Source organism: Macaca mulatta, chromosome 2, assembly GCF_049350105.2.
Source record: "Macaca mulatta isolate MMU2019108-1 chromosome 2, T2T-MMU8v2.0, whole genome shotgun sequence".
Lineage (NCBI taxonomy): Eukaryota > Metazoa > Chordata > Mammalia > Primates > Cercopithecidae > Macaca > Macaca mulatta.
The window spans coordinates 182,992,799-183,125,158 of record NC_133407.1 but is presented as its reverse complement, the minus strand read 5'-3'; the positions used below and the strand labels follow the sequence as shown (position 1 = coordinate 183,125,158).

General features: G+C 40.6%; 1 protein-coding gene across 4 annotated transcripts; it reads left to right on the top strand.

The window, feature by feature from the left end:
* The first annotated feature begins 31,282 nt into the window (after nucleotides 1-31,282).
* TMEM45A (transmembrane protein 45A) lies at nucleotides 31,283-107,665 on the top strand. 4 transcript variants are annotated; one of them, XM_015128700.3, is made up of 7 exons: nucleotides 31,283-31,658; nucleotides 51,519-51,665; nucleotides 89,363-89,555; nucleotides 91,408-91,620; nucleotides 93,064-93,248; nucleotides 102,619-102,764; nucleotides 107,127-107,665. In XM_015128700.3, the coding sequence occupies exons 2-7, from the start codon at nucleotides 51,621-51,623 to the stop codon at nucleotides 107,218-107,220; spliced, it is 876 nt and encodes a 291-aa protein (XP_014984186.1). In that variant the 5' UTR covers nucleotides 31,283-31,658; nucleotides 51,519-51,620; the 3' UTR covers nucleotides 107,221-107,665. The 4 variants fall into 4 exon arrangements, with proteins under 4 accessions (XP_014984186.1, NP_001252957.1, XP_077846433.1 ...); XM_077990307.1 differs by lacking the exon at nucleotides 31,283-31,658 and adding an exon at nucleotides 51,243-51,382; NM_001266028.1 differs by lacking the exon at nucleotides 51,519-51,665 and having other exon boundaries at nucleotides 31,419-31,658; nucleotides 107,127-107,326.
* Nucleotides 107,666-132,360: the final 24,695 nt, after the last annotated feature.

Here is a 132,360-nt window from a genome sequence, read left to right as displayed (position 1 = left end):
GAAAACAAAGCTGGAAAATGCAAAGGGTGGATAATCTGTTACCTAGCTGGTTGTTATTCTAAGTGTCGTGGGAAGCTACTGGAAGGTTTTCAGTGAATCACATGGTGTGACAATTTCAGGGAGGGATACATCTCAGAGGCAACATTGCTATGCCACTTCAGATACATTACCATGCTGCTTCCCCAAAGTTCCATCATTAGTCATTGTTAGCTCTGTGGCTAGAAGACAAGGAAGAGTTTCTTGAAGTGGGAAAAAAATTATGGTACTCTCCTTCTAAGTTGAGAATATCCTCTTGGCAAACAGCACGGTGCATGAATAGGTTTGTTGAATGAGTGAAAGAAATAATGAATGAAACAACAGTGAAGGCATTTTTTTTTTTGAGACAGTCTTACTCTGTCATCTAGGCTGAAGTGCAGTGGTACAAACTCCTCACTACAACTTCTGCTTCCGGGTTCAAGTGATTCTCCTGCCTCAGCCACCCTCGTAGCTGGGATTACAGGCACGCCCCACCATGCCTGGCTAATTTTTCTATTTTTGGTAGAGATGGGGTTTTGCCATGTTGTCCAGGCTGGTCTCGAACTCCTGGCCTCAAGTGATCAGCCCAACTTGTCCTCCCAAAATTCTGGGATTACATGTATGAGCCACTGTGCCCAGCCAGCAAAGCCATTTCTTAAGTATTATAAACATCTTGAAACAGTTTCCTCTCTGCTTTGCTAATTCATCGATATTTACTAAGGGCTGCATGTACTGCAGTGTAATAGGTGGGGCACACCAAGGTGAGTGAGACACAGTTCTTGCCTTCAAGGAACTTCAATTTTAGTTGGAAAAATAGACATGTATACAAAACAGAATGCTTATGTTGAGATTTTGACTGAGGCATCAAGATACATAGTTGTCCTTCAATATCCACAGGGGATTGATTGCAGGACCCCCTGTGGATACCAAAATCTGTGGATGATTAAGTTTCTTACATAAAATGGTGCAGCATTGACATGTAACCTATGCATATCCTTCTGTATACAGTTGACTTTTGAACAATGAGAGCTTGAACGTGCAGGTCCACTTATAAGCAGATTGTTTCAACCAAACACAGATGGAAAATACATTATTGAGGAATGTCAAACCAGTGTATATGGAGCACCAACTCTTCTTATATGTGGGTTCCAAAGGGCTGACTTCAAGACCCGGAGTATGTATGGCATTTGGTGTACTTGGGCATCCTGGAACACATTCCCCACATATAACAAGGAATAACTGTACTTTTAATCATTTCTAGGTTGCTTATAATACCTTATACAATGTAAATGCTATATAACTAGTTGTTATACTGTATCATTTAGGAGAAAATAAAAAGGAAAAAAAGTTTGTGAATGTTCAGGACAGACATAACCATTTTATCTTTTCTCAAATATTTTTTTCATGGTTGGTTGAATCCATGGATGTGGAACCCACAGATACAGAGGACTGAGTGTAATAGATGCTATGTACCAAAACTAGGAGTTTTGCAAAATGGATAAAAGACCTAAATGTAAACCTGAAACTATAAATTCCCTAAAAGAGAACAAAGGGAAAAAGTTTCTCAACACTGGCAGTGGCAATAATTTTTTGGATATCATACCAAAAGCTCAGGCTATAAAAGCAAAAATAAATAGATGGGACTATATCAAACTAAAAAGCTTCTGCATAGCAAAGGAATGGCGGCCTACAGATTGGGAAGAAATATTTGCAAACTATGTATGTATAAGGGGGTTTAAGCTGCCATATGAAGAGGCCCATGGGGAAGGAATTGAGGGTGACCTCTTGCCAGTAGTTGTCAAGGAAATGAGGCCCTCATTCCAAAAACCTGCAAAGAACTGAATCCTGCTAACAGCCATATGAACTTGGAAATGGATCCTTCTTTAATCGAGCTTCACATGACTGACAACTTGATTGCAGCCTTGTTGATAAATACCTAGGCAGATACGGCCAGGTCCCTGGTTAAATTCAACCTTCAAGCCAGAAATAGTCTTGAGTAAATCCTTGAACTGGATTGAGAACCCACCCTCCCGTTTGGTGTGCTTTCCTCTGATTGATCCTCAGCCTTCACCTATTTTACATATACCTACCCTTTCCTAATTGGTTTCCTACACTATCGTGTCCATTTTTAAGTGGTGTCTTTGCTTTAAGCTTTTTTGCATACTCACAAGCAATCAGCATACACTCCCTATTCTGAGTCCATAAAAAGCCCTAGGTTCAGCCATATTGGAAACTCTCCTACCTTCAGGCAGGGCAACCACCCCTGTGTAACCTCCTCACTAAAAGCTGTTTCATCACTCAATAAAACTTCCTGCCTTGCTCACTCTTCCAGTGTCCACGTATCTACTTCTTCCTGGCTGTGAGACAAGAACCCAGACCAAGCTGAACTAAGGAGCAAAAAATTCTGCATCATTTTGGAGGCTTGTCTGGCATTTGTCAGAAGATTGAGTAAAATGTGGACCCAACAATCTCTTTCACTTTTGTTTCTGAGCTTTCTCATCCTCAGACTTTTTCTGAAGACAGGGGATACTGCAACCCACACCCCTCGCCCCCACGTTGCTCTCAGGGGTCAGGAATGTTGGACTTGGTCCAACCCAGTCTTTTCTATGGCATTTTCCTTCTTTTTTCAGGACTGTAATGGCATCTATCTTTTCTTTTACAATAGTGGGGGTGTTCCACCCCTACCCCAATGGCCACAGGCATACAGATGGTCAAGCTCCCTGCCCTGCTCCCCTCCTGGCTGGGGCACAGAGCACAGGGGTCCCACATGGCTGGCTGGCCAGCGGTTCTCACTTGCCCTCCCCTCCTGCTAGGTGCCCAAGAAGTCTTTCCTCCCCTTGCTGAGCCAAGAAGGAGGAGATAGCAATTAAAAGTTTCTTTCCCTGTTGAAGAAACCCACTTGCATAAGAATAAATAGGAGGTTTCTACCCCTGGCATCTTCCCAGCCCTGAACTTAAGCTTTTTTTTTTTTTCTTCCTTTTCTCCACCCCGTCAACAGTTAGCACAGCCCTGTAGATATAGGGAGCTTTTCTTTTCTTTCCTTTTCTTTTCTTTTTTTTTTTCTTTTTTTTTTTTTGAGACGGAGTCTCGCTCTGTTGCCCAGGCTGGAGTGCAGTGGCACGATTTCGGCTCACTGCAAGCTCTGCCTCCCGAGTTCACACCATTCTCCTGCCTCAGCCTCCCGAGTGGCTGGGACTACAGGTGCCTGTCACCACACCCAGTTAATTTTGTGTGTGTGTGTGTATTTTCAGTAGAGACAGGGTTTCACCATGTTAGCCAGGATGGTCTCGATCTCCTGACCTCGTGATCCGCCTGCCTCGGCCTCCCGAAGTGCTGGGATTACAGGCATGAGCCACCATGCCTGGCCGATATAGGGAGCTTTTCTATGCAAGAGTTTTTTTCTCCTTTTGGAAGGCATCTTGTTAGGCCACAGGACACCCTTTTTTGCACCCTTGTTTGAGGAGGACCCAGCTCCTCAGCTTTACCTTAGCATTTGGCTTATGGAAAGGAGGCCGCAGAAGAGCAGTCCCCCTGGCTGCTGGCTGCAATCTGGCGAGAGACACCTGGGACTTGATGATTCCATGTACCTGCTGAGGCAGTTCTTTTGTCTCAAACTCAATTCCAAGCTTAGGGTTGAAGACTTAGGATAGAAAATTGAATATGAGGGGTCCAGAGGCAGACAACAGTGGAAGTTAAAATGCACAGCATTGGTGACCATGGCTAATTCTTGCCAATTAAACCAAGCCTCCTGTTTCATGGATAGAGGTCATGCCTGTATCTATGGCATAAATGAGGTCTAGGGAACACAAAGGTTATGACAACAAGCAGGGGCAGGGCATCTGTGGGTGTGTGCAAATATTCCTACCCCCTTGGCTGCTCTGTTAATATGAATGAAAGCCACATTGGCACCCATGGGTGGCACCCTGTCAAGGTTGCTGGGACTCAGGGATATAAGGACATAAGAAAGAAAAGGGATGCCTACTCTTTCTCTCCCTCATGTACCCTGGGTATTCACTGGGAAGTAAAAGGAATTGGGGATGGCTTATCCCCTCTTCCCAGTTGGGTAACCATTCATCTTCCCCAAATGGGGTCAGTGGCACTCTCTCTGTTTTAGTCCATGCACTTGCTGAGGCAGTTCTTTTGTCTAAAGAACCATTCATGAATGGGGAACCATTCATCTTTAGTTCGTACCTCCCTTGAATGCATCCTGAGTCCTAGGGGGGTACCTTGGTAAAAAAGCTTTCTTTTTCCTCTTTCCTCCTCTGTCCTCTCTTTATGGATGGGTAATTGCATTCCCATACCATAGGACACTCCTCTCAGATGCATCCTCTAAACTAGGAAAAGCTAATTTACCAAACCTTAAACTGCTTGGCTTAGAATTGAGCTCAGCGGAAGGGAACCCAGAAGCCTGACCTGCCAGCAAAAGGGTAAAAGATTTTTTTTAACCGGTCAGACTTTTGGCCATGTTAGGCCAAGTCTTTTGGCCTCTCTCCCTGTGCAAACTGATAACAAAAAATGGTAAGGATTACTGCTTTTATTATCTGTAAAGTTTTGATTAATTAAAAATGATTTATGAAGTTTGTCTTAAGCTGTAGTCCATCTGGTGTACTTTGTGTGTTTTTCTGTACAGTTCTGTCAGAAAGAACCTTAGGATAGAAATTTGGCCTAGGACCCCATAAGTGCACTGTTCAAGTTAGCCCAACAAATGGTCAGTAACAAACTTTACTGCAGGCCACCATATTGTTTTATGTCCTTGGGAGCTTGAAATGTAATCACGTGGCAGTACTTAATTTTAGTCTCTGACATTTTACAATGGTGACCTGGATTCAATCCTGGCTTGGGGAATGAGTACTTTCAAGTAAACAGCTCTGTGACTTCTACCATTTGCTGATTCTCTTCCCGCCCATGAACAACTTCTAGCTTCCATTCTCTGAGTTACCTTTAGAGGTTCTAGATTTTGTAAAAACTGCTTCCCACCTTTTTGAAAATATACCTTGCACATTCAGTTAAGTCATAACCTTGATTGAAGCTTGTTGGTTTCACCTTTGAGGTTACTTTTGGTAAAGTTCAAAAGCCAGAAATGTTGGTGGCTTCACATGGCTAAGGTTGGGTAACAAGGGATTTAAAAGGATTTTCTTAAAGAATGCTCAGCTTAATTAAAAGTGGATATCGAAGCTATAGGTATATTTAAGAGACCTTTATGTTTTTCTCTTCTTGGATCTTGTTTTTCTGGAAAAGGTTTTTTCTCAGTTGACTGAATTACTTTTCTCCATTTTGTCTTGCCACTCTTAATGCACACATGAGAGGCCCTAAGATAACTTCTGGGCACATGAGACTCCTTGGGAAAAACAGAGAGTGTGCTACTGACCTCATTTTGGGAAGAAACCTCTGTTTTCCTCATAGAACCCCAGGAATTGAAAGTGGATAGATCCCTCTTAAAATCTGTTTTTGTCTTCCAGCTATGCCTGTTTATTGGGCCCTAGAAACTGCATGCTTTCCTAGCCCTGTGTATTAGTCAGTTTTTACACTGCTGTTAAAGACATACCCAAGACTGGGAAAATTATAAAGAAAAAGACGTTTAAGGACTTACAGTTTCACATGATTGGGGAAGCCTCATAATCATGGTGGAAGGTGAAAGGCATTTCTTACATGGTGGTGGCAAGAGAGAGAGCTTGCACAGAGAAATTTCCATTTAAAAAACCATCAGATCTCATGAGACTAATTCACTGCCATGAGAACAGAACAGGAAAGACCCACCCCCACGATTCAATTATCTCCCACCAGGTCCCTCACACAACACTTGAGAATTATGGGAGCTACAATATGAGATTTGGGCAGGGACAAAGGGCCAAACTATGTTATTCTGGTCCCTTCCAAATCTCATGTTTTCACATTTCAAAACCAATCATACCTTCCCAACAGTCCCCCAAAGTCTCAACTCATTTCAGCATTAACTCGAAAGTCCACAGTCCAACATCTCCTCTGAAACAAGGCAAGTCCCTTCCAACAATGAGCCTATAAAATCAGAAGCAAGTTAGTTGCATTTTAGATGCAACATGGGTACAGGCATCGGGTAAATTCAGCCATTCTAAATGGGAGAAGTTGGCCAATACAAAGGGCTACAGGGCCCATGCAAGTCCAAAATCCAGCAGGGCAGTCAAATCTTAAAGCTCCAAAATGATCTCCTTTGACTCCATGTCTCATGTCCAGGTCACGCTGATGCAACAGGTGGGTTTCCATGGTTTTGGGCAGCTCTGCCCCTGTGGCTTTTCAGGGTACAGCTTCCCTCCCAACTGCTTTCACAGGCTGGTGTTGAGTGTCTGCAGCTTTTCCAGGCACACAGTGCAAGCTGTCAGTGAATCTACCATTCAGGGATCTGGACTGGCGGCCATCTTCTCACAGCTCCACTAGGTGGTGCCCCAATAGGGACTCTGTGTAGGGGCTCCGACCCCACATTTCCCATCCTCACTGCCCTAGTAGAGGTTCTCCATGAGAGCACCGCTCCAGCAGCAAGCTTCTGCCTGGGCATCCAGGCATTTCCATACATCTTTTGAAATCTAGGCAGAGGTTCCCAAATCTTAATTCTTGACTTCCATGCACTCGCAGGCTCAACACCATGTGGAAGCTGCCAAGGCTTGAGGCTTCCATCCTCTGAAGCCATGGCCTGAGCTCTATGTCAGCCCCTTTCAGCTGTGATTGGAGCAGTTGAGACGCAGAGCACTACGTCCAATCCTGCACAGAGCATGGGGACCCTGGGCCTGGCCTATGAAACCATATTTTCCTCCAATGCCTCCAACTCTGGGCCTATGATGGGAGGAATTGCCACAAACATCTCTCACATGCCCTGGAGACATTTTCCCCATTATTTTGGTGATTAACATTTGGCTCCTTGTTACTTACACAAATTTCTGTAACTGGTTTGAATTTCTCCTGAGAAAATGGGTTTTTATTTTGTATCACATCATTGGGCTGCAAATTTTCTGAACTTCTATGCTCTATTTTCCTTTTAAAACTGAATGCCATTAACAACACCCAAGTCACATCTTGAATGCTTTGCTGCTTAGAAATTTCTTCCACCAGATACCCTAAATCATCTCCCTTAAGTTCAAAGTTCCACACATCTCTAGTGCAGAGGCAAAATGCCCCTAGTATCTTTGCTAAAATATAGCAAGAGTCACCTTTGCTCCAGTTCCCAACAAATTACCCATCTCTATCTGAGACCACCTCAGCCTGGATTTCATTGTCCACATCACTATTAGCATTTTGACCAAAGCCGTTCAACAAGTCTCTAGGGAGTTCCAAACTTTCCCACATTTTCCTGTCTTCTTCTGAGCCCTCCAAACTGTTCCAACCTCTGCCTATTACCCAGTTCCAAAGTTGCTTCCACACTTTTCGGAATCTTTTCAGCAGTACCCCACTCTACTGGTACCAATTTACTGTATTAGTCATGTTCCACGCTGCTGATAAAGACATACCTGAGACTGAGTAAATTATAAAGAAAAAGAGGTTTAAGAACTTACAGTTCCACATGGCTGGGGAGGCCTTACAATCATGGCAGAAGGCGAGTGGCATTTCTTACATGGTGGTGGCAAGAGGAGAGCTTGTACAGGGAAACTCCTGTTTTAAAAACCATCAGATCTTGTGAGACTAATTTACTGTCTGAAAACAGTGTAGGAAAGACCCACACCCATGATTCAATCATCTCCCACTAGGTCCCTTCCACAACACATGAGACTTATGGGAGCTACAAGATGAGATTTGAGTGGGGACATAGAGCCAAACCATATTATTCTGATTATTCTGTTTCTTGAAGGGCTCCACCCTGAAGCCAATAATCAGATTAGGAGATTGGCAGATGAAAAATGTTACAACTACTGGATCTTCTTCTGTCTGTCTGTGTAATCATATATGTGTTGTATGTGTGATGTTTATATAAAAAAGAGCTCTAATTAATTTGTTTAAAGAAAAATAAGTTTTTAGGTCAAATATTTTTTGAAGGAAAACTAAAAGCTGTAATGCCTTTTAGTTCATGTGACTTTAATCTTTGAGAAATAGAGGCAATTTGAAGGTAATTAGTAAAAAGCAAATGTCATAAAAATGTAAATATGTGGGCTGAATCATGTAGGTCAGGTCAGGTTTTAGCTAGGTTTGCTAAATGTTTTAAGGTTGTAAACTGCTTCTTTGGCCTTTGAGAATTGTTTGACTAGCCTGCTTTACAACTTGGTAAGGCCTAGGGACATATGAAATTAACTGTGCTCTTAATTATGCTGGAAGGAGTCAGAGTTAATTGGTGTCTAGTGCATAATTAAAGTAACTTATCAGTTTTTACATTAAAGTTAAAAATTGCTAAGAGTTACCATTATAACATGTATTTGAGACAACTGAAAATGGATTTACAAACAAGGTGTGTAAGAACAGTAAAAAATGTGTTTTTAGTAAAATATTATAAGAAGGCTTGGAAAGTAAGTTTTTGCCTAGGGTTAAAGAATTGTTTTGAATTAGATGAGATAGAGCTGAAGGTTTAAACAAGTTGTGGAAGGATTTTAAAAAATTAATCTTGCAAAAGAAATTTTGTGCATGAACATAAATTTTGTGCGTGAAATAAATTTAAAAGGGTATTGTATGGTTTTTCCATAAATTGTGCATTGAAATAAAAGCACAACAAAGTTCTCTTAAGGCACAAATCTGCTCTCTAGTAAAGTTTGTAAAGAATTATTAGAGGTTTATAAGAATCTCACCTCATGGTCAAACTGGTAAAATTGGATAGAATTGTCTATAAGGTTTCATTAGAAAATGGGGTTGACATTAACAGTAGACTAATGTAAGGGTAAAATTTGGCTTTCTCTCTTGAATAAGATTTTCATGTAATAGTAAAGGATAATGAAAGCTTGTTTGCCTTTAAAAAATATTTTTTGAGTCCTCATTTTGGGTAAATAGCTTATGGTAATCTGGAATTCTATTTCATCATTATCAAGTGCTTTGAACCTCTAACATATTAAACAGGCTTCCCAAAATCAAACTTCAGCTTCAAAAATAATCTTTCCTGACCTCTAGCTTTTGGACGCTACAGAGGGCCCCTGGATTATTTGGAAACAGGATTATTTAACATGTTTAGTTACTTGGGATTGCCAAAGTGATGTTCAATCTTTAGGTCATGTTCCAAAATTGTAGAGGATTTCTAAAACTCTAATGTCTGAGTGTATGCTATCAATCATAATTAAGATTCTTATGTTAAGTTATTGTAAACCACAGAGATAACAAAATTTCTTTGTTAATTGTGTCTGACTGTAACTACCCTGGATATTTTGTCATTTACCGACAATTGTCTTGCTTTGATCCTTTTCAAAAGATGGTTTATAATCAGCTATAGGACTTTGACAGGTGCATAAAGTGCAGGTTTCTGATAACATTGGAGACTGTGACATGGGAATAAAGGAAAAATGTAAACAAAGAGCTAAAACGTTCATGAATATCAAGCAGAACAAGAGTTAACAGAATGGACTGAACTAAGATAAAACTGAACTAATCTTTTTAACCTTTTTGCTTAAAACTTTGCTGATCTTTGTTTTGTTTTTCAGAGTCAAGGAAACTTTTATTTTGAGCTATTTGTATTCTTTAGTAATTCAGGAAGGTATACTCCTGTGAACAAAATTTGGAGCATATTTGTTTTTCTCTGTCTGGCTTCTCCAGAATTTGGAAACTATTTGTGAGTATTCCTCACTCATGGCAACATAGTTATTTTCATCAGCACAGTAAGAATCCATTTTCTTTTGCAACAGGACGCAATTGGAGAAACTGGGTGTTTTACCAAGGCTTTGACTGGAAGGGTATGCTTCTCTTTAAGGAATCAAGCTTGACTTGCAGAGCCAATAAAAGCCCCTTGGAAAAACTGGCCTCATACCTTATCTACACAGTCCCTGTCAGTCCCTGTGTAGATAAGGGTTCCCAACCTGTGGTAAGTAAAGAATGCCACTTTCTAACAGGCCCAGAAACCCCATATTCTTGGGACCACAAGAAGAGAGGAATTCACCCAACTCATAGGTATTTAAGGGTACAAACCCATGGTTGCGCTCAGCTTTAAAAAGTCTTATCTGAGATTCCTTGTGGAAGAGTGTTTCATCAAAGCCAATTTAAAAGCCTATGTGAAAAATAATTATTCTTGCTGCACTTTATGCAAATAATCAAGCCAAGTATAAGACTGAGTTTATTTTGCAAACAACTCAGTCCTATCATAATTTGTTTTTAACAAAAATGAGGACTGGAGAGAGATAAATTATGTTTCAAAACTTACACATTTGTCATTAAATTCTAGTCTTATTAGTTGTTTTTAAGTTTTTTTTGGCCTATATTTTAGACTAACCCTGTTTATTTCTGTGAATCAACTACTGATTTCTGGCTGCAGCTCAGAAGAAACAAGAAGGGATGGGTAATATAAAAATCTGGAACAATATTATAGTTCTAGGCAATTATCCTGTAAATTCTGCCAAAGGCATAGGGTGCCCATAACCCAGAAGTTTCTTTGAGAAAATAAGACCAAGGAAGCTAACCAAAGCCAAGCCCCATGCACCCAAATCTTAGTAGGCATAACTATAGCCACCAGTTATCTGGGTGTGTCAGCAGCCTCAAGATTTTTTTAGCTGTCCTTACTGCTTGTTTTACTTTGATATATATCTTCTAACAACCCAGTTTGTCTCTTCTCTCCTTTAGGCCTTCAAACTCCAAATGGTTGTGGAAACAGAGTCTTGAATGATGGCTCCCTTTTACTGTGGACCCTTAGATAGGCCTCTGAGGGAGATCTGACTGCTATCTTCCCAAAACAGCATACCCTGTCAACAGGAAGCAGTTAAGATTGCTCTTCCTGCCCATTCTAACTGCATTTAGAGGCACCTCTTCAGAGAGGGAAATGATAGAGGCAGGAGGCAGACAAATGTTTAAGCAGATAGAGGTGGGTACCTGGTGAAATCCAACATTCGAGTCAGAAACATTCCTGGGTAAATCCTTGAACTGGACTGAGAACCCGCCTTTCCATTTGGTATGCTTTCCTCTGATTGAATCCCAGCCATCACCTATTTTACATATACCTATCCTTTCCTAATTTTTTTTCCACACTATCATGCCCAGCTTTGAGTGGTGTCTTTGTTTTAATCTTTTTTGCATATTCACAAACCAATCAGCAGACAGTCCCTATTCTGAGCCCATAAAAAGTAACAGGCTTAGCCATATTGAGAACTCTCCTGCCTTTGGGTAGGGGGACCACCCCCATGTCCCCTCCCCACTAAAAGCTGTTTCATCACTCAATAAAACTTCCCCCCTTGTTCACTTTTCAAGTGTCTCCACTTCTTCCTGGTTGTGAGACAAGAACTCAGACCTAGTTGAGCTAAGGAGCAAAAAATCTGGCATCATTGTGAGAGACATTGAAGCAGAGGACCCAGTTAAGGCAAGCCAGGATTTGTGAACCACAGAACTTGTGAGCTAATACACGTGTGTGGTTTAAAACTGAAAGAAAAGACTGGATTCAGTGACTCATACTTGTAATTCCAGAACTTTGGGAGGCTGAGGTGAGAGGATCGCTTGAGGAATTTGAGACCAGTCTAGCAACATAGTGAGACCCCCCCACTGTACAAAATTTTTTTAAAAAACAGCCAGGCATGGTTGTGTGCACCTGTAGTTCCAGCTACTGGGGAGACTGAGGTGGGAGGATTACTTGAACCCAGGAGGTTGAGGCTGCAGTTAACCATCCTTGTGCCATTGCACTCCAGCCTGTGTGACAGAGGGAAACCCTGTCTCAAAACAAAAGAAAATAAAATAATTTTAAAAACTGAAAAAAGAGGTTAATATTCAAAGTTTATAAAGCTCTCATACAACTCAACAGCAGAAAAACAAATGAAGAAGCCAACTAAAAAATGGGCAAAGGACCTGAATAGACATTTCTCCAAAGAAGACATAAAAATGACCAACAATTATATGAAAAGGCACTCAACATCATTAATCTCTAGGAAAATGCAAACCAAAACTATTATGAGATATTACCTCACACCTGTTAGGACAGCTATTATTCAAAAGTCAAAAGACATTAGTGGCTGGAGAAAAGGGAACTCTTTACACTGTTGGTGGGAATGCAGATGGATGCAGCCATGGTGGAAAACAGTATGGAGGTTCCTAAAGAAATTTAAAATAGAATTATCATATGACCCAGCAATCTCTCTTCAGGGTATCTACTCAAAGAAAATGAAATCACTACCTTGGAAAGACATTTGAATTCCTATGTTAATTGCAGGATTCTTCAAATGGTAGCACAAAATTGTCTGTTGACAAATGGATAAAGACAGTGTTAACAAATGGCTAAAGTTGCAGATCACCATTATTATGGACAAAAACCTTGAGGTCAGATGTCACGTCATCCTCTACCAACATCCTCTGTGTCTGTATCTTGCTTTCTTCAGGGCTAACCTAGGAGCAAAATTGGCATCTCTTCTATTTCAATCATGCACCAAAGCACTAGTGAATGCAAAGCTATTACTGAATAATTTATGGAGACAAGAGAAAAGATAGTTTTAATCACTTCCCTTTAAGTGAACTATACTTTAAAGAAAATCCCATTTGACATGACTTCCCTACCAATCCTTTTTCCCATATAGGTTACTAAGTTCCCACTTCACCTCCAAACCATTTTTAGTTTGTTTTTATTTTCCATATATATTCTGCTCATGTACATACATTTTTTAGTCTTTCTCTGTACAGCAATCTACCACCTTGATTTCCTTTTCTTGTGTTATTTAAGGCAATTTCTCTGTCTCCTCATACGTGCTTACTCTATTAATCTTAGCGCTCAGCAAAATAAAAGATCCTGAAACAAACAGGGTTGTAATGCATAATCCATGTCAACAGGAACTTTGTATTTCTTTCTTTCCCTCTTTTTTTTATACTTTCAGTTCTAGCATACATGTGCACAACGTGCAGGTTTGTTACATAGGTATACATGTGCCATGTTGGTTTGCTGTACCCATCAATTCGACATTTACATTAGGTATTTCTCTTAATGCTATCCCTACCCCCAGCCTCCACCCCCTGACAGGCCCCGGTGTGTGATGTTCCCTGCCCTGTGTCCATGTGTTCTCATTGTTCAACTCCCACCTATGAGTGAGAATATGTGCTGTATGGTTTTCTGTCCTTGTGATAGTTTGCTGAGAATGATGGTTTCCAGCTTCATCCATGTCCCTGCAAAGGCCATGAACTCATCCTTTTTTATGGCTGCATAGTATTCCATGGTGTATATGTGCCACATTTTCTTAATCCAGTCTACCATTGATGGGCATTTGGGTTGGTTCCAAGTCTTTGCTATTGTAAATAGTGCTGCAATAAACATACATGTGCATGTGTCTTTATAGTAGCATGATTTATAATCCTTTGGGTATATACCCAGTAATGGGAATGCTGGGTCAAATGGTATTTCTCGTTCTAGATCCTTGAGGAATCGCCACACTGTCTTCCACAAGGTTTGAACTAACTTACATTTCCACCAACAGTGTAAAAGCGTTCCTATTTCTCCACATCCTCTCCAGCATGTGTTGTTTCCTGACTTTTTAATGATTGCCATTTTAACTGGAGTGAGATGGTATCTCATTGTGGTTTTGATTCGCATTTCTCTGATGACCAGTGATGACGAGCATTTTCTCATGTGTCTGTTGGCTGCATAAATGTCTTCTTTTGAGAAATGTCTGTTCATATCCTTTGCCCACTTTTTGATGGGGTTGTTTGATTTTTTCTTGTAAATCTGTTTAAGTTATTTGTAGATTCTGGATATTAGCCCTTTGTCAAATGGGTAGGTTGCAAAAATTTTCTCCCAATCTCTACATTGCCTGTTCACTCTGATGATAGTTTCTTTTGCTGTGCAGAAGCTCTTTGGTTTAATTAGATCCCGTTTGTCTAATTTGGCTTTTGTTGCCATTGCTTTCAGTGTTTTAGTCATGAAGTCCTTGCCCATGCCTGTGTCCTGAATGGTATTGCCTAGGTTTTCTTCTAGGGTTTTTATGGTTTTAGGTCTTACATTTATGTCTTTAATCCACCTTCAATTAATTTTTGTATAAGGTGTCAGGAAGGGATCCAGTTTCAGCTTTCTACATATGGTTAGCCAGTTTTCCAAGGACCATTTATTAAATAGGGAATCCTTTCCCTATTTCTTGTTTTTGTCAGGTTTGTCAAAGATCAGATGGTTGTAGATGTGTGGTATTATTTCTGAGGGCTCTGTTCTGTTCCATTGGTCTTTGTATCTGTTTTTGTACCAGTACCATGGTGATTTGGTTACTGTAGCCTTGTAGTATAGTTTGAAGTCAGGTAGCGTGATGCCTCCAGCTTTGTTCTTTTGGCTTAGGTTTGTCTTGGCTATGTGGGCTCTTTTTTGGTTCCATATGAACATTAAAGTAGTTTTTTCCAATTCTGTGGAGAAACTCATTGGTAGCTTGATGGGAATGGCATTGAATCTACAAGTTACTTTGAGCAGTATGGCCATTTTCACGATATTGATTCTTCCTATCCATGAGCATGGAATGTTCTTCCATTTGTTTGTGTCCTCTTTTATTTTCTTGAGCAGTGCTTTGTAGTTTTCCTTGAAGAGGTCCTTCACATCCCTTTTAAGTTGTATTCCTAGGTATTTTATTCTTTTTGTAGCAATTGTGAATGGGAGTTCACTCATGATTTGGCTCTCTGTTTGTCTGTTATTGGAATAAGGAATGCTTGTGATTTTTGCACATTGATTTTGTATCCTGAGACTTTGCTGAAGTTACTTATTAGCTAAAGGAGATTTTGGGCTGAGACGATGGAATTTTCTAAATATACAATCCTGTTGTCTGCAAACAGGGACAATTTGACTTCCTCTCTTCATATTGGAATACCCTTCATTTTTTTCTCTTGCCTGATTGCCCTGGCCAACTAATACGGTGTTGAATAGGAGTGGTGAGAGAGGGCATCCTTGTCTTGTGCCAGTTTGCAAAGAGAATGCTTCCAGTTTTTGCCCATTCAGTATGATATTGGCTGTGGGTTTGTCATAAATTGCTCTTATTGTTTTGAGATACGTTCCATCAATACCTAGTTTATTGACAGTTTTTAGCATGAAGGACTGTTGAATTTTGTTGAAGGCCGTTTCTGCATCTATTGAGATAATCATGTGGTTTTTGTCATTGCTTCTGTTTATGTGATGGATTACGTTTATTGATTTGCATATGTTGAACCAGCCTTGCATCCCAGGGATGAAGCCGACTTGATCGTGGTGGATAAGCTTTTTGATGTGCTGCTGGATTCGGTTTGCCAGTATTTTATTGAGGATTTTTGCATTGATGTTCATCAGGGATATTGGTCTAGAATTCCCTTTTTCTGTTGTGTCTCTGCCAGGCTTTGGTATCAGGATGATGCTGGCCTCATAAAATGAGTTATGGAGGATTCTGTCTTTTTCTATTGATTGTAATAGTTTCAGAAGGAATGGTACCAGCTCTTCTTTGTACCTCCAGTAGAATTCGGCTGTGAATCCATCTGATCCTGGACTTTTTTGGGGGGGTAGGCTATTAATTATTGCCTCAATTTCAGAACCTGTTTTTGGTCTATTCAGAGATTCATCTTCTTCCTGGTTTAGTCTTGGGAGGGTGTATGTGTCCAGGAATTTATCCATTTCTTCTGTATTTTCTAGTTTATTTGCATAGAGGTGTTTATAGTATTATTTGATGGTAGTTTGTATTTCTGTGGGATTGGTGGTGATATCTCCTTTATGATTTTTTTATCGTGTCTGTTTGATTCTTCTCTCTTTTCTTCTTTATTTGTCTTGCTAGCGGTCTATCTATTTTGTTGATGTTTTCAAAGAAACCACCTCCTGGATTCATTGATTTTTTGAAGGTTTTTTTGTGTCTCTGTTTCCTTCAGCTCTGCTCTGATCTTAGTGATTTCTTGCCTTTTGCTAGCTTTTGAATGTGTTTGCTCTTGCTTCTCTGTTCTTTTAATTGTGATGTTAGAGTGTCAATTTTAGGTCTTTCCTGCTTTCTGTTGTGGGCATTTGGTGCTATATATTTCCCTCTATACACTACTTTAAATGTGTCCCAGAGATTCTGGCACATTGTGTCTTTGTTCTCATTGGTTTCAAAGAACATCTTTATCTCTGCCTTCATTTCCTTATTTACCCAGTAGTCATTCAAGAGCAGGTTGCTCAGTTTGCATGTAGGTGTGTGATTTTTGAGTGAGTTTCTTAATCCTGAGTTCTAATTTGATTGCACTGTGGTCTGAGAGACAGTTTGTTGTGATTTCTGTTCTTTTACATTAGCTGAGGAGTGCTTTACCTCCAATTATGTGTGAATTTTAGAATAAATGTGATACAGTGCCGAGAAGAATGTATATTCTGTTGATTTGGGGTGGAGAGTTCTGTAGATGTCTATTAAGTCTGCTTGGTGCCAAGCTGAGTTCTAGTCCTGGATATCCTTGTTAATCTTCTCTCTCATTGATCTAATATTGACAGTAGGGTGTTAAAGTCTCCCATTATTATTGTGTGGGAGTCTAAGTCTCTTTGTAGGTCTTGAAGGGCTTGCTTTATGAATCTGGGTGTTCCTGTATTGGGTGCATATATATTTAGGACAGTTAGCTCTTCTTGTTGAATTGATCCCTTTACCATTATGTAATCACCTTCTTTGTTTCTTTTGATCTTCGTTGGTTTAAAGTCTGTTTTATCAGAGACTAGGATTGCAACCCCTGCTTTTTTTTTTTTTTCTTTCCATTTTCTTGGTAGATCTACATCCATCCCTTTATTTTGAGCCTATGTGTGTCTCTGCACATGACATGGGTCTCTTGAATAGAGCACACTCATGGGTCTTCACTCTTTATCCAATTTGCCAGTCTGTGTCTTTTAATTGGGGCATTTAGTCTATTTACATTTAAGGTTAACATTGTTATATGTGAATTGGATCCTGCCATTATGATGTTAGCTGGTTATTTTCCCCATTAATTGATGTAGTTTCTTCATAGCATCAATGGTCTTTACAATTTGGCATGTATTTTCAGTGGCTGGTATTGGTTGTTCCTTTCCATGTTTAGTGCTTCCATCAGGAGCTCTTGTAAGGCAGGCCTGGCGGTGACAATATCTCTTAGCGTTTGCTTGTTTGTAAAGGATTTTATTTCTCCTTCACTTATGAAGCTTAGTTTGGCTGGATATGAAATTCTGGTTGAAAATTCTTTTCTTTAAGAATGTTGAATATTGGCCCTTGCTCTCTTCTGGCTTGTAGGGTTTCTGCCAAGAGATTCGCTGTTAGTACGATGGGCTTCCCTTTGTGGGTAGCCCGACCTTTCTCTCTGGCTGTTCTTAATATTTTTTTCCTTCATTTCAACCTTGGTGAATCTGACAATTATGTGTCGTGGGGTTACTCTTCTTGAGGAGTATCTTTGTGGTGTTCTCTGTATTTCCTGAATTTGAATGTTGGCCTGCCTTGCTAGGTTGGGGAAGTTCTCCTGGATAATATGCTGAAGAGTCTTTTCCAACTTGGTTCCATTCTCCCCATCACTTTCAGGTACACCAATGAAACATAGATTTGGTCTTTTCATATAGTCCCATATTTCTTGGAGGCTTTGTTCATTTCCTTTTACTCTTTTTTCTCTAATCTTGTCTTCTCACTTTATTGCATTAATTTCATCTTCAATCACTGATATGTTTTCTTCTACTTGATCGAATTGGCTATTGAAGCTTGTGCATGCATTAGGAAGTTCTCATGCCATAGTTTTCAGCTCCATCAGGTCATTTAAGATCTTCTCTACACTGTTTATTCTAGTTAGTCATTCATCTAACCTTTTTTCAAGGTTTTTAACTTCCTTGCGATGGGTTAGAACATGCTCCTTTAGCTTGGAGAAGTTTGTTATTACCGATCTTCTGAAGCCTACTTCTGTCAACTCGTCAAAGTCATTCTCCATCCAGCTTTGTTCCATTGCTGGTGAAGAGCTGCAATCCTTTGGAGAAGAAGAGGTGCTCTGGTTTTTAGAATTTTCAGCTTTTCTGCTTCAGTTTCTCCCCATCTTTGTGGTTTTAATCTACCTTTGGTCTTTGCTGTTGGTGACCTACAGATGGGGTTTTGGTGTAGATGACCTTTTTGTTGATGTTGATGCTATTCCTTTCTGTTCGCTAGTTTTCCCTTCTAATAGTCAGGTCCCTCAGCTGCAGATCTGTTGGAGTTTGCTGGAGGTCCACCCCAGACCCTGTTTGCCTGAGTATCACCAGCAGAGACTGCAGAACAGCAAATATTGTAGAATAGCAAATATAACTGCGTGATCCTTCCTCTGGAAGCTTCCTCCCAGAGAGGCACCTGCCTGTATGAGGTGTCTCTTGGCCCCTACTGGGAGGTGTCTCCCAGTCAGGCTACACAGGGTTCAGGGACCCACTTGAGGAGGCAGTCTGTCAGTTCTCAGAGGTCAAACGCCATGGTGGGAGAACCACTGCTCTCTTCAGAGCTGTCAGACAGGGATGTTTAAGTCTGCAGGAGTTATCTGCTGCATTTTGTTCAGCTATGCCCTGCCCACAGAGTTGGAGTCTAGAGAAGAGGCAGTAGGTCTTGCCAAGCTGTGGTGGGCTCTGCCCAGTTCGCACTTACCGGCCACTTTGTTTACCTACTCAAGCCTCAGCAATGGCGGACGCCCCTCCCCCACCAGGCTGGAGCATCACAAATTGATCTCAGACTGCTTCGCTTGCAGTGAGCAAGGCTCTGTGGATATGGGACCTGCTGAGCCAGACACTGGGGGGAATCTCCTGGTCTGCTGGTTGCTAAGACCATGGGAAAAGCACAGTGTACCATTCCTCCAGGTACAGTCTGTCACAACTTCCCTTGGCTAGGAAAGGGAAATACCCCAACCTCTTGCACTTTCTGGGTGAGGCAATGCCCTGCCCTGCTTTGGCTCACCCTCCGTGGGCTGCACCCACTGTCCAACCAGTCCCAGTGGGATGAACCAGGTACCTCAGTTGGAAAGGCAAAAATCACCCATCTTCTGCATTGATCATGCTGGAAGCTGCAGACTGGAGCTGTTCCTATTTGACCATCTTGGAAGCAACTCTCAATCTGTATTTCTTCTTTTAAAGCATTATTTTTAATTGATAAATTAAAATTATGTATAATTATGTATATTATCTTATGAAATATATATACATGTGGAATGGTTAAATTGAGTGAATTAATGTATGCATTACTTCACATATTTATCATTATTTTCTGTGGTGAGAACACTTAAAATCTACTCTCTTAGCAATTTTGAATACAATACATTCTAATTAACCATAATCACCATACAATATATCCCTTTAATTTATTCCTTCTATCTAACTGAAATCTCATATCCTTGGACCAACATCTCCCCAACCTTCTGACCCTGTGCCCTACCCACCACCTCACCAAGCTCCTGATAGTCACCATGTAACTTCTACTTCTAAGAATTCAAATCTTTCATGTTCCACAAATAAGTGAGATCATGTGGTATTTGTCTTTCTGTTCCTGGCTTATTTCACATAGCACAACGTCCTCCAGGTTCATCTATGTCTATGTCTTCCCAAATGACAGGATTTCCTTCTTTTTTATGGATAAATAATATTCCATTTTGTGTGTATATATCACATTTTCCTTATTCATTCGTTGATGGACACTTAGATTGATTCCAAATCTCGGCTGTTGTGAATAAAGCTGCAGTGAACATGGGTGTGCTTTTTGACATACTGATTTCATTTCCTTTGGCTACATAGCCAGCAATGAGATTGCTGGATCATATGTATTTTTAATTTTTGGAGGCACTTCTGTACTGTTTTCCATAATAGATATTCTAATTTAAGTTAATGTAAATTAGGAGCTTTGTGTTTCTTATCCATCTTTGTATTTCCAGTATCTGGCCCCCAGCAGTCAGTCAATCTTTAGTTGTGGAAATAATGAGGGAATGGAAGGAATTGGTGAGTTTCTATTGTTACAATCTTTGGGATTTCACTCCCTCTATCAAGTGAGTTATTAAAGCATTTCTTTTAAATTCATATGACATCTTATCCCCCAAGAGAAGTTCTGGTAAATGCAATTTCCTCATCTTTCTACATAACCTTAAATAAGAAAAGAGGAGTGTGGGCCAGGATAATGTGGGAGGGAAAGGTTTTAAGGGAAGATTAGGGACCTTGGGGACCTGCGCTAACAAATGTGAAATGATTTAAATTTGCAGTTTCAAAGCATTTTGGCAATTGTTACAACCACCGGATTAGTTAACATTGTTTCTTATCTCAATTATTTCAACAGTCTCCTAGCTTGTCTTCCCACCATTAGTTTTTTTTTCCTACCTCCTTTCACCCTACACATCATTTCCACCAAGATAACTCATTAAAAAAAAAAAAGATTGTGTCACTTGCTAGTTTGAAGACCTTGACTGGCTACTTATTGTTCACAAAAGTAAACAAAAAAGCCTTGGGCAAGGCATCAAATACCCATTCTAGCAGGTTTTCAACCATTAAGGAAGACATTGTTTCAAACTCTTACTTTCTTCCAGCTCTCCTCCCTTCTCATTGTTCTGTGTACTGTATACAGTATTTTTCTTCATAGCACATGTTTTCATTGCTATTGTGTAAACTGCCTTCAAGTGTTTTGGTGGAGTGATAGGTGCAAACAAATTAAATCTTCATAATGACTATTGTGTCTGTTTAGACTCATCAGCTGGGATGGGCACTGGCTAGTCATTCATTAACAGGGTAATAATATTGTTGTACTTGTCATAAACCACTTTAACAGGATTAAGGAGCCAACCAGGTACTCTGCCAGGAATCTCTCTTGTCATATCTGAAATAATTCCATCATCCGTGATTAGTGAATTTGTGTTTAAAGTCTGCTCAGTATGTTCTTATAAACAAGTGGCTATATTTCTCACCCTTCAATTTGCAAACATAGTGAGATGGATAAGTCACTATTCCCAGAGAAGTACAGGAGCAAATAGAAAAAAAAGTGAAAGAGGGGTAATGAGAACAACAAATCAGAGGTCTTTTAAAGATCATGATTCAAGACTATCTAGCTCAAACTCCCACTTGAGGCAGGCACTCCCTCTGCAATGTGTCTGCCAAGTTGCCCCAGCTTTTCTTGATTAGTTTAAGGGCTAGGAAAGCATATTAACCTTCATAGTATAATAATAATATAGCTATTATTAATTATTTAACTGCATTAAAGCTCCAGTAGTGGGTATTTTTATAATCCTCTCCACTCTTTGATCCCCAAACATCCTTTTTCACCCTGTGCTGAAATTTTCTTTGAAGCATTCCATCCACATGGAACTTGGTCTTTTTATTTCCCTCTGGTATCCCAAAGCAAAGTCTTAATCCTCTCCTGAATAATGTCACTACAATTCCTTTAAGAGCTCTCATGCCTTTCTCTACTTCTCTGGTCCCATGGAGTCTCCTCAGGTGAACATCCCTGCATCATCCATCATTCTTTAGAAAACCTAAGTTCCACAGCCACATTGCCCTAAATGGCTTCCTTTTAACCCCTCTAGCTCATAAATGTTCTCTTTAAAATATGGTGTCCATACTAATAAAAATGTAAATGAAAAAAAGAGGTCATTAAAAATGATAAATTGGTAAATGTTTTTAACCTATAATTCTCAGTACTTGGGAGAGTGAGATGAGATTTGTTCAATCTTTCTTGAATGTAAGTTGTATCTCAAGAATATTACAAATATTATTACTATTTCACCTAGTACATTTCCTTATAGGAATCCATTCTTAAGAAATAATAATTGTGGGATCAAAGATTTTTGTGTAATGGTGTCATTTACATTATTTTACTTAAATACACCATTCTGAACTGCTTTATTAAGGTATAACTGGTATACAATAAACTGCACATATTTAAAGTGACAATTTGATAATTTTCTTTTTTATTGTGGCTAAATACACAGAACATAAAATTTACCAACTTGATAAATTTTGACATATGTACCCTTTGGAAACGTTCCCTTTTGCTCCTTCCTCCCATCCTGCTCTAGACAACCACTGATCTACTTTCCGTCACTGTATTAATTTATTTTCTTTCTTTCTCTTTCTTTCTTTCTTTCTTTCTTTCTTTCTTTCTTTCTTTCTTTCTTTCTTTCTTTCTTTCTTTCTTTCTTTTCTCCTTCCTTCCTTCCTTCCTTCCTTCCTTCCTTCCTTCCTTCCTTCCTTCCTTCCTTCTTTCTTCTTTCTTTTTTCTCTCTTTTTCTTTCTCTCTTTCTTCTTTCTTCTTTCTTTTTCTTTCTTCTCTTTCTTTTTTGAGGCAGAGTCTCACTCTGTTCCTGAGGCTGAAGTGCAGAGGCACGGTCTTGGTTCATGGCAACCTGTACCTCCCCGGTTCAAGCGATCATCTCACCTCAGCCTCCGGAGTAGCTGGGACCATAGACGCGGGCCACTACGCCTGGCTAATTGTGTATTTTTTTTGTAGAGACAAGGTTTCCCCCATGTTGCCCAGGCTGGTCTCAAATTCATGGCTTCAAGGGATCTGCCCACCTCAGCTGCCCAAAGTGCTGGGATTACAGGCCTGAGCCACCACCCCTGGCTATTCTTGTATTTCTGCCTACTTTTGCTTCATATAGTTTGAGGCGTATATAACTTATTAGGTGTATATAACTTAGAGCTGTCATATCTTCCTAGTGCATTGAACTTTTTAATCATTATGAAATATTTCTATTTCTATTAATGTTTTTGGCATTAAAGTCTATCTTGTTTAGTATTAAAATATAACCATATTAGCCTTCTGCTGATTACTGTTCATATGGTGTTTATTTTTCCATCCACTTACACACAATCTTTCTTTATCTTCATATTTTAGGTGCCTTTATGGTAAACAGCATAGAGCTGTGTATGCATTTGTGTGCATGTGTGTGTGTTTTATCTACTCTGACAATCTGTCTTTTATTTGAAGTGTTTGGTTTATTTACATCTAATGTAATTACTGCTACATTGTTGTTTAAGTTTACCATATTACTATGTACTTTCTATTTGCTTCACTTGTTATATGTTCCCTTTTCTCTGCTTTATTAATTTCTTTTAAATTTAGTATTTTTGCCTACTCCATTTCCCCCTTATATTAGCTTGGTGGCTGTAGCTGATACCTTGCGTCATATCCTCTTATTCTACTTCAGATTTCTGCTGTGACTATAGTAGACAGCTCCTTCTGAGGGCAGCTTTACCTTAGGTGAACAGCATCTCATTTCCAACACTCTATATGTATTTTTCACTTTCAGCCCCAGGGACTTCTCTGATGGCAAAAGAGAGCAAGTTCCCTAACCCTTCAAGGTTGGCAGAAGCAGTTGCTTTCCCTCTTCTGGAGGAGACTAGTCTCATTTTCCTGGTAACCATGAAAAACTCCCTCAGGTGGCTGCTTCACAGAGCGATGTTCCCCCTTCTTGAGATTAGCTCATGCTATATCTCACTGCCTACAGACCAACAGCTTAAGAGGAGAAATACAGTCTTCACCAAGATCAAAAATCTTGCTTTCCAAAAGAATTTGAGGACCCAGCGATATGAATCAGCAGGAACCAGGAGAACATATATGAATATTGGAGTATTTGTGGTGAAATATAAGACCAGACAAGGAAGAATTTATCAACATGGTAGCACTCTCTTCTGACTCCGAATTTAGTAACCTGGAAAGGACATTTGGGGTCTGTACTAGAAGCCTGCTGGAATGACTTCTTGAAGCTTGGGCATGATAAGGATTTACAATAAAAGAGGTGGTGTGGTGGCTTATGCCTGCAATCCAAGTACTTTGGGAGGATTACTTGAGGTCAAGAGTTTGAGACCAGCCTGAAAAGTATAATGAGACTCCATATCTACAAGAAAATTTAAAAAATTTAGTTGGGCAAGGTGGTATGCACTTGTAGTCCCAGCTACTCGAGAGGCTGAGGTGGGAGGATCACTTGAGCCCAGGAGTTCGATGCTGCTGTGAGCCACTGTTATTGTGTCACTGTGCTCTAGCCTGGGTGGCAGAGCAATACCCTGTCTCTAAAAAAATACAAAGGAAAAAAAGGTGGAAATGCCAGATCTGCCTTGGCAGATTATTGAGGGAGGGAGGATCAGAGGGCTTGGGGGATGTAGATTTATTATATGAGACTAGAGACCTCATCCCTTGATTATGTTGCCCAAGAGAACCCAGAGTAAACTGAATCCATTGTAATAATAAGAAATTCATTAGTAAAGGAGTAACGCACTTGGTGTTTTTGAGCACTGGGGACCATCCACTATAGGCCAAGGTATGGTAGGAGATACTGCTATAGTGCTGGGCTCCCTAAAAGCAATGATAAGATTTCAGAATATGAGAGTGCAGGTGGGGATAAGCTGGACTTAATTATTTAATGGGATGCAGGGTCAGAGTACCAGCCTTAGTGCCTTGGCTGTCCGGGATCTGTGGTGATGGCTAATAGACCATGGTGTTTCTGTTAAGAACTGTGAAGGTTCTGAGATTTTCCCCCACATGGAAGCTAACAGACTAGTCTACCACAGTGTTGTGGATGATGACAAAGGACATGAGACTCTTGCATCAGGGACAAAAGGAGGTTTATTATTCATAGTCATAGCAGTAGCCAGATTATCAGCATTTGCGCTGGTTCCCAGAACACCAAATCCTACAGGATGACATGGTGAGGGCCTGTTGATGCCTAAACATGCAGCAGATTTCTGAGCTTAGAAACTTTCAATATTTTATAATGCTTGCAAGCAAACCTTTCCAGCTTCTGCCCTGAAATAAGACATTGTCTTTATTTTTTAAAAAAATGCCCTCTCCTCTGGAAGGAGGCATTATCTTTATTTTCCAAGGCTGTTTGCTCTACCTTCTTGAGCTGATGGTCTAAAAGAAAGGTTCTCTGTGTCTCTGTTCATAAGATATGTAGAAACCTGAAGTATCATTGAATTGTCTCCTAACCATATTGACCCTTGTTTTTATAATACTATCTTCACTTAGGGCAAATTTTCCTATGAATATGCCACTCCATCAGCCAATCTGATTTACCTGACCAATAGGGGCTGGGACCAAATCTCTTTAATTTGTCCCATACAGCATTTAATTAAGGCTACCATCAACAGGACTTTAAATATCAGGAGTCCCAGAGCATTGGCTTCAAATCTACCTCCCTTACTGCCCAGGCTCCTGGATTAAACCAGCTGACCAAATGCCACAAACCATCAGAATCTATCTTTGAAAGCCAAATGGCTTTTTCTTTAGGTTTCTGTGTTGACGTTTCCACCTGGCCCACAAAAGCATTAATCTAGATTCAGCAGGATGTATGAGTGATGTTACAGACTCTGACTTGGTGTGTAAAGAGAAAGTCTATCATCTATAACAATCCTGACTAGTGAGTTGAGACTGAGCTGAATGCCGTTAAGGACCAAAGTGGTGTCATTGATGACATCATTTAAAGTAAGGAGTAAGTCTTACATCTTTTTTTTTGAAACAGTGTCTTATTCTGTTGCCCAGGCTGGAGTGCAGAGTCGGGTGATCTCAGCTCACTGCAACTTCTGCTTCCTGGGCTCTCACTTCAGCCTCCCAAGTAGCTGAGACTACAGGTGTGTGCCACCATGCTTGGATAACTTTTTGTATTTTTTTTGTAGAGATGGGGCTTTGCCATGTTGCCCAGGCTGGTCTCAAACTCCTGAGCTCAAGCCATCTGCCTGCCGCAGCCTCCCAAAGTGCTGGAATTGCAGACCAGAGCCACTGTACCTGGCCCATCATTTCTAATTATACAACTTCCATTGTATACAATACCCAGGAGGGTGTGCATAAGTAATGCATTATTTGCCCTCTGGGAAGCTTCTCCAAGTGACCAAGATAGTCTCACTTTATTATTATTATTATTATTATTATTATTATTGAGATGGTGTCTTACTCTGTTGCCCAGGCTGGAGTGCAGTGGCGCGATCTCGGCTCACTGCAACCTTCGCCTCCCAGGTTCAAGCGATTCTCCTGCCTTGGGGTAGTCTCATTTTTTAAAGAGATCTCCTTGGTGATCTGAAAGTTGTATAATCTGATGTTAGTGTTTGTTTAAATGCTAGTAGGTCTCTTCTGACAACTCCTAAGATGCAACTCACTATGGTTTTTGTTGTTGTTGTTTTAACAGACAGGGTCTCACTCTGTTGCCCAAGCTGGAGTGCAGTGGTGCTGTCATAGCTCACTGTAGCCTTAACCTCCTGGGCTCAAGCAACCCTTCTGCCTCAGCCTCTGGAAGAGTTGGGACTATAGGTGAATGCCACCATGCCAGGCTAATTTTTAATTTTTTGTAGGGATGGGATCTTGTTATGTTGCCCAGGCTGGTTTTGAACTCCTAGCTTCAAGCAATTCTCCCTCCTCAGCCCCCCAGAGTGCAGGGATTATAGGCATGAGCCACCAGGCCTGGCCCACTATGTTTCCGGGAGGGAGGCAAGTTAATGCCAGGCTTCTCAAGAAGGATGGTATTGGGGATGCACATGGTTCCCATAGAAAGACCAGGACTGTCAACAAATGCTGGGACCCTCAGGGGAACCCACATCAGTGGGGTTGGGGGAAGGAGCACAAATGGCAGTTCTTTCAATGTGGCTTCCTGGCTAGTTGGTAAGTCTTGGGGTTCTTAGTTAAGTTAGAAACATTGAAGCTAGTTGTTTTTGGAAAGACTGTGTGAGGGGAACCCATCCTATCTGTCCTGTCTGTCCATGCCACTGGCTGAGTGGCGTTTGTTTACCCCCCAGAGTGACTGAGAATGGGAGTGATGGAGACATTCAGAGGTGTTGACAGGTGCTTGGTGTGGGAAGTGTAGGAGTTGGGGTCATCCTTTGATGTTGCCAACAGTCTTTTTGGTAAGGTTAAGGGAATGGTTATCAAATTGTGGTGAGAATTATCTGACAGAGGGTGGCATAAATTTAAGGTGCTTGCAACAGTTTGGGAGAGTGTCATTAAGGCATTTTCTCTGGGGAGGAAGGCTGTAAGGCAGTTCTGAAAGACAAAGTATCATTAATTTCCCTCTCTCCTCTGTATATTACAGGGTCTAAGGTGTATCTTCCTCACGTGCCAGGCTTGTTGCTTTCCTTTCACCCCGGTCATCCTCTACTCATACCAAGCCCTTCTGTCCAGAGGGTCAGGCACAGGAATGATAGTACATTTTGATAAAGTTTATGGAGATCCCTTATGTTCACTGCTTGGGCCCACACAGGATACTATAGGAGGACTCAGTGAACAGTGTACTCAACTCAACTCTTAAGTGTTCATTACCTTTATGATCTAAGACAAGGTCAGTCCAACAAGAGATTGCAGGTGGCTGAACCAGAATTAAGTTTGAATCCCCTAGCCTTTTATCCAGCCTAACTCTGAAGGGTACACCAACCCAGCTGGCCTAGTGTTACCATTAAGAGAAAGAATGAAACATCATGCCCAAGAATGGTCAGGTCAGGATCCCAAATTTTCCTAACCCTCTGCTCTTTTGATCTAGAACATGACCCAGGAATCAGCTGAGCAAGATGATTCCTTTCTGGAGAGAGCTGCATCCAGTGACCAAACTGCATTACTAAATTGTGGGGATCAGGAGGAGGTGAGGCAGATAGAGTCAGAAATGTTTTTTTATTTTTATTTTTATTTTATTTTTATTTTTTTATTTTTATTTTTATTTTTATTTTTATTTTTTTTGAGGCGGAGTCTCGCTCTGTCGCCCAGGCTGGAGTGCAGTGGCGCGATCTCGGCTCACTGCAAGCTCCGCCTCCCGGGTTCCCGCCATTCTCTTGCCTCAGCCTCCCGAGTAGCTGGGACTACAGGCGCCGCCACCACGCCCGGCTAATTTTTTTGTATTTTTAGTGGAGACGGAGTTTCATTGTGTTAGCCAGGATGGTCTCGATCTCCTGACCTCGTGATCCGCCCGTCTCGGCCTCCCAAAGTGCTGGGATTACAGGCTTGAGCCACCGCGCCCGGCCAGAAATGTTTTTTTAATTAAACTTTTGGTTTTGAGTTAATTGTAGATGCACATGCCAGTTGTAAGAAATAATACAGAGAAAGCCTGTGTACTCATTATCCAGTTTCCTCCAGTGGTAACATTCTGCAGAATTACAATATCTCAATATCTCAACAATATCTCAATATCTCAACAATATCTCATGGATACAGCCAAGCTATTAATAAACATTTCCATCACCACAAAGATCCCTCATGTTGTTCTTTCATAGCCAAGCCTACGTCCCTCCTACTCTACCATCGCCTTAATACCTGGCAACCACTTATCTGTTCTTCATTTGTATAATTTTGTAACTTGAAGGATGTTGCATAAATAGAATTACAAAGTATGTATGGAAAGCATCCAGTCTTTCACACTCAGTATAAGGCCAGCTGTAGGTACTTTGGTAGGTGTTCTTTACCAAGTGTGGAAATTCCCTTCTATTCTTCTTTTTCTGAGTCTTTTTATGGTGCTCAATTTTGTCAAGGGCTTATTCTACATTGATTGATATATTCATGTGATTTTCCTTTTCTTTTGGTTGTTCATATCGGGAATTGCATTGATTGACTTTTTTTTTTTTTTTTTTTTGGTGAGACAGGGTTTCACTCTGTTGCCCCAGCTGGAGTGCAGTGGCAACTGCAGCCCCAACTTCCCAGGCTCAGGTCATCTTCCCACCTCAGTCCCACCTATACCTGGGACTACAGGGTCATGACACCATGCTGGGATAATTTTCATATTTTGCGTAGAGATGGGGTTGTGTCATGTTGCCCAGGCTGGTCTCAAACTTCTGGGCTCAAAGGATTCACTGGACTCGGCCTCCCAACGTGCTGGGATTATAGGCATGAGGCACCACGCCTGGGTTGATTGATTTTATAATTTTGATTTTGCATCGCTGGAAAAACCTCCACTGTGTTGTGGTGTATAATTATTTTTCTATACTGCTGAATTCTGTTTGGCAATACATTGTTAAAGATTCCTGCTTCTTCACCTTGTTACAGCCTGGAAAAGGCGGGAGTCTAGGATTTCTACTCAGCCTCTGTCCATGTAGGAGTGAGTGGGGCCAGGGTTTCTCCTGTGGTGTTTGGCTGAAGTAGAGCCATTACTGCCTAAAAGGTTTTTTTGTCTTTCTAGGCTTCTCATTTCCTGGTCCTTGACTAGAGAGAGCAGGGTTCGTTGAGACTTTTCTGTCTGTGCCTATTGTCATTTTTGGGTTACTGGCTTCTTCAGCTCCAAGTTTGGGACAAATAAACAACAGAAAGAAAGCCCAGGGAACTCAGCATCATGTCGTTCCTTGGGTTCTCATCTGTCTTCTTCTCTCAACCTCTTGGAGTTTCTTATGTTGGAAAATATATAAAGTCCAGGATTTTTTGTTGTGCTTAGCAGGAGAAATGGAATACTGATGTCTACTCTATCTTCCTAAAAGCAGGAGGATTCTTTTTTTTTTTTTTTAGTAGATTTTTGGTCAATATCAGATGCCTGTTGATGGTAATGAGTGTGGAGGATTGATCAATACCTTGACTATCAGCCCATTGTTGAGTGGCTTCTGTGATAAAAAGTGCAGCATTGTGAGATTACAAATGCTTCAGAAAGGCGAACACACGACACGTTACTTTCAAGGGCTACATTCAAAGGTTGCTCCTTTGTGGGTTTCCTTGACTGCCAGAAGGATTGGAGTGTTGTGGTTCCACTCATGTAGTGCCACTTTATTTGGTGAGCAGGCTCCTGCATTTTGGGGGTCTTACAGAGTTACGATAACATTGCAGTCAGATCCATTGAAATTGAGGTGTCTGACTATCCAATTGTGGCAGACACACTTGTAGGTGGCCCCTGTGATCTCTACCTCCTGACTTTTCAGAACTGTGGATGGCCATTGGGAGCCTAAGAGCCATCTTTTGGAGCCAAGGGCAGCCTCTAGCTCACATCTAGAAAGAAACTGGGGAGTCAGTCCTAGAGCTGCAAAGAAATGAATTCTGTCAATGACCTGAGAAAGTTTGGAAACGATTCTTCCCCAGTAGAGACTGCAGATGACAATGCAGCCCGGCTGACACTTTGATTGCATGCTTATGAGAGCATAAGCAGAGGATCTAGTTAGGCCATGCCTGGACTTCTAACCTTCAGAAACTGTGCAGTGATATACATGTGTTGTGCAAAGCACTAAGTGTGTGGTAATTTGTTGCACAGCAATAGATTAAAAATACACCAACAAACAAGACATTATCATTGTAGTGAAAGCTTTAGACACTCATAATAAATTCTGACCCCTGCAGGGATGGCAAATTGCAGATAAGTTTATGTACCATGATAGAGTACTGCAAACATATATTTGGAGAAATCTGTGGCATGCTGGGATAGGTGCTGGGTCTTGGAGATTATTTTAATATCTACTTTATAAGGTAGTTGTAAGAATTAAATGTGATAATGCAGGTAAAAGCTGTTTAATGCAGGGTCTGGCGCCTTCCCTGGCATGCAGCCCAGTGAGTGTGGCTCTTGGCAACTTAATATTTCAACGAGGTCACGTTTCTGTCAATATGCACAAATTATAATGGCAATTGATTTGCAGATCTCTTCTTTCCTCCTCTCCTCCTGACCTACTAATCAAAAAACTGGTTAACTCTCCAACTAACTTTCCCAAGTTGAAAGCAACGTTTGGCGCAGTCCTTTCTCAATTCTCACATAACAAAGCAGCATTTCTCGGTTCCCTACAACGACCATCACTCAACACAAAAAACCAAGCAGGTCTGCCGAACCACTCTCATACTCAGCCCTGGTCATGTCCGCAGGAACAACTTCAATTCTGGTTAGTAAGGACTTCAATGAAGCGTTCATTAAGGTTTTCCCTCCACCGAAAGAAAGAATACCGTCCCCAGGGTATTGGGCCCTATTATTTGCTCCCTGGAGAAAGTGACGGGAGAGGAATCCCAAGGCGTGGCCTGAACGCCCTTTGGGGGCGTGGGCAGCCCGGAGCCCCAGCCGCTTCCACTCCAAGCACCAGGCGCGTCTTATTTACAGCCCCCAAATGGCTACAAATCATCCGCCTTGTTTTCAGCCCCCAAACGGCTACAAATCATCCTGTTTAAACAAAGCGGTCTGTCTAAAAGGAGGGGCGTAACAGGTTCGGGGCAGGGGAAAGACCTGGGAGTAGGCAACCTCCCTCTCGGCCCCGAGCCGTCCCGGGCGTGCAGCCGCCGAGTGCCACATCAGCGACGGCGCTGCACTTCCACGTTCCCTTAGGATGCAACCAGCGGGCCTGCGGGAGGGGCGCGCCCGAGGCCCTCAGGAGTGGCGGGTCGCCCGGCCAATCCGCGGCAAGTGAGGAGCCGCGGCCACCAATGAGCTGGGGCTTATGCCAGCCGCGGCCGCCGAGGCTCGTGCCCCGCGGGCGGAACAGATGAAGCACATCTGGACAGCTGTGCTGAGAAGCTGTGCGGCCCCCTTGCGGGCCGACGTCAGCCGAGCACGTCCCCCACGTCCTCTCCTTCTCGCCACTTATTATTTATTCGTTTTCCCAAAGAAGCAACCCAAGTTTAAAACTTTTTCCATCCCTAATGCGAGACGTGGCCAGATCCCATCCAACACACGGTTCAATTTTCATGGGGCTCTGGGATCAAAAGAACAGAAACAGCAACAACAAAAGCCTAGCCGCTGTCTGACTTTAAACTGGCAAAGTGGGAAAAATAAAGCGTTGAGTAAACAGACCAAGTTGGGTAAGTTTTGGATACGTGCTGGATATCATATTTCTCTTACTGTGATCTCTATCCTGTGTCTTTTGCTGTTCTCACCAGCTTTCTCTTTATCAAGGGGAGAAAAGTAACACTTGCTCTGACAAACTGGACCCTTCTCTCCCTTCTCTTCCGTTTCACTAACATTCTAATTTAATTTTTTTGGTTTGCTATTCATTTTTTTTTGTGTGTGTGTGCGTTAGTTTTAAATATACTGGGAACAGAAATTTGATTGATATCCTGTTGTAAACCTCTAACTCCAAAATTTAATCTATTGATAAATTTATTTCTCTATTTTCTTTCTGTGAAAATACTGTGGACATTTGTAAAGCCAAAATCGTTTTCTATCCCTGACTCTGGGACTGTTTTGATGGGAGATTGAGAAAATCATCTGATCTATTCAGAATTAACACGTTTGCTTCTGTTAATAGGGTGTTTAATATAAATTATGTAAAACCTGGATTATGCAAGTAGTTGCTGGATTTTTCACTTAAATCTGGAGGTAGTTGCAAGTCAAATATGTGTATTTTCCGTATTCTCCCATCCATAGTGGGATACCTGAATTCCTTTATAAAAGTTAAAAAACAAACAAACATGTGACAGACCACCTGTGTGTTCATAAACTTATAATCGTATATATGTTATATAGTATATATACACACTATATAGTATAGTATATATACTACATTTATACTATGTATGCGATATAGTATATATACTGTATATATGCTACTTTTTTTGTTGTTGTTATTGTTTGTTTTTGAGACAGAGTCTTGCTCTTGTCGCCAAGGCTGGAGTGCAATGGCGCGATCTCGGCTCACTGGAACCTCTGCCTCCCGGGTTCAAGCGATTCTCCTGACTCAGCCTCCCAAATAGCTGGGGTTACAGATGCCCGCCACTGTGCCCAGCTAATTTTTGTATTTTTAGTAAAGACGGGGTTTCGCCATGTTGGCCAGGCTGGTCTTGAACTCCTGATCTCAGGTTATGTGCCTGCCTTGGCCTCCCAAAGTGCTGGGATTACAGATGTGAACCACTGTACTCGACCTTATAATTGTATATTAAAACAATAACTCTATCAAAATAATATGCAATTGTTATATGTACATGCTTGCAGATAGCTCTGGTATACATTTCAGGATTTAGAAAGAGAATGATGAAAAATATTGAGTTAGGTGAGTAGCCTGAGACCTACTCCATCTGAAACATCTATAATCCCCTCTGTTTAAGCAATGTTTTGGATTTGAGACTTTTGTCTTATGTTATTTACTGTCACGGGAGAGCTGGATAGAATGGATCTTTAATTTTTGGCTCAGAAAGCAGTAGATGGGAATTTAGTACGATAATTAAAAGTTGCAGGCTGGGTGAGGTGGCTCATGCCTGTAATCCCAGCACTTTGGAAGGCCAAGGCAGGTTGATCATGAGGTCAGGAGATCCAGACCATCCTGGCCAACATGGTGAAACACTGTCTCTGCTAAAAATACAAAAATTAGCTGGGTGTGGTGGTGCATGCCTGTAGTCCCAGCAACTCAGGAGGCTGAGGCAAGAGAATCACTTGAACCCAAGAGGCAGAGATTGCAGTGAGCCAAGATCACGCCACTGCACTCCAGCCATCTCCAGCTCTGGTGACAGAGTGAGACTCCGTCTCAAAAAAAATAAAAAACAAAAAACAAAAAAAACAAATCTGAGTGTGTTTTTGATTCAGAAAGGCAATGCATACAAAGTGGATGGAACAGCTCAAATGATTTGCAGGGAAGCAGGCTTAGAAGGAACAGGGTTGCAGAGAAGCAATGTAAAGAGCCAGCCGGCCTGGTTCAATTCACAGTCCCACAGTAAGTTACCTAGGGTGAGTTACTCAGCCCCCCTGTGCCTCAGCTTCCTCCTCTGTAACATGGAGAGTTTCCTCTTCTCTGGTGAGTTTCCTTCTCAGTTCCGTCCTCTGTAATGTGCTAATAATAATGGCACCTACATCATGGGGTTGTCTGAGGACTGAGTTAGCATATATTAAATACTTGGAATAGTTCTGGCCCATAGTCCCACAGTATGTCTTTGCTGTTGTACTCACTCTTTGTTACCTTCCTTCCCAGCCTGTGATGTTGCACATCAGTTTCCCCAGCTGCCGTTCTGACTTCTGCTATAGCAACGGGTATTAACTGAGTGCTGACCACTTGCTAGTCAGCATTGTATGAGGCTATAAGGAGAGTCTTGAATGAGGAGTGAGGTAGAATTGATCTTAGGAAGATCTAGAAGGTTCTGGAAGTGCAGGGGATAGGAAAAGGCCATCTGTTGTAAGATGGCTTCACGGAAGGACTTGTGTTTCTGGGAATGGGTTTTGACAAACAGTTTTGGTTTGGGAATGGGAGGAAGGGAAGGGATTATAGAGGAGCAGGAACATTTTAGGAGGAAGGAGACCCTTTGCAGGGGCAAAGGCACTATGACTGGAAAGTGAGGAGCTATCCTGTGGATGTTGGGACATTGGGATAATCTGTGGGAGGTTAGTTGGAGGAAAGTTTGGAAAGGTGGGAGAGGTGGGAAGGGATGGCGTGAATTACCTGATAAGGACAGAGAGGCTTGGGAGGTAGATTGGTGGGGAGATGGCAAGCCGAACTGTCAGCAGTTACATAGAAGAGATGTTTCTGGAATAATCCATCTCTGGGGTCCCGTCTCCTCTCTTGCCCAGCATTCCGTTCCCATCTGCTCCACTGCATCCATCCAGGTCCTGCAGGTTGGGCGGGCAGGGTTGGCCAGTGAGTCTGGGCCCTACGTTTTGGACTCATTCCATGGTGGCTGTCTTGGAGCTCCGCTTAAGTGGTCTGGTGCTCAGGGCAGTTACCCAGGCTGCTTTTTGTTAACAGGCCATGCCCTAAAGTCTTTGACATGGATGTGGTTGTTGGAACCCTCCCCATCCACATACACACCCATAGTGTGTGCCCAGTAGCTCTTTCTCATCCTGCTGATAGAATCATCTACTCATATTTTAACACATATAACTTCATAATTTACCACTATTGAAGTAGATAAAAACTGTAATATGCACCTAAGTGAAGGATCAGCTTGGAGTTCCCTTGCTTTCTCTTCCCTGAGAGCATTGTTCTGTGGTAGAGAGGTATGCCTGGCGCTGCTGTTGACCACCAGTGTGACCTCAGGCAAGACATTGAACCCTTGTGGTCCTCCTTGCCATCATCTGTGAAATGATCTCTAAAGGCCCTTTTTCTCTCGGTTGATCATTTATTCTTCTCCCCTGATCCCTGGAACAGTCCATTATTCACATATGGCTATTTCACACATCTATGACTAATATTTTCTGATCACTTAATACATGGTGGACGTTCCAATAATGGTCATGTCCTCCTCACAGTCTCCTGTGAGGGTTGGTACCTATTTGTATCCTGTTTTTCTAGTTGGGGAGACAGGAGCAAAGGAAGTTTAAGAAATTTGCCCAAGATTACATAGTGAACAAGTGGCAGGTGTAGACCCAGTCTAACTTTGGAGCCCAAATCTTAACCAATGGGCTATACTACCTTAGGTATAATACAGCTATGACTGCTCTTCTTGTTTGTGGTGGTGATAGTTCAGAAGTACATGGTAGGAAGATCATTGGAGAAAGGGCATATTTGGAGATACTTAGTTGATAAAATTTGCCTGGTGGGGCCAGAATATCAGCATGAATCTTGTCTATGAAATGTGCTCCACATGGAAACAGGAGACATTTGGATCTCATTGCAGACATGCACTCTGTCTTTTCACCTTGTTTGAACAAAACCCACATAGCACCTGGTTGTATAGTAGACGCTCAGTACATGTCAGTTGAATAACTGTCCCCTTTGAAAAAGGAAGTTGTGACTGCACTATTTTTATTTAAAAAAATAAATAGAGAAACTATGCAGTCTCTCAAGACTCATGGGAACATGAGGCAGACGCCAGGTAAACATTCTACTCCTGCTTTTGGGGCCTCCCCCTTTCTCTTTTTATTTCTGGAGATGCTGTGGTTTTGAGCTAAGAACTTCTCATGGTGAATATCAATGAAGGGCTATTTTAGGTGTATAGTTATTAATCATACCCATTCTGGATTTGGCATCTATCTTTTTGGGAATTCATTCCTCAAATATTTTGTGTATTGAATCAACTTTAAAATATTCTAAAAATGTTTTAGTTTGCTCTTTATCTAAGGTAGCTGCTCTTTTCAGTATGGCATAGTGACTAAGCACACAGGCTTTGAAGTCAGACTATGAGGGTTTGAATTCCAGATCTGATTCTTACCAATGTGGCCTCGGGCAAGTCACTTTCCTCTAGACGGTTTTATTACCTGTAAAATGGGGATACGCGTACGCATTACATGAGAAAATCCATGGAGAGCATTCAGTATATTGTCTGGCTCACAGTAAAGCCTGTACATGTAAGCGATTCTTTTTTTATGGTGGTAAAATATTTAATAACATAAAATTTACCATCTTAACCATTTTTAAGTGTACAGTTCAATGGCATTAAGTACATTCACATTGTTGTTTAACTCTCACCACCATCCATCTCCAGACATTTTTCATCTTCCCAAACTGAAACTTCATACTTATTAAACAATAAATCTCTGTACCCCTTACTTTATCAGCCTCTGGAACCAATATTCTACTTTCTATTTTTATGAATTTGACTATTCTAGGTACCTCATGTAAGTGGAATTATATCATATTTATTCTTTTATGTTTAGCTTATTTCATTTAGCAAAATGTCTTCAAGTATCATCCATGTTGTCGTATGTGCCAGAATATCCTTCCTTTTTAAGGTGGAATAATACTTCATTGTATGTATATACCATCTTGTGTTTATCCATTTATTCGTTGGTAGAGGGACTTAGGTTGTTTTCACCTGTGACGGTTAATTATGCATCAACTTGTCTAGGCCACAGTACTGAGCTATTTGGCCAAACATTATTCTAAATGTTTCTTTGAAGGTATTTTTTAGATGATGATATGGTTTGGCTTTGTGTCCCCACCCAAATCTCATCTTGAATTGTAATCCCCATAATCCCCACTTGGAGAGGGAGAGACCTGGTGGGAGGTGATTGGGTCATGGGGAGGGTTTCCCCCATGCTGTTCTCGTGATACTGAATGAGTTCTCATGAGATCTGATGGTTTTATAAGGGGATCTCCCCCTCTTGCTTTCTCGGTTTCCTGCCACCATGCGAAGAAGGTCCTTGCTTCCCCTTTGCCTTCTGCCATGATTGTAAGTTTCCTGAGGCCTCCCCAGCCATGTGGAATTGTAAGTCAATTAAACCTCTTTCTTTTATGAATTACCCAGTCTCCGGTATTTCTTTATAGCAGTGTGAAAATGGACTAATACAGATGAGGTTAACATTTAAATTAGTAGACTTTGAACATGGCCGCCATAATGTTGGTAGGCTTCATCTGATCAATTGAAGGCCTCAAATGAAAAAGACTGAATTCCACTCAAGAAGAGAGAATTCTGCCTACAGACTGCCTTTGAACTTGAGACTACAGCAAGTCTTCCCTGCACCTTCAGTCTGCTAGCCTACCCTGCAGGTTTTAGACTTGCTAGCCTCCACAACTGTGTGACCCAATTCTCAAAATAAATCTTTCTGTGTATGTGTGTTTTTGTGTGTGTGTACGTCCTGTTGGTTTTGTTTCTCTGGAGAACCCAGGCCCCTAATTAATACACCATCTTTTGGCAGAACCCAGGCCCGTAATTAATACGCCATCTTTTGGCTACTGGGAATAATGCTGCTATAAACATTGGTGTACAAATATCTATTTAAGTTCATGCTTTCAATTATTTTGGGTATACAACCAGAAGTGGAATTGTTGGATCATATGGTAATTATATTTTTAATATTCTGAAGAACCATCCTACTGTTTTTTCACAGCAGCTGCACCATTTTATTTTACATTCCCACAGCAATACACAAGGGTCCCAATTTCTCCACATTCTTACCAACACTTGTTATTTTCTGTATTTAATTTAAAAAATGATAGACATCGCCGGGCACGGTGGCTCAAGCCTGTAATCCCAGCACTTTGGGAGGCCGAGACGGGCGGATCACGAGGTCAGGAGATCGAGACCATTCTGACTAACACGGTGAAACCTCGTCTCTACTAAAAAATACAAAAAACTAGCCGGGCGAGGTGGCGGGCGCCTGTAGTTCCAGCTACTCGGGAGGCTGAGGCAGGAGAATGGCGTAAACCCGGGAGGAGGAGCTTGCAGTGAGCTGAGATCTGGCTACTGCACCCCAGCCTTGGCGACAGAGCCAGACTCCGTCTCAAAAAAAAAAAAAAAAAAAAAAAAAAAAAAAGATAGACATCCTAATGTGTGTGAAGCATCTTGTGGTTTTGATTTGCATTTCTCTAATGATTAGTGATGTTGAAGATAATTTCATGTGCTTATTGGCCATTTGTAAACCTTTTGCCCATTTTAAAATTAGGGACTTGTGTGTGTGTGTGTTGTAGGAGTTCTTTATATATTCTGGATATTAATTCTCTATCAGATATATAATTTGTGGATATTTTCTTGCATTCTTTGGGTTACCTTTCCACTGAGTTGGTAGTGTCTTTTGAGCATAACAGTTTAAAATGTTGATGGTCTAATTTCTTTATTTTTTTCTCTTTTGCCTGCACTTTTGGTGTCATATCTAAGATACGATTGCTAAATTCAATGTCCTGAAGCTTTTTCCATATGTCTTCTTCTGAGAATTTTATAGTTTTAGCTCATATGTATAAGTCTTTGTTCCATTTTGAGTTAATATTGTAACTGGCCTAAGGTAGTAAGTGTTCACCTTCATTCTTTTGCATGTGGATAGTTAAGCAATTCATTAATAATTTTTGTCAACCATTATAATGTTTGTCTCTATGTAGATACCATTAGCATAGACATAGTATAAAAATATTAATTCATTCTTGACATCATTTTTCTAATTATGTCTAAAGTACTGATTTTTTCTTATAGAATTACTCAAAAATTCTGTACTTGGATCAGGTGCAGTGGCTCACGCTTGTAATCCCAGCACTTTGGGAGGCTGAGGTGGGTGGATCACTTGAGGCCAGGAGTTCGAGACCAGCCTAAGCAACATAGTGAAACCCCATCTCTAGTAAAAACACAAAAATTAACTGGATGTGGTGGCATGTGCCCATAATCCCAGCTACTTAGGATCTGAGGCAGGAGAATCGTTTGAGCCTGGGAGGCAGAGGCTGCAGTGAGCCGAGATTACGCCACTGCCACTCCAGCCTGGGTAGTGGAATGAGACAAACAAACAAACAAACAAACCCCTACACTTTGTAGCTTTTAGTATTTCCAATGAAGAAAAAGTATTCTTGTGGTCAAATGGCATTGGTGGCTGATAGCTATTTTTTTTTTAACTATTTTTACCTTTTTGTGGTGTTTAGAATTTAAAAAGCAACATCCCCATGCTGAAAAAAATTGAAATAGATTGTACAGAGTCAAAAGTAATTGTTCCCCTTCTATTTACATATTTTCTTCCCTTCCACTACTCTCCCCACATTTAACCTTTATTAATAGTCTGGTCTACATTTTTCTAGACCTTCCCCAAGAGTCCATTCACAGATATAGATCTAAACATAAATATTATTTTAAAATATACATGGGACCATATTTTATACATTGTTCTGACCTTGTTTTTAAAAAAGTCTCAGCAGTAAAAAATACACACATCTCAATCTGTCCTCTGAGACCCAGAGATCTCATGAACATACTGTATCCTGGAGAACAGACAATGGCACTCAAGTGAAAGAATGTTCCTTTTCTATAAGACGTAACAGTGGTATTGGGTTTCATTTGTTGAACAGGTCTGTTTGCACTGTTCCCTCTCTCTTGGCTCCTCTCTGTGAGCCATCAGATAGACTGTTGGCTGGATGACTTTCAATGCCCTTGCCAAGGACTCTCACATTTGGCTGTCTCAGTGAAAGCTTGGAAGACAACAAATCCTTTCCCACATCCACCCATCACCACTTCTGAGCAGCTTGGGCCCCTCTGGTGCCATCAACAATCCTGAAGTGGCAACAGATCCAGAGGCAAATGCCTCCTTCCTTCCTGCTGTTTTGTGCAAAGATTGCTATACTCTGTGGCTTAGTTTATTTCTCCTTCAAGAGAAATTAAAAAAAAGGGACCAGCAAGATGGTGCTTTCCATGGCAAGGAAGCGGGTGGTACGCCTGCACCTTTCTCCAGAATTCCTGAAATACCACAGACTTAAAAACACATACACAATATTTTATTAAATTCTTTTTAGTGGATGAGAAAATAGATTTTTAAAAAATATGATATGCTTAAGGAAATTGATGTTTAGAAAGGTAAACTGTGCTACTTGTAAAATTCCACAGGCTTAAAAACACCTACACAATATTTTATTACATTCTTTTTAGTAGATGAGAAAATTGATTTTTAAAAAACATGATATGCTTAAGGAAATTGATGTTTAGAAAGGTAAACTGTACTACTTGTATAGCAAGCAAAGAATATGAAAATTTCCCTGATTTTAGTTCTCTTTTCACTGAACATTCCCATTGCCTCCAAAAGACAGCACGTTGCCCTTGAGAATTCTACAGACTAGTCCTGTGGTACTTAACCAATGTGCAGCTGAATTGCCTGTGGAATATTTAAAACATACACCCATGCTTGTCCTGTCCCTGGAGATCCTCTCTCAGAAGGTGTGGAGTGAGGCCAAGGCATCTATGAAAAGCTCCCCAGAGATCTGATGGTTGGCCTGGGTTGAGAACCATGGATCTAGTGGGAGGAGTTTCCCAGCTAAAGTTCCAAACCCTCACAGGTGGGCTGGTGTCCTTCATTCCTGATGACGCTTAGAACTGGCCTCAAGCAGTCACAGTTGGAGGAAAGCTCTACCTAAGGTCCTAATTAAAAACAAATAAATTGGATGGAAACTCCTTCTTCTTGGGATGTTTACATAGGTTACTTTTTTATCCTGTTGCCTCATTCCCATGAAAACTCACTTGTCTAACTAAACTGAAAGGTGGAATCTTTCTCACCAATTTTTGTAGAGCTGCTATTAACTTCACTTTTTTGGGAGCCAAACTTCCCTCAGTGCCGCAGTTATTTCGTGGTAGTAACATAGGTGTTTAGGAGACATCTGAATTCCCTCTCAATGACCTGAACGTATAATTAGTCCATTTCCTTACTTGAATCAACAACTAGGGTTGCCAAATAGATCCAATTCTTAGTAGAGACTGTGTCTATCTCGGACCCAGAGTTGACCACTAATTACATTTCAGTAAAAAATATTACTTTTAATTTATCTTAAATTTCACAGAAGAAAAAGAAGCCAAAGTGAAATTTAAGGAATTTCTGAACTTCAGACAAATATCTCTTAAAACAAGACATATTAGTTCCTTAAAGATTCCTCCAAAAAAATACCAAACTGTTGGGATTATTAACTACTTTCACAAAATTCAGAATACATTCTTCATATCCAAATAGGCCTACATTTTATATAACTACCCTCACATTTTATTTTATTTTATTTTATTTATTTATTTATTTATTTATTTATTTATTTATTTATTTATTTTTTGAGACGGAGTCTCACGCTGTTGCCCAGGCTGGAGTGCAGTGGCGCGATCTGGGCTCACTGCAAGCTCCGCCTCCTGGGTTCACGCCATTCTCCTGCCTCAGCCTCCTGAGTAGCTAGGACTACAGGCGCCCGCCACCGCGCCCGGCTAATTTTTTGTATTTTTAGTAGAGACGGGGTTTCACTGTGGTCTCGATCTCCTGACCTTGTGATCCGCCCGCCTCGGCCTCCCAAAGTGCTGGGATTACAGGCTTGAGCCACCGCGCCCGGCCTTGTGTCTGAACTGTTAACACGTATGCCATGTGTAATATTATTTCCAGGAATGAAACAAGGTTATTGGTTGCCCCTTTTCAGAGAATTGGCAAGTGCTGAGGTTTAATGCAGGTGGGCAGAGGCGGAGGTGTCACTGGGTGCTCTAGCCTCCATATCCTGAACTTCCAGCTTCCATTTGTGATTCTGGGAGACTGAAACACTGTCTCTCTGTGCCTGATCCCCTCTTGTTCAAGCATCCAGCACCCTTTCGCTGAATTACTGCAAAGGGCTCTCAAATTACCTGTGGTGAAGGACCAGTTCCCACCCCAGCCCCCGAGTCCACTGTAGCCTTATATTTTTGTAAAAAAAAAAAAAAAAATCTTGCTTGGATATTGCCACAATGTTAAACTACTTCAAGATATTTAAAAGCCTCTAAACACTTCATCTCAGTTCCTGTCCTTGTAGATGGTAACAGCTTGCAGACTATCTCTGGTCCACAGGCTGTGGTTGGAATAGCACTGCTGCAAGGGTCTCCTGACTTTGACTCCTGCCCTCTGTAACCCATGCACCACAAAGCAGCCAGAGTGGTTCTTGGAAAATACAACTAGAAGTCACATCATTTCCCTGGTTACACCCTCCAGTAGCTTCCTATTGCATTTAAAATAAAATCCAGATATTTACCAACGGCCCAAAAGTCCCTGGATAATCTGACCCTGCCTGTATCCACCTGCTTTCATCTCCTTCCTTGCCCACTGGATATCTCCAACGCTAGTGAAGCATAGGTAGGTTTGGGTAAAAGTTGGTTCAAATAGGGAACACAGAATAATCTGGGATGTGAGATACACTCTGTTTTGTCCTTTCCTCTACTGGATCAAGCATGGACGAGTGCTTCTATCACTTTCTCTCCAGCAGCGAGAGCCATGCCACTAGTTTCTGAATGAACAAGATGATCAAAACCAAGTCTCAGAAAAGATTTGTGCACAATTGTGCTTATGTAGTGTAGCCTGTTGCCTCTCTGGTGGACTCAGCCTGAAGATGCCTGTATTCTGTTGAAATCTCATACCTGCTTTTTAGACTCTTTGTTTCCTCCCCCAGAAAATGGGTCTGTGGTGAGTCAAGATGACGGAGGGGTCATTCCAAATGCTCCTGGGATTGGAGAACAAAAGGTTGACCGTGTGATTGTTGTTACTATTGTGAACTCATTGCTGGGGAGCATGGCTACTATTGCTGTATTGGTTATTTAATGACTGAGGGGGAAACACACATCTTGGTTTAACAATTTCCTGGTTGGTTTAGTGCTTGCTGCCCAGAGAGCCTCTTGTGTGGAGGCAGCCAGGAGAGGCACCCATCTCACCATGTGCTGTCCCATGGCAATGAATGAGAAGGAAGCAGCTACATGGAAAATAGTTCATTTAGCAACAGAGAGCCGTGGTTTCTAGGAAACTGACTTCCCAGCGTTCTCCCTAACATCCCCCCAACTCCCAGTGACTTTTTAGTCCATTGCCTATTCCAGTGATTTTTGGACTTTCAGAAGAAGATTTCATTGTCTTTTGCTAATTAATTGCCATGGCAACGGCAACGATTCTCACATTTTAGTGGCAGGAAATTTATATTTAATAGATCTGAGAGTGTGATGTAGCAAAGTGCGTCTTTGCCACGCGTCCCAGGTGATTCCGACAGCTGGTCCAAGGACCTTACTTTGAAAAACACTGGTTTTAGGAGTGTCTGTTCTGTGTAATGATACTGGTATTGAGTGCAAAGTGTTTTAAAGAAGTTCTGTTTCTGCCCAAGGTGGAGTAACAGGGCCAGATTTACCCTTTTGCCTGACGCAACCAAAAATGTCAGATAAAATACATGAAATAATGATTTTCGAAACACCAGTCATCAGGTGATGAAGAGCAGTGATCTCTAAGAAATAGGAGACACAAAGGTGTATGCTCAGGCTGCTCCAGCTTACTGAGTGGAGAGAATTTCCAGGCTGAGACGCAGGGAAAGGAAGGCATGTGCAATTCAGACTCCTGATTTGAGGAGAAGGTGTGAAGATGCTGGGGAAGCCAAGGCTGTTAGAGTTCGTAGAACAGAGTACCAGGAACGAGAGAGATGCATGGAGAGAGAGGACCCCAATAACTGCAGAGGGGCCCTCAAGGATTCAGCATTGTACTGATCAGCACCTGCATGTGGGGAAACTACCGGGGACTGGGGGCCAAGCTTGTTGGGGCAAGAGAACAGAGCCTGGCTCTCACCAAAGGCTGGGAATATTGCCTGTTCCTTCCAGTCAGACTGGAAAATCCATAATTCACAGAGTACTGGTAGAACAGTCAGGAGAGCCCTGCCTCAGTAGTGGAGAATAATTAGCAGTCTAGAGCACTGTTCCATATTTGCCTAATAAATCATGAAAAAGCAATTCGCAAAAGTATTAAACTGCATCTAAGTTACTTAGGCTCATTCTAGAACAGAGTTCAAGAATATTTATGGGAATATTTACTGGGTATACACCCAAAGGATTATAAATCATGCTGCTATAAAGACACATGCACATGTATGTTTATTGTGGCACTATTCACAATAGCAAAGACTTGGAACCAACCCAAATGCCCATGAATGATAGACTGGATTAAGAAAATGTGGCACATATACACCATGGAATACTATGCGGCCATAAAAAAAGGATGAGTTCATGTCCTTTGTAGGGACGTAGTTGCAGCTGGAAACCATCATTCTCAGCAAACTATCGCAAGAACAGAAAACCAAACACCACATCTTCTCACTCATAGGTGGGAATTGAACAAAGAGAGCACTTGGACACAGGGTGGGGAACATCACACACTGGGGCCTGTTGTGGGGTCGGGGGAGGAGGGAGGGATAGTATTAGGAGATATACCTAATGTAAATGACAAGTTAATGGGTGCAGCACACCAACATGGCACATGTATACATATGTAACAAACCTGCAAGTTGTGCACATGTACCCTGGAACATAAAGTATAATAAACAAAAAAACAAACAAAAAGATAATTTATGGGAATAAAAAAATATCCAGTGCCAAATAAGGTAAAATTCACAATGTCTGACAACCCAAAATAGTAACATAGTTTAAAATGGAAACATACCACTCTCCCTGATTGTCCTGGAGGTGAACTTCCATGCACATTTTTGTACCCTTAAAGAGCCCAGCAGTTTAAGCTTTCAGTGTAACATTTTATACATAACAAGCTAGAGACTGCCAAACCATGTCTGTGTTGATATTTATCTTGGCTTCTGAGATAGCACTTCCTCTTTCATGTCTATGACTGTTTTAAAAAATATTTTTTCTGTGTTTGATGCCTTCAACCTTGCCATTGGATTATGGTAAGGTGGACTCAGCTGAGATATCGGCCAATTACATTGTGCATCCTAAGGGGTTGGAGTAAGGAGTCGTAGGTAATGGTGGTGGGTGGGTGAGATGGGACAAGTTTTCTGAGGTCAATGTATGACTTAGATTCAAAGCCTTAGAGAGCAGTAAGGACCAAACCAGGCAGGCCAAGATCTTGGACAGGTCTGAGGGGGCTCGCTCAGCCAAGTTCCAGAACCCCCACAGGAACATACGGAGAGTGAAGTGAGTAAAGTCTCATTAGGATTTGGTCAAGGCTAAAGAATCAGAGCTTGTTCATTGGCAGAGGTTGGGGACTGGGTCAGAGAGGAGTGTTCTGGGATCATGCATGGAGTTACTGCTCTAGAGGTTCATAATTGAGAGCCACTATTTGAGCCTGGGATGTATATTCTTCCTCTGAGATTTGAAAGGTTTTAAATTTGGTTTCCAGGCCTATTCTCTGATTCCCTCCCATCCCCCAAATTCAGCCTGACACTCTGTCATTAGGATGTCCCTAGTTAGACACTTGGCTGCCAGAACAGACACGTTTTCTTCAGATTGGCTGGTACCTGGACATTCTTTCCCACTCTGCCTATACAGAAATGTGGCTTTTCTGCATACAACTTACAAACCTTTTGGCTGCTGGAAAATGCTAAGTTTCTTAAAATATCATAGCCCAGATGAATTTGTGGGAAAGCTCCTACTTGAAGATGGTGACAAAACTGTTATTTGATAGAAATTTTACCTGCTCTGGGAGATGAGAATGGGACTCAAGGATCAGTCTTTGGGAAGAGTGGAATTGAGTTGGTCTTTTAAAGGAGGGGGGGTCTTAAAATCACGTTTTCACCTAGAAAGCATTTTTAATAAATGTTATTGGAGCTCTTTATTTTCACTCCCAATGGCTATTGTACCATGGATTCCATTACTAGAGTTGGGGTGTAGAGATGAAGAATGGATGCTAGTCATTATTGTCATGACCACCATGATGGTCTGGATGGCCAGAACAATTCACTTACAGTTTTTAATAATGACAAAGACAACAACAACAACACTAGAAAGTAGAAGGAGTAAGTTTATACTTTAGTTTCTTTCAGATCAGTATGGATTAGAGGAGCTTCTGCCCTCTCTGTGTGTTCCAATGAGAGAGAAATAGATACAGAAGAGATTAAGAGAGCATAGGAGGGGGCTTCAAGATGTTTGACTAGAGACACCTGTTATTCACCTCCTCCACAAAGGTGGACCAAAACAGCAACTAGATAAGCATGACATCAAAGAGAGTATTTCAGAGAGAACACAGGAACTCAGTAGGAAAGTGACAGGAAACCTCTCAGGCATGGAAGGAGAGGAAAGCAAAGCAGCTGGCCCAGCTGAGATCGGAGCCAGGAGAGATTCCTCAGTGAAGGAAAAGGGAAGGGAGAGAGCCATGCGTTCCACATTTCCGCAATGGACTACTGCAATCCTGGCTACAGAGTGCCCTTTGGCTCTCACAGACCCTGAGACTAATATAAGAAACTTCCTGGAGCCCACATGATGGCATTGTCTCAGAGAGGGATTTCGCCATGGGTCACACATATAGCCCAAGACTGAAGCAACTGCAGCATGGTGCCCTTTTGAGAGCTCAGGCCCGACAAGACTGCATCTTGCCCTGGAGACCAATAGCCCATGAATCTCCATATCCCTGGAGCCCCACTGACATCCCCTTACATCTACTCAGATAGATGGTTGCAAAATACCAATGACATTCTTCACAGAAATAGAAAAAACAATGCTAAAAATTGTATGGAACCAAAAAAGGACCCAAATAGCCAAATCAATAGTAAGTAAAAAGAACAAAGCTGGAGGCATCTACTACATGGCTTCAAAATATACCACAGACCTATAGTAACCAAAACAACATGGCATTGGTATAAAAACAGACACGTACAGAAGTGGAACAGAACAGAGAATTCAGAAATAAATCCACATATTTATAGTCAACTGATTTTCAACAAAGGCATCAAAAACGTATATTGGGGAAAGGACACCCTGTTCAATAAGTGATGCTGGGAAAACTGGATATTCATGTGCAGAAGAATGAAACTATCTGAATGAATAGACTGCTGTCTCTCACTATATTAAAAAAAAATCAGTTCATAATGGATTAAAAGTTTTAAGACCTGAAACTGTAAAACTATTGGAAGACAACATAGGGGAAACACTTCAGGACATTGGTCTAGGCAATGATATTATGATTAAGACCTCAAAAGCACACACAACAAAAACAAAAATAGAACAAGTGGGGTTATATTAAACTAGAAAGCTTCTGTATAGCAAGGGAATCAACAGAATGAAGAGACAAACTTCGAATGGAAGAAAGTATTTTTCAACTATTCATTCGACAAGGGACTAATATCCAGAATATACAAGGAACTCCATCAACTTAACAGAAAAAAAAAATCCCATCAGATATTTCTCAAAAGATGACATACAAATGGCCAACAGGCATATGAAAAACTGCTGAATATCACTAACCATTAAAGAAATGCAAATCAAAACCACAATGAGATATTATCTCACCCCAGTTAGAATGGCTGTTATGAAAAGGACCAAAAGTAATAAATGCTGGCAAGGATGTGGAGAAAAGAGAACTCTTATACCTCGTTGGTGGGAATGTAAATTAGTAAAGCCATTATGGAAAACAATATGGGGGTTTCTCAAAAAAATAAATGTAGAACTACCATATAGTCCAGAAATTTCACTACTGGATATTTATCCAAAGGGAAATAAATCAGTATATCAAGGGGATACCTGCACCCCCATGTTTATTGCAGCACTGTTCACAATAGCCAAGGTATGGAATGAACGTAAGTGTCTATCAATGAATGAATGGGTAAAGAAAATGTGGTATACAGATATACAATGAAATACTGAGCCACAAAAAGAATGAAATCCTGTCATTTGCAGCAACAGGGATGGAACTTCAGGTCATTATGTTAAGCGAAACATGCCAGGCACAGAAAGACAAATATCACATGTTCTTACTAATATGTGAGAGCTAAAAAAGTTGATGTCAGGAAAGTAGAGAGTAGAATGGTGGTTACCAGAGGCTGGGAACGGTGTGGGAGGAGGATGAAGAGAGGTTGGTTAATGGGTACAAATATACATTCATATAGAAGAGTAAGTTCTAGTGTTTGATAGCACAGTAGGATGACTATCATTAATAACAATACATTATATATTTCAAAATAGCTGGAAGAGAAGGTTTGAAATGCTCCCAGTACAAAGAAATGATAAATGTTTCAAGGGTGATATATATCCCAGACACTCTAACTTGATCGTTACACATTATATGCATGTATTCAAATAGCATATGAGCTCTGTAAATATGTAAAATGATTATGCATCAATAAAGAAAGTTAAAAAGAGAGAGCATAGGTGAGAACTCTCTGCTTTTATCTAATGAGCTCCGGATTGCCTTCCATACTCCTGGACATGATACTAGGAAGTCTCAATCAAGGGCCAGATTATGCCTCCTGGAGAGAAATGCACTGGAAACTGGATATAATCTAATTGATGTTAATTGTGATAAGTGTTGTTGGTTTTACTTTTGGCTTCATGCATAATGACTTATGTTTTGTGGTGGTAATGAGTAAAAGAGGTGGGGTGAGTTGATGAAACTGCTTCTGTGCCCTGATAAGTGACTGTGTTCTGATTGGTTCTCAGATGGGAGTTGATTTTTCTACAGGAAGAGAATTAGCTTACCAATGTGAAACCACTGAAGGCAAAGTCAAGAGAAGTTTACTTTGCCTCCATTGCAGTCTTATTCCCACGTCCTCACTTTTTTCTCTTCCCTTTATTCTCCTTCCTTTTCTCCCCAAACTCATGATTTCCTTTCTGTCAGCAACTCTCTCCAGGTTCTCATTAACACAGAAATTGTAAAGATTCAGAAAAGACTATGATGGGATATTTTTCCTCCTTGTTTCTGTGAATCTTACATTTGGACTGGAAATATAATTTATATACTACCATAGGGGATCCTTCTTCAATTTTTCTGAAATTAATAGAACCCATTTTTTTTTTTTCATAATGTGTTGAAGGAAATAGTTTTTGAAAAGTTGAGAATGGCAAGAGATCAACTGAGAGGAGATTTTTACTTTGAGGGATCCTCTCTCTGGCATGAGATGAGTCCTTGTGAAGTGAAAAGATGGGGGCTATCTTTGGAAACGCACCCATCCCTGCTCCCAGAGAGCTCCGGGCCCACATTTTATGGAGAACAGCATCTGCTCTCACATTGAGCTGGGTTAAGCCTTTGAATTTTCCTTTGCATATATTCTCAATCATTGATAGTGTTGAATCATGAGGCATTTTGCTAGATGTGGGAATAAATTTTTTTTCTTTTTTTTTAAGGCAGAGTTTGCCCTGTCACCCAGGCTGGAGTGCAGTGGCACGATCTGGGATCATTGCAACCTCTGCCTCCTTGGCTGAAGCGATTCTTCTGCCTCAGTCTCGTAAGTAGCTGGGATTACAGGCATGTGCCAACACACCAGACTAATTTTTTGTATTTTTGGTAGAGATGGGGTTTCACCATGTTGGCCAGGCTGGTCTTGAACTCCTGACCTCAGGTGATCTACCCGCCTTGGCCTCCCAAAGTGCTGGGATTATAGGCATGAGCCACACCTGGCCAGGAATGAAATATTCTTAACGAGGAACTTGACAAGGTCTGAAAAAGTAGATTTTCAGGAAAAGCCACAGGCTTGAAGTGTATCATCTTTCCTTCACGGTTTGGCACATCGTTACTTTCCTTTTCCGTGAGTTAGGTAACAAGTGACGTTTAGAAATACCCTCTTTCCCACTGTCTGCATGCCAAAGATCAGCCTTTCATATTTTTCCTTAATTGTCAAAGAAATATTTGAGCATCTAAGCTGATATTCTTTATTACTGTGGGTGTGATTTGGGAAACAATTCTTGGAGGGCAACTCTGAGTCTGTGGTGAATAAAAAAGTGAGGATAAATGTGAGTGAATATTGTGTCTGGTGTTCTCTGTGCAGCTGGAAAAATGATGAGCAAGTTAGCTTGATTAGCTGAGCATCTTCCTCCTATTGAAAGGGCGGTGATGGTCGTGATTGGAAAAAGCTGTTCTTGAGTGGCATCCTTTTAGGAAAGACTGTGGTTTAAACGGGCTTGTCTACGGGCCTCACTTTTGGGCTTACCTCCACCCCCAAGCCATCCACCATCGTTAGCCACGTTCCTGAAATTAATTTATTAGAGGAACTGTTTGATTCAGGAGATAAGTGGGTTTTGCTTAGGTGTGGTTATGGGGTTTAGGAGGGTCTGCTGGTTAGTTCCACTGAGACCCTGAACAGTATGAAGTGGAAGGCTAGTTAAGAAGCAGAAAGAGAAGAAAGGAAGCCAGTCTTCTCAAACATTTTGTTGGAAGTCTGCTGAAAGATTCATTTTGCTCTGTGCCCCACAGATTGCATAGCTGGTTCTGCCTCTATGCTTTCAGGTCGCTCAAGTGTAACAGGAGTGAGAAATGAGAATCAAGGGCCCATTTCATCACTTTCTTCCAAGTCTCTGTATCCACATGTGCACCGTATGAAATTGCTGTCCATACCCTTGTCTTAATTGATTTAATGTTTAATCTCCTTTAACAGAAAGTTTACAGAGGTCTCTTTTCTTCTTCTAGTACAACTTGCAGTCTGTAGTTAAAAGGGTGATTCAGGTCTTGGCGGTATGTGATACTTCTGTCCTTTGAAAAGAAGTCATTTAAAAAATCTTGGTTTACTTCGTTTTATGGTAACAAGACAATACACCTTCTTATTTAATTCATACGTGCACTCTACATTCACTCCAGCAGGGCTTATTTCTTAAGCAGGAGACGAGAAATAGCCTTATTGGTTGGCAGGTGCAAGTGCTGAAACTAGCACTAACGACTGTGAATATTCATTCCTGAGCTGTATTCGTGTTCAGACTCAGGTGAGGGGTGCAGACTGGAGTGTTCGTCTAGTCCCCTTTTGTGGGTTTAGATGAGCGTGAGATGGTTGGCTTGGCAGGTTGGCCCAGGTGAGAGAAGCAAAGTCATCGGTGGCCCTGTTCCCTGTGGGAGGCTTTACTTTTCCATGCTTACACACTGAACATCTAAGCTGGCTGCTCAAATAATCAAGAGGCAGACTTGGTAAAAATGTGAATAAATGAGTGTAGTTACTATATAGCCATTAAAGAAAAATCTGCTAATGGTGACTCAGTAGTGCCTCCCTGATTGTAAAGGACAGTATCTTCTGGTGAGCTGTGAGCATGTTCCATGGGTTGACAATCAGATTTGCATGTCTGATGACATTAATTGCAGGGTGCTATGGGCCAGGTTTCTGTAAGTTGGGTGGAGGTGGCCACTGGCAGTGAGTACAACGCCCAGGGGGAAGCATGTGAGTGGGAGGAAGAAAAGAGAGAGCTTTCTGGAGCTGTTGCAATGTGTATGCTGGTGAAATCGACTTGAGCATTAAGCAGCATCTCCCAGGATTGTTAGTTACTGAGTGGCACGTCTTCAGTACTCATGATTTGTGGGGAACTTGGGCAGAGGTAAAAGTGTGGTAAGTTTTAATACTGTGTTTTCTTACTAGTTGCTTTTGACATGCATACAGGTTTGTGTGTGTATGTGTGTGTGTACGTGTGTGTAAAACTGACTGTAAGATGTCACGTTTCAGCCTATTGATTTTTTTATTCCAGAAACTTTTCAGCATTACCTAAGAAACAAAGGCTCAATTTTGGCTGCTTCATTCTTATCCCTTCTGCCACAGTTCTAACGTGCTTGATCTACTGAGACCGAGGATGATCAATGACTCAGAAGGCAAAATGGGATTTAAACACCCAAAGGTTAGTTTGGCATTTCTGCAGTAACCTTTGGTGTGATAAAGTGAAAAGAGCAAGAGCTTTTGATTTATAAAGACCTTGTTTGAATCTGACTGTACTGTGTATTTATGACATTGTGCAAGTAACTTTTTGTGGGTTGTAGCTGATCAAGGCAAAGTTAATACTAGCCTAGTGCTGATGATTCTGTGGAAATTTTATTTCATTTTACGTCGGGATCTAGCATTGTGGTTGGATAGGAAGAGTTGATGTTGAAGATATGTGCCTTAAATGCTTCTCTTGATTTCTGTAGCATTTTCTTCCTCTGGGAACTTCAGGAATCTGGCAGCTGAAGCGTTAGGTCTACCAGGCACTCTTTTTATCCGTCCTTTCCATCCATCCATTTATCAACACTTAGGTACCAAACTGTTTACTATATGCCAGGCATAGTTCTAACAGCTAAGGATTAAGCAGTGAAGAAACATAGAAAAAAAATCCTATATACATGCAGCTTTCATTCTAGTGAGGGAGGAATGCAATAAACAAAATAATTCAGTAAATTATGGGTATATTAAAAGGGAATGTGTTACAGGGAAAATAAAGCAGGAAAAGAGGGTAGGGTATTGAGGCAATTTTAAATAAGGTGATGAGAGCAGGTCTCATTGAGAAAGAGCTCCCCTGCAGAGCTCTGAACACACAGTGCCTTCTTGTTATTACCAGCCACCAGTGCTCATTGCCTTGTCTTCCTCTTGTTTATTCACTGAGGCCTCACCATTTTTGGTCCATGAAAAAAAATAATTGTTTGAGAGCACAGAATATGACTTTTGGGTTTTCCTTTAGGGCTATGGTGTTAGTAGATGCTAGTTAAAGGATACATTGGTGGGGCCCTCTTTTCTGCCCTTCCTGGGTTCCTTATACATTGCGTACCTACCTGCAGAGCTTTTTTTTGCATAACCTCTCTAGTCCCTCTTGTACGCCCCACACAAACCTCTGATTATGCAGCTAAGTATGGCTCCTTGTAGGGCTGGGCCTCTGCTTCTAGTTTCTTGGAGCAAGCAGGCATGGATTGCCAACCTAACTTCATGCTTTTGTACAATAGCAACCTCTGCCTTCACCATTTCCTGTCCCAACATCGTGAAAGGAGAGTGTCTCATCATCAAGAAAAGGCTCTCACTTTCTCTGTCTTGGTCCAGGAGGTAGGGGAACAAAGAGGAACAAATAAGCCAATCATATCATGGTGTCACTGGGACCCGGAACAACCTTTGCAGTATGAGGATGGGATCCACATCAAGAAGATACCCATTCTTCTTTGGCCCATGATGGATCACGAGTCAGTGAATGTTCATTAGCTTTCATAAAAGGTGATATCTGCTTTCTGGTAGTTTTCAAAATGTTAAAGAACCCCTTTAGAAGCTAGGAGCAAAGTTTAGTGTGTGAAGCTCTGTGAAGGCCATGGATGCCTTTTAATTTGGGATTTAGTAGAACTTAAATTCCCTCTGATACATCCTAAGTTTCCCAAAGGCAATGTGAATGGATGTGGGCTGGGCAACATCTGCACTTCCAGCTGAGATGAGATATGGTAGGGTTTAGCTTTCATTTCTCTTTCTTTCTCTTTCTTTCTTTCCTTCCTTCCTTCCTTCTTTCTTTCTCTTTCTTTCTTTCTTTCTTTCTTTCTTTCTTTCTTTCTTTCTTTCTTTCTTTCTTTCTTTCTTTCTTTCTTTCTTTCTTTCCTTCTTTCCTTCCTTCCTTCCTTCTTTCCCTCCCTCCCTCCCTCCCCTCCTTCCTTCCTTCCTTCCTTCCTTCCTTCCTTCCTTCCTTCCTTCCTTCCTTCCTTCTTTCCTTCCTTCCTTCCTTCTTTCCTTCTTTTTCTTTCTACCAAGTTTTGCTCTTATTGCCCAGGCTGGAGTGCAATGGCATAATCTTGGCACACCACAACCTCTGCCTCCTGAGTTCAAGCAATTCTCCTGCCTCAGCTCCCAAGTAGCTGGGATTACAGGCATGTACCATCATTCCTGGCTAATTTTGTATTTTTAGTAGAGATGGGGTTTCTCCATGTTTGTCAGGCTGGTCTTGAACTCCCAACCTCAGGTGATCTGCCTGCCTCGGCCTTCCAAAGTGCTGGGATTACAGGAGTGAGCCACCACGCCTGGCCTCATTTCCCCTTTCTGATATGGCTCTCTGAGGTGGCTTCTCCTTGGCTAGGAATATAGCATTGCCATGCCAGCTGCAGCACGTACGCACACACCCTGGAGCTATCCACCCCACATCATTCTGTGCCAGTTGTGTTGGCCTTTTTCTGTTCACTGAGGATCTAGAGAGACAGTGATGTCAGCCAGAGCTGCTGTGGCAGGTGGGGCTGTTCTGATGTCTGTTCAGGTGGCCAGAGCCTCCTTGCCACATTCAGCTCCTGCGCACGTCCTCTAGGCTGGCCCCAGTACAGCTCTGGGCCACTCTCCATGACTGTGAAGTGTATTTCTGCCCCGCTTAGTAGTAATGAGGAGAAGTATTTATTTTTATACGTTTGCTTGTTGTTTCAGGTGATAAGAGTTCTGTAGAAGCCAGGATTTCCTAACACTCCAAGTCCTTCTTAGGCAGCATTATGGTTCTCCAGTTATATACCTGCCCAGCTCTGTCCAATATTGAGTTCCAATCTATACCTGAAAAGACAGACACGAACAGTAACAGGAGAGTAAATGTTGGGGGTGGGGATAGTGGGCCCAGCTGCACTGACAATAACAATCCCCTCGCAGCCCCTCCTTTGTTGTCTGTGAAGCTACTCTAAGTAGTAATTCTTCCCTGGACCATACCCTGTTGGGAAGCGAGGTGTGGAGGTGCCAGGCAGTGGTTTGGGGCCTGACGCTGGCCCTTGACCTGTGTGTCACAGCTGTGTGGGAGATGCAGTATCACTTCCTTGATTTGTTTGTTTTTCCGGATTGCACCTTTGTTGACAGTCTGGAACTTACTCTTGTGCATTTTGTTATTTATTTTCAATGGTGCAAGGCCCCAGTGTTCCATCCTCCTTCTGAATTCACAGAAACATCCACACAAATAGACTGGCCTTGGCTTGGACTCACATTTGAGAGACTTCAATCTACTTGGCCTGTCAAAATGAAGTTCTTCTTAAAAGTCCTAACTCTCTGGTGCTGGGCTATAGTCTAATCAGTGCTTCCCAACCTTTTTTCACATCACAGTATACATGGACATGATATGATTTATGTAGATGGGAGAGCTCATTCCTAGGCAGTAGGCCATCGGGGTCTGGCTACTGTAGTCCTTGACCCCTCACCCTCACCTGGCTGTTCCTGGGGCTTAGGTGATTTGTGTTTCCCTCTGGCACACCTGTTCCCATTGGGGGCACACAAGTATGCTACAGCTAAGGTTAGAAGTTCTGGCCCAAGACCTAGCATAGACCACAGTCTCAAGTTGCAACAAAGTGTTTCGTCCATAAACATCTTTGAAGATGATCCTAGAGGGTGCACATACTTTCCCAGGATATTGTAAGTTTGGGAGAACTGAGTTCCTGTGGTTGCAGCCATTGCTTGGTGCAGTCTGCCACCACTTGTCCTTCTAGAAGGAAGGGTAGAAGGATGCCAACACTGCATGTTCCCTGTCCCCTCCAGGCCAGCATGACTAGGATCCTTGGCTCTGTGGCCAAACTCTAATGCTTAGCACTGCTTCTTTCCATCCTACTGCGTTCTGGGGGTATTTCACATGACTTCCACAGGTTCCTGACCTCCCGGCTTTGCTACATATTCTGCATAGCTTAGAACATCACTTCTTATGCAATGGTTGGAGGTGTCATAGATGTTCTGCTGATGTTGTCTGTTTGTGTTGCCGTGAACCACACCTGGATAACTGGTCTGGGTGGAATTCAGCTACTGCAAGAGTACATACTAGTCCTCTTTTAGCCCTTATGACTGTGTGGTACCAGGTGGTGGTTCTTACATTTAAACAGAGCTATGGGCTCATCCATCCATTCATTCATTTATTTACTCATTTAGCAACTCTATTCAATAAATGCTGGCTACTGGGAATATAACGATTAAAGTCATAGTCTCTGCCTTTCAGGAGCTCACAGTGCAGTGAGGGAGATCCAAGAAGTAAACAATGATGATATGCATGAGAAATTCCACTGGGTTCCATGGGAACACAGAAGAGGGGGAAGATTCTTGCACTTGGAGAGTGGTCAGAGGAGGTTCCCTGACTGAGATGAGATAACTTTTAGCTTGAATTTTTTCTTCTCTTCCTCCTTCTCCTCCTCCTCCTCCATTCTCCTCCTTCTCCTTCTCCCCCTCCTCCTCCTCCTCCTTTCTCCTCCTTCTCCTCCTCCTCCTTTCTCCTCCTTCTCCTCCTCCTCCTCCTTCTCCTTCTTTTTCTTTCTTCTCTTTCTCCTTCTTATTCCTCTTTAAACAGAGTTATCTGGGATGTGTGCTAATTGAATGAAGGAAGGAAGGGAATGGCATAGAGCTAGAGAGTGGTACTTCAAGTGCCACAATTTTGTTTGGTCATAGTAGAATTCTAATGGGCAACAGCAGCTAATGAAATAAGGATCACTTAAGGAGGGAGAGGAGACCTTTACAACAGCCTGCAATGGTCAGATCATACTTTTGGAAGGAGAATGTCTGTGGGATTCACTCATAGAAACCCTGGAAAGTTTCCATTGAAGGAGAAAGAAATCTAGATGGCAAGCTGGCTTGAAGAGACTTGTTATGTATGACTTCTGTGAGTGCGGGAGGATGGCAGGGGAGACTGCATTCTCTGTCCTACTTCTTTCATTCAAAAGACAGCATGATCTTGGGCAAGTGACATGACATCTCCAAACCAGTGTCCTCATTTATAAAGGTGGTTCTAATAATACCTCTCTCACCAGGGTTGATATGAGAATTAAATGACATCATTTATTGTTGTATGAAAGAATCTAACATAGTAACTACTCAACAGATGTTAGTTTCTCTTTCCTTCCCATCTTTTTTCTCTTCCTCTTTTCCTTCTCTTTTCCCTTTCCCCTGCCTTCATACATCAGGTCTTTATTAGGTAAGTAATATTTTTCAGGCATCCTGCAAGATTTGCATTGTCCAATACGGTAGCCACGAGCCACATGTGGCTATTGAACAATCGAAATGTAACTAGTCCCAACTGAGATGTGTCGTAAGTGTGAAATACACACAGAAGTTGGGGTAGTTAACACTCTGCCTTGTCCCCACACCATTTCCAGAGCATGCTTTCCTATGGGCAGGAGACTAGAGGCTTTTTGAGCCTGTGGAGGCTTTTCCTATAAGAAGCCAGTCTTTGATGGGTTTCTGAAGTAGTCTTCAATTGCTGACCAGTAAGCTTGCCTTCCTTCCTGCAATGACATTTTTATAAATGACAGTCTTGCTTTTAAATTCCTAGTATGTGGTCTTGATTTCCACACAAGTCTGGAAATGTTGACTTAGCACAAAAGAAAAAAAGGCTAGGCATTGTGGCTCACACCTGTAATCCCAGCACTTTGGGAGGCAGAGGCAGGAGGATTGCTGTGGCCAGGAGTTGGAGACCAGTCTGGGCAACATAGTGAGACCTTGTCTTTTAAAAAATAAAAAAATTAGCTGGGTGTGGTGATGTGTGCCTGCAGTCCTAGCTGTTTAGGAGACTGAGGCAGGAGGATCACTTGAGTTCAGTAGTTTGAGAGCCACTGCTCTCCAACCTGGGCAACAAAGCGAGATCTTGTCTCTACAAAAAAGAAAAAGGAAAAAAAAAAAAAAAGGAAAGCCAACGATCTTATTAATAAGTTTTTTCTATTGAGCACATATTTAAATGACAACATTTTGGATATATTTGGTTAATAAAATATATTATTAAGTTTCCTTTCACTGGTTTCTTTTTACTTTAAAAAATGTGGCTACTGAAAAATTAAAATTACATATGTGTCTTGCACTGTGTTTCTGGCGAGCAGCACTTTGTGGAGCTTATGACTGGTGGGGGGAAGGTGGAAAAGTGACAACAGCAACAGAAAGATATGTTAAAAATAAATTTAAGAAACAACAAATACAGAATTACACCTTGTGAGGCGTACTGTGAAGACAAGTTTCTATGGAAAGGAAAATGAGAAGACCTGACTTCATTCAGCTGGCCCATGGGAGGCCTCTCTGAGGAAGGCACATTCATGCTGTGCCTTGAGGGAGGCTCTTCCTACACAGTTTTCAGCCAAAAGTGGAGACAGAGCATTCCAGGTAGAGGAAAAAAGCCTGCCGCTGAGTATTTATTGAGACTCCCAGACACTTGCAGTCAGCACTGGGGAGAAACAGACCCATGAAGGGTCCCCTGGCTTTTCAGCACTTGTGGTACGGGGAGACAGGCAGGACAGGCATGTACTCTAGGCTGCAGGGATGCGACAAGTAGTACTGGCTCTGGAAGCACTTTTCCTTCCTTTCTTCTCTCTGCCTCAGAAGCATCACTGACCACAGACCTGACCTTGGAGGTCCCGGGGTTGGTCTGTTCTTCCTTCGTGGTGGGTAGTGAATAACACTCACGTTTGTCCCTTTATTCCCTGTTCCCAGCTCTGACTCAGACTCATCATCTGGGAAATGAGCGTCTGTAGCAGCCACTCAGCTAGTTTCCTTGCCTCCAGCCTCTTTCTCCCTTTCATATACTCTGTGTGAGGCTGCCAAATTAATCTTCCTGAAATACCATTTAGCCCATGTAACTTCCCTGATAGCACCCTGCTGCTGCTGGCAGAGGAGCAGTGTGCTGGGTGCTTCTGTACGTCTCTCACTTTTCACCTTTACTTTTTCCTTCTATGGGCAATGACGCTGTTTGCAGAGAAGCATGTTCTACTGCCAGTGCCTTTAACTTGAGGAGCTCTTAAAGTCTCGTCTTCAGCCATCTTCCCATATTTCTACTCCTGCCTTGCATTTTCTTCTTGGCCAGGCATACTTGAGTCTTCATTCTTTAAATGCTAAGGGCCACTGCATTAACAAGAGCTCAGGTTCTGGCGTCCATCAAACTAGCTTCAAATCCCAGTTCTGCCATTAAGCTAGCTGTGGGAACCTTTTCAAGAAGTCATTTATCTTTTCTAAGCCTTAGTTTTCTCATCAGTTGACACCATGAGGCTAAAAGTAATTTGTACCCCTTGCGGTTGTGTTCTTTCGATAGTACTGCAGATAGACTTAAGGCAAGTTAGCCATAAAGAACTTTGTTATTTTAAATGAAAAAAAAATTATCTGCCAAAAAAATTCTAGATTTTCTTTTCTCTTTTGAAATCCATTAGTTTTGGATTGCAACAGACTGGTCACGACTCCAACAAATCAAGCTACAAAGGACAGACTGTTTTAGAATCCCCTAAGTAATTAAGCAAGGTCCTTTGCAAATTAGGAAGCTTTAAGTGGAAGGAAGAATCTAGTTCAAGGTTGGCTTTTATATTTGCAGTCACAGGCAAAAAGTGAGTCCATGTGGCTATCATCATGTTTCTGAATTTTTTGACCAAGACATAAAAATCTTATATCCTCTATTTATGTCAGTATTTTAAAATAGGTATTTAAAATGCATAAATGTAATTTTAAATTATAATATATATGCTTTTTGGGACACCACCTACATCAGGAATCACTGAGCAAGAGACCGCCTTTCTTTCTATTGATTTCTTTGGAAGATCTAGTGTGTAGCAGTTAGTCAACAATAGAGGACTATGACACCTGGTCCAGAGTTAGTGCACAATAGATATTTGTAAAGTGAGAATAAATGAGGGTCAATAAAAAAAGTATTTCAAAAACTCCTTTATGGTGACTGAAATGTCTGTAGATTACTGCAGTATTTGATGACAAGAAAAGAAAACTCCAACAATAATTCAAATGTCTTGTATACTATATTTTAAAAATCTGTTCAGAGGAACAAGGTTAGTATAGTGCCATCATTCTCAGCTACCCTCATGATAGTGCTTCTTACTTTGGGCCTAAGACTTTGGCCTTTTTTTCTATTTGCTCAGAACCAGTAAAAAACTAATGATTCAGTGACTGTAGTTACAGAATTCTGGGAATTGTGAAGAGGTTGGGAGAAACGTTGGAAATCTTCCTTGACCAGGGGTTCCAACCTTATGAAACATGAAATAGACCTATTTTTAACATCTGAAGATTTCCAGATATCTCTCCATCCTGTCCTGCCATTTTATTGTGGGTGTAGTTTTAGTATCTGTTGATAGAGAAGAAAGATATACCAATTCATAATGACCTCTTGCAGTGCAACTTTGGCCGAGGAATCTTCAGTTCACTAGATGGAACCACCAACATTTTAGACCAAATTTCTAATTGTATTAATGAGGCACAGGACCACTTTTGGTTTAGGAATAGCCCGGGTATAATTCAGAAAAGCATAGGATGTTCAAATAGAGATTTGAAAATATCCGGAAGTCACAACCAAGACAACTCAGGACACCATATAAGACTGGTGTTACTTGAGAAAGCTTCACCCTGAACTGTTGCAATGTTCATTACCCAATGGAAATCCCTTCACAGATCACCACATAAAATGCAGAAAGCTTAGTGAAATTTGAATTTTGAATAAACAACACATGCACTATATGGAACATACTTGTGCTCAAAAACTACTTGTTGTTCATGTGAAATTTAAATTTCACTGGGTGTTCTGTGCTTTTGTTGTTGCTAAGCTTGGTCACTTTACCTTCAGATATCCACTGTGGTGCCAAGGGTTGAAGGACAGGAACTAAAAACATGGGTTATATTCCAGCATGACTGTCAACATAGATTACTGATGCATTTTCTGGGAACCTTTCGCATCTCTAAGGCTGTAAGGCTCTGTATTTGGTTTTCTCAGGGATCCTTGCTCTCCCTCAGGGTTGTGCAACCCAACTTGGGCAGTGGCAGTCCAGGAGGACGTGTGATTTATTCTCTTGGTTCCTTTTCATTTACTTTGAGGTTTTGTCATGAATTTGTATACCTGACCTTTTGTGAAGTGAGGGCAGAATCGAAGGTGGGGATTTCTTGGGGCTGAAGTAATGACTTTAAGGGTGAAATCAAGGGACAGAGGAGGAGGCAGGATGGAAGGAGACTTCAACTCACTTGGACCCCTTGTTTTTTTCTGTACAGGAGTTAGAACATTTTCCACAAAGCATGGCAGACTAGAAACTCTCCACCTTTTCTTGTCTAAATTTGAATTTAAAGGAGACTGAAATTTAGATGCTCGGCTCTGTCTCTCTTTCTCTCTCTCTCTCTCTCTTTTTTAACGCAGTTTCCTTCTCCCTCTATAAGCTAAGTTTAAAAGAAAAGCTGGCAATGCACAGTTTTTTAAATCATTTATTTAATTTATAAACGAGGTATCCTAGGATTTTATATTCTGATTGTAGAATCAATGAATTTATTCCAAAAGCATGCAGAATACTATCACAAAGCCAAATAAACAGCTTATTTTAATGAACATTCACATTAAAATTCTGTTCCCATAAGGGCAGAGCAATGTAAAAGTGACTTTCATAAGAGGCCTTAAGGGTCAGATAGTTTTTGTTTTAGAGTAGATTGGAAAGAAAGCACTGCAAATGAAGCTCCTATTTGTTGGATGGGCTTTTTCTCTTCTACCAAGGACAATAATTTTAAAAGTTCATTTTATAAAGTTGTATGGTGGTGAATGCCATTGTTTCCACACGAACACTCATTTCCCCCATAAGACCTCAAGTGTTTGGTTGTGCAGGGGGATTTAAAATCAGAGAACATGAAGAAATTAAAAATGCAGCAATTAGTTGTAGGCTTTAACAATTAACAGAAAAAAACCAGGGGCTAGAAGGCAGTAGCATATGAGTTTGAGAAATACTGCTTTACCTCATTCTTTCTTTCACTGGGCATTAGCTAGTCCCACACTCAGCATAGCTTTGATTCAGTCATTTAACATTTTAAAGTGCAAGCTTGGTGCTTGAATAAATAAGGAGCTCCTGGGTAGTGGGAAGAGATGGAGACTCAAAGAGGTCATCTCAGCATGGTGTGGAAGGCCATGCTGCAGCGAGGGGACGTGCAAGTGCTGTGGGGGCATAGTGGGAACAGCCTAAATCAGACTGGAAGTTCAAGATCAAGAGAAGAATCACTTCCAAGACTAGATCTTTTGGTTGTAACCACTCCCGTGTGAGTCTTGGAGTCAGAACCTCAGATTTCTCAGGCCAGTCTTTATTTTTACTTTTATTTTTGTGATAGTGTCTCACTCTGTCGCCCAGGATGGAGTGCAGTGGAGTGATCTCAGCTCACTGCAACCTTTGCCTCCCAGGCTCAAGCGATTCTCCCACCTCAGCCTCCTGAGTAGCTGGGACTACAGGCACGTGCCATTATGCCTAGCTAACTTTTGTATTTTTTTTTTTGTAAATATGGGATTTCATTATGTCGCCCAGGCTGGTCTCGAACTCCTGGGCTCAAGTGATCCACCTGCCTCGGCCTCCCAAAGTGCTGGGGGTTATGGGCGTGAGCCACCGCACTAGGCTAACCTTGATTTCTGATATTTTGTTCTATCAGAACAACATGTCTACCTGTACAGACCCTGTACAGAAAGATCGTGTCTCTGCTCCTTGGCTCTTCCATCTCTTTTTATCCTTCCCAACTTTTTAAATGGAAAATTTCAAGTATATATAAAAATAGAATAGTATAACATGCCGATTACCCAGTTTCAACAACAATTACTAACTCATGCCAACTTTGCTTTATCTATTCTTCCATCCATTTCTCCCATCCCCCAGATAATATTTGTATAAGTTAGGGTTCCCTAGAGAGACATAACCAAAAGGTTGTGTGTGGGATGTGGAGAGGGAGATTTAGGAATTGGCTCATACAATTTTCAGGGGCTGGCAAGTCTGAAATCTGCTGGGCTGGAGGTGGGAACCCAGCGGGGAGTTGATGTTGCAATTTCAAAACCAAAGGCAGTTTCTTGGGAGAATTCATTCATCCTAGAGAAGACCTCAGTCTTTTAAGACTTTCAACTGATTGAATGACTCCTGCCCCTCCAACCTCCATTCACCAGTATAGAGGGTAATCTGCTTTACTTAAAGTCTACTGATTTAAATGTTAATAATATCTAAAAATATATTCACAGTAACATCTAGATTGGTTTTTCACCCAAAACTGAGTTTTAACCAAATTGACACATAAAATTAACCATCACAATTTTGAAGCGAATCCGACTCATCACATTATTGGATCCATAATATTTTAGTATATATCTTTACAAAATAAAGATTCTTTAAAAATGTATATGCAATACTATTAGGACCCATATGAAATTAAACATCCTGAATTATTTTTGTTTGAATTAGGATCCAAATAAAGCCTATACATTGCAATTACAGATATGACTCAGAAGTCTCTTTTGATCTGTGGGTTTGTTCTTTATCTCTTTTTTGTTTTTCTTTAAGTTCATCTGTTGCAGAAACTATTTTGTCCTGTAGAATTTTGCATCATCTAGATTTTACTGATTGCATTCCCATGATATAATTTAAATGTTCCTTTGGCCCTGTATGTCCCATAAATTAGTAATTATATAAATAGTGTACATCACACCCAGGCTTTTTTTTTCTGTAAGAGTCCATTGGGTGTATCTTGTTGAGCTGTCTCTCTTTTGGATGTCAGCAGTCTTTGATTAACATTGTTTGACTCTATTAATTTATTAGGGTATGTAAAATTCTAAATTCTGCCATTTCTTCTTGCATTTATTAGTTGAAATATTTCTGTAAAGAGTAATTTGCCCTAATTAATTATTTCAGTACAGTTTTTCCTAATTATTTATCTCAGCGTTTCCCTAATTGGGATTGATAAACTCCTGGAAATGTGCTGACATATTCTTGTGTGTGTGTGTCTGCGTGAGTGTGTGTGTGCGCGCGTGTGTGTGTGTGCATGGTCTGCAAGCTTTCTATTATAATAATATGACTCAGCATTTTTATCTCAATAATGATTGAGAAACATTATAAGTATATCTGTATCACCTAGATGATCATCTATTGAAGTTAAATCAATGAACTCAGGGCTGGAGTTTGCATTTGTATTTAGGATCATGATGGTAGTAAGCAGCACTGCTTTAATTATCAAGGGTTAAGGAAGAAAGAAGATGGGCTTAATATGCCAAGTCACTTTTCAGTAGCTATTGGCTTGAATACAGAATCAACTAGAGCAATTGAATTGCTATCATGATGGTAGTAAGCAGCACTGCTTTAATTATCAAGGATTAAGGAAGAAAGAAGATGGGCTTAATATACCAAATAACTTTTCAGTAGCTATTAGCTTGAATAGAGAATTGAATAGAGATTTATGCCCCAATTTGGGGCGTACAGTAATTACATATTCTGTACCAGAAAGATGATACGTTGTAGCTGTCAGTACCATAATGATGCTGGTGATTTATTTTAGCAAGAATCATTTTTTTCATATTTGAGATGCATTAGTTTATTTGATTTTTGCTGGGTTTGTAGTTTTGTTGAATTTGTAAATTTGTTTCATTTTTACAATTGTCCATGTAAATATTTCTACTATTTAAGAAAGTTTATAATATAAGTGATTTGGGCCAACATACTGGCTTTGAAAGAATGATTTTTTTCCTTTTTAGAAGATCTTCACATTACTCAAGTTTGAGAAGTGTTGCTTTATCCCATTCTTGCTTTCATAGGACTATTAGCAAGCCTCACATTCAGCATAATTTGTCCTGTTAAGGAGTGATCTCTGCTTAGAGTACTTGGAGTCAAATGGTGTGTGCCTAGAGATCAACACCCTGGAACACTCAGAGAAAAAGAGCTGTATTTATGAAAGGGTATTTTGGTGCCTCCTGCCCTCCCCAACATCATCTCAAACCAGAGAACAGAAGCACTTGGCTCCTTCTGTATCTTTTGCTGGTTCCTTGTAAGGCCTGATAACTGGAGAGTCTTAGGTCATACCTACACATTACAAAAACAACTTTTTGGAAAGATAAAAACCAGAACAAAAGTCATCTACAGCAAGCTTTTCCAACTTCAATGTACTTAAGGGGTCTTTTGAAATGCAGATTCTGAGCTTTGACTCTCTCAGGTGATGCTGCTGGCCCATATGCCATTCATTGAGTAACCTGAGTCTAAACAACCAACTGCTTTGTCTTTATGCCACGATCATTTTATTTTCCTAGGATAATACATAGAAAGCTGTCAGTACAGTGTTTGATACAGAGCCAGCATTTGATAATTTTTCATTGTTCTTGTTATGGTTGTTACGGTGAGTTTTTGAGGCATGGAGATGGGTGGAAATGATGAAAAAGAAGATGGGAGTATAGAGATGGACAGGCCTGAATTAAGATCCCAGCTTTGCCATTTATAAGCTGTTTGACCTGGGCAAGTTTTTCAGCCTTTCTAAGTCTCTTTCTTGTCAAATGTTAAATGGGGAGAAAAATACTACCTCATGAAAGCAAGAGGATGCTATGCAGCTCCTAGAGAGATGGGTATTTGATAAATGCCATTTTTCTTCCTTTGTTCCTTTTGGACATAGATTTGGGGCTCAATCTTGGTTCTGTGACATTATTGTGAATTGCATTATAATCCCTATGAAATGCAGCTCTTTCTCATTATCTTTAAAGTGGGGATAATAATTATGATGATTAAATTAATGGGTGCATGTAAAATGTCTTGGTACATAATGGGAGCCCAGTCATTACTGGCCTCTCTCTCCCTCCCTTCCTTCATTTAGTGATGCAGTTGGTGAGGTCAACCAAGCTTAGGCACAGCTTTGAGATAGGAGACCCGTGGTTTCAATTTCAGTTGACTAGAATAATCTGGAAATCTTACAAAAGAAAAAGAATGATTCCCAGGCCTCACCCCAAGAGACTCTGATTTAATAGGGTCTGGGTTGGGGATCAGATACCGTGCATATTTTTTATGGTTCTCCCAGATATTTTGCATAGGCATCCGGGCTGAGAATCACAGCTCTAGTAGAAAGCTAAGCCTTGATCACTATCAGATGGCTCTTAGCATTCCTCACGTCTGCACAGCACACCACACCACAACTTTTCCACTCCCAGCTCCCGCCTTTCTGATTGTTTCTTCCTACACATTCCTGTTTTTGTGCACTCTCATGAGGAGGCTGCAACTCTGCCCTTCCCTTGGTACATTGGGGTGAGCACTTGTGGAACCTATCACAGCCAGGCAGGGCAGGGGAGCCAGAGCTCAGCACGCCTCCCGGCTCCACCCTTCACACGGAGACACACAGAAATCCCTCTGGGCTCCTGCCCAAGGAAGAAGGAGACACCCCACTGGAGAGCTCTGAGGCATTTGAAGGAGAAACTAACCTATGACATGAGGCAGTGCCTACTGTGTGGCAAGAACTTTACTTGTATTATGTCTGCTTATCCTCAGCTTTATAAAGTAGTTTTATTGATATTGTCATTCTCATTTTATAGAAGAAATTGAGGCAAAGTTAAATAACATGGCCCAAGTCAAGGGCACAGTGGTCTTTGTATTAGAGTAGTCTGATTCTGGAATCTGGGGTCTTAAAAAAGTGATGATATCTGGGTCCACTCAGACTAATCGAAGGAGAATGTCTAGAGATTGGGCCCTATATACTGGTATTTTTTATGAGCTGTTCAAGCCAGATGTGAGACCTGGAGGACATTTTGCTCTGCTGTCTCCCAGGCTGACTTGGAGCCTGAGTCTATAGAGATTCCTTTTATTCCTGTTCTCTTCTTCCCCTTTTCTGTTGGTGATTTAAAAATTTTTTTGTTTTCATGCTTGTTAGAGATCCTCGGTCTGACTGGCATTCCTAATAGGGTTGTGAAAAGCTGAATGATGGCCTTCAGAGATGTCCATATTTTATTTTCTGGAAACGGAGAATATGTTACCTGACATAGTCAGAAGGATTTCACAGACATGATTAAAGTTCAGGATTGGGGGCTGGGGAGATTACCCTGGATTATTCAGGTAGGCCCCATGGTTCTCATAAGGAGGGAGGCAGGAGGATCAGACTCAGAAGAAGGCACTGTGGCAACAGAAGGGGGTCAGAGTCAGTGAGAGAGATTTGAAGATGCCATGCTGCTGGCCTTGAAGATGGAGGAAGAGGCCTGGAACCCAGGAATTCAGGAGGCATCTAGAAGCTGGAAAAGGCAAGGAAAGGGATTCTCCCCTGTAGCCCCGAGAAGGAACGTGGCCCTGCCAGCACCTTGATTCTCCGTCTGTGAGACCCACTGCAGACTTCTGACCTCCAGAACTGTAAGATAATAAACTGGAGTTGTAATTAGTGGTCATTTGTTAGACCAGCAGTGGGAAATTAAACCAGGGGTATTTGGTGCTGTAGAAAGTGCACTGTCCTCTAGTACCCCAGAGAACTGGATGCCATTTCTGCACTCTACCATTCACTGGCTGTGAATAACCCTGGCAAGCCACCAGATGTCTTTCAGATAAGCTGTTTCTTCTGGGAATTAGAGCCAAGAAACCAGATGTCCTTGAGGGCAGGACTGGGCTGATGAACTCACACGCCTCACAGATGCACTCCCTGCCATAGCCTTGATTCTTCCGCTCAGCTCAGCTCTGCGCTTCCCAATAGGAACCACTGTTCCTGCTCCCTCAAACTGAGCCTGAGCTCTCTATCACATTGCCCTGGGTTATTTTATCACTGGCTGAAATTATCTTGTGTGTTAACTTGTCACAGGCGCTTTTTCCTTGGCTGGGTCTTTTTTTTTTTTTTTTTTTTTTGAGATGGAGTCTCACTCTGTCACCCAGGCTGAAGCACAGAGGTACAATCTCAGTTCACTGCAATGTCTGCTTCCCGGGTTCAAAGGATTCTCCTGTCTCAGCCTCCTGAGTAGCTGGGATTACAGCTACCACAACTGGCTAATTTTTGTATTTTCAGTGGAGACGGTGTTTTACCATGTTGGCCAGGCTGGTCTTGAATGGCTGGGCCTATTTTTTAAAGAAATTATTTAAAAATAAACAATGAACTATAAATTTCCCAACACCAAGAGACTGAAAGACCAGAGTTATTCTGTTGGCTTCCCCCCTCTCCTCCAGTCAAAATTGCACAATGTTTTGATATCACCTCATTGGCTTCAGACTCTGCTTATGTGATTTATTTGCTTTTCACAAACTTCTCCCTGCCCTACTTCCAGTATTTGAGGGTGGACATGGGGCATTATGTCTAATTGGCCAGCTCTTTCAAAAAGGGAAGATATTCTAGACCTTTGTATGACTGTACCTAGTGCAAATATAATTAATTGGTAGTGATGACATCCAATCATAGGTCCTTGGCCTCATATATGCACATTTAATACTAAGTCTCTTCATCCGTAGTAGTAATATTAAACCGCAAACTTGAATGACTTTTGCGTGAAAGTTTTCTCATGGGAGCTGTGCAAACTTCATTTTTTCCAAATGATGTTCTGTTTGTTCTATTAGTTGCCGTACCTTATCGTTTGAAAAAAGTGCACATGATCTTGGTTGTACTTACTTTGATAAAACAGTTAACAGCTAAGTTTGTTGCATTCTTTTTCCTAAGAGAAAAGGGGAAAAAAAGTCTTGACGTTAAGGGGATTTGATCAAGGATTTTCTAGACCAATGTTTCTTAATTAGTGAAAGGAGTGTGAATTTGCCCCCCAGGGGACATTTATCAATATCCATAGATATTTTTGGTTGTCACACCTAGGGGGAAGGTACTGCCAGCATATCGTAGGTAGAAGCCAAGGACGCTACTAAATATCCTACAATGTATAGAACCCCTCACCCTGCCCCTGCACCAAAGAAAGAAAGAATTATCCTATCTTAGATGTCAATAGTGCCATTGTTGAGAAATTCTGTCCTGGATCAGTGTTTCTCAAACTTTAATATGCATATGAGTCACTTGGGGATCTGGTTAAAAAAGACTGTGATTTGGTGGGTCTAGGTGGCACGTGAGCGTCTGTATTTCCAGCCAGCTCCCACTTGGTGCAGCCACTGCTGGTGTGAGCACCACACTTTGAGTTTAAATGTCCTAGAATTCTTGTTTCTTATCTGTCTTCTTACACCAAAAGATACATTCCATAAGAGCAAAGACCTCGTCTATGTCCTGTCCCAGTGGCTAGAACTGTACCTGGCATATCACAGTTGTTTAATAAACACTTGTCAAAAGCATGAATGGATCCATGGAGGAATTAAAAAATGAATAAATAAGCAGACAGGCAAAAGCACTGCTTATTCCCACACATATCTCTGAAGAACCTTAGAGGCACTAATTCTTTTAAGAAACCTGAATTTCCTGTCAACAAAGCCAGAAATTTGCCATAAGCTTTGCCCAGAGCATGGCAGTCTTCCTCAGGTTAAAAATGGTCTCCTTTCTCTGATGTCTCACACTGTCCCTTCTGATGCAGGTCCACTGGATAGATGGTTGGGCAGATACTAGTGGGAAAAACGCGAGACCCAAACCCTGGCCCCACACCTCAGCCTGTCCCAGGGTGAAAGGCCTAGATGAAATCATATTTGTTTGTATTTTGGCAGTAGGGGGAAAGAGGAAGTGGGGATTTTCTTTGAGATGGAGTTTTGCTGTTGTGGTTCAGGCTGGAGTGCAATGGTGCGATCTCGGCTCACTGCAACCTCCGCCTCCCAGGATCAAGCGATTCTCCTGCCTCAGCCTCCTCAGTAGCTGGAATTATGGGCACCCCACATCCATGCCTGGCTAATTTTTGTATTTTTAGTACAGGGTTTCACCATGTTGGCTTGGTTGGACTCAAACTCCTGACCTCCTGTGGTGCGTCCACTTTGGCCTCCCAAAGTGCTGGGATTACAGGCGTGAGCCATCACGCCCGGCCAGAATAGCTTTTTGAAGGAAAAACAGGTTAGAATGAATTTCATGGTGTAGCCTCTGCGGAAAAGACGTCTTCTAGTGGGCATCAGGGAGAACCAGATGCTGGTGTCGTTTGTATACCTGTGAGCTTTGGGAACTCAGAGATCTATTAACCTCAGTTGGCAAATCCTTTCCTTGTTTTGGCTCTCTGGGCCTCCATTGACTGCCCTTGTCTTCCACCTTCCGCACACAAGGAAATCCAAACAAAGCCAGACTTTGGAATCCTATCTAGGAGTGGCTTTCCTTCCCAAGGTGGTCCCTGTGCTCTTGCAGAGAATTTGCTCAGAACCCAAAATGTGCTCTAGTGTCCTCCTGAGAATTGGTTGTGTTGGGCAGAAGACAGAAAGGGGAGAGAAGAGCAGGATGGCAGTAAGAGGAGTAAAGAAGAGACAAGGAAGGTGAGGCCATGAGAACAGGGCCACAGGGCATTCTCTGTAGATTGGCCCAGGAGATAGCCAAACGTTCACCCAGGTGTTATTGTCACACAGCTCTTGACAATAGCAACTCTCTCCTTTAGAAGCTGTGATGCAAATGAATGTGTCAGCACTGCTGATCCAGGTGTGGTCACTGCATTTTGACTGTACATTGTTTTGTAAACTCATCGGGCCCACTGGGTGCCTGTGACTCTGCCCTGAACCAAAGAGAAACAGCTTTCTCTTCTGGGTTGGGAGCCGGTAGAGTAATACTGGGTTTGGGAGTCCTGTCTTTGAAGCAGTTTATCAACACTGAAGAATGTTCTGCATCTTTCCTGGGACCTATAAGGGATTCAGGTTGGCTATAAGGCAAGGTCAACAGAGAGTGAGATTTGTTTGTCATCAGAATGGGTTACTAAGGCACTTGGAGGAATTTGCCTTTCTGGATGTCTTTAAATAGAAACTAGATTCCTGCATTATGGGATGGTTTAAGGGCTCTCGGAGGCAGAGAGATGTATATCCCTGTCATATCCCATCTTTGCTCAAAAATATTCTGTTGCTTCTTATTGTTCATAGGTTAAAGTTTAAATTTCTGAACTTGGCATTCAGGGTCTTCTGTTATTTGGCTCTAAACCTTTCCTAGGTCTTTCTTTTTTAAAAGATAAGTTAAACACAAAACAAAACAAACAGTAGCAAACTAGGAATAGAGAACTTTCTTAACTTGATACAGAATATCTACACAAAACCTACAGCCAACTTCATACTTTAGTGCTGAGAGACTAGGTGTTTTCCCCTTAAGATTGGGAACAACACAAAATGTCCCATGTCATCACTCCTATGCCACTTCCTATTGGATGTCTTAGCTAATGCAGTAATATGATAAAAGGGAATAAAAAGTATACAGACTGGGAAGGAAGAAAGAAAACTCTCTTTGTTCACAGATGGCATAATTGTTCATGTAGAAAATTCCAAAGAATCAACAACAGCAGCAAAACCCTTCCTGGAACTAAGTCATTTTAACAAGGTTGTAGGAGACAAGATTAATATATAAAAGTTAACACAAATAAATAAAATTTTAAAAATATAAAAGTTAAATGTTTTCCTTTATGCCAACAATGAACAACTGGAATTCAAAATTAAAAATACAACATCATTTGCATTAGCACCAAAAAAGAAAAGATTTAGATATAAATTTAACAAAATGTATATAAGATCTATATGAGGAAAACCATAAACCTCTTATGCAAAAAATCAAAGATCTAAATAAATGGAGAAATATTCTATTCTGTTTATGAAGAGGAAGGCCCAATATTGTTAAGATGTCATTTCTTTCCAACTTGATCTATAGATTCAATGCAATCCCAATCAAAATCCCAGCAAGTTATTTTGTGGATATTAAACCAATTCTAAAGTTTATATGGACAGGCAAAGGACCCAGAATAGGCCAACACGATATTGAAAGAGAAGAACAGAATCGTAGTACTGATACTACCTGACTTCAAAACTTATTTTAAAGCTGCAGTGATCAAGAAAGCATGGTGTTGGTGGAAGAATAGACAAATAGGTGACAAGAACAGAATAGATAGCCCAGAAATTTACCCACATAATATAATCGGCTGATTTTTGACAAAGGGGCAAAGACCAATTCAGTAGTGAAAAAATAGTCTTTTTAACAGATGGAGCTGGAACAACTGTATACCCACTGTGTTAGGGTTTTCCAGAGAAACAGAACCCAATAGGATATGTATATGTATATGTATATGTATATGTATATGTATATGTATATGTATATGTATATGTATATGTGGGAATCCATTATGGGAATGAACTCACACAATTATGGAGGCCTAAGTCTGAAGGCCTGAGAACTGGGAGGTCCGCTGGTGTAAGCCGCGGAGTCCAAAGCCCTGAGGACCAGGGGCTCACTCCTATGTTCAAGGGAAGGAGAAGATGGATGCCTCAGCTCAAGAACAGACAGTGAATTCACCCTTATTCTACCTTTTCGTTCTATTCAGGCCCTCCATGGGTTGAATGATGCCCACCTAGGCAATCGTCTTTACTTAGTCTACCAATTCAAATGCCAATCTCTTCTGGAAATGCCCTCTCAGACACACTCAGAAATAATGTTTTACCTGCTGTCTCTGCATTTCTTAGCCCAGTCAAATTGACACATAAAATTAACCACCAAATGTACATGCAAAAAAATGAATCAGACATAGACCTTACCTTTTTCATAAACATTAACTCAAAATGTATTAAATACCTAAATGTAAAATGCAAAACTGTAAAACATCTAGAAGATAACAGAGGAAAATCTAGTTGCTCTTGGGTGTGGAAAAGGGTTTTAAAATAATATATCAAGAGGACAATCCATGAAACAAAAAATATAAAAGTTAGATTTCATTAAAATTTAAAACTTCTGTTTTTTCATTGTCTTAATGGTGTCTTTCACCATTTTGAGCTAATTTTTATGAAAAAAGAAAGGTCTATGTCTAGATTCATTTTTTGAATATTAATGGTGAAAGACATTATTAAGAGAATGAAAAGACAAACCACAGACTGGGGAATATATTTGCAAAACATAAATCTGATAAAAGACATGTATCTAAACAGTATAAATAGCTCTTGAAATCCAACGACATGAAAACAACTCAATTAAAAAGTGATCTGAACAGACATCTTATCAAAGAAGGCATACAGATGGTAAATCAGCATATTAAAAGATGCCCATCATCGTATGTCATCAGGGAATTGCAGATTAAAACAACAATGAGATACTACTACACACCTATCAGGGATGCTAAAATCCAAAATACTGACACCACAAAATGTTGATAAGACTGTGGAGAAACAAGAACGCTCATTCATTGCTAGTGGAAATGCAACATGGTACAACTTGTTTGGAAGACAGTTTGGCAGTGTCTTGCAAAGATAAACATATCACCATACAATTCAGAATTGTGCTATTGTGCTCCTAGTATTTACTCATGACTTGATAACTAATGTCCATATAAAAACCTGCACATAAATATGAATAGCAGCTTTACTCACAATTGTCAACGATGCACAAAGATGTCCTTCCATATGTCTTTTTGGAGAACAATTTATTTTCTTTTAGATATATACCCAGTAATGGGATTGCTGGGTCAAATGGTAGTTCTAAGTTCTTCAGGAAATCTCCAAATGCTTTCCATAAGAACTGAACTAATTTGCATTCCCACCAACAGTGTACAAATATTCCCTTTTCTACAAAGCCTTTCCAGCATCTGTTGTTTATTTGACTTTTTAATAATAGCCCCTCTGACTGGTATGAAATGGTATCTCATTATGGTTTTGATATGGATATCTCTGATGATTAGTGATGTGGAGCATTTTTTCATATGTATGTTGGCCTCTTGTATGTCTTCTTTTGAGAAGTGTCTGTTCTTGTCTTTTGCCCACTTTTTAATGGGATTATTTGCTTTTTGCTCATTCAGTTGTTTAAGTTCTTTGTAGATTCTGGGTGTTAGACCTTTGTTGACTGAATAGTTTGTGAAAATTTGCTCCCATTCTGTAGGTTGCCTGTTTACTCTGTTGATAGTTTATTTTGCTCTGTAGGAGCTCTTTAGTTTAATTAGGTCCCACTCGTTGATTTTTGTTTTTGTTGCCATTGTTTTTGGGGACTTAGTCATAAATCCTTTATGAAGGCCAATGTCCAGAATGGTGTTTCCTAGGTTTTCTTCTAGGATTCTTATAGTTTAAGGTCTTACATTTAAATCTTTAATCCATCTTGAGTTGTTTTCATCTTCTTTTTCTTTTCTTTTCTTTTTTTTTTTTTTTTTTGAGACAGGGTCTCACTCCTGTCACCCAGGCTGGAGTGTGATGGCACGATCATGGCTCACTGCAGCCTCAGCTTCCCAGGATCAGGTGATCCTCCCACTTCAGCTTCCTGGGTAGCTGGGACTATAGGCATGTGCCACCATGCCCAGCTAACTTTTTATATTTTTAGTAGAGACGGAGTTTTGCCATGTTGCCCCGGCTGGTCTTGAACTCCTGGGCTCGAGCAATCTGCCCACTAGGACTCCCAAAGTGGAGTTAATTTTTGTATATGGTGAAAGGTAGGGGTCATGGTTCATTCTTCTGCATATGGCTAGCCAGCTATCCTGGCACCTTTGTCGAACTGGGAGTCCTTTCCCCTTAGCTTATCTTCGTTGACTTTGTCAAGATTAGATGCCTGTACATGCATGATTTTATTTCTGTGTTCTCTATTCTGTTCCATTAGTCTATATGTCTTTTTTTTTTAATACCAACACATGCTGTTTTGGTTACTGTAGCCTTATAGTAAAGTTCGAAGTTAGTCAGATAATGTGATGCCTCTGGCTTTGTTCTTTTTGCTTAGGATTGCTTTGGCTATTGGGGCTCTTTTTTGATTCCATATGAATTTCAGAATAGTATTTTCTAATTCTGTAAAAAATGACCTTGATAGCTTGATAGGAATAGCACTGAATCTATAGATTGCTTTGGGCAGTATAGCCATTTTAATGATATTGATTCTTCCAATCTACGAACATGGAATGTCTTTCCATTTGTTTGTGTCATCCGTGATTTCATAGACATATGAATACTAGAAGAATCGTAGAAGAAAACACGATTCTGGACACTGGCCTTGGGAAAGGATTTATGACTAAGTCCCTAAAAGAAATTCAATAAAAACAAAAATCAGTAAGTGGGACCTAATTAAACTAAAGATCTCCTGCAAAGCAAAATAAACTATCAACAGAGTAAACAGGCAACCTACAGAATGGGAGCAAATTTTCACAAACTATTCAGTCAACAAAGGTCTAACACTCAGAATCTACAAGGAACTTAATTGAATGAGAAAAAAAAAAACAACCCATTAAGAAGTGAACAGACACTTCTCAAAAGAAGACATACAAGTAGCCAACAGACGTGAAAAAATGCTCCACATCACTAATCATCAGACATCCAAATCAAAGCCACAATGAGACACCATCTCACACCAGTCAGAGGGGCTATTACTGAAAAATCTAAAAAGAAACTGATGCTGGTAAGGCTTTATAGAAAAGGGAACATTTGTACACTGTTGGTGGGAATGTAAATTAGTTCAGTTCTTGTGGAAAGCATTTGGAGATTTCCCAAAGAACTCTGAACTACCATTTGACCCAGCAATCCCATTACTGGGTATTATATCCAAAAGAAAATAAATTGTTCTCTGAAAAGACACATGCACTCACATGTTCATTGCAGCACCATTCACAATAGCAGAGACATGGAACCCACTGAGGTGCTCACTGGATTGGATAAAGAATTTGTGGTACATTTACATCATGGAATACTGTGCGACCATAAAAGGGAATGAAAATCATGTTCTTTGCAGCAACATAGTTGCAGCTGGAGCCATTATCCTAGGTGAATTAACACAGGTACAATAAATCAAATACCACATGTTGTCACTTATAAGTGGGATCTAAACATTAGGCATACATGGGCATACAGATGACAATAATAGGCACTGGGGACTACTAGAGGAGGAAGGGAGGGAGGGGACAAGGGTTGAAAAACTTACTGTTGGGTACTATGCTTAGTACATGGGTGATAGAATAATTCATACCCCACACCTCAGCATGATGCAATATACTCAGGTAATAAACCTCCATATGTATCCACTGAATCATATATCCACTAAAATAAAAATGGAAAAATAAAAACAATACATACATTGCATTAACGTTTACCACTGTTTTGCGATTTGCGTTTCTCACTCAATGCTTTCAAAATTAATTTCTGTTTATAAATATAGATATACTTCTTTTATTCAAAAATCTTTTACTGGTAGTATTATATTGTGTTGTATACATATTACGTCATATTATTTATTCTTTTCTCTATTGATGGATGTTCACATTTTGGTGTTATTCCAATTTTATGTTACTACAACAAATTGTGGTAATAAACTTTTTTTGACATATACAAGAGAGCGTGTATAGGAATTTTGGGGGATTACACACTACACATTGAATGGCTGGATTGTGTCATATGTGCATTTTCAGCTCTCCTAGCTACTGCCAAATTCTTGGCAAAGTGTAATAGTAATGCCAGTTTGCACTTTTAGTAGTGTATGAGTGTTCTTGTTTCCTCATGCCCTCACCAACACTTGATATAATAGATTTTTAAAAATTTTGCAGGCCGGGCGCGGTGGCTCAAGCCTGTAATCCCAGCACTTTGGGAGGCCGAGACGGGCGGATCACGAGGTCAGGAGTTCGAGACCATCCTGGCTAACACGGTGAAACCCCGTCTCTACTAAAAAATACAAAAAACTAGCCGGGCGAGGTGGCGGGCGCCTGTAGTCCCGGCTACTCGGGAGGCTGAGGCAGGAGAATGGCGTAAAAACCCGGGAGGCAGAGCTTGCAGTGAGCTGAGATCCGGCCACTGCACTCCAGCCTGGGCGACACAGCGAGACTCCGTCTCAAAAAAAAAAAAAAAAAAAAATTTTTGCAGTAAAATAGATGAAAAATACCTGTTTTTAATTTGGTTTTCTTTGCTTTCTAGTGAATCAAGGATCCTTTCTTAAGATTATTGGACAATTAGGGTTTTGCCTTGGGTTGAATTGTCTATTCTTATTTTTTACCCATGGGGGAGCAGTTTTTCTTTTTCAAATTGATTTCTAATTAAAAAATTACATTCCCTAGTACTCGTCCTTTGTCATTGACATTTATTTCAAATATTTTTTCTGTCTGTCATGTATTTTAAAACTTTATTTATGGTGCCATTGTGGGAGAGGCATAGGCCCAAGGATGTGTATGAATCCCGGTTCCATTACTTATCACCAGCACAACCTTGGATATGTTAGTTAATCTCTAACTGCATCTCAGTTTCTTCATCTGGAAAATGGGGATGATAGTATGGGGTTTGTTTTGAAGATTAAAGGAGTTAAGATGAAGAGCAGTTACATAAATGAAAAGTGGTACACAGAAAGCAGTCAATAACTGTTAGCTAATGTTGGGACATATAGAAGTTTTTTTGCTATTATACAAGGTAGATTTAATTTTTTTGCTTTTGTACATGATAAAAGTTTGATTCCATCTCACATAAAATAAGATATGCAGGGATGGAACGGTGGATCCACAGTCTTCAGGAATAAGCCTCTTTTAGGTGCACTGCTCCTCTCCCCTAGATGTGAGCCTTATCTGCATAATCTGAGATAACTGCCAAAGCATTAACCAGCATAATCCTGTTCCAGCCTTCAAGAGAAAGAAGGGCAGAAGTGATATTTCTTCCACTCTTTTCAATCAGCTTTATTGAAGTGTAATTTACATGCGATAAAGTTCACATCTTTTAAGAGTATAATTTGATGAGTTTGGGCAAATGTATACAGTTGTGTAATTATTGTCACGATCAATATATAGAATATTCCCATCACCTTGAAAAGTTCCCTAATGCTCTTTGCAGTCAATTCTGTTCCCTTTACCCTGAGGCAACCACTGATCTGCTTTCTATCACTACAGTTTTGTCTATATTAGAATTTCATATAAATGGAACTATGCAGTAAGTACCCTTTGGTGTCTGTTTTGTTTCATGTAGCATAATGCTTTTGAGACTAATTCAGATTTTTGCATGTATCAGTAATTTGTCCCTTTTTATTGTGGAGATGTATCATAGTTTCTTCATTCATTCACATGTCAATGGGTCATTTCCAGGTTTGGGTTATTACAAATAAAGCTACTGTGAGGATCCATGTACAAGTCTTTGTGTGGACATCGTTTTCATTTCTCTTGGGTAAATACCTAGTGTGAAATTGCTGGGTCGAATGGTAAGTGTATGTTTAATGTTATAAAAAGTGACAAGCTGCTTTCCCATGGGGCTATTCTTTTTGTGTTTCCACCTGCAGTGTATAAGAGTTCTAGCTGGTCCACATCCATACCAACACTTGGAATTGTCAGTCTTTTAAAATTTAGCCATTCTAGTGAGTGTGTATTGGTATTTATTATTTTAGTTAGCATATCCCAAATGACTAACAATCTTGAACATCTTTTCATGTTTGCCATTTGTATATAGAAGTTTTAAGTTTTGATATGGTCAGCTCTCTCAGTCATTTTCTTCACTGTTTTGCTTTATGTATCTTGTTTAAATTTTTTTTTCTTATCCCAAAGTCATAAGGATGTCTTCAAATATTTTCTTCTAAAAAGTTTTAAAGTTGGGATTTCATAACTAGGTCTTTAATACACCTAGAATTTATTTTTTAATCTGATGTAAGTAGGGAATCTAGTTTAATTTTTATCCATGAATAGAAACTCAGTTCTAGTAACATTAATAATTTTTCCATGGATTGGTAATTTATATTGTCATTTCTATCACTCACCAGCTTCTCATATGTGTATAGTTTCTAGCTGTATTTTTCATTGTCTCCTATCCCAGTGACTACAATGTCTCCTCTATGTTCCTTCCAATGTGAGTTTATTCATGCTCTTCCTTATGTCGAGGGTGACTCCTTTTAGTTCCACCTTTTGAAATCCATTCATTGTTCAAGGTCTAGCTCAGATGACCTTTAAAGTTCTTCCCAAATCCAGTCATATGCCTCTCTCCCTCCCTTGAATTAAATGAAGGGGCTCGGCACACGTATAGCATTTTATTCCTTTACTATAAATCTTAGCCCATCTTTTTGGAATCATAGTCACTTCTGTGTCTGTCTTCTTTGTCCTGCCAGGCTGTAAGCCCTTTCGTGTTTTTGTGGTAGGCAGAACAGTGTTCCTACCTGCCTATGTCCTAATTCCTGGAACTTGTGAATATATTACCTTACTTGGCAAAAGGGACTTTGCATATGTGATTAAATTAATGACATACAGTGAAGAGATTATCCTGGATTATGCTGGTAGACTCAGTCTAATCACATGAGTTCTTAAAATTAGAACCTTTACCAGATAAACTCAGAGTCAGAGGAATCCATGGTTAGGAAGTGGTCTGAGATGGAACATTAGTGGTTTTGAAAATGGAGGGAGGGGGGCTATGAGCCAAGGAATAGAGGTGGCTTCTAGGAGCTGGAAAAGGGAAAGATATGTATTCTCCCTTACAGCCTCTTCAATGGGACATAGCAGCCCCTTTGGTGGCACCTTGGTTTTAGTGATAGGCGTGTAGGGGCAGCTTTGCTGACACCTTGATAGCCCAGTGAGATCAGTGTTGAATTTCTGACCCATAGAAAGGTAATATAATAAATGTGTGTACTTTCAATGTACTAACTGTGTAGTAATTTGTTACAGCAGCAATAGAAAACTGATGTATTTGCTCACCATAGAGTCCCCTGTAACTTGAAGCAGATCCTTAGATACAAAGTGATAAATCATTGTTCACTGAGTTGAATTGTGAAGCAACATGTAGCTTGGAACTACAGAATGGCAACTTTACGTTACTACATCACTGATGATCAGTCTGATGCTTATCACTAGCATCTAGACCTTTGTCAATCCATGACGAATGAATGACAAAGCCCATCTTTCCTTATTGTTAGCAGTCCAACGCCCTCTGACTTTGACTACAGTGGTGGTAAATAAACACTCTTGGCTCTGTGCAAAGCTTTACCTCCTTAACATGTGCTGGCAGCTCAGTGGTAGAAAGGAACAGAAGGAGATGCCTTTTCCCTGTGGTATTTAACCTACTCAAAGGTACTTGACTGAGACCCTTTGATGGGGCCATTGAAAAGTCTTTTCTAGTCTTTGTTCTTAGGTAAGGGATTTGGAGTCAGACATACAAGGACTTTGAAATCCTGGCTCTGGTCTTTGCTAACTCTGCGATGTAGAGTAGGTTACTAAATACCTTGGAGCCTTGGTTTTCTTATACCTATGGTAGAGATAATAATACAGTTGACCCTTGAACAATGCAGGGGTTGGGGTGCTGGCCACCCCTTGCAGTAAAAAATCCAAGTATAGATTTTTACTTCCCCCAAACTTGACTGGAAGCCTTTTATAAACAGTCAGTTAACACATGTTTTATATGTTATGAAATGCAGCTTCATTACATACTGTATTCTTCTTTTTTTTTTTTTTTTGAGACAGAGTCTTGCTCTGTTTCTCAGGCTGGAGTGAAGTGGCATGATCTTGGCTCACTGCAACCTTTGCCTCCCAGGTTCAAGTGATTTTCCTGTCTCAGCCTCCTGAGTAGCTGGGATTACGGGTGCGTGTCACCACGCTGGGCTAATTTTTGTATTTTTAGTAGAGATGGGGTTTCAGCATGTTGGTCAGACTGGTCTCAAACTCCTGACCTTGTGATCCACTTGCCTTGGCCTCCCAAAGTGCTGGGATTACAGGTGTGAGACACCGCACCTGGCCTATGTACTGTATTCTTACAATAAAGTAAGCTAAAGAAAAGAAAATGTTATGAAGAAAATCATAGGGAAGATACAATATATTTACTATTCATTAAGTGAAGTGGATCATCATAAAGGTCTTCATCCTTGTCATCTTTATGTTGAATAGGCTGAGGAGGAGGAGGAAAAGGAGGGGTTGGTCTTTCTTGCTGTCTCGGGGGTGGCAGAGGCAGAAGAAAACCCATGTGTAAGTGAACCAACCCAGTTCAAGCCCATATGTTCATGGGTCAACTGTATTTCCTTGAGTTGTCTTAATGATAAAATAAACAGATGTATGTATGTAAAGTTATTAGTATACAATAGGCGTTCAATGAATGCCTTCCTTCCCATCACAGGTGCATCACCACTGACAGACAATTCCAGACTTCTATTTACTTTGAAGAGTTGGTTACAAGCAGGTGATGCCATATGACATTTGTTCTTAATTTTTGTTTTTAGGTTTTGTTTTTAAAGACATATGTTTTTGGATTGCCTAATCCTTTCTTATATTTTCAAGTTTAGGGTTCTTGTCATTTTAGATGTTTGGTTAAGAATAGCTGATGTGTAGTGGATGGTTTTAGTTATTTAAACATTGAGAGGGGTTGGTAGTGGGAACTATAGGCAGAGGTACGGAGGAGATCAAAATAAGATAAAATAAATAAGGTCATAGCACTCTAGAGTGGTTATTTTCTTCTGACAGAGCTTTATTATCATTCTGGCTTTGGGAGCAGCTGCTGAGCCACTCATCTCTGGTCACATGCTAAGCCTAATATGAGTGAGCACGTCCGGGCTTATGACACTGACAAGAGACAAATGGCCTCTGGGGCACAGAGATGGGGAAGTCAGATTTAAATCTCAGTATCTTGATGCTACTCTACTTGTCTCCACATGCTCATTCAAATAGCATTCCTGTGTCTTGGCACTATCATTTGCAAAAAGAAGAGACACTCATCGTCTTATTTGGAAGGCTGGGCTTGCTGGGCTGAGAGTGAATGAGAAGCACTCTTGCAGACCAGAGCTCTCACTTCTTTCTTGATTTCACCTAACTGTTCTCCCCTGTTGAGAAGCTTCCTTACCACTGTCCCCTGGTCACTGCGGGCTCCTCCTGTACAACACTGCTTTAGAATGACCTCCTCCACCAGGCATCTTCTTAGACAGAGTCCTCTCCCCATCTTAGGCATGCCAGTCATCTTAACAATTCCATAGAACTTGTAATTAGTTTGTTCCTTAGGGACATATTTTAGCATTTCTGTCTTTTGTGGTTTCTTCAGTGTATTATAAGCTTTCTATTGTGAGGAGGGCCTGTGTCTGTTCTGCAGTGGGTGCCTCAAGCGCCTGAAGTGTCCCTGTATGATGCAGGTGATGATTAGAAGAGCATCCCAAATGCTTTGCACTGCATTGTTGACCTACAGCAGTTTTCTTTCATCATTTTTCTTATTCCTATAACTTTGGTTTTGGCCATGACTTCAACCATGTGGCGATCTCTTGCTTGAGGCACTGCATGTTAGAAAATGGGTTATCTTCAGCCGGACATGGTGGTTCATGCCTATAATCCCAGCACTTTGGGAGGCCGAGGTGGGCAGATCACCTGAGGTCAGGAGTTCGAGACCAGCCTGGTCAACATGGTAAAACCCCATCTCTACTAAAAATACAAAAATTAGCCAGGTATGGTGGCATGCGCCTGTAATCCCAGCCACTCAGGAGGCTGAGGCAGGAGAATCGCTTCAACCTGGGAGGTGGAGGTTGCAGTGAGCTGAGATGGCCCCACTGTACTCCAGTCTGGGCAACAGAGTGAGATCCTGTCACAAACAAACAAACAAACAAAAAATCCAAAAAACAAACGAAAAGAACCAAAACGAAAATGGGTTCTTAGGCCTTACAGAACACGATCTATTATGTTATTGCTGCTCTAACCATTCCCTTTGTGTTCTGTCTCCATGGCCTGCAAGATGGCAATATCTTTCACTGGCCTTGGTTCTCAGAGCAGGTGGCACACGACTGAGGCTAGTGGCCTGGTAGGTAGGATGGCAAGGTGAGTTGCAACTAGAACTGCCCTCTGGCACAATGTTTGGACAGGGAGGCAGGAGGTTCCAAAGGGTGTGTTCTTTGGGTTTAAGTGCATTGTAACCTAGTCTGAAGGTTTATCTGCTCATGCTAGAAAGATAGGAGCACATTGGTTTAATCTCAAAGGAGGAAGAGTCGGGAGTTTTAGATTCAGGGCCACTGAGCATCTGCTTTTCCGTCTTGAGTCTGGAGCCATTATAAATCCTTGAGAGAAAAGAACTGATTTGGACTTGACATTGAGGAAACTGTGAAGGTAAGGATACTTTAAGAAGACTCATTCAAAATAAATGAAATTTGGAGGAGAAAGTGCTGGTACAGAATGATGGAGAATGAAATTTTAAAGCTACATTTTTTTTTTTTTTTTTTTGAGACGGAGTCTCGCTCTGTCACCCAGGCTGGAGTGCAGTGGCGCAATCTCGGCTCACTGCAAGCTCCGCCTCCCGGGTTCACGCCATTCTCCGGCCTCAGCCTCCCGAGTAGCTGGGACTACAGGCGCCCGCCACTGCGCCCGGCTAATTTTTTTCTATTTTTAGTAGAGACGGGGTTTCACCATGGTCTCGATCTCCTGACCTTGTGATCCGCCCGCCTCGGCCTTCCAAAGTGCTGGGATTACAGGCGTGAGCCACCGCGCCCGGCCAAAGCTACATATTTTTGTATCCACATAGGATGTGGATATAATTTGAGAATTAAGGCAAATAGAGCAAAGCTGTTCAGATTTGTTTAGTGTATTGGAATTTACAAATGTATCTTGAAATATGAGTCGCTAATGAAGACTTAGGAATACTTCATTTTGGTGGTGGTGCAAGATGAAATTTTAAGTTTTTTCTCATAATGATATTCATTTTATACTGAATTTAGCTATTTGATTAGAATTCCACCAATGAAACCATTGCATCTCTTTTTCTGGGTTATTTTGAGTTGTTTTCCCTTTCTGTGTATAGACCTGGTCTGTGGTTTTTGTGGCTGTTAACACCTGGGAATTAACACCTAGCACCTGAGTGAAGGGAGCCAGCCCCTCCACACCTGTGGGTGTTTCTCATCAGGTGGAATGAGAGACTTGAGAAAAGAAAGAGACACAAAGTATAGAGAAAGAAAAGTGGGCCCAGGGGACCAGTGCTCGGCATACAGAGGACCAGCGCCGGCCCGGTCTCTGAGTTCCCTCAGTATTTATTGATCGTTATCTTTACCACCTCGGAGAGGGGGATGTGGCAGGACAATAGGGTAATAGTGGGGAGAGGGTCAGCAGGAAAACATGTGAACAAATGTCTCTGTGTCATAAACAAGATTAAGAAAAAGGTGCTGTGCTTTGATGTGCACATACGTAAACATCTCCATGCATTAAAGAGCAGCATTGCTGCTAGCACGACTCACCTCCAGCCCTAAGGCGCTTTTCTCCTATCTCACTAAATAGAACATGCAATCGGGTTTTACACCGAGACATTCCATTGCCCAGGGAGGAGCAGGAGACAGATGCCTTCCTCTTATCTCAACTGCAAAGAGGCCTTCCTCTTTTCCTAACCCTCCTCAGCACAGACCCTTTACAGGTGTCGGGCTGGGGAACGGTCAGGTCTTTCCCTTCCCACGAGGCCATATCTCAGACTATCACATGGGGAGAAACCTTGGACAATACCTGGCTTTCCTAGGCAGAGGTCCCTGCGGCCTTCCACAGTGTATTGTGTCCCTGGGTACTTGAGATTAGAGAATGGTGATGGCTTTTAACAAGCATACTGCCTTCAAGCGCTTGTTTTATGAAGCACTTCCTGCATAGCCCTAAATCCATTAAACCTTGAGTAAACACAGCACATATCTCTGCAAGCACAGGGTTGGGGCTAGGGTTACAGATTAAGGGCATCTCAAGGCAGAAGAATTTTTCTTAGTACAGAACAAAATGGAGTCTCTTATGTCTACTTCTTTCTACATAGACACAGTAACAGTCTGATCTCGCTTTCTTTTCCCCACACCTGAGTTACATCTTGGGCTCTGCCCAATATTATCTCTTAAGGGATAGAGTTTTAAAATGTTTCCCTTTTGTGTGGTGAGTGAGTCTGTGTGTATGCCAGGGGGTGGTCAGCAAAAAGTAGGGTAATGGGGATGCCAGGAGGTAATGCTTGGTATCCTTAGAAGTGGAGGGCTTCTTTGGATGGGGGAGGAGGAAGAATTTTTAGGATGAATCACACTGGAAGCTGTAATGTAAACGGGGAGCTGAGCAAGAAGACACGAGGCAGATGAGAACAAAGGTAGCCTTTATTGGGCTCGCAGGCGAGGTTCACGGTCCTCTAGTCGGAGGGCCGAGGAAGTCGCGCTTGGGGCGGGTATAGGGGGCCTTTTATAGGGGGAGGTAGGTGGGGTTTGTAGGTCTCGGTTTTCCTGAGTTAGGTTTCGATTTCTGGGGAATGATGTGTCCAGAAGCTTGTGCAGAGCGCGGGGTTCTTTGGCAGGCGCGGGCTTTTTCTGCCCGCTGAGAGTCTTAGCAGGAAGTGAAGGGCGGGAAGACCTAACAAAGGGCCTGCCATGCCCGTGATACCGCCATGTTGGGTCTAGATTCCTGCCTAACAGAAGCCAATGATGAAATCTTGCAGTTCGCTTTTTTAGGCCTGGGTGAACTGCTTTTCTCTTTTATTTTATTTTATTTTCTTTCTTGAGATGGAGCCTCACTCTGTCCCCCAGGCTGGAGTGCAGTGGCCTGATCTCGGCTCCTGCCTCAGCCTCCCGAGTAGCTGGGACTACAGGCGCCGCCACCACGCCTGGAGACTTTTTTTGTATTTTTAGTAGAGACGGGGTTTCACTGTGTTAGCCAGGATGGTCTTGATCTCCTGACCTCGTGATCCGTACGCCTCGCCCTCCCAAAGTGCTGGGATTACAGGCGTGAGCCACCGCGCCCAGCCGAACTGCATTTCTTAGGAGGTTGTAAGTGGTGGGATCAGGTAGGAAGGTCCGGAGGAAGGGCCTTCATGTTTCCTGCCGTGGGATTTTCCTGGGGGTTTCTGCTGGCTGTTTGCATCTTCTCTTTTGTGGCCAAGGAAAGCCCCGTGCTCTCCTTCAAAGGAGAAGGTCTGCTTTTGTGTTTAAATCTGATCAAACTCTGTGCTACTTTACTTGGCTTTTACAAGGAATAAGTTGTACCTGAAGGCAACAGTAAAGCAGGGAACAAAAGAGATTTACAGATAATGGTTTCTAGGAGATAAGAGTGAAGTGATGTTTGAGGATATGGACAATGTTTTCCTTCACAGTGAAAGTGAAGTAAGATGAATTATGTTTTTATTGCCAGGAGTAACTGCATCTGTTGAGTTCCTTAGCCAGGCAAATATAACAACCCTTATACTTTGACTTCATTTTGTCTGGATCTTTAAACAGAAAGATTGGAACAATCAGATTGTTTCAGATTGAAAGGCTGAAGACACAGGAGTTGTATAACTGAAGTAGGAAGGAGGACTCCTTTCTTTCCCTTCTTTGATCAGCTCATATTCTTCTTCACAAACCCTCCACTATTCCCCATTACCTCCTTATTACATCCTGATGGGTGTGCTGAGATATATTGATCCTCTCAGCTTTGCAGGCAGCAGGAGCCTCTTAGCTTGTCATGGGGGTGGGTCAAGAGGGCTATTTGGCCTAGAGCTGTACATTCAGGGAAGGCCTGCTTTTTAAAATTTCATTGTATCTATGACATAGGCAATATGTTTGCTTGTATATTTAAAGTATTTACTAGGTAATTCTAAATATTTAAAAGCAACCAAATTTCTTGTGACTCTGTTTTGGCATTTTCTTTCTTTTTTAGTATACTAGGAGCCTAAAAAAAAAAAAAAAAAGAGAGAAGGCCCAGGCACCTACACTCTGAGGGGCCCCCATAGTCAGTTGCACAGGCTTTCATACTATGGTAATGGTCATAGAGGCTATTGAGGAGGACAGACCTTCAATAACTAATCATGCAAAGAAGTCACTAATGTGAGGACTGGGTGCCTTGAAAGGGTGTAATAGGGACCCTCCCCTATTTGGGCCATCAGGAAGGATTTCTCCAAGCAGGTGAAATTGAAGGGGCCTCTTCCCTTTCCCCTAGAGGGAATCAATGTTAGGCAGCAGAGGTGATAAATCTCAATTACCAATTGTTTTTTAAGGAAAGAGCCAAACTCTAAGGATGATGCTCATAATTTGGGTTTGGGCAAAGGGGTGAATTGGCAGTGTTGTTAACCAAACTAGGTAACCAGGGATTCTTTTAGGGTAACTAAAACTATTTTCTGGCAGTAGATGGGTTGATAAGATGATTAGTTCAGTGTTGGGTATGTTGAGTGTGAGAGGCTTTTGAGACATCAGAGTAGAGATGTTTTGCAAATATGTAATCTTGTGTTATAAGAAGAGCTTAGTAACTCCTTGTAAATTCAGAACCTCATAGTATGTAAGGCAGTGGATAGTCCAGTGGGGAATTGAAAGAAGAATGGATATATGGCCTCTGCTTTCAAGGAGTTTATTCTCTAATTGCAGTCAAGGAGTTCAGTAACCACAGATTATCCCAGTAACCCTCTAAGACAACAGCAAGAGAAATGTCTTGGGCGGTACAACAGTGATTGCCAAATGAATTGTATCAATGTTTTTTGATTTTCTATTTCCAACTTAGTATCTAAGTAAAATCATGCATTTGGTTTTACTTTTGTTTCACTCTAGTAGTTAGAGGTAGGTTGAAAATAGCATGATCTTATTTAACAGTACCATGGGTTATTTGCTTTGGAGTAATTAATTTTAAATGTATGATGTAGGTACTGTTATTTGTCCCATTTTACAGAAGAGAAAACTGTAGCACTGAGGGGTTAAGTAACTTTCCCAAAGTTATGTAACTAACAAATTATAAAGTTGGTATTTGGACTTAGATAATCCAAAATCAAAGCCCCTTCCCCTAATTTTTAATCCTATTTTTTAACGAAATATATCCCCTATCATTTAAGTTATTTGAAAACCTTATTTTCAGTGGCTGCGTAATTTATTTAACATTCGCCTAGTGCCTGTATTTCCATTTATATTTTCCAGATAAATCCCTGCAAGTGGGCTTCCTGTACTAAGAAATATAAAATGTTTAAGACTTCTTAAGCCAAATACAACTCATTTTCAGAAAAGTTCAAAAAATTTGCAGTCTGTATATGCTTTTCAATCCCATATAGAAGTTTTCTCAATCCCATATGACTGCCTAAACCGAAACAGAACTCAGCAACACTGTGATAAAGGTGGTGGTTAGGATAATAAATCAGAGACTGTTAGGGCAGGAAAGAACTCCAGGTTTCATCTAGGCCTTCCTCCTTCTTTTATTCATTAAGAACCAAGGCTTAGAAAGGTTAGGAAACGACCCAAACATGCCATTACAGGCATAGTTAGGACAAGGACCTGCACACAGCACTATGTGCTATATTGAGCCTGAGACTCTTGGATGGTTTGGACGATTCCAGGGTGTCCTGAAATGACTGCCTGGGGTCGCCGCTGAGATATAAGAGACTTTTAGTGTTTGGGTTAGCTTCCAAGTTTCCCCGAGTTTCACAGTTGTATCAGAGGGGTGGAAGTAACCCAAAGGGGTCTGTCCTGAACTGAGAAGCCCATTATCACCTAGAGATAAAGTCTGCTGGGCCAGGGGAAATCCTGAGATCTCCTTTCATGAGTTTACTTTGACCTGGCCTAGTGTCAGATCCACGAGGGTGATTCTGGACTCTCTTTTCATTATTCTGTTGATGCTATGATATGTGTCAACAAAGGGCTACTCACATAATTAAAAACTCACATAATTCAAGACTGTTTTTTTTTTTTTTTAATAGAAGTGACCAAAAATGGAGGGTATTTCTGTCTTTATTTATTTTTTATTTTATTTATCTATTTATTTTTGACATGGAGTCTTGCTCTATCGCCCAGGCTGGAGTGCAGTGGTGCGATCTCGGCTCACTGCAAACTCCGCCTCCTGGGTTCACGCCATTCTCCTGCCTCAGCCTCCTATGTAGCTGGGACTACAGGCACCCGCCCCCATGCCTGGCTAATTTTTTGTATTTTTTGTAGAGGCGGGGTTTCACCGTTTTAGCCAGGATGGTCTCAATCTCCTGACCTTGTGATCTGCCCGCCTTAGCCTCCCAAAGTGCTGGGATTATAGGTGTGAGCCACCTAGCCTGGCTGGGTATTTCTGTTTATTAACCAGAAGCTACTCCACCATGTGGCAATAATGTAAACAAAATTTGCAATTTGATTTGGCTTGATATCTGGCTAGGTGGGGCTAAGGTGTTTTAACAATACATCTCAAAGTTTCATTGCCTTAGCACAATAAGGGATTGTTTCTTACAAAATCTGAAGTAGGCTGGTTGATCACCTTCTGGGTTGCAGGTATGCTACACCAAGGTTGCCCAGGCAGGAGAAGAGAGAGGTAAAGGAGTCATGTAGACTGCTAACTGACCCAGCTTGGAAAGTGACATGTGCAAGTTCAGCTTACAGTGTAGTAGCCAGAACTAAAAACATGGGTCCAATCTAACTGGAGGGAGAGGCTGGGAAAGAGTGGGAGCAGCACACAGATATTTGATGAACACTAATTGTTTTTTCCATACACTTAATGCTTGATATTTTGAAATTATCAACCTAAAAAAATGTGTAGGCAATTTCACATCATTTCAAGTTTTAAACATAAAGATAAAAGTTTCATATCACTTTCCTTCAGAGGGGCTTGAAGGGCCACTGTATGGAGAAGTATATACTGTTGATGCAAAGAAATTCTTTTGATTTCTGTGTTAAAAATAATGGAACTTTTGCTTAATGTTTGTGAGATTTGGGCAAGTAGTCTAACTTCTCTAAATGAGTATCCCTAAAGAAAAAGGGGTAACAGTGCTTCATTCAGGGGTATGCTGCATAAATTAGGTTGAAGACTGAACATAAAACACTTGACACAGTGCAGAGTACATGGTAAGTATTCAACAAATGTGAGTTTTTATTTTGTTTTTATTGATATTATTGATACTGTAGTGGCATTTACTACTATGCACAGTAATGTAGGATCCTCAGAATCATCCTCAGTGCTATATATCCATAATCAGAAGACAGTGTACTTTATGGAAACAAGTGATGTTTTGTCCAGATCCTGGCAATAAAATGTCTTTTATTTTCTGTGTATTCTTATATTTGTAGATCATGGGGAATTTCAGAGGTCATGCCCTCCCTGGAACCTTCTTTTTTATTATGGGTCTTTGGTGGTGTACAATGAGTACTCTGAAGTATATCTTCAAAAAGCAAAAGCGAACCTGCTACCTTGGTTCCAAAACATTATTCTGTCGATTGGAAATTTTGGAGGGAATTACAATAGTTGGCATGGCTTTAACTGGTGAGTGGACCATCTGTTTTCTGTTTTTACCTTGTGGGTGTTTTCATATGTAAAATATGAAACAATATAAAATCATGAAATTGCTAAAAGGAATTTTTATTAAAAAATATCTCAACACATATTCTAATTGTAATTTCTATCAGATACAATTCATTGGGAAGGTAATAATTTACACTTATACAAAAAGCTATTTCTTAATGAATTAGTCATAGTAGTTAACTTGCCTACCCAGTCAAAGTGAGTTTCTTTTAAAGAATTGGTTGGAGCTTCTGAAATAATTTTTTTTTTTTTTTTTTTTTTTTGAGACGGAGTCTTGCTTTGTCTCCCGGGCTGGACTGCAGTGGCCAGATCTCAGCTCACTGCAAGCTCCGCCTCCCGGGTTCACGCCATTCTCCTGCCTCAGCCTCCCGAGTAGCTGGGACTACAGGCGCCGCCACCTCGCCCGGCTAGTTTTTTTTGTATTTTTTAGTAGAGACGGGGTTTCACCATGTTCGCCAGGATGGTCTCGATCTCCTGACCTCGTGATCCACCCGTCTCGGCCTCCCAAAGTGCTGGGATTACAGGCTTGAGCCACCGCGCCCAGCCCTAACATAATTTTATATCAATTGTTCTGATCTCTGAAAGAACAAACCCTATCAAAAACCATTTTGCAAATGATGTGAAATTAATCAAGTTATTATGGAAAAGCTTCAGTAATACATCATTTCTGATAGGCTGTAGAAGACTTTAGCTTTCTGCACACATCTTTTTTTCTTGGTTCCTAAGTTGGAGAAAGAGATTAGGCCAGATGACTTCTAAGGCCTTTCCACTGAATCTTCCATCTCAAGATTCAATGAAAATGTTCTGTGTTCTTGAGAGTTCCACTCTAGCCTCTCTGTTATAAAAGATAAATTTTCTGATTTTCCCATTAGATTTCTTCATGCTTTATTCATGGCAACAGGTCTTTGCTATGGCATCAAGTTACACAGTAACATTTCCAAAGAGGGAAATTTCCTTGCCAAATTCTATAGATTAACAAATAAGGCAGTATCTGTAAGAAAGTTTAACTGTTTGCATCTGCTGTATCTGTCTGGGCTTCTTTTTTCCTTTTTTTTTGAGATGGAGTCTTGGTCTATCAGCCAGGCTGGAGTGCAGTGGCATTATCTTGGCTCACTGTAACCTCTGCCTCTTGGGTTCAAGCAATTGTGCCTCAGCTCTCAAGTAGGTAGGATTACAAGCGCCTGCCACCACACCCGGCTAATTTTTGTATGTTTAGTAGAGATGGGGTTTCACCATGTTGGCCAGGCTGGGTGCGAACTCCTGACCTCCAGTGATCTGCCTGCCTCGGCCTCCCGAAGTGTTGGGATTACAGGTGTGAGCCACTGTGCTCAGTCCTGTCTGGGCTTTCTCAGTTATCATAATTCGAGAAAAGCTGAACTCTTTAGCATTTTTATCTGGTACCAAGCACAACCCCCTACTTTATGGCAGCTACTGAAAGATGTAGTATTTAAGAAGGAAATAATCAATCTCCATAGGAGTTGTCTCCCAAATTCAAATCTCCAAATAATTCAGGATGTATCTTAGTCATTAGATTGGAATGGGCAGTGGAACTAAGATCATTGGCATTGAAGATCTGAAATAGCTGTTTAATTCGATTGGCTATCTTTGACTAAAACTATTTATTTGAACTAGCATCTGAACCTCCAAAACAAGCCTTAAGTGCCAGTACTCAGCTGTTAGGGAACACCTCAGAGAGAAGAATCAATGTCACAAGAGAACATTAGATTGGAATAAGCAATGGGCTAATCCTCCTGCATCTTCTTGAATTCTAGGTAAAGCAGAGTTGCTAAAACTGTGATATGTTTCTTTGCAGGCATGGCTGGGGAGCAGTTTGTTCCTGGAGGGCCCAATCTGATGTTATATGACTATAAACAGGGCCACTGGAACCAACTCCTAGGCTGGCATCATTTCACCATGTATTTCTTCTTTGGGCTGTTTGGTGTGGCAAACATATTATGTTTCACCATCAGTTCACTTCCTGTTTCCTTAACCAAGTTAGTGTTGTCAAATGCCTTATTTGTGGAGGGTAAGTATTAATGAGTATTTTCATGTACCTTTCTCTATTAGTGGGCATTTGTGTAGCCCTTCATATTAATATACCTCTGGCATCTTGTTGCAGCCTTGATTGATAGGGCCATATATTTGGGCCATAATGAAATATTTGGGTGTCCTAGACAGAGTGCCAAAGATCTACGTGCTGTACTGACTCATTTAGTAGAACTGGGCAAACACAATTGTTCAATTGCTATGTTCACATTTCACATCTGTCTCAAAGGACCACTTATGAAGGTTACTCCTCTCTGGGTTGTTCTGAAGATTATCATTTTTTTTTTTTTTTTTTTACTTTTAACAAATGAAAACTGATCCCAGAGTAATAAAGCATGAATACACTGAAATGAGGCAGCCACGCACAGCAGAACAGCTTTCACTATCTACTAATAGGCTTTTTCATATTGATACAGTAATACTCTGCCATTTCATGACAAGTAGGGTCCAAAAAATGCAGTCACATAAAAAATATGGGGTCCTAAGTTTGGAAAGTTAATTAAAACAATATTTTTTGTTCAGCTGGTCTCCCAGTTACTGTAGGGAGAAAAAAGAAAACAAGCATTTAATGATTTGTTTTCATGTATTACACAGGTAAGAAATAGATTGATTATGGAAATAGATAACCACAAATTGATCAGGAGGCAGTCACTTCCTACTCACCTTACCTCTGGCATCTGAAGATAAGAACTTTTGCCCATACCTCTTGGGAACAAGGGCTGGACAAAAGATGGATGTCAACAACTAATAGCCCAGTTCTCATTATCTCAGGGTGTTACCATATTTTGAACGAACATCTTTTCTCTTTGTCTTCATGAAAAAGATGAAGCTGAAACCTGTCCATAGGATGAAGAAATGCAGTTATTTACTACTTCTTGGGAGCTTCCAGAGCCTGTTGTTATACCTGTCAAAATCCACCCATATGATTTATATATATTTGCCTCCTCCAGTGGACTGAATTGCTTAAGGCAATGCCTTGATTTATTCATCTGGGTGCTCATCTGAATTATTGCACTTGCCGTGCTTACTGTTCTTTGTCCTGCTTAGAAGATGCTTTGAAATATTTTCATCTTACGGAGATTCCAGCTTCATCTTAATACTTTTCGTTTGGATAAAGAGGAAAAGATATTCATTCAAAAATATGGTTAACACCCTGAGATAATGAGAATCCATTCATTGAAAATGTCATAATATGTTAGAGAATAAAGGTCAGGGAAAACAAAAAGAGGGTAGATTTCAAAGATTCTATTCTAATGAAGTGGTAATGTCTCCAAAAATGCAGTACTGTGGGAATCAGTGGGCACCTGCTCTTTTGGACAAATGTGTGTATGCGTAAAATTCTGTTTACAGAGAGAGGGCGAGAGAGAAACAGTGGGTGACCCTTGGTTCCACTGAAGAAGACAATCTGTTTTTTCCCCATCAGCTTTTATCTTCTACAACCACACTCATGGCCGGGAAATACTGGACATCTTTGTGCACCAGCTGCTGGTTTTGGTCATCTTTCTGACAGGCCTCGTTGCCTTTCTAGAGTTCCTTGTTCGGAACAATGTACTTCTAGAGCTACTGCGGTCAAGCCTCATTCTGCTTCAGGGGAGCTGGTTCTTTCAGGTGAGTTGGGGTCTCTAGTTAATGTACCTGGACCCTTTGCTTGTAACTTCTCTGTTTATTTGATGAGGCAGTTTGCTCTAGACCCCAGAGACTTCCCTCCAACATACAGCCTGCAGTAAGATCATGGGCCTCTGAGAAGTAATGTTTGACTGTCCCAATAGCCTTGATGGGAGAATTGTCAGAGCAGCTGGGAAGTGGTGCGTGCACATCTTCATCACATACCTGGACATCCATTATGTAGGAACTCTGAGCTGATGCTTTTAGTTAGAAGCAGTTCCTGACACTAAAGCAGCTTATAGTGTAATAAGCTTAAGAAATATATAGAAGGCAGAAAAGAGAGCAAACTATTATTTATTGAGAAATAACTATATGTTGATTAGTACCAAACTTTTATATATACATTGTTTTATTTTTTCCTTGCAACAGCCTGGAATTCAGGCATTATCATCACCAATTTACAGATAGGAAGACTCAGAGAGACCAAGTCTCATACAATAATGGAGCTAGGATCTAAATTTGGATTCGTCTGACCCGAGGCCCCAGGCTTTTTCCATTTTAAGCTGTTAACTCTTTAACCTTGATGTGTTGTTGAAAGCATGAATTCCAATCAGTGAACATACATTTTATAGAGACTGAGGAATCATAATCCAACATGCATACATATCTGTAAATAAAGTCTAGGATGGAAGATGAATTTTGATTTAATCAGGGGAGACTTCTTAGAAGAGATTTTTAGTCACCAGGGAGCAGAGATTTGGGATAATAAGGTTATTTTAGAGATTTGTATTGCACATGAGGAGTGATAAAAAGCATTGGTAGGGGAGCGGGAGAGAAACATCGTCGTCAAATGGGATAGAAAAGATGTACTATTTAAGCATGTAAGAAAGTGGAGAGGCTGTTGGAGCAAAGGCCAGTAAAGAGGGACTAGATCCAATGGTTATTTTAATGGAAAACTTCATAGAAAAAACTAACAAATACTCTATAATGTGAAGAAGCTGATAATTGGTGAATTTAATTATGTAAAATGTTATATAAAACACTTTATATATCTTGCTGTGTCTTGTGTATCTTGTCTGCTCCTGACACATAACAATGACAGATAAAATAAAATAAAATAAATAAAATAATAGAAATAGAAATAGAAAAAATAGAAAATTGGAAAGAAAATGTTAATAAGAAATTTAAACAATAAAGTAGAAAACACTAACTGCAATGAAGCAAAACAAACAAAAAGAGGCCAAAGAAACTTGTGCGCTGGATGCAGAGCAAGAGTCAAGCTGAGCCCGCAGGCCCAGAGCACACGGTGACGGTTGGTTTTTTTGGCTCCAGTGAAACTAAGAGAAAGTAAAAGGACTCCTTTCAAGGTGGAGGATGAAACCAGGCTTTTGGGACTCTTTGATTGCGTTTTTTATATATTCTATGTTCCTAGTGGTTTTTCATCTGATTGATCTCTCACTTTCTAATAGAAGTCTGTTGAAGTTTTATATTACAGGTCTGGATTTGTCCATTTCTTCTTATGTTAATTTTTTGCTTTGTTGTAAGGCTGTTTTCTGCTTCTCTCTCTCTTTTTTTTTTAGTCTTTTTTTGAGTTAGATGCTGATCTCATTTATTTTCGATCTTTTTTGGTTTAAAATAAATGCGTTTAAACAAATACATTTGTCTGCACACTGCTAGAGCTGCCTTCCGTAAAATTTGATGTGTTAGTTTGTAGTTTTTCAATGTGTTGATGTAGTTTTCACTGTTGGGTAATTTTGAATGTTATTTCCATGTGCTTCTCTCTTTAATTTATGAGTTATTTAGGAGTATACTTTTAAGGTTCCAAAAATATTCTTTTTTTCTTATTATTTATTTCTAATGTAATTGTTTTATGGTCAGGGAATGTGTTCTCTTTGTAATGTGTTGAGACTTCCTTTGGAACATGGCCCGATGTCAGTGGTTGTAAATGATCCAGGTAGTCAAAAGGAAAGTATATCCTCTTTGTTTGGTTTAGGAGTCCTCATATATTTACTAGATCAAGTTTGTTAAAAGGCTAAACATTCAAATAAAGAAAGGCAGGACAAGAGGGGAAACCCAAAGAGAACAGAATTATAAACATAAGAGCAGAATGAATGAAATAAATTAGTGTTCAGTTAATAATGACTACTGTCTAGGATCTGAAGGAGGAAGCTGTGGGTTATACCTCAACTGGGAATAGGTTGGCTTAGTGTTGCCCCTTTTGGCAGATAAATGTTTTCATATTTCCCCCAAAAGCTTTTCTAAGGAAGAGATTAATGCCTTTGGGCATAAATCCACGATTATTTAGAAAATTTTTCATCTACCAATATGTCTAGACTAGACTGTTTCCTTTTTTCCTGGTAGTCAGCCTGAATAATGTCTGCAGCCTTAAAGAAAAATGAACATTTAATACCAATGCAAACACACACACTGGCAGGAAATGAAGGTTTAGCCATAGTGACCCTCCCACTACTGTACTCCTCTGAAACAAAAATGTCTAGAAACTTAGGTGAATTTATTATGCTTCCAGTTGATAAGTGTGGTATATGAATGTTTACGGCAAAACACTGTCTTAAGCTAACAATATTATGTCATGACTTGCTTTTCACCATATTACCATATTTTTTTCTCACTACTTCTTCATGTATGGTTAATATGTTAATACTCGTGCATGAACTGTGTATAGAGGGATTAGATAAAACACCCACCTAGACTCTTGGAACCATAAGTATGGAGATGTGAACTGAAGGAAACAAATACTCAGACTGGCCACTTTTTTATCACACACATATAAATGATTGGGTAATACGTAAATGGAGAGGGAATTTCCCTTCCAACTTATTAGCAACGTTTTCTTTCCTGAACCACATCACAGTCAAAAATGTTTTCTCAATAACCTAGCCACATCATGCACTTTAAAAAAGAAAAAAGAAAAAAGTCCTGCAAGCCCCTTTATTCCATGAATCATGTTTTCCCTGTGTGTCTGTGTGGGAGAATATTTCAAAAGCTCGCTTTGCACCTTCTCATTCCCAAGCTCCCTCCAGTCATCCTCACCGCCCAGGTGCGGGGACAATCAGGGAATGAGGAAGGTGCTCCTGCTTCTTCTTATTTTGGACAGTTGCTTCCACTGCATCTCCCAGCTCCATTGATCCCCCCAGGGATTCCTCCCGTGACTGCACAGATCCTGAGCCCAAATGAAAGCTCAGCCTTTGTTTTGCCTTTATGAAGGACAAAAGTTCATTTTTAAATGACAAAAAGGCCCAACTAAGCAGTAATGGTTTGAGGTCTGATGCGGCAGCAGATCAAACGTTTGCTTAGGCTTTTAGTGTTGAAAGAAATGATTGGATAATCAGATAACAACAGGAAATTCAGACTTCGCTGTAGGAAATCAGCCCCAGGCTTATTGCCTATTAGAGAAGATAATTATTTACACTTGAAATGTGATACCAATGAAGCTTAAACTAGTCTAAACTAGTCGAAACCAGATGTTCAGGAATGGCATACATGTTGTAGCAAGAAAAACTTTTTTTTGCAGGTTGAGGTTTTTTTGGAATTTTATATAAGGAAACAAGACGACAAATAAAAGTGAAGTTTCTGTATTTAAAGGAGGATTTAATGAGTTGTGGCAGTTTCTAGCTTTAGTTTGGGGTTTCGGCTTTCCTAATTTATTTGTGTTTGGCCTCGAATGACTATGGGATGTTTCTATGGCTTTCACTGTAGTCACATCAGTTAACTCTGTTCAGTGGCTTCAGTCAAATCTTTAGCTTTCAGCATTAGGCTCTGAGGGTGCTAAAGAGATTGGTGATGAGAGGGGCTCCAAGTTTCTCTTCTCCTGATGTAAACAGCCAAAAGTTTGGTAGAATTAATGATGCCTAATGGAGGTGACTTGAGATTTTATTTTGGAAGCTCCAAAAAGCAATTACGAATATCGCATGTAGTGACAAGTCCCTGGGCCCGCAGTTTAGACCAACCTGAATCTGAATGCTAGCTTTACCACACTAATTACATGAATCACCATAGATAATATGTTCCGTGCCGTTTCTGTATTAATGGAAATATTAATAATATCTCATGGGGTTATTGGGAAAAATATATGTTATAACTTGACAATGCATGCTGCCCTGAGGAGAGGACTGCTAATTCCAGAGGAAGGGGAGCAGAGGAAGCTTCCAGAAGAAGATGAAAGATGGAAGTGAGTCACCAATGTGTCTAGGCTTAAGGTTTAGGGCAAGTAATATTTTTGCTTATTTGAAGTCAACCGCTGTATTAGTTTCCTAGAGCTGTAATAACAGATCCCTAGAAATTGGGTGACTTATAAGAGAAATTTATTCTTTTACTCTTCTGGAGAACAGAAATCTGAAATCAAGGTGTTGGCAGAGTTGGTTTTCTCTTGGGGTCCAGAGGGAGAATCAGTCCCATGCTGATCTCCTAGCCAACTGCCAGCCATCCTTGGCATTCCTTGGCTTGTGGCAGCAAGACTTCATTCTCTGCCTTTATTATCACAAGATATTCTTCCTGTATTTCTTTGTTTTCCTATGTCTTCACATGGCCTTCTTATAAGGATGCCAGTCTTTGGGTTTAGAGCCAACTCTAATCCAGTATGACTTCACCTTAACTAGATCACATCTGCAAAGACTCTGTGTCCAAATACAATCATGTTCAGAGATACTGGGAGTTAGGACTTCAACATATTGGAGGACACAATTTAACCCACTACAAATGCTGACCCTTACCTCTGGGAGCTGGAGCAGGTCACTTCCCAACCTGGGGTGGGCAGCTCATGTGGATGGCCTTGGAGGAATGTTGGCAGGACTGTGGGTGGGATCTGGAGGGCTAGTCCATAGCTCTTAACACTCACCTTCCCTAAAATTCCCCTTTCTGCACAGAATTTTTCTCTCAATTTCCATGAATTCGTTATAAGAGGAAGGCATGAGACCCCAGTTTAGATAACTGGGCCTTTGAACTGGGAGTTGACCATGTGACTTGATTTTTTTCTCTTGTCATTCCAAACAGTGAGCATAGAGGACCTAGAAATTCTTGCTTTCTTCCAGGGGCTTCAGGGACCTGGGCTCTGGTCACTTTGGCTCCCACAGTGAGCTTTCCTAGCAGTATATAAAAGGGGTATTGCAAAACACTGATCTGTCCAAAGCAACAGTCCAACCAGCAGGGTGGCATTTTCCACCTGCAGTTTCTGAGTACTGTGAGCTCATACCTCTAACTTAATGACTGATGTATCTTCTGCCACAGATGTTGACACCTTTTGCCTTTAGAATATATCCATGTTCTAATGCAGACGCCCCAGCCCTTGGTGGGTGAGGCACAGAGGCAGTGATGCAAACGTTTTTGCAGCTGTTTGGGGATGGAGGGGCAGGGGCGTGCATTACTTAATTTTCCTATCTATAAAATAGACAATAAATGCATTCTGTCTCCCGGGATATAAAGAAGGGAAAGAGGAAATTATTGTAAAGTACCTTGCTAATTTCAACTAATAAGATATTTTGGGAAAATGTATGACTCTGACATTGGTTGACAAATGAAATGCATTGGGCCAGGACAAAAATAGAAAACCTTGGTTGGATCGCTCCACTTGGTCAGGAAGGTAAACTGAATGACACATCAATGGAGACTACATGCTTCCACTCATGTTTGCCATTTAGGAATACAGGCCTAATGTTGCCAGATCTATTTTTACAAAAAAATGCTGAGAATGCAAACTTTTGTGTAATGTTTCCTAATTGGGAACTAAAGCAAATTATTATTATTATTATTATTGAGACGAATTCTCACTCTGTGGCCCAGGCTGTGGGCTAGGAGTGCAGTGGCGTGATCTCAGCTCACTGCTGCCTCCGCCTCCCAAGTTCAAGCGATTCTCCTGCCTCAGTCTCCCAAGGGCTGGGATTATAGGCATGTGCCACCAGGCCTAGCTAATTTTTTGTATTCTTAGTAGAAATAGGGTTTCACTGTGTTGCCCAGGCTGGTCTCAAACTCTTGACTTTAGGTGATCCACCTGCCTTAGCCTCCCAAAGTGCTGGGATTACCGGCATGAGCCACCACACCCGGCCACAAATTATTGTTTTAAATATGCAGGCCAGACAAAGCATGTCTGGGAATTAGAGATGTAGCTCAAGGGTCAACGGTCTGTCATTTATGTTTTAATGGTAATATGGTGCCATGTCCTCATGGAACCACCTTCCATCTCAGTACTGATTGTTCAAACCATATCAGAACTGCAGAGATGACTCAAACTGGTCTTGTTATCCAGGCCACTGTCCTTCATATTGCCCCATATGGAAAGGCTGTATGGTGAAAAGAGTATGGAGTGGGAGAAGGAACATGGAGTTTTTGGAGCCGGAAACTACTGGTTTGGATCCCTACCGTAGTCATTCAGCCATTTCGTAATACTGGGGGAAGTTATTGAAGTCCTTGAGTTCCAATCTTTTCCTATGACATACAAGGATGATGATGTCTTCTTCTTGAGGTTGTTTCAAGGACTAAGAATTATTGTGACATTTATGTACATGAGTGAGGATAAAATGACAAGCACATGGCGGTACCACCATCTATCAGACAGTAGATAGTCTAGATATTTTATGTAATCAGAATCATAATACATGTGAACTTTTGTGTCTGCCTTCTTTTTACTTAGTATAATTGTTTTCAAGTTTCATCCATGTTGTTGCCTATACTTCATTCCTTTTATGGTTGATTGATAGTGCATTGTATGAGTATACCGCATTTTGCTTATCCATCATCAGTTTTTGAATATTTGGGTTGTTTTCATCTTTTGACTATTATTAATAGTTCTGCTATGAACATTCGTATACAAGTTTTGTTTGGATACCTATTTTCAATTCTTTTGGGTAGAAGTGGAATTGACAGGTCATATGGAATTCTGTATTTAACTTCCTGAGGAAGTGCAAAACTGTTACCACAGTAGCTGCAGAATTTTATCCCAATGAAAAATTAGATAGATAGATAAATGGATGAATGTATTTCAGGTTTCTAAAACTACATGAAATTCAAAACTAAGATAATATCATGGATAATCCTACAAATGTCTGCCATATACTGGCTATGTGTCAGTTACAGTGCTTAGGCATTTCCTTGCAATGGCCCTTTTTGAGGATATATTATTATCCTCATTTTAATGTCTTATTATCCTCATTATCCAGATAATCAGGATTATCCATTTTATATTCCATCAGCAATATATAAGGATTTCAATTTCTCCATATCCTCACCAATATTTGTTATTATTATTATTATTGCCAGCCTAATGAATAAAAAATGGTATCTCATTGTGGTTTTGATTTGCATTCCCCTGATAAACAATGATATCAATAATCTATTCATGTGCTTATTGATCATTCGTATATTTTCTTTGGGGAAATGTTTCTTGAAGTCCTTTGCCCTTTAAAATTTTTTTTGTTGAGTTTTAGGAATTCTTTTTATATTCTTGATATAATCTCTTATCAGATATATGATTTGCAAATATTTTCTCTCATTCTGAGTCGTCTTTTCATTTTCTTAACAGTGTCCTTTGAAACACAAAAGTTAATTTTGATGAAGTCCAATTTTTCTGTTTTTTCTTTGGTTGATGGTGCTTTTGGTGTCATAGCTTTAAAAAATCAACAAATTGCAAGTGATAAAGCTTTCTCCCTGTTTTCTTCTAGGAATTTTGTGGTTTTAGCTCTCATATTTAGGTCTTTAACCCATTTTGAGTTAATTTTATATATGAGTTAATTTTATATATGAGGTAAGGGTCCAAATTCATTCTTTTGCATATAATACCCAGTTATCTCAGCACCATTTGTTGAAGAGACTGTTCTTTCCCCATTGAATGGCTTTGGCACTCTTGTCAAAAACCAGTTGACCATAGGCATATGAGTTTATTTCTGGACTCTCAATTTTATTTCATTGATCTAAATGTTTATCACTATGCCAGTACCACACTGTTGTTTTGATTACTGTAGTTCTGTAGTATTGAAGTCCTCCAGCTTTCTTTTTTAAGGTTGTTTTGGTTATTCTGGATCCCTTGCAATTCCATATGAATTATGGGATCAGCTTTTCCCATTTCTGCAAAAAAAAAAAAAAAAAAAAGAAGAAGAACATTGGAATTTTGATGGCAATTGCATTGAATCTGTAGATTGCTTTGGGTGGTATTGCCATCTCAGAAATATTAAGCTTTCAGTCTATGAATATGAGATAGCTTTCTATTTATTTGGGTCTTCTTTGATTTCTTTCAACAATGTTATGCAGATTTTGGTGTACAAGTCTTAAACCTCCTTGATCAAATTTATTCTTAAAGTGTTTTATTCTTTTTAATGCTATTGTAGGTGGAACTGTTTTCTTTCTTTCTTTTTTAGATGGAGTCTCACTCTGTCACCCAGGCTGGAGTGCAGTGCTCTATCTCAGCTGCAAGCTCCGCCTCCCGGGTTCACGCCATTCCTCTGCCTCAGCCTCCCGAGTAGCTGGGACTACAGGCGCCCGCCACCAAGCCTGGCTAATTTTTTGTTGTATTTTTAGTGGAGACGGGGTTTCACTGTGTTAGCCAGGATGGTCTGGATCTCCTGACCTCGTGATCCGCTCGCCTCGGCCTCCCAAAGTGCTGGAATTACAGGCGTGAGCCACCACGCCTGGCCAGAACTGTTCTTAATTTTATTTTTGAGTTCATTGCTTTTGTGTAGAAATACAACTGTTTTGTATACTGATTTTGTATCCTGCTATTATGCTGAACTCATTTATTAGCCCTAATAGTTTTTTTGTGGATTCTTTAGGAATTTCTCTATATAAGATCATGTCATCTGTGAATGTAGATATTTTTGCCTCTTTCTTTCTAGTGTGGATGCCTTTTATTTTTCTTCATGGCTTAATTGCTCTAGCTAAATCTTAGCTTAGTTGCTCTAGCTAGATTTTCAGTACAACATTGAATAGAAGTGTGAAAGCAGACATCAACGTCTCGTTCCTGATATTAGGGGGAAAGATTTCAGTCTTTTAGCATTAAATATAATGTTAACTGTGGGCATTTATTTATTTTAAAACCTTTTTGTACTCCCAATTTTGAAATAACAGAATGAAACTGCACCACGTAGAAACCGAAAACATTCTCTTAAAGTTCAGACATTCCTAGCGAGATGACTGTTTATATTTTGAAAACTGATCATTAAATGTCCTTTTAAAATTTTTATGAAAATATGACATATTAGAGACTCTCTATATTACTAAAACAGGTAGCAAAACCTGATGTTTTATCGATTACATCTTAGATAATTGGAGTTAACTTAGTTATTTACCTTGGAAGCAAGCATTTTGAAATGCACCATTTTTGGGAATGTGGTTGGTTATTTTAATATGTGCTTTTTGTTCTAAATTACAGATTGGATTTGTCCTGTATCCCCCCAGTGGAGGTCCTGCATGGGATCTGGTGGATCATGAAAATATTTTGTTTCTTACCATATGCTTTTGTTGGCATTATGCAATAACCATTGTCATCGTTGGAATGAATTATGCTTTCATCACCTGGTAAGTTAGCGATTTCTGTTCATGGAAGTTCTGTTCCTTGGTATGTGATTATCAAGACTCAGTGGTATTGAATTGAAAATTCAAAAGGGGATTTCATTCCTTATCATCCCATAAGACAGGGTAGCATAGCAGAATATTATCTGCAAACACAAAAATTCTCAGTAAAAAGAATAAATGCTGGTTTGAAGTTGGAGTCACTCAACAGTGCCTCAGCTGTGCATCTGATGCTCGCATTACCCTTCATCACACTCCTCTGTGCCTCCATGTCTCCATGTATGCTATTTCCTCTTCTCTCTTCTGAATGGTCTCCCTCACCCTGCACTGCCTATAGTGAATCCTCCATTTACCCATGTGTAGATACTTCAATTATAGCACTTCTTAAGTTTCGAGTCCTTTTTTGACCAACTTGTGTCTGTTCCATTAAATGTAGGTGTCTGCCTAATTTGACATTGACTAATATTTCTAAAAGTCAGATTCAGTTGAATACATTTTTTATAGGAACCCCAGTATACTGTTTCGTAAGTGGGCAAGGAGCAGTAGAACAGAGTTATAAGAACACATATTTTTAGCTCCACTATTTATCAACTGTATGACTTTGGGCCAATTACTTAACCACATTAAGTACTAGTTTTATTGTTTGTAAAATGGGGAAATAATAAGACCTAAATGAGATCGAGTATTTAAGCTTAGGACATAATAAGAGCTCAATAAATATTATTGTGTTGTTGTTCTTTCTCTTGTTATTCTTCTCCTCCTTCTCCTCTTCTTTATTCCTCTTTGGTATAAAAAAAAATGAATGTGATATGGACCCTACCCATGAGGAATTTTTAGTCTTATAATTAGGACTAAATTAGGGAGATGCACAACGAAAATACAGTGCAATAAACAGAAGTAGTAGAAGAACAAAGCACTCTTGGAATTCAGGGGAGGCCTCTTTACAATTGACAGTGAAGCTGCAGCTTGAAGAATGAGCAGGAATAGAAAGGGGTGATCACAGTTCCTTTCTCTAAGGTAGTTAATGCCGAACCACAATTGGTTTGGCTGATCTCAATGACTAGGCATGAAGGCTCCAGCACCTAATCCTTCAGACTTCAGTGCTGATTGAAATGTTCTGTATCTACAATGTTTAATATGGTAGTCACTAGCTATTGAGCACTTAAAATGTGGCTCGTGCCACATTAATTTTATTAATTTAAATATCCATCTATGTGTGGATAGTGGCTACCGTATTGGACACTACACATCTAGCAGGTTCTCTGATTCCTAAAATGCAGTAGCTACTGCTAGGCCCAGTGAGGTCCCAGTTAGAACCAACTTTCCACTCTTCTCTTTAGACATGGGCCCCAAGTCACCCCTCCTGCTCTGTGCTTCTTTGTGCGTCATTGCCGAAGCAGCTCTCGTGCTGAGGCACTGAGTGAAGAAATGATTCCTTTGTCTAGCTCTCAGCTGTCTCTGGTCAGCTGCAGGTCAGCCCACTTTGATCTATAGTTGCTTCCTTCTAGAGGTCTAAGTGCTTTGGGTACTAGGAAATTCCACCTTCTCATTCTATTAGTCCCATTCAGTTCCTCCAAAGCATGTGCATGTGCTCCTTGTCAAGGCTGGCTCTGCCATCGAGTGAAACGTGGCTTCTCCCCTGTTGTTCTAGGCTGACTGCTGGGCCTCATCTCCTTAGGGGCTGGAAAGCCTTCAAGATCAGTGCCAGCATCCAAGGAAATGCTCTTCCTCATGTCAGCTCCCCTCCAGAGCCAAAAGAAGATTACTGTCTCTTCCTGTTTCAAAAACCTTCAGACCCCTAATGGGCCTCTTATCCACTTATAGTACTCTGGAAACCGGACACTCCATTTTTTACTTTCCAACCTTCCCCTCTACCCCCAACACATATTATCCTAATCTTTCTGACCACGCAGTTCCCTCCACCTGGCATGTTCACATTAAATGCGCGTCTCTTCTGTGAAACCTTCTGTGATGACTCTAGCTCTTGCTCATCTCCCCTGAAGAGTTTTTACAGCCCGTCATCTCCACCATGCATTTTAACAATTGGGATCTCTCTTGTGATGTTCACCATTAGCTCATGTGGGTTAGTCTTATCTACTGGCTAGATTGTGTCTCCTGGAGTATGAGACCCTTTCTGTAGTGCCCACACCTCCTGGCACACTGCCAAATGCATAGTAGAGTCTCAGTAAACCCTTGTTTGCTGTTTAATAGGTAATAGATCTATGTTGTAGAGCTATTTAAATACAGGCTTCATTTTTTTTGAAATCATGTTTTATATGCTTTTCAGTTTTGCTCTCATATTGCTCTTGAAAAGATAAGACCAAGGGTTAAATTTTCTGATATATTTTGATATAAACTTAAGCAATAGCTTAAGTCAGTTCCACAGAAGTATTTCAAAAATCCCTCTCAGAGCACAAGAAAAGCCATTACATATTGATACAGGCAGGCCAGACCTTCATCAGAAAAACTGTGGCAAAAAACAAGGGTAAAGATGCAGGTAGACTGGTGAAGTTTTTCATTTGTGAAGAATGATATTGATGATTTGGCTTATCAAATGTGTTTGCATATTCCTATGTATTTCTGGGAGTTAACTATGCTTTATTGATATGGTCACAGCACAATGCCTTTATAACAATGATGCATAGGAAAAGCTTTGCCTAGTTCTTATGACATACTCTTTCTCACATCAGACAAGTGGAGAGCCTGCTGAGCTTCAGCTGCTAATCAGTGTCACATCTTCCAGTGTCAAAAATTATAATCCCTGCTTCCCCCAGGCCTATGGATTCTCTTTGTTTTGTTTTGTTTTTTAATTTTTTTTTTGAGATGGAGTCTCTCTCTGTCACCTAGACTGGAGTGCAGTGGCATGATCTCAGCTCACTGCCACCTCCATCACCCAGACTCAGGAGATTCTCCTGCCTCAACCTCCTGAGTAGCTGGGATTACAAGCATGTGCCACCATGGCCAGCTAATTTTGTATTTTTAGTAGAGATGGAGTTTTGCCATGTTGGCCAGGCTGTTCTCAAACTCTTGGCCTCAGGCGATCTGTCCGCCTTGCCTCCCAAAGTGCTGGGATTATAGGCGTGAGCCACCACACCCAGCCCAGATTCTCTTAAACTATGAAAACAGTCACCATGATGGAGGGTACTTCTTTGAGCTTCTTAATTCATCACGGCAGAGGCATCATGTGCAGCTGAACAGCTTGTCCCCTGCGCAAAAGATTCCCCTGGAAGGGGCCAGTAGTAGGAAGTAGGGGCTAAATTTAGCCCAGACTTGACATGGGCCTTGACTTGGGCTGCCAACCCTAGAGGAGGGCTTCATGCACTTCCTTTATATGATATAGCACCTGTTTGCAACACACAGTAAGATGTGGCTTTAATGGAGAAACTCAACTGAGCTTGGTTTCATCCGGGTTGCCACAGCCCAGCGATTCTCTTAATTGTTTTAGAAATTATCAAAGTTGGCTGGGCACGGTGGCTCATGCCTATGATCCGAGCACTTTGGGAGGCTGAGGCAGGCAGATCACTTGAGTTCAGGAGTTTGAGACCAGCCTGACCAACATGGTGAAACCTCTTGTCTACTAAAAATATAAAAAAATTGGCCGGGCGTGGTGGCTCATGCCTGTAATCCCAGCACTTTGGGAGCCCAAGGCAGGTGGATCACGAGGTCAGGAGTTCAAGATCAGCCTGGTCAAGATGGTGAAACCCCATATCTATTAAAAATACAAAAAAAAAAAAAAAATTAGCTGGCCGTGGTGGTGGGTGCCTGTAATCCCAGCTAATCAGACTCTGAGGCAGAGAATTGCTTGAACCCGGGAGGGAGAGGTTGCAGTGAGCTGTGATCGCGCCACTGCACTCTAGCCTCCAGCCTGGGCGACACAACAAAAATCTGTCTCAAAAAAAAAAAAAATTAGCTGGGTGTGGTGGTACATGCCTCTAATTCCAGCTACTGAGGAGGCTGAGGCAGGAGGATTGCTTGAATCCGGGAGGCGGAGGTTGCAGTGAGCCAAGATTGTGCCACTGCCCTCCAGCCTGGATGACAGAGCAAGACTCTGTCTCATTAAAAAAAAAAAAAAAAAAAGAAAGAAAAGAAAAAGAAAAAATGAAAAAGAATAATTAAAGTTGTCTTCTGATGCCTAATTAAACAATGATGTAATACATTGGAAAGCCACATTGTATCTGTTTACTTATACCCTGCTTTAATCCACAAAAATGTTCAGGCAACTCCAAAGCCAAATAAAAGTAATTTTCCTTTTTGGGTTGCCTTCCCCAGTTGCCCAAATAATCTAGACATTGTGGTATATAGGTGCATATTGCTCTGGCTTTCTATTTTAAACACTGTCTCACTTGAGATGCTTTTCTTTCTCCTCAGGTTGGTTAAATCTAGACTTAAGAGGCTCTGCTCCTCAGAAGTTGGACTTCTGAAAAATGCTGAACGAGAACAAGAATCAGAAGAAGAAATGTGACTTTGATGAGCTTCCAGTTTTTCTAGAGAAACCTTTTCTTTTTTTACATTGTCTTTGTTCTTGGTTTTGTTTCTTGATCTTTTAGTTGGAGAACAGCTGGCTAAGGATGACTCTCAGTGTACTGTTTGTATTTCCAATTTGATTGAAGTATTTGAATTTAAATATTTTATTTTTAGCTTTGAAAATGTTTTGGGTGATACTTTCATTTTGCACATCATGCATATCATGGTATTCAGGGGCTAGAGTGACTTTTTTCCAGATTATCTAAAGTTGGATGCCCACACTACGAAAAAAAAAAATTTTGTTTTATTTGCCTTATAGATATGCTCAAGGTTACTGAGCTTACTACTATTTGTAACTCCTTGACCGTGGAATTACACTTGTTTATCTTGTTGCTGCAATGAGAAATAAATGAATGTACGTATTTTGGTGCAGACACCTGAAATCTTTGTTTTTGTTATTTACTATACTCCTCCTTTATATCATGCAGAAGAAGCTGCAGGACACAGAAATTCTTTTTCGTGAGACATCACTATAGCACCTAAGTCCTCCACAGGGAATGTAGGCCAGAAGTCTTCCTGGGGTGTGTGATCTTTTAGAGAAGATAAAAGGCATGATCTCTAGGACACATGGTTGCAAAGCCATGAGAGACTGGGAAAGGAGGACTGGGGTGTTGTCCATAAGAGAAAAAAGTCATCATGCACCATAGCGTGGCCACCATGCCATCCCCTCTGTTACAATAGGTGAAAGGTTAAAACAAGGAAAAGCCTTTATGGAATGCTTGGGTAAAAAGTCAGAACCCCTTACCTAGTCTGTGACCTAAGTAGCCCCCCAGTGGAGAGTCAAGAAATCTTGTTTCTGATTCTGGCTCTACCATTAACCAGGCTTTAGATCTCTGGCAATCACCATGTACTTTTCTCTAAAGTAAGGAATTGAATTGAATGAACCATGGAGCTCTTCTGGTCGTCACACTTTATGAATCTAGAAATGGAAACATGTGGAAAGCTGTTAGGTTGGTGCAAAAGTAATTGTGGTTATTGCCATTGAAAAGCAATGTCTTTTCTTCAATGTCAACCTAATAATTTAGTACAATGTTCGTTACAAAGACCTATATTTGCTGTGAGAGAAAAGGAAGGAGGATTGCACGAATCCTTGAGGGATGACCCAAACCTGGAGGAAAGGAGGCAGCCTTGTGCACAGCTGGAGCTGAAGTGTGGTCAACTAAGTTCTGAAGGCTCCCTAGCTTCCCAGAAGCGCTGGCAAGTCCAGAAGGCTGCCTAGTCTCATACGTGTCCCAGTGACATTGAAGAGTCAGGTGAGCAGATTCTTCAGGCCCCAGAACTGGACACATTCATTTTGTCACTTAAGTTTAAAAAGAGCAGATGTGAGTGTCTAAAGGTTTGTCTTGAATAATGCCATGAACCTTAGGATGTTTCTGGCATATGAAAACGCCCACATGCCACAGTCCTTGGGAGTCATGGCATTATGTCCCATATATGTCTTATCTCTCAGGGCTGTTTGCTAGACCCACAAGATTCTATGATTTTGACAAGCTTGGGTTTCAAAGGCGTGAGTGAGCGAGTGATCAGCAGCAGTTACGTGAAGCTGGCATCACTGGTATCTAGGCCTGAGCAGAAACACCAGGAATAATTAACATGAACCAGATTAAGCCTGGAAATTTGAAAACTTATAAGTGCAAATAGTCTACAGTCTTTGTGAGAGAGCAGAAATTTCCACTCCTGTAGTCTGCACACAGAGATTACAAGTAAAATCAACTCAGCGAGTTCTCAAAGGAGGAATATTTGGTTCAGGGCTACGTCCATACTCTAGGGCTATCTGCCTCTAATGAGCATACATTGGAACACTATCATGACAACTTTATAGCTACATTATTGGATTTGTAGTTTATGACTCACATTTTTATGGAATGACATGAAAAATTAGCAAACTGTGAACTTGAGCCAAAATGAGACAGTCATATTTTCTTCACTCGTGCTAGGAAACCTTAGATCAATAAGTACAATTTGTAAAGGTTTTGGTTTATAAAAAAGTATGTTTCAGTAAATGTTCTGAAACCGTGAAAAATATTTTATAACAAAAATATGAAAGGTTTTCAGCTCTAGATCATGGGATGAGAAAAATTAGTTTCAGGCTACACTTAACCCCTGGGAACCAATGGAATCAATCATCCAGTGAATATTTATTAAGCAATTACCATGTGCCAAGCAGTGTTCAATAAACTGGGAATACAGTGGTACTCTATAGCAATACTTAAGCCAAAGTCCCAGTCTTCATCAAGCTTACATTCCCATGGGATGTAATTGACAGTCAATAACAAAGTCAACAAATAAGTTTTATAATTTGAGGCAATAACAAGTTATATGAAGAAAAATAAAGCTGGGAAGGAGAATAAAGAATGGCGGGGTGCTTTTGTGGCTTACGTATGATTTGTTTGTCTCCTTCAAGTCTCATGTTGAAATTTGGTCATCAGTGTTGGAGGTGGGGCCTAGTGGGAGGCGTTTAGGCCATGGGGGTGGATCCTCATGAATGGCATGGTGCCATCCTCTTAGTTTGCACTCTTTCAGTTCCCCAGAGAGTTCTCCTGAGAGCTGGTGTTGAAAAGGACTGGGCACCTCCCTTTCCTCTCTTGCTTCCTGTCTCACCATGTGATCTCTGCACATGCCAGCCCCCCTTCCCCTTCTACTGTGAGTAGAAGCAGCTGGAGCTCCTCACCAGAAGCTGATGCTGGTGCCATGCTTCCTATACAGCCTGCTGAACAGTGAGCCAAATAAACATCTTTTCTTATAAATTACCCAGCCTCGTGTATTCCTTTATAGCAACGCAACAGGCTAAGACAGATGGGGGAAAGCACCACTCTCCTGAGGGTGGTCCTTTCCCAGAGGTGCTCCTCTGACTGCCCTGGGGAAAATAGCCCCTGACCGTCTGCACATCCCTCTCTATCATTATCAGGCATTATAGTGTTTATATATTTCCAAAGCCTTTAGCTCTGAAAGGAAAACCTTATCAAAGAAGAGATGGGGATGGAGGTTTACTCCCTTACTTTATATTTGTATTTTGTCTCCATTCTTCCAAAAACCTAGGATCTCAATTCCTGAGCTTTTGCCAAACTTTCTTGGAGTATCCTGTGCTTCATTTGTCATAACCAAAGTGGAGAAAACCTTTACATAAATCAGTGTTTGATTTCTAGTGCAGGTGTTAATGTAGGAAAGACTGAAGGACGTTTTATAAAGCACACAAAACCCTGTGGATGGAAAGCCTCTGCGGCTGTATACACAGACAAGTGAAGGGTGGGGACTGATTATTAAGCAATATCAACTTTGGCTATTGATGTGATACCACCTCCTTAGTGATTTCTGTAATTCTCCAATCTCCTTTGCTTGGGAAGCTGCAACCTCTGATTGCACTAACTTCCAGCTTATTGTTGAAATGGGAGGCTTGGTCGTGGTACACTCCTCATCATTTTGTTTCTAGAGAAGCTCATTAATAAAGGATGTATTAATTGTATCTTGGATGTGGATTGATAAGGTGAAGCAAAAGTCATTGTATGCTATGGGAACAATAAAAATAAACACTGAGAAGTGGGAAATTCTCCCAAAATACAAGAAAACGATAGATTAAAAGTATGAAAGAAAAGTTAATACACATGAAGAATACATCTAGAAATTCTATATTCTGTTTCATATGCATTCCAGGTAGAGAAAATTGAGAGAATAGAGGATAGGCATGAAATAATACAAGAGAATATCCCTTAATGGCAAGGAAGAGAGATGTTTGCTTTAAGCTTGGAAGGGTGTTTCGAGAGATTTGCAGGGGATAGAGTGGATTTCTGGTAATAAAAATTTAAAAGCTTAATCCTGTCTTATATTTTTAGGTCCAATTTGTGAATTTGTTATTCTAAGTCTAGCAAATTTTAACACTCATTTTAAAGGAGTCTTTAATGTTTGAACATAATCTTAAATAATTAGATTTCCCTTTAAGCATTTTATTTTATTTTATTTTGTGGGAGACTGGAGTTTTATTATTACTCATATCAGTCTCCCTGAGTATTCAGGTATCAGAGTTTTTAAAGACAACTTGGTGGGCAAGGAGAAGCCACCAAGGAGTGCTGATTGGTCAGGTCAGAGGTGAAATCATAGGGAGTTGAAACTGTCTTCTTGTGCTGAGTCAGTTCCCAGATTGGGGGCCACAAGATCAGATGAGCCAGTTTATCAATGTGGGTGGTACCAGCTGATCCATCAAGTTCAGGGTCTGCAAAATATCTCAAGCACTGGTCTTAGGCTTTACAATAGTGATTTTACCCCCAGGAGCAATTCGGGGAGGGTCAGAATTTTGTAGCCTCTAGCTACATGGTTCCTAAAACATGATTTATACTTTTGTGGCTAATTTCTTAGTCCTATAAAATCAGTCTAGTCCCCAGGCAAGAAGGGGATTTGTTTTGGGAAAGGGCTGTTATCATCTTTGTTTCAACCTATAAACTATAAGTTCCTCCCAAAGTTAGTTGGGCCTGCACCCAGGAATGAACAAGGACAGCTTGGAGGTTAGAAGCAAGTTGGAATTGGTTATGTCAGCTCTCTTTCGCTGTCTCAGTTATAATTTTGCAATGGCAATTTCAATCCCAAAAAACCCTTTGGGTTTTATAGTGCCTCATCTTCAGGTGTTGGCTAATGAAGATAGAAAAAGGGCAAAGACCATTCTAACTTCTTCCTGTTGACCAGGGGCATGTGGGGGTAGGTGTTGACCCCAAGGTGAAAGGAGTGGAACCACTTTGCAACTGTCAGAGCATACTCATGCAGGCCTGGCTGAGATTACAAGGCTTGCATGATAAAGGTGTTATTATTGTCAACTATAATTTTAGTACCACATTTAAGAGAACAGCATACTATAAGGTAAATAATGAGAACCAGAATAAGGAATGCAATTCCCAGTTTTAAAAGTAAAGATTTGAAAGCTTTAGTTTGGGAACTTGTAGCCTGTCAACAGTTTAGAATTTAGGCCAAACTGCTGGAAAAAGTCAAGCACAGCTAACATCAGGTGTACTATAGTTTTTTGAAACATAAGTTTTCTCTCTCCAGTCCCTGTTTTTATTAAAAACAAATCATGGGCTAGGTGCAGTGACTCATGCCTATAATCCTAGCACTTTGGGAGACCGAGGTGGGCAGATCACCTGAGGTCAGGAATTCAAGACCACCCTGGCCAACATGGCGAAACCCCATCTCTACTAAAAACACAAAAATTAGCCAGGCATGGTGGCACACACCTGTAATCCCAGCTACTTGGCAGGCTGAGGCAGGAGAATCGCTTGAACCCAGGAGGCGGAGGTTGCAGTGAGCTGAGATTGCATCACTGCACTCCAGCCTGGGTGACAGAGCGAGACTCTGTTTCAAATAAAACCAAAAACCAAAAACCAAGAAACACACAAAAACATATCATGATAGGACTGACGTGTTTATGAAATAAACTTTAGTCTTATTATACTTGACCTGATTATTTGCATGAAGTGCAGCAAGAATACTTATTTTCCACATAGGCTTTTAAAATTGGTTTTGATGGAACTCTGTTCCATAAGGACTATCAGATAAGACTTTTTTAAAGCTGAGCCTAGCCATGGATTTGTATCCTCAAATACTTACTAGTTGGATAAATTCCTCTCCTCTTGAGATCCTAAGATAACTTGGGGGTTTTGAGTCTGTTAGAAAGTGATGTTCTTTACTTACCACAGGTCAGAAACCCTGTACAGGGGCTGCATAGACAGGGTATGAGGACAGCTTTCCCAAGGGGCTTGTATTGGCTCTACAAGTCAGATTTGATTCCTTAAAGAAAGCATACCATTCCAGCCAAAGCTTTGGTAAACTAACCAGTTTTTCTCATGGTATTCTGTTGCAAAAGAAAACATTCTTACTGCACTTACGCAAATAACTATATTGCCATAAGTTAAGAATACTCATAAATAGTTTCTAAATTCTAGAGAAAGCAGGTAGAGAGAAACACATATGCTCCAAATTTTGTTTACAGGAGTATACTTTACTCGATTGTTAAAAGCTGTAAATAGCTTAAAAGAAAAGTTTTCTTGGCTCTGAGAAACAAAAAGGATCAGCAATGTTTTTAGCAAATAGTCAAAAAAGATTACTTCAGTCTTCTATTAGTTCAGTCCATGCAGTTAACTTCTGTTGTGCTTCATATTCATGAACATTTCAGCTCTCCATAAGAGTTCTGAAAATTTTGCCTCTATCCTAATGTCACAATCTCCAAAGTTATCAGAAACCTGCATTTAAGAGCAGGTGTTAGAGCTTTATTGCTGATTATAAAATCACCATTTAAAGAGGAACAAAACAAAATAATAGTTGTCTATAGATGACAAAAAGTCTTAGGGTAGCCACAGTCAAAGACACAATTGACAAGGAAACGTGTTACCTCTGTGGCACACAATAATTTAACATAATATATATAACACTTATAATTATTACTGATAATATATACTAAGTCATATCAGAATTATAGGAGTTTCACATAATTTTGGAACATATACCAACAATACATTTACATAAACATAACCCAAAGAAAGCCAAACACCATTTCTTATTTGGCAATGCTTACTGTATTATTATTATTATTATTATTTTTTGAGGTGGAGTCTTACTCTGTCACCCAGGCTGGAGTGCAGTGGCGCGATCTTGGCTCACTGCAACCTCCGCCTCCCGGGTTCACGCCATTCTCCTGCCTCAGCCTCCCACGTAGCTGAGACTACAGGCGCCCGCCACCACGCCTGGCATTTTTTTGTACTTTTAATAGAGACGGGGTTTCACCGTGTTAGCCAGGATGGTCTCGATCTCCTGACCTCGTGATCCGCCCGCCTCAGCCTCCCAAAGTGCTGGGATTACAGGCGTGAGCCACCGTGCCCGGCCTACTATGTTATTTTTATACCAAATAAGCCAAATATATCACGTAATATCTAAAAGACATAATATCTAAAAGATTAATTATGTCAGAACAGGATATACTTTATAATTTGGTTTTGGAAAGTTTGTCAAATATCAAAGGTTTGAAACACTGGATATCACAAAATAGAATCCCAGGTCACCATAAGTCATTCATTAACTGAAATGGTAACTCCAAAATTTTTAAAAATAAAAACCTTTACTGTGATAGGAGATTTAGCTTTCCAAACAACAAGACCCAATGAAGACAGCATGAAGCCAACTGAATCTGTCTCTTCTCTCTCCCCTCCCTTTTTTTGTTTTTTTTTGTAGTTTACTCCAAAGGCAAACAAAAATCTTTCATTTTCTCTCAATACTATATAAAAATTTTTCAAAAGAGGAAACCACATTTCATGTTTGCATTAGTGCATCTTTAATGCTTAAGCTAGGCTTTAAATAAAATTTTATAAATCTATCCAGTTTTAATTAGTTTGACCATAAAGTAGGATTTTCATAAACTTTTTAGAACCCTTTATAATTTTCTGTTAAACAGCAGATTAATTTTCTAAACAAACCCTGCTATTCAGACACATGACCCAAACTCTGGCCCTGTATTTTATTTTAATGTTCAACCTACAGAAAAAAAATTAAATAATCCCCTTCAAATCCTAGCCAACTTGCTCATGCCTACAGAACTTTCTGCAAAAGATCAACCCATCATAAACCCTTTTCAACTTGCTTAAGCCTTCAGTTTTGTCCTGTTACTCTTACAGGTTAAGACAATCTTTAAAACCCTCTGAACTAGACAAAATTACATTCCCTTTAACAAAAACCATATTCCCATGTCTTCTTTTATCTTTTACCAAAAATACTTTCTACTTTCCTTACCTACCTTTACATAAAACTGTTTCTCCAGTAATCTCAACTATGTTAACTCCTAGCAACTTTTATTTTTTATGAAACCTGATAAGTAAGCGGTTTTAGTTATGTACTAAATGTGGAGCCTAGGACATCAGACAGAAGTGCAGATAAGGCCCGACTCTTCCCAGCATAGCTAGGGAGCATGGCTAATTCCACATGTCCCCAGGCCTTATCTAGAATCTCCAATGGCTCCAAAGTAGATAAGTTGAACAATTTGCAAAAGTCAAAGAAGCAGTTTATGAACTTAAAGTATTTAGCAAACCTGATATCTGACCTAATTTAGACCAAATGTTTAAATTTTGAAGACACTTTTATTTTACCAAAAATATTTAAAACTGTCTTTATTTCTGAAAGATTACCAAAGTCACGTGAAGAAGAAGGCATTAAAAAGTTTCTATTTTTTCTGACAAAATATTTGATTTAAGTGCTTATTTTTCTAAACCAATTAGTCAGAGCTCTTTTATTTAAACATCACACACCCTATACATACAAATTCACGGACAGACAGACAGAAGATCCAGTAGTTGTAAGATTTTTCATTTTCCAGTTTCTTAGTTGGATTACTAACTTCAAAGTGGAGCCCTTGGAGGAACAGGCTAGGAAAGCACACAGCTTTTAGGGCCTAATAAGTAGGCACAGATGGAAGGCAAAAATATATCCCCTAAATTAAGGGTGTCATTTTAATGCTACATCCTGGATCCCCCCAAAAGAGGGAAATACTACAGGAGAAGATAGTGCAATGCTTCTACTGTGCATTTCATTGCAAAGCAACCCAAAGCCCACTTTGTAATCAGCCCATCCCCCATGGGAATCTCATCTCTTAGTGTAGGGTGGAGATATTTTCATACCTTCCAGGTGGCCAAGAGCATGCTTCTCTAATCCAAACATCAAAGAACCAAGCATCCCTTCTAACTGCTATTAGCTATCCCTTTAAGTATATTTCCTACCTGGTTATTACACACCAAGGCTAAAAGCTCTCCCATAATGCAGTGTAATTTTTGACACCCCCCCCCCAAAAATAGAAAATGTTAGGTGATGTAGTGTAAAACAGAACAGAGCCTTAGATTTTGAGAGGGATTTATTCTCTTTCAATTCCTGGGATTCCATGAGGAAAACAAGTTTTTCCCAGAATGGAGTCTGTGGCATCTCCTCTGTTTTTCCTCAACAGTCCTAGGCTGTTAGAATTTATCTTAGGTTCTCTCATGTGGGCATCAAGAGTGGTAAGAAGACAAAATGGAGAAAAACAATTCAGTCAGCTGTGAAGAAAAATAAGATCCAAGAAGAGAAAAAATCATAAACGTCTTTTAAATATATTTTTAGCTTGGATATTCACTTTTAATGAGCTGATTTTACCCACAGAGCTCTGTATTAGTTCATTTTCACACTGCTGATAAAGACATACCAGAGATTGGGCAATTTACAAAAGAAACAGGTTTAACAGACTTATAGTTCTGCATGGTTGGGGAGGCCTCACAATCATGGCGGAAGGCAAGGAGAAGCAAGTCCTGTCTTACATGGATGGTAGCAGGCAGAGAAAGAATGAGAGAGAAGTGAGAGTGGAAACCTCCTATAAAACCATCAGATCTCTCGAGATTTATTCACTACCACAAGAACAGTATGGGGAAAACTGCCCCCATGATTCAATTATCTCCCACCAGATCCCTCCCACAACCTGTGGGAATTCAAGATGAGATTTGGGTGGGGACACAGCCAAACCATATAAAGTTCCTTAAAAAAATTATTTTTAAAAAATCTCTTATGGAACCACAGGCAAAATCTTCTTACTTTTGTAAAATGCTGCCCAATGGGCTGCATGAGAAACTGAATTAACATTTCCCATCCCAGCTGAAGCAAAATACACACAGCAAACCAGACACTAATCACCTCTTTCAGCACTCAATATCCACCTGACGAGGCTGAAACTTTTTCCCATTGGTCCCTGTTGTCTTTGATCCATTCCAGGTGGAGAGGGCCTCTGACCATAATTCAGTGGGTGGTCTCTGGGCAAGACAAAGGGTGGACAGTCTCCCCAAGTCAGGCCTGTTGAACTTTCTTCAGGACTCACTAAATGTGACCAGACTTTCCAAGTGCTGAACTTTCATCAGCAATTCCTTCAGAGATCCCATCCATATATACAAACAAACACACAACAAAGAAAATACAGAGAGGTCTTCCAAACCAAGATCCCTAACCAAGAATTTCAGGAGTATCCCTTCCAAACTATCCTCCTATTCACCATCTGAGAACTCTCCCCAAAATCTTCCTGATTGAGAAGAAGTCTCCTGAACCAAGACTCTTCCTAATAATTAGGGAGAGCTAACTAAGACTCCTCAGAAGCTGAACAAAGACAGACACCCTGCAATGGGGCTACAGACAAACCAGGAACCCTGAAGGAGCTGAACCGAGACAGACACCCAGCAAGGGACCTAGAGACAGACATCCCACTATGGGGCTACAGAAAAACTGAAACCCTTGAAGGAGCCAAACCAACTGGGAGAAGGAAAGAGGTGTTGGCAGCACCTAGGATATCTACCAATTCAGACACCCTGTAATGGGGCTATAGCTATAGATACTCCATGACCAAGCTACAGACGGACACCCTATAATAGGGCTACAGTTACAGACACCCCACCATGGAGCTACAGGCAGACACCCTGTGATAGAGCTACAGTTACAGGATATTTCCCCAGGACTCTTTCTCTATTGCAATTAAATCCATGCACATTTGGGTCAGCAGCACCCCTCCAGTAGAGACAGTAACAGAGTCAGTTCCTAGTCCAAGAGAACTAGGAGGCCTCTGGATCCATTGCAGGAGGCAGACTACTGAACCATGGGCAGGTTGCCACAAGGGCAATGCCAGACTAGCCCCCAAATTTGTAACTGCCCAGTGGGTTCACCTTGCCTGCTGCCTAGACAGAGCTGATTTATCAAGACAGGGTAATTGCAATAGAGAAAGAGTAATTCACACAGAGCCCTCTGTGCAGGAGACCAGAGTTTTATTTATCAAATCAGTCTCCACTTTAAGCATTTTAAATTGTATTTACGAATTAAATATTCTAACATTCTTCTTAAGTACTTCAATTGACTCATGAATCCTCCCAAGTTCTTATGTTATTCTTAGAAATGTAATTTATTAAACTTAAAAGTTAATTTATTAAACTTATAAACAAGTGTGATGAAACTTAGGTTTTCTTAAATATTCAAATACTGTGTAAAAACTTAATGAGATTTTATAAAATCACAAGCCTAAGTTTGTTACTGAATTGCACATTGATAAATTGGGTTTATAAAACTAATCTGAATAGAAAAAAATCATTTTGAAAATTACAAATACCTAAAATGCTAGACATACACAATTCCTTAATAGAAAATATCAACATTGTGGTCTTGATTCTCTTAAACATATCAGTATTTAATTCTAAGTCTTTCTCTGTTAAAACAGCCTTGCTTTAAGAAAGTGATTGGTTTATGGCAGGTACTGTTGGGGAATACCTAGGCAGCTGGTGAGGTATTAGACCCAGGGGTACTGAATGGGATAGGATTCTTGACAGTGACCATCATGGCACATCTGAATCTCATTACAGTCACATAGCAAACCCTTTGCATAGGTTGTGTTCTAGCCTTCTATATACAGGGTGTGCACCTTCCTGAGTTGGAGTTATAATTACCCGTCTTTGCTGCCTACTCCGGAAAATCTGCAACTCCCACCCAGGATGTCATGTCACTTGATGAGATATTTTGCAATTCTTTAGCTTTTAAGAAATTTAAACAGATTTTATTCTAAGTCTAAAGCCTTCTGAATGTGATGCAATCCTGCACTTTTTCCAAATATGCTGCCTATCTCATAGGACTACTTAATTTTTATAGCTATTAAGGACGATAACCTAACGAATTCTAGGTCGCCCTCTTTTATTTTAATTATTTTATTCTAGAATTTTTATATCTTTTACTTTTATTTGTGTTTGATTTATACAATGTGTAAAATAATATATTACTTTATTTTTATGGCTCTAGAAATCTATAAGAATTTCGTAACTATTATGTTTACATGCTTAAGTATTATTATCATAATACTAATTTAATCCTATGCTAAGAATTTTAAAGCTTTTAAAATTTTTAATTATTACGAGTGCAGAATAGTTGCACATACTTATGGGGTGCATGTGATGTTTTGATACTGGCATATAATATATAATGATCAAATCTGGGTAACTGGGGTATCCATCACCTCAAACTTTTATGATTTCTTTGTTTTGGGAATATTCCAATTCCACTCTTTTAGATATTTTAAAATATACTATAAATTATTGTTAACTATAGTTACCCTATTGTGCCACCAAACACTAGATCTTACTCCTTCTATCTACTTGTATTTTGTACTCATTAACCATCCCCACTTTATCCTACCCCGCAACCTTACTACCCTTTCCAGCCTCTGGTAACCATCATTCTGCTCTGTGTCTCGATTAGTTCTCTTTCAAAAGTAATTTAGCCAACAGCTCTGAGATTGGACACAGTATTTTTTAATGCCTTTAACCTTTAATTCCTTAAAGCTGGGGTGCCTATGTTTCTTGACTGCTTGTATGAGTTGTGGGAAGAATTATGATGGTTAAGGAAATGTTCAATTGGAGGTGAAAAAGTGCTCCTTATCTGAGTCCTCTCATGATCTTGGGCTGTTCTGCCTATTTTCACATCTTCTTAAGGGAGGATTAAAGATTTCGAGTAAAAAGCTGAAAGGGTAGCCCGAATAACACCTGATTTGTTGATCTGTGCCTGAAGCCCAAATACATACAGCCTCTAAAACATACAGGAATAAGCTCACCCACGTAATCAAGGGGCTTAGCAATTTAGAATGGAACAACCCTCTTTCATCTGCTCAGAAATTGACGCAGCTTCCTTTTGCCTCTGATACCAAGTCTAAATTAATTAACATTATTCTCAAAGCTTAGACTATTTGGGTATCAAATCAAATCAAATAATGTCAATTGCATGTGATTCAATGTATAGTTATGTGCTCATCTTATGTTCTCAATGTAAGGCTTTTACCAATCAGGCTGACTTGTTTTCTGTTCTCCCAAAAATTTTATTTCAATTCCCATATCTATGTTGAATTAAACACCCTCTCTTCCTTCAACCTATCAGCTTAATTCTGAAGATTCTTTATGGCCAAATTCCAAACCTTTCCCTCCTACTACTTCATACTGCTCTCTTCTGTCTATAAATTCCTATAGCGGAGAGCCTGGGGAATTATTGGATCATATGCTGTTTAGTCCTCTAATTATCCCTACCTATAAATTCTTCTCACTGCATTATAATTCCCTAAAGAGAATCATGTTTCTTTGGTCTCTATTATAGCACCTAAGGAATCTTTCTTAACATGTAGTATTGAATAGGGAGCTCTAGGTGCAGAAAGAAGAGAGAAAGTCTAAGGAAGATATTATCAATATGTCCTAAGATGTTGTCTGTAGATGAAGACCCTGAGACTGGAGAGTTAGTGACTTGTCCAAGAGTACACAGTTAGTGGCCAAGCCCATCATCAGAGGTAAGTCTCCAGGCACCAGATATGAGGGCTCTTTCCACTTTAGCGGTTAGACTATTGCATAGAGAATGGCTCAGTTCCTTCTCAGATGGACCTGCCTTATTCTAAGGACCATCTGTCTTCATACCCCCACCCCTCTTCCTGTGTCCTATTCAGAGAAGAGATGCCAGTTTCTGTTCAAATATCTCTGGTGTTTGATTCTGGTCAGAGATTCAGGAAAGGGAGGATCACCACCAGGACAGTGATGGCCAGGGCACACGAGTCTCCCCAGGATAAGATGCCTTCCCCACTTCCCACTCCTCAAGATATGTGTCTAAAATATATTCCGTATCTATTGTGTATGTAGTACGCAGGATGATTGAGGACTGAAGATATTGCAGAATAGGCTGAACAGTGGAAAAAACAAGAGCGATGAGGCTGTCCTCTAGTGGCAGAGTGTAGAAACACAACTTATAAGCAAACACCAAGTTCACATCCTCAAAGAAGCTTCCTTAACCCAAACAAGTCAGACCACAAAAATAGTTAGAGATAGAATTTGAGTTATTTTAAAAAATCTTAGGTTTTAATTTATCAGTACTTTAATCCATTGTTATGGGTGAAATTGTGTCTGTCCCCCACAAAATTCATATGTTGAAGTCCTAACCCCTAGTACCTTAGAAGGTGATCTTCTATGGAAATATGATCATTCCAGATGAAATTAGTTAAGATGAGGACATACTGAAGTAGGGTAGGTTCCAATTTAATAGGTCTTATGTCTTTATAAAAAATAGAAATTTGGGCCGGGCGCGGTGGCTCAAGCCTGTAATCCCAGCACTTTGGGAGGCCGAGACGGGTGGATCACTAGGTCAGGAGATCGAGACCATCCTGGCTAACACGGTGAAACCCCGTCTCTACTAAAAAATACAAAAAACTAGCCGGGCGAGGTGGCGGGCGCCTGTAGTCCCAGCTACTCGGGAGGCTGAGGCAGGAGAATGGCGTAAACCCGGGAGGCAGAGCTTGCAGTGAGCCGAGATCCGGCCACTGCACTCCAGCCTGGGCGACAGAGCGAGACTCCGTCTCAAAAAAAAAAAAAAAAAAAAAAAAAAAAATAGAAATTTGGACACACACACACACACACGGAAAACACCATATGAACATAAAGGCAGAGATTGGAGTGACGTGTCTGCAAGTCAAGGAATGCCAAAGTTTGGCAGCAAACTACGAGAAGCTAACTAGGAGGGAGGCGTGGAACAGATCCCTCTCTAACACCTTCAAAGGGAGCATGGCCCTGACAATGCCTTGATCTGGAATTTCTAGCCTCCAGAACTGGGAGACAAACTTCTGTTGTTTAAGCTACTCCATTTGTGATACTTTCTTATAGCAGCCTTAGCAAACTCATACAACCCCGTTACTTTACATTAGTTTTAAGCTTAATGTTTTTGGACTTCAGAATAAAACATGGAAAATGGTACACTGAGGGCAATACGGCGAATGCCAGGGATGAAGATATTATCTACCCCAAGTTTTATTACCAGCCATAAAATGCATTATCTTTGTTGAGAAGCTTACTGACAACTTGGCTTAGTTATACATTTATACTATTTTATGGGCTCACCAGGCTGGCAAGTTTCCTTAACCAGTATTTTTGTCATTCCAACATTCCTCTGGGAGGCAGTGTTTATACTTGTAAATCATTTATCAACTAGTGACTTCTGCGTCGTTGTCTTTGGTGTCTTCTAATGTTTTATACGCTTGCTAACTAGATCGCAAACTCCTTGAGTATCCTTGAATATCGTACATTATTATTAAGCTTTCTGGGGATTATGGGCCTTCATATCCTGTAAAATGCATGGTGCTTATTGCAGAATGGCCCCTGTATTAGTTCTCCAGAGAAACAGAACCAATATACAAATGTAGGGTTGGGAGGAGGATTTTAAGGAATCGGCATAAGTGGTTGTGGAGGCTTGACAAGTTCCAGACCTGTGCTACTTTCTTACAGCAGCCTTAGCAAACTAATACAAGCTTATTACTTTAACATTAGTTTTAAGCTTTGTGTTTTAGAATTCAAAATAAGGCATGTATTTGAGACAGCAGACTGGGAAGAGTTAACGTTACATTTCAATTCCAAAGGAATTCCTTCTTCTTCATGAAAGGTTAGTCTTTTTTATTTAGGCCTTCAACTGGGCTGGGCATGGTGGCTCATGCCTGTAATCCCAACACTTTGAGAGGTAAAAAGGAAGGACTGCTTGAGCTCAGGAATTTGAGACCAGCCCGGCAATATAGACAGCCTGTATCTAAATAAATAAATAAAAATAAATAAATAAATAAATAAATAAAATTAGCCAGTGCCTGTAGTCTCAGCTATAAGGCAGGAGGGTTGCTTGAGCCTGGGCGATTGAAGCTGTAACGAGATATGATTGTGTCACTGCACTCCAGCCTGGGTGACTGAGTGATAACCTGTCTGGGAAAAAAAAGAAAAAAAAAAGGCGTTTAACTGATTGTATAATGATATGGTTTAGATGTGTGACCCCTTCACATCTCATGTTGAAATGTGATCCCCAGAGTTGGAAGTGGGCCTACAGGGAGGTATTGGATCATGGAGCAGATCCCTCATGAATGGCTTAGCACCATCCCCTTGGTGATAGTGAGTTCTCTGAGTGCGTGAGATCTCGTTTCAGAGGGTATCACCTCTCCTGCTGTCTCTCTAGCTCCTGCTATCGCCATGTGCCATGCTGGCTCCCTGGCGTCTTCTGTCATGATCGTGAGCTTCCTGAGCCCTCACCGGAAGCTGAGCAGATGTTGGCACCATGCTTCTTGTACAGCCTGCAGAACCATGAGCCAATTAAACCTCTTTTCTTTATCGGTTACCCAGCCTCAGGTATTCCTTTATAGCAACACAAAAATGGCCCAATACAGATGAGGCCCACCCACGTTACAGAGGGTAATTCACTTTACTCAAAGTCTACTGGCTTAAGGCTGGGCACGGGTAGCTCACACCTGTAATCCCAGCACTTTGAGAGGCTGAGGTGGGTGGATCACAGGAGGCCAGGAGTTCGAAGCCAGCCTGGCCAACATGGCAAAACCCTGTCTTTACTAAAAAATACAAAAGTTGCTGGGCATGGTGGTGCATGCCTGTAGTCCCAGCTACTCAGATGACTGAGGCATTAGAATTGCTTCAGCTGGGGGGCGGAGCTTGCAGTGAGCTGAGATCATGCCACTGCACTCCAGCCTGGGCAATACAATGTGACTCTGTCAAAAACAGCAACAACAACAACAAAAATCAAAATCCAAAATGTCTATTGACTTAAATGTTAAGTGTTTATTTTCATCTATAAAATACCTTCATCTTCATCTCTGATCTATGAGGACAATCAAGAATGAGGCTCCTTTTGTTTGATGGTTCTACCATTTTTTGAGATGTCCATGTTGGCATTCAAGACTATAGAAGAGGAAAATAGAGTGGTTGGAATTTCTAATGTGATGTGTAATTTCTAACGTGATCTGGAAATCTGGAAGGCGCAATCATTTTTTCTGCCTATTTTCCAATAGCCTAAACTTAGTCATGTAACCACACTTTGCTTCAAGGGAGGTTGGGAAATATCGTGACTTGCTTGCAGGCCATTAGCTCCCCTGAAATTAAAGAAGTTCTTTTTTTTTAAAGAAGGAAAGAATAGATACTAGGTTATTTGGTAGTCTCTTCCAAAACACTCAGGCAAATTAATAACATCCAAAAATTGAAAATCTTGAGCAACGGAGATGATATAAACTAATAATCAGGGGGAAATAAGGAGTTTTATAAATAAGGTAAAGCTTCAGCTCAGCATTAGGATTTTAATTCAGTTTATCAGAACTTCTGTTGCCAGGCTATTTGTAAATTAGAGAAAATGTAAGAGACAATGTTAACAAAATTAAATAAAAATTACCTTCACAAAAAATCTGAATAATTTTTGACCAAATAGCTGAATACTATGGCCTAGCCAAGTTGACAGATACAATTAATCATCACAGCCTCCAGTGAATCCTGCCACCTTAAATTCATGCTTTTTGTAGCATGAATCTGGACTGGTCTTATGATAATTGGTTTTTAAAATTGTTTATGGATACATAATGGTTGTATCATGGAGTATGTATGATATTTTGACACAAGCATATAATGTGCAATGATCAAATCTAGGTAGTTGAAATATCCATTATCTCAAACATTTATCATGTGTTGGAAACATTCTAAAACGATTCTTCCAGTTATTTTAAAATACACCATAATTTATTGCTACCTATAGTTGCCCTATTGCGCTACTGAGCATTCGATTTTATTCATTCTATCTAACCATATTTTTGTACTCATTAACCAACTCCTCTTCATCTCCCCCTCCCCACTACCCTTCCCACCCTCTGGTAACCACCATTCTACTCTGTATGTCTGTGAGATCATTTGTTTTTAGTTCGCACATGAGTGAGAACATGTGACATTTGTCTTTCTGTGCCTGACTTATTTTACTTAACATAATGTCTGCCTGTCTCATCCATGTTGCTGCAAATGACAGGATTTTATTTATTTTTTTATCTTAATGATGCTGAATGGCTTAAATAAGAGTCACTGTTATTTTCTTTTATTAATTTATTGATATCAATTGTGATATAGATCATTCATTTTCTATTCGTTTTTTTATTATGGTCATATGGCTTTATAAAGCAATGCTATTCAACTAATGTTCTACAACATAAAGGGGAATTGGTTTATTGTGGCTTTTGATGTTTCTAGAAATATTAATTTTGGTAAAATGATTCTTTCACTTCTTTTTTTACTAATTTTTCCATAGGTTATTGGGGGTACAGGTGGTATTTGGTTACATGAGTAGGTTCTTTAGTGGTGGTTTGTGAGATTTTGGTGCACCCATCACCCGAGCAGTGGACACTGCACCCTATTTGTAGTCTTTTATGCCTCACCCCCGCTTCCACCCTTCCAAGTCCCCAAAGTCCATTGTATCATTCTTATGCCTTTGTGTCCTCACAGCTTAGCTCCCACATACCAGTGAGAACATATGATGTTTGGTTTTTCATTCCTGAGTTATTTCACTTAGAATAATAGTCTCCAATCTCATCCAGATTGCTGCAAATGCTGTTAATTTATTCATTTTTATGGCTGAGTAGTAGTCCATCATATATATCTACATCACAGTTTCTTTATCCACTAGTTGATTGATGGGCATTTGATTTGGTTCCATGATGTTGCAATTGCAAATTGTGCTGCTATAAACATGCATGTGCTGTAAATTGTGCTGCCATAGACCTCTGTGTGCGAGTATCTTTTTCATACAATGACTTCTTTTCTTCTGGGTAGATACCTAGTAGTGGGATTGCTGGATCAAATGGTAGTTCTTTTAGTTCTTTAAGGAATCTCCATACTGTTTTCCATAGTGATTGTACTTACATTCCCACCAGCAGTGTAGAAGTGTTCCAGTTTCATTCTCCTACATGTGGCTAGCCAATTATCACAGCACCATTTGTTAAAAAGGGTGTCCTTTTCCCAGTTAATGTTTTTGTTTGCTTTGTCAAAGATCAATTGGCTGTAAGTATTTGGGTTTATTTCTGGGTTCTCTATTCTGTTTCATTGGTCCATGTGCCTGTTTTGATACCAGTACCATACTGTTTTGGTGACTATGGCCTTATAGTACAGTTTGAAATCAGGTAGTGTGATGCCTCCAGATTTGTTCTATTTGTTTAGTCTTGCTGTGGCTATACGGGCTCTTTTTTGGTTCCGTATGAATTTTAGAATTGCTTTTTCTAATTCTGTGAAACATGATGGTGGTATTTTGATGGGGATTGTGTTGAATTTGTAGATTGCTTTTGGCAGTATGGTCATTTTTACAATATTGATTCTACCCATCCATAAGCATGGGATGTGTTTCCATTTGTTTGTATCATCTATGATTTCTTTCAGCAGTGTTTTGTAGTTTTCTTTGCAGATGTCTTTTGCCTCCTTGGTTAGGTATATTCCTAAGTATTTCATTTTTTTTTTTGCAGCTATCGTAAAAGGGGTTGAGTTTTTGATTTGATTCTCTGCTCGGTTGCTGCACATGTATAGAAGAGCTACTGATTTGTGTACGTTAATCTTGTATTTGGAAACATTGCTGAATCATTCTATCAAGTCGAGAAGCTTTCTGGAGGAGTTTTTAGGGTTTTCAAGGTAAATGATCATATCGTCAGCAAACAGGGACAGTTTGACTTCCTGTTTACTGATTTGGATGCCCTTTCTTTCTTTCTCTTGTCTGATTGCTCTGGCTAGGACTTCCAGTACTATGCTGAAGAGGAGTGGTGGGAGTGGGCATCCTTGTGTCGTTCCAGTTTCCAGAGGGAATGCTTTCAACTTTTTCCCATTCAGTATTATGTTGGCTGTGGGTTTGTCATAGATGACTTTTATTATATTGAGGTATGTTTTCTGTATGCCGATTTTGCTGAGAGTTTTAATCATAAAGGAATGCCAGATTTTGTCAAATACTTTTTCTGCATCTATCGAGATGCTCATGTGATTGTTGTTTTTAATTCTGTTTATGTAGTGTATCACATTTATTGACTTGTGTATATTAAACAACCCCTGCATCCCTGGTATGAAATCCAGCTGATCATGGTGGATTATCTTTTTAATATGCTGTTGGATTTGGTTAGCTAGTATTTTGTTAAGGATTTTAGCATCTATGTTTTTTTTTTTTTTTTTTTTGAGACGGAGTCTGGCTCTGTCGCCCGGGCTAGAGTGCAGTGGCCGGATCTCAGCTCACTGCAAGCTCCGCCCCCCGGGTTTACGCCATTCTCCTGCCTCAGCCTCCCGAGTAGCTAGGACTACAGGCGCCCGCCGCCTCGCCCGGCTAGTTTTTTGTATTTTTTAGTAGAGACGGGGTTTCACCGTGTTCGCCAGGATGGTCTCGATCTCCTGACCTCGTGATCCGCCCGTCTCGGCCTCCCAAAGTGCTGGGATTACAGGCTTGAGCCACCGCGCCCGGCCGCTAGCATCTATGTTAATCAGGGATATTGGTCTGTAGTTTTATTTTTTCGTTATGTCCTTTTCTGGTTTTGGTACTAGGGTGATACTGGCTTAATAGAATGAATTAGGGAAGATTCCCTCTTTCTCTATTTTGTAGAATAGTGTCAAAAGTATTGGTACCAGTTCTTCTTTGAATGTCTGGTAGAATTCTGCTGTGAATCCGTCTGGTCCAGGACTTTTTTTGTTGGTGATTTAAAAATTACCATTTCAATCTCACCACTTGTTATTGGTCTTTCAGGGTATCTAATTCTTCTAAATTCAAGCTAGGAGGGTTGTATTTTTCCAGGAATTTATCCATCTCTTTTAGGTTTTCTAGTTTATGTGTGTAAAGGTATTCTTGAATGATCTTTTGTATTTCAGTGGTGTCAGTTGTAATATCTTCCATTTCATTTCTTAATGAGGTTATTTGGATTTTCTCTCTTCCTTTCTTGGTTAATGTTGCTAATGGCCTATCAATTTTATTTATCTTTTCAAAGAACCAGTTTTTTCTTTCATTTATCTTTTGCGTGTGTTTTTTTTAAAATTTAAATTTCATTTAGTTCTGCTCTGGTCTTGGTTATTTCCTTTCTTCTACTAGGTTTGGGTTTTGTTTGTTCTTGTTTCTCTGCTTCCTAGAGGTGTAACCTTAGAATGTCAGTTTGTGCTCTTTCAGTCTTTTTGATGTGGATGTTTAGGGCTATGAACTTTCCTCTTAGCACCGTCTTTGCTATATCCCAGAGGTTTTGATAGGTTGTGTCATTATTGTCACTCAGTTGGAATAATTTTTGATTTTCATCTTGATTTTATTTTTGTCCCAGTGATCATCAGGAGCAGTTTATTTAATTTCCATGTATTTGTGCAGGGTTTTGAAGGTTCCTTTTGGAGTTGATTTCCAGTTTTATTGCACTAGGATCTTACAGAGTACTTGATATAATTTCAATTATCTAAATTTATTGAGACTCATTTTATGGCCTATCATATGGTCTATCACATGGAGAAAGTTCCATGCACTGTTGAATAGAATGTGTATTCTGCAGCTGTTGGATTAAACGTTCTGTGTATATCTGTGAAGTCCATTTGTTCCAAGGTATAGTTTAAATCCATTGTTTCTTTGTTGACTTTTTGTCTTGATGAACTGTCTAGTGCTGTCAGTGGAGTATTGAAGTCCCTCACTATTATTGTGTTGCTGTCTATCTCATTTCTTAGGTCTATTAGTAGTTGTTTTATGAATTTGGGAGCTCCAGTGTTAGGCGAAAATATGTTTAGGATTGTGAGATTTTCGTTTTGGGCATGGCCTTTCACCATTATATAATGTCCCTCTTTGTCTCTTTTAACTGCTGTGCTTTAAAGTTTGTTTTACCTGATATAAGAATAGCTACCCCTGCTCACTTTTGGTGTCCATTTGCATGAAATGCCCTTTTCCACCCCTTTACTTTAAGTTTATGTGATTCCTTATGTGTTAGGTGAGTTTTCTGAAGGCAGCAGATAGTTGGTTGGTGAGTTCTTATCCATTCTGCAGCTCTGTATCTTTTTGGGGCATTTAGGCCATTTGCGTTCAGTGTTAATATTGAGATGTGAGGTGCCATTGCATTAATCATGCCATTATTGCCTGTGTAACTTGGCTTTTTGTTTTTGCTTTTTAAATTGTGTTTTTGTTTTATAGGTCCTGTGTGATTTATGCTTTAAAGAGGTTCTGTTTTGATGTGCTTCCAGGATTTGTTTCAAGATTTAGAGCTGCTTTTAGTAGTTCTTGTAGTGGTGGTTTGGTAGTGGCAAATTCTCTCAGCATTTGTGTTTCTGAAAAAGGCTGTTTTTTCTTCATATATGATAGTTTTGCCGGATACAAAATTCTTGGCTGATAATTGTTTTGTTTGAGGAGGGTGAAGATAGGGCCCCAGTCCCTTCTAGATTGTAGGGTTTCTGCTGAGAAATCTGCTGTTAATCTGATAGGTTTTCCTTTATAGGTTACCTGGTGTTTCTGTCTCATGGCTCTTAAGATTCTTTCCTTCGTCTTTAGATAACCTGATGACAATGTGCCTAGAAGATGATCTTTCTGTAATGAATTTCCCATGTGTTCTTTGTACTTCTTGTATTTGGATGTCTAGGTCTCCAGCAAGGCCAGGGAAGTTTTCTTTAATTATTCCCCCAAATATAGTATCCAAACTTTTAGATTTCTCTTCTTCCTCAGGAACACGGATTTTTCTTAGGTTTGGTTATTTAACATAATCCCAGACTTCTTGGAGGCTTTTTTCGTATTTTCTTATTCTTTTTTCTTTGTCTTTGTTAGACTGGGTAATTTGAAGAACTGAATTTCTTTCTTCTACTTGTTCAGTTGCATTGCTGAGACTTTCCAGAGCATTTTGCATTTCTATAAGTGTGACCAATGTTTCCTGAGGTTTGTCTTTATGCTCTCCATTTCCTTGAATATTTCTCCCTTCACTTCTTGTACCTTGTTTTTGGATTTCCTTGCATTGGGCTTTTCCTTTCTCTGGTGCCTCCCTAATTAGCTTAATAACTAACCTCCTGAATTCTTTTTCAGGTAAATCAGGGATTTCTTCTTGGTTTGGACCCACTGCTGGTGAGCTAGTGTGATTTTTGGGAGGTGTTTAAGAGCCTTGTTTTGTCATATTATCAGGGTTGTTTCTGGTTCCTTCTCATTTGCGTAGGCTCTGTCAGAGGGAAGGTCTAGGGCTGAAGACTGTTGTTCAGATTCTTTTGTCCCATGGGATATTCCCTTGATGTAGTACTTTCCCCCTTTTCCTATGGACGTGGCTTCCTGTGAGCAGAGCTGCAGTGATTCTTCTCTCTCCTCTGAGTCTGGCCACCCAGCAAGTCTACCCAGCTGCAAGCTGGTACTGGGGGTTGTCTGCACAGAGTCCTGTGATGTGAAAACATCTATGAGTCTCTCAGCCATGGATACCAGCCCGTGTTCTGATGGAAGTGGCAGGGGAATGATATGGACTCTGTGAGGGTTCTTGGCTTTGGTGGTTTAATGCTCTATTTTGTGGCGGTTGGCCTCCTGCTGGGACGTGGTGCTTTCCAGAGTGCATCAGCTATGGTAGTATGGACAGGAACTGGTGGTGGGCAGGGCCTTAGAACTCCCCAGAGTATACGCCCTTTGTCTTCAGCTACCAGGGTGTGTAGGGAAGGCCCATCAGGTTGGGGCAGGGCCAGGCATGTCTGAGCTCAGACTGTCCTTGGGCAGATCTTGCTTCAGCTGCTGTGGGGAATGAGGGTGAGGTTCCCAGGTCACTGGGGTTGCGTACCTACGAGGATTATCACTACTTCTGTTGAGTCATGCAGGTTGTCAGGGAAGTGGGGAAAGCTGGCAGTCACAGGCCTCACCCAGCTCCCACGCAATCTGAAGGACCGGTCTCTCTTCCACCATGCCCGCCTGCAAACAGCCTCGAGTCTGTGTCCAGGCAGTGGGCAAGCAGGGTTTGAGAAGTTGCCCCAGGCTACCAGCCTCCCAGCTTGGAAAGAAAAGGACTTTGGTTCCTCCCCTGCCTGTGGAGTCTGCATGCAGGATTCGTGTCCTCCCCCGAGTTCTGGCCAGGAGGCTTCTTGCCTGGTTCAAATACAAAGTTTAGCTAGAGATTTCGTTGTGTTTGTGGCGTTTCCCCCCACACCTCTGGCCGCCCTCTTGAAGGATCCCTGTGGTGCCAGGCAGGAATGGCCTACTAGGGGACCCAGGAAGCTCCCAGGGCCTTTCCCGCTGCTTTTTCTACCCCTGTATTTTGCTCGGCTCTCTAAATGGACTCAGCTTCAGGTAGGGTCAGAAACTTCTCCTGCAAACTAGACCTTTAGTTTCCCCAGTGGAGGGTGTGTTTGGGAGTGGAGAATCTTCTTTTCCCACTTCTGCAGTTGGGGCACTCACAGTATTTGGGGTGTCTTCTTGGTCCTGCAGGAGCAGTCTGCTTCCTTTAGAGGGTCTGTGGGTCCTCTCGGGATTCCTGGTTTGTTCTTGCAGTCATTCTCGAGCTAAAATTCACAATGCCTCTGCACACTGCTCTGTCTGTGCAAGTCAGAGCTGTAAGCTAGTCCTCTCTCCTGTTCGCCATGATGATCAGAAACTCCCACCCTTTTACTTCCATACTATGGCCTGTAAGATGCAGTGGAGGCGAGGTCTGCAGTTGCTTCTTAGCTACTGGATTATGTTCCTTTCTTGGGGAAGTGCATGGGGAGCCTGACTTCCTCAGCTGCCCCAGCTACAGCTGTTGATTGGTTTCATTCTTTTTTATGGCCCAATAGTATTCCATTGTGTATATCCACCACATTTTCTTCATCCATTCATCTGTTGATGGACACTTAGGTTGATTCCATATCTTGGCTATCGTGAATAGTGCTGCAATAATCATGGGTGATTTCTCTGACCAATAGAATATGGTAGAAGTAACACTGAACAAGTTCTGGTTGTAGACTGAGGTCTTATTTTCCACTGTTGCTGTCTTAGAACTCAACTGCTACGTGAAGAAGCAAGGTTATTCTGTTGAGGAGGCTTCAGGAAGAAAGAGGCCCTAGAGGAGAAAAGACTATGAGATAAAAATAGGTCCAGCCAACTTAGACTTTCTAAGCAACTAGCTAAGACCCTGAGAAAGGCCAGCTTGGATTCTCCTGCCCCAGCTGAGCTTCCAGAAGACTCAGCTAAACAAACATGAGGAACAAAGCCATCTCTGCAGAGTCCTGTCCAAATTGCATGGTCATGAGCAAATGAATGGTGGTTGTATCGTAAATCCTTAAGTTTTGAG

Excerpts from the sequence above, each read along its gene's own strand:
- TMEM45A (XM_015128700.3), top strand. The coding sequence starts at position 51,621 with ATGATCAATGACTCAGAAGGCAAAATGGGATTTAAACACCCAAAG. Across the intron at positions 93,249-102,618 it reads AGGGGAGCTGGTTCTTTCAG|ATTGGATTTGTCCTGTATCC; the intron begins GTGAGTTGGGGT and ends TCTAAATTACAG. Across the intron at positions 102,765-107,126 it reads AATTATGCTTTCATCACCTG|GTTGGTTAAATCTAGACTTA; the intron begins GTAAGTTAGCGA and ends CTTTCTCCTCAG.